This window comes from Callospermophilus lateralis, chromosome 19 (genome assembly GCF_048772815.1).
Source record: "Callospermophilus lateralis isolate mCalLat2 chromosome 19, mCalLat2.hap1, whole genome shotgun sequence".
In the NCBI taxonomy this organism is placed as follows: Eukaryota; Metazoa; Chordata; class Mammalia; order Rodentia; family Sciuridae; genus Callospermophilus; species Callospermophilus lateralis.
The window spans coordinates 22,251,999-22,369,767 of NC_135323.1; the positions used below are offsets into that span (position 1 = coordinate 22,251,999).

The 117,769-nt window shown below is 40.8% G+C and overlaps 2 protein-coding genes and 2 pseudogenes across 4 annotated transcripts; 2 read left to right on the plus strand and 2 right to left on the minus strand.

Annotated features, from left to right (window-relative positions):
- Positions 1-20,883: 20,883 nt before the first annotated feature.
- Positions 20,884-21,373, minus strand: LOC143638258 (large ribosomal subunit protein uL23 pseudogene; annotated as a pseudogene).
- A 14,869-nt stretch (positions 21,374-36,242) lies between these two features.
- Positions 36,243-36,681, plus strand: LOC143638331 (RING finger protein 11 pseudogene; annotated as a pseudogene).
- Positions 36,682-49,274: 12,593 nt separating this feature from the next.
- Septin14 (septin 14) lies at positions 49,275-83,678 on the minus strand. Of its 3 annotated transcripts, XM_076839918.2 has the most exons (10): positions 83,625-83,678; positions 79,411-79,528; positions 78,321-78,516; positions 70,662-70,848; positions 67,422-67,580; positions 66,554-66,556; positions 58,613-58,709; positions 54,744-54,912; positions 53,571-53,703; positions 49,275-49,454 (listed from the first exon to the last, which is right to left on the minus strand). In XM_076839918.2, exons 1-10 carry the CDS (start codon positions 83,676-83,678, stop codon positions 49,275-49,277), a joined length of 1,296 nt encoding a protein of 431 aa, XP_076696033.1. The 3 variants fall into 3 exon arrangements, with proteins under 3 accessions (XP_076696033.1, XP_076696032.1, XP_076696034.1); XM_076839917.2 differs by lacking the exon at positions 66,554-66,556; XM_076839919.1 differs by lacking the exons at positions 53,571-53,703; positions 78,321-78,516; positions 79,411-79,528; positions 83,625-83,678 and having other exon boundaries at positions 49,406-49,454; positions 70,662-70,682.
- Positions 83,679-96,635: 12,957 nt separating this feature from the next.
- On the plus strand, positions 96,636-106,031 carry Znf713 (zinc finger protein 713). The gene is made up of 4 exons (XM_076840619.2): positions 96,636-96,719; positions 98,681-98,807; positions 99,082-99,174; positions 104,701-106,031. The coding sequence occupies exons 1-4, from the start codon at positions 96,636-96,638 to the stop codon at positions 105,702-105,704; spliced, it is 1,308 nt and encodes a 435-aa protein (XP_076696734.1). The 3' UTR covers positions 105,705-106,031.
- The last annotated feature ends 11,738 nt before the right edge of the window (positions 106,032-117,769 follow it).

Sequence of the window (117,769 nt, forward strand, 5' to 3'; positions counted from 1 at the left end):
CACACAATATCCCTGATGAGATAGATGAAAAAATTCTGAGTAAGATATTGGCAAAATGCATATTAAAATGATAGTGCACCATGATCATGTGGGGTTCATTCCAGGGATGCAAGGATAGTTCAACATACAGAAACCAATAAATGTAATTCATTATATCAATAGATATAAGAATCACATGATTATCTCAATAGATGCAGAAAAAGCATTTGACAAAATTCGGCATCCATTCATGCTCAAAACACTAGAAAAACTAGAGAGAGTAGGAGAATACCTCAACATTGTAAAAATTGTACATGCTAAACCCAAGGCAAACATCATTCTAAATGGAGAAAAATTGAAAGCCTTCCCTCCAAAAACTGGAACAAGACAAGGATGCCTCTTTCACCACTTCTATTCAATATCATCCTTGAAACTCTATACAAAGCAATTAGAAGAAAGAAATTAAAGGGATATAAATAGAAAACAAGAACTCAAACTATCCCTATTTGCCAATGAATGATTCTATATTTAGAGGATACCAAAAACTCTACTAGAAAACTTCTAGAAATCTTATGCAAATTCAGCAAAGTAGCAGGGTGTAAGATCAATAAGAATAAATCAACTGCATTCCTATACACCAATGATGAATCAGTTGAAAGAGAAGTCAGGAAAACTATACCCTTCACAATAACCTTAAAAAAAATACTTGTGAATCCATCTAACAAAAGAGGTGAATGATCTCTACATCAAAAAATACAGAACTCGAAAGAAAGAAATTGAAGAAGACATCAGAAGTTGGAAAGATCTCCCATGTTCTTGGACAGGCAGAATTAACATTGTCAAAATGGCCATATTACCAAAAGCACTGTACAGATTTAATGCTATTCCTATTAAAATTCCAATGATGTTATTTATAGAAATATAAAAAGGAGTCATAAAAATCATTTGGAAAAATAATGCCATCACCAAGAGGCTCACCTCATAGGCAAAGAATAATCAAAGCAATCCTTAGCAAGAAAAAATGATGCAGAAGGCATTGCAATACCAGACCTTAAATTATACCATAGAGCTAAATTAACAAAAACCTCATGGCATTGGCACCAGAACAGATGTAAATACCAATGGTACAGAATAGAAGACACAGAGACAAACCCACATAAATACAGTTATCTCATACTAGACAAAGATGCCATAAACATACATGGGAGAAAAGGTATCCTCTTTAACAAATGGTGCTGGGAAAACTGGAAATCCATATGTAGCAAAATGAAATTGAACCCCTATTTATCACCCTGCATAAAACTCAACTCAAAGTGGATCAAGGATATAGGCCTTAGACTAGAGATCCTGCACCTACTAGAAAAAATAAAAGTAGGCCCAAATTTCTATCATATCAATTAGGAACTGACTTCCTCAACAAGACCAGATTCACAATTAATAAAATTGAAAGTACAAGAAGTAAAATCAAGAATCAATAAATGGGATGGTATCAAACTAAAAAGCTTCTTCATAACAAAAGAAACAATCAAGAATGTGAAGAAAAAGCCTACAGGATAGGAGAAAATCTTTGCCATCTGCACATAGAGTATTAATCTTTGGGATGTACAAAGAACTCAAAAAGCTTGATTAAAAAGAAAAACCAGGGAGCTGGGGCTGGGGCTGGGGCTCAGTGGTAGAGTGCTTGCCTAGCATGTGTGAGACACTGGGTTCGATTCCTAGCACCACATATAAATAAATGAACAAAATAAAGGTTTATCAACATCTAAAAAAATATATTAAAAATAAAAAACAGGGCTGGGGTTGTGGCTCAGGGGTAGAGCACTTGCCTAGCATGTGTGAGGCACTGGGTTCAATTCTCAGCACCGCATATAAATAAAATAAAGGTTCATAAACAACTAAAAAAATTTTTTTTAATTAACTAACAAATAACCCATTCAAAAATGAACAAAGAAACTAAACACTTTACAGAAGTCCTTCTGGAAGGACTGCAAATTGGTGCAAACACTCTGGAAGGCAGTATGGAGATACCTCAGAAAACTTGGAATGAAGCTACCATTTGACCCAGTTATACCATTCTTCAGCATATATTCAAAAGTTTTTAAATCAGCATATTATAGTAATATGGCCACATCAATGTTTATAGTAGTTCAATTCACAATAGCTGATCTATGGAGCCAACCTAAGTACCCTTCAACAGAGGAATGGATAAAGAAAATGTGGTATATAAACACAGTGGAAAACTCACATTAAGAAGAATGAAATTATGGCATTTGCCAGTAAATGGATGGAACTGGAGACTGTTATGCTAAGTGAAATAAGCCAATCCCCGCCAAAACCAAAGGCCTAATGTTCTCTCTTGTTAGAGTCTGTAAACAAGTCAGGATGGCATCTGGCATTTTGCCAGAGAAATGTTAGAGTCTGTAAACAAGTCTGGATGGTGCCTGGCAAAATGCCAGAGGGAGTGGTTTGTGAAGTAACACCAGCGATCCATTAAGTGTGGAGATTCCTTATTGGTTGACTGCTGTATCTAGTTTATGTTAATGCCATTAAGTGTGGAGATTCCTTATTGGTTGACTGCTGTATCTATTTATGCTAATTAAATAAGCTGTGTGGAATGTATAAATACCGCTCCTGTCCTACAAGTTGCTCGTCACCAGCCCCCCCACCCCGGGTTATTTTGCCCAGCCAGCCAGGCTGCGGCACTCTCTGATTTGCAGATGCTAACACACAGTAAGGGGGGAAAGGGAAGAACAGAAGTTCAGTGGATTAGACAAAGGGGAATTAAAGGAAGGGAGGAGAATGGGAATGGGAAAGTCAGTAGAATGAATCATACATAACTTTCCTATGTTCATATACAAATACAAAACCAAAGTAACCCCACATCATGTACAACCATAAGAATGGGAAGTCACACTCTGTGTATGTATGATATGTCAAAATATACTCTACTGCCATGTATATTTAAAAAGAACAATTTTTTTAATTTTTATTTTTTATTCTCGGCAGACACAACATCTTTGTTTGTATGTGGTGCTGAGGATCGAACCCGGGCCGCACGCATACCAGGCAAGCATGCTACCACTTGAGCCACATCCCCAGCCCCGAAAAAAAACAAATTTTAAAAAGACTCAAAAGTTAATCTTTCCCTACCCATCAATATTGAAAACTCATAGTTGGGTTCCAGTGATATCTGATGGATTTTGTTTTTTAATTTGGTTAGTATATTCTTTAAAAGCACATGCCTTTAAGGCCATGGTCACCTTTCTTCACAATCCTCTGAAGAATCCCCCACCCAGGTAACCATCACTATTCATCCCATTCACAAGCTTCAGACATTCCCCTTCTGTTTATGTCCATGTACCAATATAAATAGAATGTGTCATTCAGAAGGAAAGTTGAAGCTCAGGTAAATCTGTACTAGTAACCAAGCAACAAAAAATATCACATGCTGAACTTGAAATAATTCCATGACACATGACAAACTGAATGGTTTTTAGCCATAACCTTGTTACACAGCTCTATGAATAAATAACTCATATACCTAAAATCACTGATTAGCACATTCAGATTCATGCAACCATCACTCATCCATTCAGGAGCAACTTTATCACGTCAGCAAGAAACCCAGTGCCCTTTTTTATCTCTTCCCAATCCTCAACCACCACAATACTAAGCAGCCATCTCCATGGATTTTCCCATTCTGGCATTATATGCAGTGGTGACAGGGTCAGAGTGTCCCTGCAGCATCATGCCCAATGTGTGACAGTCCCCCGCACAGGAGGCTCTGGGTCCTGCTCCTCATAAGCACTTACACAGGACATAGTCCCAGCAATATGAACCTGGGGCCATGAGGAAAATGACAACATCTTGTCACCCAGGGAGATGAGTCCACCGCCTACAGCTGGCAGAGAGGGAGCCCAGTGCTCTTGGAGGCATCAGGGTGTTGTGAGGTTCCTCTCACTGAGTTGATAAATGAGGGATGAAGCAGGCCTGAATATGAACACCACTGAACTTCAGAGTTCTAACTGAATGATGGTGGATTTTCTTGATTGAACATTCATTTGCTGTGAATATTGTACCATTTCCATTGACTTCTTTATTTAGTTTGTCTGTTTATCTATTTCTGTTATGCTGAGGATGGAACCAATGGCCTCAGGCATGCTGCCAGTCTACTACTGAGCTGTGCTCTAAGGCCCACCAGGAACTTCAAATAGTTGTTTTTATTTTGTTTCAATTTTACTAGTGTATATGTTCATGAAGCTACTTAAAAATGTAAAGCCAGAAGTCCCTCTAGGAAATGTACAGTTTTAATGCTTGCAAATGCCACACTATTATTTATGTGCATTGGAGACTTTGAAGATGCTAGCATTATGTGCACCATTATAATTAATTTTTTATTTCAAATACTGTAATAGTCAATTGCATATTCATCAAATGGGTAAATTAGTGCAAGTATTGAAAAATAAATCTCAACATAAATTTCAAGAACTGCTAGATATTATACAAAAGGCTGATACAGGGTTGGGGAAAACTGCCATCATTCACTAAGGAGCTAATTAAGTAGATAATGCTGAGAAAAGGAATACAAGCATTAAATATAACTGGTGGTAGATTTATGCTTTCTTGGAATCTATTTTTCCTACATGTCACAGAGTCCTGAGTGCTTGTTTTGAGTAATATTCATATAAAATTTGCAAGAATTTCAACAAAATAAAACTTGTGTTAACTGGTCTGTATTGTTGAGTTTTGTTTTGTTTTCTCATCATTATTTACCTTTTAGAAAATGTAAATACCAAATATATCACAAAATTGTATACAACTGCATGTTTTGTTTTACAATTTTAAATTTTATAAACCATTCTTGTCATTTCTCATAATTTTTAATGTTGCCTAACTTTCATCCTATGATACTGATTCTCCTGACAGCTGATTTAACTGTACCCCTGCCCATTTCTGATGTTTCCATTCCAGACTTCGCATGTGTATGCATGCGTTGGCATGTGCACACGTGGCTGCACATAGTAGACAGAGAAATTCTGAGGACCTTACCCTCACTTCAAGAACCAAGTTCTTCTCTGCCTAAATAGCAGATATCACAACCTTTTCTCCTTTTATGAACTTAACTGCATCTCCCCAAAATTCATCTCTTGAAGCCCTTACCACCAGTGTGTAGAAATTTGGAGATATAGTTTTCAAGGAGGTAACTAAAGTCACATGAGACCATGAGGTTGGGGCCTGATCCAAGTGACAGGTGTCACAAGAAGGAAAGAGGCCAGGGTACATAAGGACAGAAGGAAGCCCATGGAGGACACCTCAATGACACTGCTAGATGCTGCTGTCTGGAGGTCAGGGAGGGGCTGCAGGAGAAACCAAACCTGCTAGAGAAACCAAACCAAACCAAACTTTGATCTTGGCTTCTAACTTCCAGAAACATAAGAAATAAATTTCTGTGGTATACATAGGGTGGTACTCTGCCTGTGGTGTTTCATTGTGGTAAGTATAGCAAACTTACATGCCCCACACCCACATTTCCTAAAGCACTTTAGGGCCATTCCCACAGGCCGAAAAGGGAGCTAGCAAACCTCATTTAGTAAATGAAAATCACATTTGGAGATGATAAAGTCAATATCACAGCCTCTGATGATGGTATCAATCTCTCCTTGATGACAACACATGCTAAAGGAGCACTGACATGAAACACAAAGCCATCAGTACAATCAAGCATCATCCTCGTGGTTTCATGGCTATTGGCTGGGGTGTGTATGCTGGGTTGTAATTTACAGGCTCCCACCTTGCAAGTGAGCCACTGGTCTGATCCAGCTGATTCAGGTTGCACTAAGTAGGATGTAGCTTTGAGGAGCAATTTTAGTTCTGGGTCCTGTCAAGGAGAAGTTTAGGGAGAATGAGAAAAAAGAGCCAGGCAGGACTTGTGAAGGCCTAGTGTGTGTAGAGGGTAGTCCTGGCTGAGAGGTGCAGCCTGTAGTTATGGTGCACTGGCCAGTCACAGGCCCTTGTACCTGGTCACTGATAGGGCACCAGGATTTTGGCTGCTAGGCAGGCACTGGGAGAGACCTGAGACATGGCTCTGGGTAGACTTATAGATACCACTCTGTCTTGCAACTACAACCAGTCCTACCCATTGGAGCCTCCATGCCAGCAGGTCAGCAACCCACTCAGGGCCATGAAGAACAGGCCACTTCAATGCCAGGTATAATCACTTTTCTGAGCCAGCAAAGGCAGAGAGCCTGGAGGATCAGTAAAGTTGGAGATAAACGTGGGCTCTGGAAGCAGACAGGCACTCGGTTTCCATCTCCACCTCTGCTCCCGCCAAGTGACAGGTGAACTGCCTCTCTCCTGTGCTTTTCAGTGCCCTATTCTTTAAAATGTATTGATCCCTTTTAATCCCTACATTAGTATTTTTATACATATTTATATACATAAATTTGAATACAATTTTTTCATCTTTCTTTGTGATTTTCTTTACTACAGCTAGCTCATACTTGAAGATAATTCTCTATTAGCATATTTAGATTACTTCACTGCAATTAAGTTTGAGACTGTGTTTTATGAATGCTTATACACCAGAGTGCTGAAATCCTTCTAGTTTGAGGTTCTCACATATTCCTCTGTGCTGAAGCCAGTTGCATGGAGCTTCATGTTCCTTTACAGATATACGCCCAGATGATATTCTCATGAGGGAGATCTAGTAGATCTTTTGGTTCTGGTTTAAAATAGTCTTATTCTCTGTTCTCCATCACTTTCTCATGTGGTACTTCCTATTTTCTACTTTAGCACTCTTGTGGTGCAGGTACAGTCTTCTCTTTGCAGATTCCATATCTTTTTTTTATTACCCTGCCTGTAGGATGCATTATATGTGTTTTCAAATTTCTCTTCTGATGAGAAAATAAAAATACATTGTTTCTTGATTCCCTAAACTCAGTCCTTAACCATTTCCCCAAATTTTTACAAGCCCTTCCTAGAAGCTTCAGAAGCATTCAATCAAGGATATTATTCCCACTGGAGAACAGCACTAGATGGACACAAATCATGCTTTTTTGAATACATGTTTCCATCCAAGACCTGAGAAAATAAGTACAGGATGAGTCACGTGATCTAGTGGAGGTGTTTTCGCTTTGCAGTCAGGCAGAGTTGATCCTGAATCCTACTCTAGCTGTGTAATAGCTGTGGGGCTTTGAATATGTTTCTTCATACTATATAAACCTCATCTATAAGAAAGGGCAGAAAGATACTGAGAGCCAAAATGTCAGAAATTCTTCAGCCTTAGCTGTATCCATAACCTTGACAAAGTGTTTTTACTCCTACCCCTATCAAAATGCAGAATTTCTTGAGTTGGGGTTGTGGTTCAGTGGTACAGCGCTTGCCTAGCATGTATGAGGCACTGGGTTCAATTCTCAGCACCACATACAAATAAATAAAATCAAGATCCATCAACAACTAAAAAATATATTTAAAAAAAAAATTTTAAATGAAGAATCTCTTAATCTCTTTCCCAAATCTTGGTTTGGGCTCTCCTTATTGGCTATGGCAATCTAGAGTTGTGACCATGAATGGTTACTAATTGGGTATCCAGGATCAAAACATCTTGGATGCTTTGCTCTCCAGCCCTGCCTCCCCATGAGCACAAACCCACATCAGCCTACTGGGGGATGAGAAATCACAGGAGGAAAATCAAAGTGCTCCAGATGACAGACAGCTTACCCTCTGAAGTTCAGTGACCTTGTCAACAATCAACTGGCTGCATACTACAGAAGGCCCCAGCTGAGCCAGCCTGAATTGATGGCCATCCCAGGCATGAGCCAGTAAGGTTTTTTCTTAATTTTTATTTTTGGTTTTGGGTTTTGTTTTTGTTTTTGTTGTGTGTGTGCGTGCTGGGGATTGAGCCCAGGGCCTTGTGCATGAAAGGAAAGCACTCTACCAAAAGAGCTATATCTCCAGCCCAAGCCAGTAAGTTTTAGAGTGGTTTTTTATCCAATAATAACTAATACACACATCACAGGCAGGATGCCAAGATTCAATCTCATGTTGTGTAGAAGTTATCTAGCCAATAGGAGGTACCCTACAGGTACTGATTTTCTCTTCTTCTAATTTAAATTTGGACCTCTTGTTAGATAGTATTGAATTATACACAAATATATGTAGACATATCTACATGACTGTTGCCAAATTCTCACAGTGCCCATGCCACAGGAGGAAACAAATAACAGCCTGGCCATTAGGTCCCTGGCCCAGGTGCAAAATAAGAAGTTTTCCTTCAATCTGCATAAACTCTAGAGTCCATGCTGTTGAGAGATCTAAATATATGGGATCCTCACCTCCTAGGACACTCACCTTTTTTCTTTGCTGTGTGACCTCTTAAGTTGGAATGTATCAGTGCCCAACATCAGATGGAAAACAGTAGTCTTCTTTTGGACTCCTTGTTGGAGCTCCCTGCTCTCTCTCTTCTCAGTGTCTGTCTTGTTCTTTGGCCCTGAGGACAGATATTGGTAAGGAAGTATATTTCCTCACTTCTGGCACAAAAAGGTGCGTTTCAGGCCCTTCATCTCCCTAAGGTCAGGGAGCCATCGCTCTCAAAGCTGAAATGTAGTTGCTATGAACTGAGATGTGTTGGAAGCTTAAAATAATAAGTTTTGAAGATGTAGTTTCAAAAAATATATCTACTTCCTTAGTAATTTTATATTGGTCACATAATGCTAATATTCTGAATATACTGGGTTAAATTATTTTACCTGCTGTTTTTAATATTTTTTAGTTGTAGATGGACACAATAACCTTATTTATTTTATGTGGTGCCAAGGGTGGAACCCAGTGCCTCACGCGTACTAGGCGAGTGCTCTGATGCTGAGTCACAACCCCAGCCCCTGTTTTTAATTTTTAATGTGAATACTAGAAAATGATAAATCTCACTTGGGCCTCTCATTCTATTTGTGTTGGACATCGCTGCCTCGGGAGATTGCCTTCCAATTCAAAGCTCAAATTGTCTCCTCACAAAACCAGAGAGCAGAAAAGTTAAAAGAAGTTTTAAAGCAACTGTCATTATATCATTTACAGTAATGCATAATACAGTGGAGTATACTGCATAAATTGGCATTCCCTCATACACAAGATTAAAGGTAAAAATCCTCTTGCCCGAGCTACATGGGCTAGATACCTCTACTCAGAAGAAACTGCACCTTAACGTAGCTGCAGCCTGAAGCTCGGAGTTCAGGACCTCAAATGAAAAATAACCCGGCAACTCCAGAACCTGAGGCGGGAGGACAGGACATCGGAGGCCACTGGGCGACTCAGACTCTGTCTCAAAAATTTAAAAAGAAAACAAACTAAAGAGGGCTGTGGCTCAGGGGTAGCGTGTCTCCAGTCTCAAGTCCAAAGAGCCTCCCGCACCTAGCTCCCTCCGGGGTGGAAGCCGTCTGCTTTAGCTCAGATCGCGGGCGCACACGCGCAGGGCGTGTCCTGAGGCGCAGGCCAATCAGGGATTGGGGAGAGCGCAGGCCAATCAGCAGACGCGAGCGAAGAAGACGGGCCAATCGTCAGGAGAAGGCGCTCTCTGGCGCGTCTAGGTCAGCGGAGCGCGCGGCTCTGCGCTGCTACTGCAGGTCTCGCTGCTGAGCGAGAGCCCAGGTTGCTTGCCACGCGATGCCACAGCATCAACATCAAGGAGGTTGGGAGATGGTGAGTGCGCGGCTCTGCGCCCCGAAGGGAGGATGTGGAACCAGAGCTGGATGTGGCGGGAGCAGGAAGTCGTGGCCGGGACTGCGCGGTCCCCTCTGGAGTCCGTAGTGCTGTTCTGGGGGCTCAGCTCCCAGTCCCCTCTGGCGTTTCGGCGGGTGGAGTCAGCAGCTGGACGCTGGACGTCCGGTCCCTTTCCTACCCCGTGTGTTGGCTTCAGCCCCTCGCGTTCTGTCCCCTCCCCGTGTGGTGGCGTCAGCCCCTGGGGTCCTGTTCCCTCCCCGCGCCATGTGGTGGCTTCAGCCCCTCGGTTCCTGTCCCCTCCCTTGGTACTTGGTTAAGCCTAGACCGTTTCTCTCCCAGCACTAGGTAAAGGAAGATGCAAACCACAGGACAATGTATTAAGGTGCCCTATGTGTGGTCCCAATCTTCCTCACCTCAGGTGACACTGATTCTTGGTGATTCTGTCCCAGTGATATGGCACACGTCCTAAGGCTGGACTCATGCCCTACTCCACCACAGCTTTTCTTACTCATTTGATGGCAGGTTTTTTGTTTTTGTTTTTGTTTTTTTCAGTTGTGCAGTGTATGTCTTTGAACTCATTTATAGCTTTGTCTAAGGGGGACTTGAAGCACAAGATGTTCAACAGGTGTCAATGGATGCAGGGAGAATCAGGACTCACCTATTCCGCCTTATGTTCAACTTCACCCCCTTGACATCTGACTTTTATGGTGATGGTGGGGTTCCACCCCAGACCTTGCACATTCTGCACACACACTGCCCAAGCACTTACCTTTATATTTGGGCATTATCATCCATTCACGTTTAATCTTATCCTCAATGAGGTTGGGTTTATATAGGCCTTTCTACTGCATCATACTAAAAATACAAAGCTTTTACATGCATGTAGATTCAGGTATGGATTTTGTTTGTATTATGATCCCTTGGTCTTTATTATTACAAAGTTATAGTTTCATAATATACATCAGGGTCAGGAAAAGACAACTTCTTTTGCTCTTGTAATTCAGAAATTTCTTGGCTGATTTCATATATATTTAACTTTCAGATGGATTTTAGAACTTTTTGCTTTGGTCCCTTCAATTAAAAATGAAGAGGCTATTGGTCAGTGGTAGAGCACTTGACTAGCACATGTGAGGCACTGGGTTCGATCCTCAGCATCACATAAAAATAAATAAAATAAAGGTATTGGGTCCGTCTAACAACCAAAAAGAATTTTTTTTTTTTTTTTTTTTAAGTAAAGCATGCTGCCTTGGGTTGTGGCTCAGTTATGGAGTGCTCTCCTAGCATGCACAGGGCACTGGATTCAATCCTTAGCACCACATAAATGTAAAATAAAGATATTGTGTCCATCTAAAACTTAAGAATAAATAAAGCCTGCTGAAGTTTAATATATATATAGTCAATGGACATTGATTTTATTATATATTTATATGCAGTGCTGAGAACTGAATCCAGTACCTCACACATGCTAGGCAAGTACTCTACCACTGAACCACAACCCCAGCCCCAAGCTGAAATTTTGATGGGATATACTTTAGATTAATTCAGGGGAAATTGTTCATCTTTGTAGTGATAAGTTTAGTGTAAATAATTGAGTCTTTTATCTGATTTAACATATTTTTATTTTTTTATAAATTTTTACAATTTTCTAAACATGTATTCATATAAAATAACCCATGCACGTGACATCTACATAAAACTTATGTGATGTTTACACTATTTGCTAAACTGAATGTTTATTCAGTCAGATATTATTGTTATTAGTGGGTGGCTGGCCCCTGAAAGCATTTCCCCACCCTTTTTTGCTTGTCTTCCTAGCTGTACTCCCCTTTCCCATACCCTGAGTATTGGCTGTTTGCATCAGTACTACTGTGCCTGTTTCTGTTATCATGGTCCTCCAGTTCTTGAGAATGCATTTCTTCCATATCTTCACCAATACTATTTAATCTTATCTCTCTGGTGTGATTTTATTTTGTATTTCTCTTATTCTAAAAAAATTGGATTTTTTTATTATCATTGAAGACAGATCTCCTGTGTAAAGGGGCTGTTCCATTCTCTTGCCTGCTTTTCTTTGGGGTCCCTATCTTTCCCTTTCTTATTAAAAGTGTTTGTTATATGTAAGGCAGTTACTTTCTCCCCATCTGACCCTTTGTTTTGTATCTTTTGATGGTATCATTTGAGGAATATTGGTTTTATTTTAATATTTCCCATTTTATGAAATTTTTAAAATATTGTTTGTATTACTTTGAAAATAAATAACTACCTTTTTTTCTTTTTTGTGGTTGTGGTAATTGAAACTAAGGATGTGAACCACATCCTTAGCCCCATTTAAATTTTGCCCAGGGTGACTTTGATCTTGGGATTCTACTGCCTCAGCTTCCTAAGCCACTAGTATTATATACAGGTATTCACCACCATGTCCATTATATAACTTCTGAATGCATTTTTTATATTTAATATTTATATTACCTCTATAAATGATTTCTTAAGTGGTATGAGGAAAGGGTACAGTAGGATTTGAGGGTTTTGTTTTGTTTTGTCATACAGATATCCTATTGTCAGGCAGCTTTCTTTGGAAAGGTTGTAATTTTCTTCCTTGCTGCAATGTGCTTTCTGTCATTCATTGCTGTCTAAATGGCAAAGGTCCTTTAAGGTTTCCGTCTTCGGCTCTGTGGGTCTGCTGTGGTTGCTAGACCCTCAGAGCTACATCATGTGTGACAGGGTGGTTTTCCTCGGTGACGGGCTTCATGCGTATACATGTCTGTCAGGTGGAGTGTTATAGTCCATGTCATCTAGGCTTCTGCCAGTGCTCTGTGGTTTGGAAAATGCCAGAGTCACCTTAGGTTGCACTTCCCAAAGTAGATCCCCATGGTTAAGGGGGGCACCAACTTATATGTACATGTGTCACAATTAGATGTATGTAATCAATGTGCAGTTTTCACTTGTCAAATTTACCAGAGCTCGTTCAAGTTCTTTTGACTTCTAATAGCAAGAAATTTTGGCTTTACTGATATTCTGTGGCATGTTCATTTTTTTTTGAGGTGCTGAGGCATGTTCATTTTTAATATCTTTAAATTTGACTCATTTATGTAGGGTTTTTTATCTACTCTCCTTTCTTAGAAATTTTGCCTTTCCAAACCATTACGACTGATATTTAACTAATGTGTTCTTGGTCTCTCTTTTACTTTACCTATTTAAGAGTATGTGATTTCATTTTAACCACAGCTGTAGATGCCTAGCACATGTTTCAGGTTTATAGAGGTATAATTGACGTGTACATATTTGAAATGTACACTTCAATCTTGACATAGTTACATATGTGTGAAGACAGCATAACCTTCAACGTAGCTAATATATCCAATGCCAATAGTGTTTCCTGTGCCCTTTTAAAGTCCCTCCCTTTTGTTCTTTTTCACCACTTTTTATTTAATGAATTTGGTCTTATTTCGCAAAATAAGTAAATGAACAAAAAGAACAAGCCTCAATGTTACATGAAATAATGAATGGCCACAAGGGGAGCTCACCATGCACCGACTATCAGCACCAAGAAACAACAACATGATGAAACCTGGGCAATCCCTCCCTGCCCTCCTCCTCTTACCGCCCCTCCACCCTCCTTAGTGGTAACCTCTGATTCTCTGATCTAGCTACTTCTTAGAGTATCTTCCTTTCAAAAGCAAAACAAAAAACAGAAGTAGATGTGTAACCACTTCTTTATTAAATTACAAAAAGGGAAGAAGGAGGCAGCTCTTTTTCCAGGCAGAGATGGTTAATCTGGATTGCCTACTTGATTGGACTGAGAGGTGCCTAAGATTAAGAGGCTACTAGTATCAGGGAACATGTTTCTACAAATGATTGGCTTGTGAGACAGCATACCGAAGGTGCACCCATTCTAAATGTGGGCAGCACAGTCTAGTAGGTTGAGGCCTGGATGGAACTGGAAGTTGGAAGAGGGAGGAAGCTACTCATGTGTGAGCTTAGTGCTCCTGGGGCAGGTGCTTTGATTGCTGTGTGATCTCCTGAGACCTTGGACTCCTGTTCCTTCACTCTTCCAAAGTGGACTCTGACCAGAGATTTCCAAGCCATCTGTCTCCAGCTAGGGCTGCATCATTAGTCCTTACAAATCTCGGCTTCCTGGGCTGAGCAGCTTCTGGTTCCTGTAGCTCTCCAACCTGCAGAGAGCTACTGTGGGACTGTCCAGCTTCTGGTCTGAGAGCAAGGACTGGTGGGATGGGCTGGGGAAAACAAGGAGATGGAGATGGGCAACTGGGAGCTCAGATGGACAGGTTAGAAAGTGGAACTACAGCAGATGTAGGCTGGAGGAGCAGTGTCTGGAGAGGAGGAAATGAGAAGGCTGGGAGAAAGGAGGGGAGGACCCTGAAACATTTCCCAGAGCCTGCAGCCAGGTGAATCGGGGTGCACTTGTCTATTTCCACCTTTGGCTTCTGGCCCTAGGGGCCTCATGGTAGAGGTATGATGCTGTCACCAAATTTCCTACCTTCTCCCACTGCAGACATTTCCCTGCACACGGCTGCCTTCATTGTGGGCCTCTCCACCCTCCTCTTCCTCATCCCTGCACCCTTTCATCCTCCTCTTCCTCAGCAGTCTCCTCTTCCTCCTCAGCTCTGTTCTTACTGCAGCTTTCCTTTGCTCTTTCCAGCTTGCCTTCTCCTGGGAACTTACTACACCACTGCCTCTGTGCTCTTCTTCCTCATGGGTTAGACTGGGATGGGCCAGCTGGAGCAGGGGTCCCTGGACTCAGGAGGGAAGTGGCATCTGGAACTTGGTATGGTCTGAATGACAGCTTCTCTCAATAGTATTGATTTATACTCCATTTCAGATATTTATATGTCACTTGAATATTCCTTCTTTGCAAAGTGCTTTTTGGAATATCTCGGCAGTGTCCATCAGTTTCCTCACAAGTGTATGATATCTCATACATTCTGCACAACAAGGCTTTTACTAAAAGTGTAGACACTGTAAGCATCTTCTCCAACTCCATGTTTTCCTTTGAACAGTGGAGATACATGAGCTTAAAATGAAAAAAGTGGGATTCAGAGATAGAAATCCATAGAGGTTTATAGGGAAGAATCTTAGAAATTGAGTAACACACAGAAAGTTGATTGTGTGTGTGAGTCTGTGAGTAAAAAATTAAATAGATGAGGGAAAAATAGAAGGCTCAAATAACTAAAATCAGATAGTAAAGGGAGAACATTACTGCCTAGTTTACACCAAGAAAAGAATATTAAGAGAAGAATAATGGGCTAGGGATGTGGCTCAAGTGGTTAGTGTGCTCACCTGGCACGCGCAGGGCGCTGGGTTCGATCCTCAAAACCACATAAAAATAAAAAATAAAAATATTGTGTCCAACTAAAACTAAAAAATATTTTAAAAAGAGAAGAATAATAGAAACAGTAGTGTGCCAGTATATTAGATAATTTAGATTAAATGGGCAAATTTCAAGTCATGCAAAACTATGAATGCTGATTCAAGGAAAGCAGTAATCTGCAAGCAGTGTTCTACTCAGATTGTTTTTATTGTTTTTAATGATAAAATCAACTGTGTTCCAAGAAAATATTCCCAGAGCTATACTGCTGAATTCTATTAAACCTCTGCAGGAGTCATCCAAGAAATGGGGTTGAGAGGCCAACAGTTACTTAACATATTGCACTGTATCAGAACAACCCCAAACCTAAGTCACCATCTCAGCAAATGAACAGACAGATTTGATTGGCTGAGGCGTCTTCTCTTCAGTAGTTATCCATAGGGTCTCTGGTGTTTTAAGTGTTCATTGCGCAGAGATCAGAACCTGGCTGGGTTTTGCTCTTCATTTTAGTCGACGCCTGTCAAACATGGTCATTCTTAGGGTGAGGCAGCTCTTCATCCTTTGCAGTTCCTACTTCATTTGTCGTGCTGCCTTTCAGGCTTAGGTACATACATGTTATCAAGTTAAGAAAGGTGTTCTGAGTTCTTTATTGCAAGTGGGATAAAACTTTAAAAATTTTTTCCAGCCAGGTGTAGTGACAAAGGCCAATAATCCCAGTGGCTTAGGAGATTGAGGCAAGAGGATTGCAGGTTTGAAGCCAGCTTCTTAGCAAGGAACTTAACAATGCGCTGTCTCAAAAAATAAAAATAAAAAGGTCTGGGGATGTAGCTCAGGGGTTAAGCACCCCTGGGTTCAATCCTTGGCATCAAAAAAACAAAAACTTTCCATGTCTCTGTGGATGATCACATTATTTTTTCAATAGAACTATGGATACAGTGAAATGTATTAGTTGATTTCATAATATTAAACATTTCTTTATTCCTAGAACGAATTTGAAAGAGCATCTTCCTCAGTTTTCTCTTGGTCACCCCCTGAGAGTTATTGCTTCCTCAGACTCCATCTGGTTTCTACTCTGTCCATCTTGTAGGTTCTCTCACTCTGGTGGCCTCAGCTATCCCTTGTGTTCCACTGCTTTCTGAATATCATCTTCTCCTTAAATCTTCCTCTGAGCTGCAGACCCTGTGTCCACATGGCTTCCCAGTGTTTGGCCACAGAGACTTCAACACAGTGTTGCCGTTCAGTTCACCTCCTGCCCCTCACGCTCACTTCCTTTTCCTCAGCTTTGGTCTTGAGCACCATCGTCTACCCAGGAAGTGAATTCCCATCTTCACCTCTGTACAGCCAATGGGTACCAAATTCTTGTCCTATTTTTTTTTTCTGTCATTTTTTTCTTTTTCTGTTGTGTACTTCACTTTGTATTATTGATGTTAGGGTTAGCTGTGTCACCCAATTTCTTCCCCTCTGACTCCTCCTTCAGTTCTCCCCAGCTCTCCTTACACAGGGTGACTTTCAGAATGCAGGCCTGTTAGGTAATTTGCCACCTCTTGTTGTCCCCTCCTTATTTACATCTGTGTTTTAGGAGGTGGGTGGTGTTCGCTTTTGTAGGGACACTAGAAAGTCTCTGGGTATAGGAGGGAAACATGAGTATGATGTGCTTCTATTTATGTGGAACTGATGTTGCTGGAACTAGGTAAAATTTTAAATGGAAAATCACAGTACTGTCTATTTCTTAAGCGTGTCCCCTCCTGGGCTGCTCTTCTCAGCACAGGGACATCCTGCATGCGGTGTGACTGTCAAGTTTGTGCTTTGACAGCATGACCCCCTTTGCTCTATTCTGGTGAGAAGGCTTTCCAGTGGACGAGCTGAACCCCTGAGTCATGTCAGGGATGTGCAGCCTAATTGAAGAGCAGGCTGTTTTCTACTTCTTTGTTATTGCATTTAACGCTGAACATGTGAATCTAATTGTTCATTGTATTGCTTCAAATGTGTTTTTTCTTATGTCTTTAGGCTGGGTTGTCAGCTTTTTTCAGAAGCAAAGCTTCATTTATCTTGTTCTTGCTAGGAATAAAAACAGTTCTTAATCTAAGGCGGGGATTATATAATGGTATTTCTTGGAGTTACTGAATTACTACAGAGAATAAAAATCCGCTTGCCCCTTAAGTGACAGGCACATTCTTACAGAAGTGTGAGCACTTATGATCCTGCTCTGACCCATGCTGAAGACTTGTGAGAGAAATTTTCCTTTGCAGTGTCCAGTATCCTTTGAGGACGTTTCTGTGGACTTCACCTGGGAGGAGTGGAAGGCCCTCGATGACTCTCAGAGAAACCTCTACAAGGATGTGATGCTGGAGACCTGCAGCAGCCTTGTGTCCTTGGGTGAGTGACTGACTCCCTGGTAACTCTCATGGCAGTTATTTTCTTTGGGGTTGGAAAATGTAGGAACCATTTCTAAGTTTTAATTCTAATTATGTCTTATATATTTTAGTGGAAACTATAATTGTACATTTCTTATGTAGTGTGATGTGGCCACCACTCTTCTAGTCTCTGTTTCTTTGAGTCAGCTTTGGCTTTGCACATGAATGAGAGCTTCTGGTACGTGTCTTCCTGTGTCACTTAGCATGGTGTTCTTCAATTCCCTCTGTGTTGCTACAAATGACATATTGGGGTTTTAATGGCCGAGTGTTATCCCTGGTATTCATGTTCCATGTTTTCTTCGTCCATTTGTCTGTGAGTGGGCACTGTGGTTGATTCCTTATCATGACTTTTGTGCTCAGCACTGCAGTGGATGTGCAAGTGCACACAGTTCTTCTGGACTCCAGGGGAGTTCCACTGCTGGTTTTCACAGGGGTCTCCTTGCCCCACCCCCCCTCAGCAATGCCGTTTTCCTTCCTCCTCCTCCATCAGCACTTAACTCTGCCATTTTACTGGGGCAGTGGTGCCTCACAGTGGTTTCCACTGGCTCTTCCCTGGCGATGGGAGCTGCTGAGCATCTGTTCGTACTCTCTCCTGGGCTATTTGTGTGTCTCTTTTGGGACACGTCTGTTCAAGTCATTCACCTGATTTTTAACTGGAATATTTGTTTCCTGCTCTTGACTTGAAGTCCTTCTGTGCTGTGGAAACTACTCCCTGTTGGATGGAGAGTCCATGAGCATTCTCTCCCACTGTGCATGCTGGCACTTCTTCCTCCTGGTCCTTTTCTGCATAGCAACCTGATCCACATAGCAAGGCCCCATCTCAAAAGCAGAGCTTTGCCCAATCAGCACATGGAAGTGTCCCCTTCTGTTTTCCTGGGCAGTTTTGTGGTTTCACCTCCTGTCCTGATCCACACTGAGTTGGTTTCTGTGTATATTGAGAGGAGGCTCTGCCATTTTTCTTCTACACACAGATACACAGTTCCCTCTTACTGAAGAAAGCATCCTTTCCAGATGCATGATCTTGCTGCCTGGGTGGAAATCTGTCAACTGTGATTAAATGGACTTACCACTGTTATTTCTGTCATGTTCCCTTGGTCTGTTTGTCTGTCCTCGTGCAGTACCATGCTATTCTGGTTACTGCCATCTTGTAGTGTGTTTTGGAGACAGGTTTTGTGATGACTACGGATTTGATCTTTTAGTTCAGTATTGCTTTTAGTATTTGGGGTCTTTTACACATTAATACAGTGTTTAGAACTTTTTTCTGCTTCCATGCAATTGTCATTAGTATTTAGATAAGGGTTTCATTGAATCTACAAATCATTTGGGTACTAGAGGCACTTTAGCAATGTTCTTCTGATTAATGACAATAGGATGTTTGTCCATTTTTTATGTCTTATTCACTTTCTTTCATCTGTGTTTTATAATCTCATTGTAAAGTCCTTCACTTACTTGGTTAAATTTTCTTTAAGGTGTTTTATTTTTCATTAGCTATTATAAACAGGATTACTTTCTGAATTTCTATCTCAGTAATTTTACTATTGATATAAAAAATTATCATTTTTATGTTGATTTGTTTCCTGCAATATTACTGAATTCCTGTATAGGTTTTTGCTCAAGTTTTTTGTTTTCCTATGTATAAAATTATGTAGTCGCTCTATCATGATAAATTGACCTCCTTTCTGATCTGGATGCCCTTTATTTGGTTCCCTCATCTTATTGCTATGGTAAGACTTCCAATACCATGTTGAATAATTGTGGTAAATGTGGATATGCTTGTCTTGTCGTGGATCTTAGAGGAAATGACATCAGGTTTTCCCCATTTGTTAAGACATAGGCTTGGATTTTGCCATATGTAGTTCCTATTGTGTTGAGGTACAGTTTCTTTTTATCTAATTTTTTAGAGATGTGCTAAGGAAAATTTTATCAAATTCCTTCTTATATCAATTGAGATGTTTATATTGTTATTAATCCTTCATTCTGTTTTGGAATCCTGAATTACATTTACAGATTGGCATATGTTGAGCCAGCATTGCATCCCTGGGACAAGTCACACATGATCAAGCTGTATAATCTTTTCTTGTGTTCTATTGGATTTGATCTGGTAAAATGTATTCATCAGAAATATTGTTCTTCAATTTTTTTCCTGTGTTTTTGTTTGATTTTTGGTATAAAGATAATAATGATATATAATGAATTTAGAAGGGTTTCTTTAATAATTTATAATAATTTAAAAAGCATTGATGTTAATTCTTTTTTGTTTTTAATTTGAAGCTGCTAATTCTGGGCTTTATTTGTGGGAGACTTTTTTTAAAGATTAGGCTTTTTTTTCCCACTTCATTTTATTTATTTATTTTTATGTGGTGCTGAGGATCAAACCCAGCACCTCTCACATACTAGGCAAGTGCTCCACCACTGAGCCACAACCCTAGCCCCTGTGGAAGCTTTTTAATACTGAATCAATCTCAGTACTTACTATTGGTCATTCAGATGTTGTGTATCATGATGGTTCTGTTTTCTTCAATTGTTGGGTGGAATGCTCTGTAAATGTCTGTAAGGTCCTTTTCGTCTATATTATGGTTTAACATCAGTGTTTCTCTCTGTTTTGCAGGACGATCTGTCCAGTGACTGTTAAAATATTGCTTTAGCCTTCTGCCTCTCCTTTCAGGTCTAGTAACATTCCCTTGTTAAGTTGGTGCTCATGCTCCAGCACAGGTGTGCATACGTTTGTGGATGGATCCTTTTCCATTATGTAGTGTCCATCTCTGTCTTCTGTATTCTGCAGCACATGTGCAGGTGCTTCTGCTTGCTTTGTATTTGTTTGCAGGCTGCATCCTTTTCCACTCTTCCACTTCAAGCCCTGCTGCCTCTACAGGTGAAGTGATTTTCTTTTCAGCAGCTTATCCTTGGGTCTAATTTTATTTTTATTCATTCAGCCAGTCTGTGTCTTTCTTCGGAAATTGTGTTTATATTCACAGTTATTTTGATAAGACATCTTTCCTCATTCTATAATTTTTTATGTTGCTGTGTTTTCTTTACTCTTTTCCTCCTGATTATCTTGTTTGGTGGCTTTCTGTATTGGGGGCCTTGTTCTGTTTTCCTCTGTGTGTCCACTCTGCAGCTGAGTTTTGGACCTTCTCATGTCTGTGAGGATGGTAGTTGCCATCCTTCTACTTCTAATGCAGAACATCCTCAGGCATTTGTGGGGGCTGGGGTGGTAATGATGAATCCCCTCAAATTTTACTTATCTTGAAAAATCTTTTATTCCTTTATTTCTGAAGGATAGCTTTTGGGGGTTTTGTTGTTTGTTTGTTTTTGTACCAGGAATTGAATCCAGGGGCACTTAAGCACTGAGCCACTGGGATTACAGGTGTTCACACCATGCCCAGGTGAAGGATAACTTTTCTAGGTGTAGTATTTTTTCTTTTTTATGTTGGAAAAAAGAAAGTATATTTAGAATTAGACAGCTGGACTCTGTTTAGATGATCCCAATTTGTTGGCATCGTCCAAAGCATCATAATCAGGAGCCAGTTGAACATATGCCTTTTTCTCTCCATCAGGCCTGATCAGGGTGTTAACCTTGTCCACATCAATATCATAGAGCTTCTTTATAGCTTGTTTGATCTGGTGTTTGTTGGCCTTGACATCCACAATAAAAAAAAAGTGTGTTGTTGTCTTCAATCTTCTTCATGGCTGACTCAGTGGTCAGAGGGAATTTGATGATGGCATAGTGGTCAAGCTTATTTCTTCTGGGGGCACTCTTCCAGGGATATTTGGGCTGCTTCCAGAGCCACAGTGTCTTGGGTTGCTGGAAGGTAGGTGACATGCGGATCTTCTTCTTTTTATGACTGTGGACACCCTTCAACACTGCTTTCTTGGCTTTCAAAGCTTTTGCTTTGGCTTCAGCTTTGGGAGGAGCAGGAGCTTCCTTTTTAGCTTTTGGCGCCATCTTTTAGCATTTTTTTTTTAAAGGAATTTCAGTGTATCCTCTATTTGTATTCTGGCCTGTAAGGTCTCAGCTGAGAGATCTGCTCTTCCTGTTTGTTTGTTTGTTTGTTTTTTAATCTGTGGCTTGATGTTTTTCTCTTGCAGTTTTCATAATTCTATTTGTCTTGTACTTCTGATAGTTTCATTATACTGTGACTCAGAAATTTTATTGATGAAATCTATTAGGCCCCTCTGAGCTTCCTGGATCTAGATGTCCCTGTTTTCCCTGGTCTGAATTTCACCAGTTAGTTTATTGCATAAGGTTTTCTTCTTCTGGAATAGCCATAATGTAAATGTCTCTTTGTTAATGATGTTCCATGTGTTTTAAAGGTTTTCTTCATTTTTTATAAAATGTACATTTTTAAAAAATGTAACTTGGTGATTTCAGAATACCCATCTTCAAGATCAGAAATTTGTTTTTCCTCTTCATAAATTCAAATGAAGCTTTCAGCTGGCTTTCTTTTCTTTCTTTAAAATTTGCCTTAATTTATTTTATAGCACCAAAATTTGATGGTTACTTTTGCAGCATCTAACTCTTCAGCCAGTTTCTCCTTCATATCAAAAGCTGTCTTTCTGATTGCCTGTCTTCTGCCTGTATTCTCTCAGATCTGCTTGCACTCTCTCACATCATTCTCTGGAATTCTTTCTGTTTGACTCTTCTTCATTGTTAGGTCCCAGCCTCCGAGGAATGAGTGCCACCTGTCTCACAGATGTCCTCACTGGCGTCATCTGGCTCAGCTTCTGAGGGCAGGCAGCTGCCTTCAGTGACCCAACATCACAGTTTAGCACAAGTCTCCCATTGTTCTTCATTAATAGGACATAGCATTATTAAACCTGAGAGAATCTTCAAGTTGGAGCGAGGATCTGGGCCATGGATGGCAAAGGAAGGCCCACACCAGCACCTCCCAGGTCAGTCCACACCTCCTGGCCAGGGAGGTCAGGGTGGTGGTATCTCAGCAGACGGCGGCTGTGTGGGATTGTTCTCACTAGTTTATCCCGGTCCCCATCCCAAAGGCAGCTGGTCTCATGCCTCAGACACAAAGATGATTTCTCATGTTTGAATACATTTCCTTTCTTTGTTACTGATATGTCATTTTTTTTGGTAGACTTACTTAAAATCCAGTTCCTATTTCGTTCTAGTTAGACATTTTTGTTGATTACTTACTTTCTCAAAATTGTGTTTCTAAGAACCGTAAGATAAATTAGATTAGGAAGTTGGAGGTCGATGTCACTTTCTAGTGTGGGAAGATCATTTTCATCAGCAGAGCCCTCTAGGTTTCTACTGAAGCTTCTCAGTGAACAGTGAAGTGAGCAGCTTTTTCCCGAAACTATATTCTAGCTCAGGTGGAGAACAAGTCATCTGTACCTGCATCCTATAAGTAGAATATTTCCATTGCAAATCTGAAAGAGAAGCAATGTAGGATGACATTTTACTCACATCTTCTGTAAAAACTAACTACAGGCAAAAACTAAGAACAGGCAAAAGAAATGGCAGATAAAAAATCATCGCTAACATCTACTACTAGGCACCAGGTGAATATTTCAGCTAAACATTTCCCAGTTTCAAAAAAGTAAAATAAACCAAGCAAAAAAGTAGCATGATTTGATGCCAACATATATTAATGTAATTTCTTAAATTTACTCCAGACAAAATCCACACACACATCATAACTCAATGTAATCATCAGGAGGTCTTACATCATTAACACCTTTATGTTTGAATTCCATAGAAATGCTTACATGTATTTCACAATATTCCTTTTATAATATTTTAGATGTCCATAAAGTGAATGACCAGGTTGGGGCCAGCCAAGATCACCAAGTGAAACATCCCTGGCAAATTGTCACAGCTGATGGCAGCAGATCAATAGAGGAGAGGTGTGAATCAAGAAGAACACATGAAGTGAGCCCACTCCATATTCCAGCTCTGACTGCACAGAGTGGAAGCTCTTCAAGGACCAAGTCTAAGGACCTTCACGGATGGAAAAATGAGCTTCTCCACAGTGAGCAAGGTGAGGTACAGGCAGGAGAGAGGCCTAATGACCCTAAGGCAACTAGGAAGCCCCTCAGACGTGCTGAGCATACTAGTCCAGAGACCAAAGTCCAGAGTGTACAGGGCCATTGCCAGCATTATGGACAGAGGAGAGCCTTGACCATGAGGACAGTGCTATCAACACAGAAGAGATTTCATATGGAAAACTCTGCCAGCTCTGGCCATGAATGTGTGAGACACCTTGGTAAGGCATTGCCTATTGCTCAAGGGTTGAGTCAAGTGAAGGAAAAAAGTTTTGACTCTGATGTGTGTGGGGAGACATTTTGTAAAGCGTCTGACCTCACTGAGCATAAGACCATACACAGTGGACAGCAGCATAATGAATGCAGTGGTCGTGACAGGCCTGTTATTAAGAGGCTGTGCCTTTTAGATTATCAGAGAGCAGATGCAAGACAGAAGCCATGTGGCCATGATGAGTCTGAGGACATCAGTCAGAAGACACAGGTGAGCGTGCGTCAGGGAATCCATGGGGGAGAACAGCCCTGTGGAGCATATGAAAGTGAACAAAGTTTTAACCAGAAGGAAAAACTCAAAAGGCATCAAAAAACCCACACAGGTGAGAAGCCACATGCATGCAAAGAATGTGGGAAGACGTTCAACTATAAATCACAGCTCACTGCACATCAGAGAACCCACACGGGTGACAAGCCGCACGCATGTGAAGAATGTGGGAAGACCTTCTCCTGTAAATCACAGCTCACTGCACATCAGAGAACCCACACGGGTGACAAGCCCTATGCATGTGAAGAGTGTGGGAAGACATTTAACCAAAAGTCAAACCTCAGGGTGCACCAGAGAACCCACACAGGTGAGAAGCCATACAGATGCAGTGTGTGTGGGAAAACCTTTTACTGTAAGTCACATCTCACCAGACATCAGGGAATCCACTCGGGTAAGAAGCCCTATGAATGTAAAGAGTGCAGGAAGTCCTTCTACTGTAAGCCACACCTCACTGTGCATCAGAGAGTTCACACAGGTGACAAGCCCTACACATGTGAAGAGTGTGGAAAGACATTCAACCAGAACTCAAACCTCAGGGTGCACCAGAGAACACACACGGGTGAGAAGCCCTTTGAATGTGATGTATGTCAGAAGGCCTTTTACCACAAGTCACACCTCCAAAGGCATCGGGGAACTCACAGGTGAGAAGCCCCATGCACGTAAAACCTACAGGGAATTCCTCCAGATGTCTTCCTTCACTGTTCATCAGAGGACTCACATGGGAGAGTGCTGTGGATCTGAGAATACAGCTCTTACAGAAGCCCGCTCACAAGGCAACATAATGAGGACACACCTTTAAGAGTGTGGGAGACGATGTCATGGAAGGGTGCAGAAGAGCAGGTATCAGGAAGCAGCCAGAGCCCCATGCAGTGGAGGTACACTGTGTTCTGCAACAGCCATGCTCGGCTCTGGGAATCACAGCAGTCATGTAACTGCTGCCAGCCTAGCCCCTGCGAAGCCTCCCATTCTGTTTTTTCCCTGGGTTTACATGAGCTATGTTTCTGAAGCAGCCATCACCACAGGTCATGGTCACTATGATTAGAGAGCAGAGGTCTCCCTGCTTTTCTCCCAGAATTTCCCGTTTTCAGTTTCCATGAGTGAACCAGGCTGAACCTCTCCACACGATATCTGCATCACAGTACTGATCATTTAGCCTACTTCATGTCACAAGCTCTGAGAACTCAAATCTTCTTTTATACTGCAGAGCTCACACAGGAGAGAGACCTGTGCTGTCACCCTTTATTCTCAAGTCATTTCATTAAAAGTAAAAGCAATCATGGCAAGATGACAAGAAACTGTGAATGCCTTATCAGGTGTAGACATTTAATTGGACAGTTTGAATAAAGTAAATTTTCTTAAGTTTCTTTAATGTGTGAAATTTTTTTAACAAAACTTCAAATTGTTAAAAAAATTTTGGTACATTATACATAATTGTAAAAAAATCATTACTGTATATTTGAGCTTGCACACAATGTGACAGTATAATTTGTTCAATTTTGTTCTTCAGTACCCATATTTTTATGTATAAGAAATTATAATGGCTGGACATGGTGGCACATACCTCTAATCCCAGTGGCTTGGCAGGCTGAGGCAAGAGGATCATGAGTTCAAAACCAGCCTCAGGAAATTAGCAGGGCCCTCAGCAACTCAGCAAGACATTGTCTCTAAATAAAATACAAAATAGAGCTGAGGATGTGGCTCAGTGGCTAAGTACCCCTGGTTTAATCCTTGGTACCAAAAAAAAAATTGTAATGAATGAAAATTTTTATGATTTGGACATTAGTTTTCAAAGAAAAGTGTTAAATATCGAATTGGAAACTATTTTAAAGTATCTAACTACATACCAGTAAACACCTGTGAATCAAACATGAATATAATGCTTTCTATCAGCACACTGGTCTGAGCCTTGGAACATTGTGGTTTTAAAGCTGGAGGTGGTAGCTGCCTTGTGTTGTGATGGGCAGAGGCTGGGCTTGCTGTTGAGGAACCTGCCATGCACACAGTCCTGTGTGAACAGTTTATGCGCTGCATATTTTGATTTGACAAACATTCCATGATGGAACCCAGCATAACTATGCTGGTTGCTTTTCATCCTAAGTACAGTGGATGGGGCTTGGAGTGTAGCCCAAGGCAGTGCTCATGCTCAGCATGCAGGAGGTCCTGTTTCAGCACCCAGCATAAATAAGCAGGCATGCATTTAGAGTTTCATTAAATTTTCCATATTAAATAATATTCTAACTCACTAATTCTGTGGTGGACACACACACACGCACACAGAGAGGCAGGTAATTGCAAATCCGTTCTTTCCTTTTGAGTTTTGAGGTACAGAAAGTGTGTTTGGTACACACAGGTACACCTAGTGTTCCATGGAGGATTTCCCAGGGTCATCAGCTGTCCAGGTCATTGGCATATTTGAGGAGAATGATTGTCATGGGCAACAAATGACATTTTATCATTTAAATGTCCTATCACTGAATTTGTTCAGCTGTGTATTAATTTCCTATTACACATAACAGCATAACAAGTGGCATAAAATAACACTCTTACTTTTTTACAGTTCATACATCAGAAGTCCAGCAGGCTCAGTCTTTTCCCACGAGACCAAAATCAAGGTGTCACAGGTGTGAGAACTGTTCTTGGGGCTCTAGGAGGAATCTGGTGCCAGGACCATTCAGGTGTTCAGAATTCATTCTCAGAGTTCTCACAACGACACAAAATCATGCTGCCATGTCCTAACTTCCTCTTCTATCATGGCTCTTTTTTCTGATTAAAATGCACATTGGGTCTGTCTAGATAATCCAGGGTGATCCTCCTGTTTTAAGGTCACATGATTCATAACCTTTGTTATATCAGCAGAGTGGTTTTTTTTGCATGTGATGTAAAAACCACAGGAGTAGAACCAGGGATGAACATCCAACTGCAACATTTATGAGACCAGTGAAATTTGCCATGAAAACATTTAAAAATTGTCAAGCTTGCAATTTACCACTTACAAAAGTTTTATGTGAGAAATTGATACACTGTATATCGATTATAGTACACTTTATGTTTACATACATTTCATATTTTAACATTCTACATGTGTGTGAACTCTATCTTTTCCCCAAAATTTTCACATGAACTTTCATTGAGTTGTGTGAATCCCAAGACTTCCAATGCTTTCTGTTGGCATCACATGTTTTCCTTGCATTTATTTTTTTTAACATTTATTTTTTAGAAGTAGTTGGACACAATACCTTTATTTTATTTATTTATTTTTATGTGGTGCTCAGGATCAAACCCAAGACCTCGCATGTGCTACATGAGTGCTACACCACTGAGCCACAGTCCCAGCCCTTCTTTGCCTTTCTTTTGAGACCCTTTTTAAGTTCTATGTGTAAAATCCCATGCTCTGCATCTAACATGCAATGTAAAGCTCAGAAGAACTATGCAAGTAGAGGGAAAGGAACAGAGGGATGGAGGAGGGAGAGTAAGGAGAAGTCCTGGGGACTGAATTTGAACAAGTTACATTCCAGCTTTTATAATTATGTAAAATGAATCCTATTGTTATGTATAACTAAAACAACCAATAAAAATCATTAAAAATGGGCTGGGGTTGTAACTCAGCAGCAGAATACTTGCCTAGCATGTGAGAGGCACTGGATTCAATCCTTAGCACCACATAAAAATAAACATAAAATAAAGGCATTCTGTCCATATACAACTACAAAAATAAAGTTTTTTAAAAATTTATTGGAAATTGTAAAAAAAAAAAGTAGTCTCAAGATTAGAAAGAAATTTAAGTAGGAAAGACTTTTTTGAGAAACAATCTTTTGACAAACATGTTTTGCTGCTGTCACCTCAGAGGTCAGGACTCAGTGTTCTCTCTTTCCTCTTGGACACCCTGTCTACCTCCAGAGATCCAGGATTAGTAAGATCATCCCAAATACTCCAGAGTCTCCTTGGACATGTGATCTAGGAGCTAATGAATATAGGTGATTACCACATTGGAAAAAGGTTTTCAGATATAATATCAACTTCCCACTCATTTCCATGGCAGGGACAACAGCAATTGTTTTGTTATTTGGGTTGCTTTTTTATTTTTTCATTTGTTCTTTTGAGATATGAATGATAGTAGAATATATTTTGATGTACTGTACATTCCTGGAGTGTAATTTCCCCCTCTGAGGAAGGATGAGGATCCCACAGTGCTGGTATATCTGGTGCTGTGGCTGCCTCCTTCCCACAGTGTGCCTGTGGGACCATTGCCCAGACCACAGGTTGGAATCAGGTGAACATTTCATATTTCATACATCAGGTGCGGACTCTGAAAGACATTTTGCATTTCAGGCAGGAGCCTGGGTGTGTGGTTTTGTAGGAAATGGGATTTTTCTGGATTTGATACTGGTCCAGAGCCAAAGCCATTGAGACAGGAGGAACTTCCCTCAGGCATTTTTAGGTGAGCCCATAAGAGAGATGAGGGTGTAATCCTGCCCACCTTTCCCTGACAGCACCTAATATAACTTGGTGCCATCCTCGGGGTAATGATTGTTGTGTCTAAAACGGATGATCATGCAGTCTGAGTGAGTTTCAAGGTGTCTGAAGAACTAAATTGTATTCCATTCAATGTTCAGCCCACTTTGCACAAATGACAGAGTTGTAAGGGCAACTAGATAATAAGTGGTGTGGATCTCTAATAACTGTCCAGTTCTATGAAGAATCATTGAATCCTGGTGACAACTGCTGGATGAGAATTTATTCTCACACACATACATGAGGTGCTAAATGGAGGGAGAAGTTCTGTCTGAAAGCATAAGAGCTTGATGATTATGGTGAGACTATTTTCAGTCTTGAACTGGGGAGGTAGCATTTATGGAAAGGTGAGCATACAGTAGTGGATTTCAGATAGCAGCTGTCAGCCTCAAGTGGTGTTGTATTGTTCTTTCCTCTTAGTTAAAAACTACTCTCAACCAAATCTGCCATTTCAGCTTGTAACATGCAAGATTCCAGGCCTCACGCATTTTATTGTTGATAGTTATACCACTAATGTCATTCAGTAATTTCACTTCATTGACAACTGTTTTACTTAACTAATGTCTTTTTTAATACATGAACTAAAATGGTGCTGATTAGTGTCCACCCTACACTATTTTATTATGTACTAGTGTTTTGTGACCCATAGTTCAGTATATGAAATTAAATCATTCAATAATTCCTGTGGCAGGTGGCATGCAAAAAAAAAAACACTCTGTTGATATAACAAAGGTTACTAATCATGTGACCTTAAAACAGGAGGATCATCCCGGATTATCTAGACAGACTCAATGTGTGCATCCAGACTTGTAGCCAGTTTTGTGTTCACTAAATCCAGCATGGTCCTAGGCAGTTTCTTCTAACTTCATACCACAGTCACTGCTTATGCATTTTGTCAACACTTGTGTTAGTCACATTTGATGTTGGTCTATGGAATACTTTCACACATGTCAATAGAAACTCTTTAAACTCAAAATTGCAACACTGAATTCATCAATGTACAGGATTGTAATAGTAAAGTCAAAGCTAAATATCAACTGGATTATTGGTTCATTGGATTTGATGGTAGAGCATGGTTTTAAGTGCCCACTATTACACCAGCCCACACAGGATCCAGTCTCCACTCAACCTCCCAGTATGTGAATTTAAAAAAACCAGTCTCTCTTAGCTTAACTTCCCCTTATCTCTGTGATGGCAACACTGTCTCATAGACTCATGAAGAATGAAGAAATAACCACATGCATGTTCTTTATAGGAGTGTTAAGTACATTGCAAGTCTACTTTAAATGGAGTTCCTTCTAATGTTTAAAACCTATTAAACAAATCTGTAAGTAAATATGTCTAGGAACTAGTAGTAAGGTAGCGCATATCTCATTTTCCCTCATAGGACCCTTTGGTTTGGTAGATAAATAACTAGTCCACTAGGAATTTGGCATTGGGAATGGTCTTACCAAGCACTATGATTGGAATCTTGAGGAATTGCTTCTCTTTGTTATCTCTTCCTTTGCTTCTCTGGGTGCAAGTTAAGTCCCACAAATTTGATCATTGAGCACCTGGTAGTAGTCAACTCCTCATTCTTTCTCTGTAAGGGACTCTGCCAGCAACTGTATAGCAAAAGCAATTCTGAGCCAAAAAAGCAGTGCTGGAGGAATCATAATTCCTGATTTCAAGATATACTACAGAGCTATAGTAACAAAACTGAATGATACTGGCATAAAAAACGGACATGTAGATCAATAGTACAGAATAAAAGAGACAAAACCACAATTAGGAATGTGGAGAGACAATACATGGAATGGTAGGGAAATCTCTGCTAGCTACTCTTCTGATTAAAAAACAGAATATATAAACAACTCCAAAAACTTAACATATAACCCAGTTAAGAAATGGACAAATGAACTAAACACACTTCTCAAAAGAAGAAATACAAATGGCCAAAAAAAAAAAAATACATGAAAAAACATTGAACATTCTTAGCAGTTAGGAAAATGCAAATCAAAACTGTACTGAGATTTCATCTCATGACAGACAGAATGACAGCGATCAAGAATACAAATAGTGAGGGCTGAGTTTGTGGCTCAGCAGTAGAGCGCTTGCCTAGCACATGCAAGGCCCTGGGTTCGATCCTCAGCACCACATAAAAATAAATAAAAATATTGAGTCCAACTACAACTTAAAAATAAATATTAAAAAAAAAGAATACAAATAATGGTACTGGGGTTGTGGCTCAGTGGTAGAGCACTTGCCTAGCATGTGTTAGATGCTGGATTCAATCCTCAGCATCACATAAAGATAAATAAAGAAAATAAAGCTATAAAAAAGAATTGATAGATTTGAAAAGAATACAAATAATAACAGATGCTGGAGAGAATATGGGGGAAAGGAGAACTTTTACACTGTTGGTGGGGCTGTAAATTAGAACAACAACTACGGAAATAAATATGGACGCTCCTCAAAAAACTAGGCATGGAACCCAGGTGTGATAGACCCAGCTCTACCACTCCTCAGTATTTACCCTGAAGAAATAAAGTCACCTTACTTCAGTGATGCGTGCATACCCATGGAGCTGAATCTAGCTGCACTGTATGTCCCTTGAACTATATCAGTTCACCTATTTTTTTTTAATATTTATTTTTCAGTTTTAGGTGAACACAATATCTTTATTTCATTTTTATGGGTACTGAGAATTGAACCCAGTGCCTCACTCACACCAGGCAAGCGTGTTACCACTTGAGCCACATCCCTGCCCCTCACCTATTGTTTTCAGGATTGTTTGCATTCTGAAATTTTTGTATCTTTAATCATCAAATATACTAAAACATGTTGTCTAATTTTATCTTTTTTTTCTCTTGTTCCGTACATCTTGATTAGATCTTTGTTGAATGAATTTATATTTCCCACAAAAGAGTAAATATCATTTTGACTGCTTCTAGAATAAGGATTTTTAAAAGGTGGAAAATATATGGTTCTCTTTCCCAAATTTAAAATTCTACCCCCAACATTCACAAGGAAAGCATGTCTTTCTGCATGTCTTTCTTTCCCCTAATTGCAACCTAGGTTAAGCTCAGTTTTTGCTGTATATTGTGCATCACAGACAAAGGGGGTTTGTGGGACTAAACTTAGTTCTGTATTTAGAGGCAGAATCTCACTAAGTTTTGGAGGTTGGCCTCAACCTTGAGGTCCTCCTGCCTTAGTTTTCCTGAGTCACTTGGATTACAGGCAGGCACCACCATTCCCAAATTTTTCTGGATCTTCTATATAAAACACCTAGGTAAAAAGTTGGGGTGACTATAGTAAACATGAAATCACTGAATGACAGACACTGAGTCATGGAGGAAAAGGGTAAGCAAGAAGCCAAAATCCGGGAAGTGGAAAACGAAACCAGGAGCTATGAAGAACATAAGGCCATCGCTCAGGGTCTGCCTGATCCCCTGTGAGGAAATTGGGAGACCTTTGTAGAGCAATGTTGGGCTGGGACAGTGGTTGCACCAGTTAAGCTGCCTATGGCAGCTGCCCATCTTGTTCCCCCGCAAGACCCTTAAGAATTCTGTGGGATTCTTTGCCTCTGTGATGTAAAAAAAGGAGCTAGAGGCTTTTACTCAGATTCTGAGGAATCTGAGTTCCCTGTGGTTGTACTTAAGCTGGACTCAGAGGCACTGATTCCATCTTCTGATGCTCTGTGTGGTAAACCCATACTTTACAATGCCTAGATTCATCAGGGACAGAGGTAATAAAGGAGCCCTTGCCCCAAAACCCCATCACAGCCTGACTCTCACCTGCTGGGATCCCCACATTATCACATCAGGATGTCATACAGAGAGATGCCCTGCAGTGGCTTTGTTTTTGTCTGTTTGCCAAGCCCATTGGAAATGCAGCATTCTCAGGAAATGTCACAGCTTCTGTATAAACCCTGCAGTCCCTGTGTGGTAGACAGGTCCAAGAATGATCCTGGAGCATGAGATTAGTTTTTATTAAGAGAGTGAAAAGTCTACGCAGGAGATCAGAGTACCAGGACACAGGTTCTCCAGCTGTTTTCTGAAGTCTCAGGCTCCATCTGAAGTTTGGCCTTCAGAGCCAACATCAACCCTCCAAAGACCATGATCAAAGTCTCCTAAAAGCATCAGCATTTTTTTTCTTTTTTTTTTTTTTTTTTTTTTTTAGTTGTCAATGGACCTTTATTTTAAGCATCAGCATTTCTGTGGGTGAGATTCTGTGATCTTCCTGAGCAAAGCATCACTGGCTAAAACATCAGAGGGACCTATGGGACTGTGTCCATTCCTAGAAGCCTCAGAAAGTCCTGGTAAAACCTTTCAAATTCAACCTTATGTAAATGTGCATGATTTTTTCATTTACATTTATTCATTTTGGAATGTTTATCTTGCTATAGAACATAAAGAATAAGTCAACTCCTTATGACAGCAGTATGAAATGCCCCACACTCGATTCAGTGCTGCCCCCACAGGGTGACTTTCCTTTTCTTAACATTTTCATGCACTTTCTACACACCAAAGGTGTCATACCCTTGAAAAACCCTACATTTGTAATGAATGTGGCACAACTTTTATTCAAATCTCACATCTTACTCAGCTCAAGAGAACTCATACTGGAGAGAAGCCCTACGAACATCAAGAATAGCAAGGCTTTGACTCTAAATGCATCCCTTCCTCAGTATAAGAGAGTTTGTACTGGAGAGAAGCCCTTCAAACGTGAAAAACATGGCAACAGCTTTAGGACTCGCTTATGCCTTTCTACACACCAGAGAGATACCATAGCCATGAGAAACTCTGAAAATGTGAAGAATGTGGCAACACCTTTCATCAAACTGCAGACCTTGCTCAACACCAGAGAACTCATACTGCAGAGAAGCCCTACAAGTGTAAATAATGTGACAAGGCTTTTAATTAAAGCTTCAATCTCATTGCACATCAGAGAACCCATACTGGAGAGAAGCCTTACAAACATTGTGAAAATACATTGTGAACATTGTGGAAAAAAACTTTAACAGAAGTTTAATGTTGACCCAGCAATAGAGGATTCATACTGGAGAGAGACTCTGTGAATGTAAAGAAGGTGGCAAAACCTTTAGAAATAGCTCAAAATTGACTAAACACTGGAAAATTCATACTGGAAGTAAACATTAGGATGCAAGTGATATATCAAAGCCTTTATTCAAATTTCAAACTTTCTTCAAAATCAGGAAATCCATAGAATATTGAAACCTTATATATGTCATGAGTGTGGAAAGACCTCTCCATGATATACACCTTAGGAAAGATAAAAATATTTACGTGGAGAAAAGGCTTAAGAAATATGAAATGGGGCTGGGGATGTGGCTCAAGCGGTAGCGTGCTCGCTTGGCATGCGTGCCGCCCGGGTTCGATCCTCAGCACCACATACAAACAAAGATGTGGTGTCCGCCGAGAACTAAAAAATAAATATTAAAAAAAAACTTTCTCTCCCTCCCTCTCTCACTCTCTCTTTAAAAAAAAAAAATGAAATGTAGACCAAGCCTTTTCCTGCACCCCCTGTCTGAATGTGTGTGTGAGGATTAGAGATGGAGAGGTGAGCCTTTCTGGGCACCTCCTGTTGGGATGTATGAGAGGACTGGAAATGGAGAGGTGAGCCTTTCTCTGCGCCTCCTGTCTGGATGTGTGAGTGAGGACTGGAGTTGGGGAGGTGATCCTTTCTCTGCACCTCCTGTCTGGGTGTATGAGAGGACTGGAGATGGAGAGGTGAACCTTTCTCTGCACCCCGTGTCTGAGTGTGTGTGTGAGGGCTGGAGATTGGGAGGTGATCATTTCTCTGCACCTCCTGTCTGTGTGTGTGTGTGTGTGTGTGTGTACTGGATATAGAGATGTTCTGTAATCACAGGAAGTGTAGCATTACCTTTGACATTTGCTTAACAATTTTTGGACATCATTAGTTGATATGGTGGAATTGATCTTCACAGACATCAGATTATGATGCAGATAGCTCATATGAAAGGCTATAATTTTATTTTAAATCCAAAACTACTAAATACCCTGGCTCTTGAAATCACAAGAAAACAGAATTCTCACAAAGATCATTATATCAGGGGAAAAAAAGACTTATTCCTGAGTAGTTTTATCTGTATTTTCCAGCAATTTTACAGTGGATTAGGAACTACTTCATTTACATTGTTCATGAATTTTGGTACCAAATCAAAGTGAGTGTTTCTTGCTGAATGAAATAAGCCAATCCCAAAACATCTAAAGCCAAATATCTTCTCTGATATGGGGTTGCTCACTCACAATAGGCTCGACGGGGGGAGGCTCACCAGATTGCACAGGCAGAGTAAGGAAAAAGGAGGGGAAATGGGAATGGGAAAGATAGCAGCATAAATGGGACATACTTTCCTTTGTTCATCTATGAGTACATGACCAGTGTAACTCCATGTCATGCACCACCACAAAAATAGGAAGTTATACTTCATGTGTGTATGATATGTCAAATATATTCTATTGTCATACATAACTAAAAAGTACAAATAAAAAATGAAAAAAGTGATTTTTTTCTTAATGTATTCACACTGTCATTTATTGATTCACATATTATTCTACCATAGATATTAAGCTATTTAAATTTTTAGGAAATAGTAAAAAAAATACTATTAGATAAGTAGTGTGTAGGGAGCCAGTCTGAATGATTTCTCATTCTCCTTCCTGGAGTGGAAAGGCTCTGACCAGCACTACATGTTGTGGTGACCTGGACATTGCCCTGGTCACGGAAGTTTGAGGACATGCCTTCAGATGTAAGCAAGTCGCCCCATAGATTGAGCTACTCTAGCCTGTTCCTTGTGATACTACCCCTTTGCCCTGTTTGGGATAGAATGTTCCATGGAAATGTCCTTTGTGTGTCCCCCTCTCTTACTCTGCTCTGCCCTTGGTTGTGGGCTTCCTAGATGTCAGTCAACCTGCTGACTGCAGACATCATGAAGCTAGACTCAACCCCTGAAACCTGACCCCTTGCCTCATTTGAATGGCTTCTCCTCAATAAAAGGATTCAGCAAGCGCTTGCTCTCTCTTTCTGCAGACTCTTAAGGTCAGAGAAGCCATCACAGGACCCCCAAAGAAAAAGGTACCTCTGTCTCTTGTGTAGTTATTTCATGCAGCCCAGTTCCCCTGAAGTGACCCTGAGTATTTTAGTGTGAGGAACCCCACAGTAATGCAATACCAACTCTATTGGTCCTTTTACACAATGTAATTAAACTTCAAAATATTTGGAGAATATTATTCCCAAAAGTATCTTTTTTTTTTTTTTTCATTTCTGCTTTGTGTAGTCAGTGGGAAATTGGGCAGCTTTAGGAAAGACATAGTAATATAAAAGTAACCCCAAGGCAGGTCCCCAGACGCATTGGTCTGGCTGCTGTGCTGAGGCAAGCAGGATGAGGCCAGGCTCAGGCACTGGTTGGGGCAGCAGCAGCTGAGGCAGCCTGAGGGCCACGCCCCTCCTGACCTGGACTAAGCTCAGCAGCTCCAGGCTGCCACCGCCTACCGGGGCAGTCTCCCCGCCCCAGCCCTGTCCAAGGAGGCCACCACGGTGACCTCAGCGGGCCTCGGCCCAGCCTGGAATCCCTGGGGGGGTTGGCAGGAGCTTTGCAGGGCAGCCAGGTCGGGGGAGCAGTGCCTGAGCCCCAGCCTGCCCGCGACCCCACCTCCAGGACAGAGGCTGACCTCGGAGCCTGCGAACGACCCCATCATAGCTTTCTTCCTCCCCCGCAGATCACACGCCCCAGCCCCATAAGATGGGGAACTGCCTCAAACCCCCGGCGTCGGATGACATTTCCCTGCTTCACAGTGGACCGCGCCAGCTTTGGCGAGGGGACAGAGCGGGATCAGGAGTCGCTGCATCGGGAACAAGTTCCAGTTCCAGTGTATCCTCCAACAACCAACTCCGCCAGCAACTCCAAAGAGGAACGAATTAGGACAGCTCAAAGAATAGGCCTTATACAGCACCTGCCTAAGGGAGCTTATGACCCTGGCAGAGATGGGTCAGGACAAAAGCTCGGGAATGTATGATCTGTATGACGGACTCTTGTTTATGGGGCCCCAATTCGATTTCTGCCTTGCATGCACATCTGTCACCTGGGCTGCTCAGGTGACTGGTTGATGAGCTCCTCCACGTGCCCCTCCTGCATGGAGACAGTTGATGCAGCACTGCTTTCATCCTATGAGACTAATTGAGCCAGGGTCTCTCCTCTGACTTCAAGTGAACCATCATTTTTGGTGGTTTTGATCTTTCATCACTGAGCCCAAAGAGCTAGGGATTAGGAATTAAGATCATGCACAAAAATTTTCCTAAAAATTGCTGGATGGCTGCAGATGTTGATGAAAATATGTGATATTTTAGAAACTGGGGGGCGGGCAGTAGGATGGTATTTTTATGTAAAGCCTTGACCCGGTGTTTAAAAATATAATTGTATTTAGACCTTGTTATTGCTCTAGTACATAGGAATTGTGTAAAGTGTTAAAGCAACTGTATATGTTTAAATTGTATGTGTTGAAGATTAGGAAAAATATAGAGGTTATTTTTCCTAAATGAAATCACTTTCTTTTCTCCACCAAATTCCTTTCTGAAATTAATGGCATTTGGGTCAAGGTTTTATTAAAAGCTACATTTTATAACACTGGCACAAAAAAGAGTAGTTTTAAGCTTGTTTGCACAGTTCTTTTTTTCTGTTGGAAATGGAATTCCTTGCCTTAGGTCTTTTTAAATAGTTCATTATCATTTGGGCTGGCTCTATGCTTGAAAAACAGTTTATTTATAACCTGTTGTAAGTGCTATATTCTGTTTGCAGTTAGGAAATGCAGAATTTTAAGTGATCTCCTAGTTTGTAAGCAAACTGAGATGCACTATCCCTTTTCTATATAAAAATGGGTTGGTGTGTCAATAAATCAACTCAGCAAAGTGGGTTTAATATTACCCTTTCCTATGTATTTTTATCTAATTCTTTTGGTTAATAAGGTGATAAATGAAAGTCAAGGTCAATTTTAAATATTAAGATTTCTGACTTATTGACTTGAATTATGCCACCATGCTTATGTAAAAATGAAGGTGGCACCATGGTAAAACTTAATAAGAAGTAGTTTCTCAGTTTGTAATAATTTTGATTTCTCTTTCTTGTGATCTCCTTCCCTGTTGTCTTGAAACATAGCAAAAGGATACGGCATCTCTCATTACTGTAGTGATGAGGTTATTGAAGTTATATAAACATATCAGTCTCTATTTCTTTGAAAGGTATCTGTTAAGTCCTGCTAGGTGATTGTCAAGAATAAGTAGGGAGACTAAAAGTAAATGTGATTCATGTTTTGCACACAAATGCAGAATTTTATAACCACACGACTTCATAGTTGTGATCTCAAAAAAAGAAATTTGTCCTTTAATTTTTCTTGCTTAAATCTCTAAGCTTCTGAAATGTTAGAGGTAGAGGTGGCCTAGTAAAGATGTAGTAGTAATGATTATCAATTTAGCATGTGTTTATTTTTTTCTTATGTACTCAAGGTGATTTATTTGTTCAGCTCAGTGATATTACAGCTAAAAAACATTCATTAGCAAAAGGAGAATCAGTCTATACCAACAAAGGAATCAAAAATGTTTCTTATTTTTGTTGAGTTGAATATTTGACTCTAACACTTTTCTACATATAAAACATAAGTTCCTTAAAAATTCTTCATAATTGTATTATAAAAGAATTTAGTATGTCTTAAGTACTTAATTTGACATTCAACTGTAGTAGCCATATGTTGTTTGATTTTCTTATGAGCACCATGATGGAAACACTCAAATTAATTTGAGAAAAACTGGAAGAAAAATCAGTTTTTGCCCTCCCACATGTAGGTTGCTGCCTCAGCATCCACCCATAAGAGAACATGCACTGTCCTGGTTATAAATTATTCCAGTTTAACATACTGTGCCCTAATTTCATCCAACTCGCTGCCAGTGACAGGATTTAATTATATATGCATTTTTATCTATCTGTATTTATCCTGTCACATGTCATTGGCACCCAAGTTGTTTCCATGTCTTAGCACTTGTGAGATCATAAGGTAGCTCTATTTTTACTATATCTGAGGTACTGAGGATTAAACCAGAGGCCTTGCACCTGCTAAGCAAGCACTCTACCCCTGAGCGATAGCCTCAGCCCCCTTCTTTAAAAACATTTGAGACAGAGTCTCACCAAGTATCCCAGGCTGGTCTCAAATTTGCCAACCTGCTGCCTCAGCCTCCCAGATCACTGGGTTTACAGGCATGCACCACCATGCCTGGTCTTCCAGTCCAGTTTTTGTTTTTATGTTGGTGTTTGGTGTTTGTTTGTTTGTTTATTTGAGACAGGGCCTGGCTAACTTGCCCACACTGGCCTTGAACTCACTCCTGCCTCAGCAGTGGCTGGGATTACAGCTATGGGCAGCCCTGCCCAGCTAGTTTTGGTTTTATGAGGACCTTCCTCACCGGTTCTATAGTAGATGCAAGAATTCAAATGCCCACCAACAGTATATGAATTACTTTTTCCTCACATTTACAACATCATTTGTTATTTTTTGTTTTTTAGAAAATTGGCACTCTAACTAGGCTAATATGATATCTCATTGTAGTTTTGATCTGCATTTCCTTGAAAATATATAGTATAGCTAATTTACTGAGCATTTTTATATACTCATTGGCCATTTGTGTTTATTCTGAGAAGTGTCTGCTCAGCATGCCCACCTTTTACCTAGGTTGCTTTTCTGAGTTATTCATGTGGTTACTCACCATATCAAATCAGTCGCTGGCGAGATTGTCTTCACTCTGGGTTGTTTTCTTGCTGTGTGATAGCCTCAGTGTTTGAGGTCAGCCTGTCAGTCTGCTTCTTGTTTCCTGTGCTTATGGAGACATGTTAAGGAGACCCCAAGCTCCACCAAATGTCAGGACATTTTCTCTTTTTTTTGTGGGTTTCCAGAGATTAGGTCTTGTGTCAGGGTGTTTTGTCTCTTATGAGTTGGTTTCACCTAGGGCTGGAGGGGTCCAGCTTCACTGATAAGTGAAACTTTGTGCTGTTTTGAAATTGGAAAATATGAGTCTCCTATTTCTGCTCATTTTAAAGATTGTATTGGCTGCTCAGGGTCCTTAACTTCCATATGAATTTTAGAATCACTGAATATTTGCAAAGACTAATGGTGGGGATTTTGGTAAGGTTTGCATTGATGCATGGGTAAGCATGGGGTTTTTCACTTAACCACATAAAATCATTTTGTCCATGAATATGGACAAGATTTTTTTTGGTGGGGGGGTTATGAGGGATTGAACTCAGGGGCACTCAATCACTGAGCCACATCCCCATCCCTATTTTGTATTTTATTTAGAGATAGGATCTCACTGAGTTGCTTAGCACCTCACTTTTTGCTGAGGCTGGCATTGAATTCTCCTACCTCAGCCTCTCAAACTGCTGGGATTACAGGCATGTTTTCTTCTGGTGAGGATTTTCAGTGTGGTAGGCTCATACTTGCTTATTACTAAGTATTTAATTTTTGATATTGCCATGCATAGAGTAGTCTCCCTAATTCACTTCCAAATATTCATGGCTAATGTCCAGGAAATGGACTGATTTTGTATGTTGGTTTTGTATCCTTCAATCATGCTGTATTGTTTTATCTAATGGTTCTTTTGTAGCTTGCTTAAAATTGTGTGCACTCTGCACAAAAAGCCATATTATGAGCTAACAGAATTTCACTTCTTCTTATCTAAATGTCTTATTGTGTCTTTGATTACCAACTTAGTCTTTTTACCTATTATAAGTGTCTTCAGAATTTTATTTGTTTGTTTATTTACTTTGGTACTTGTAGTTTTTACATCATCTTAGCAGATTGGCCATGGTCTTGACATATGGTACCCTTTTCATCATGAAATGGTTTTTATCTGATATTTTCTTGGCCATTCCATGTGTCTTTTGGTTGCTATTTTTATGTAGTATTTTCCTTTCTCAACTTATTAGTGTTTATGGATCTAAAGAAAATCTCTTATACACAGCTGGGACACATGTGTGGGGCTAGAGTGTACAAATTTCTCCTTTACTTTTGAAGGACAGTTTTGTCAGGTATAAAATTTTGAGTTGATATCAAGTTTTTTTTTTCCTCTAAGCAATTTAAATGTCATCTCACTGCCTGAAAAGATGGAGCTTTCATGAATTCTGAACAGAAATCACAAATATTGGAGGCTGTCTGGTGTGTGATGAATTCTTTTCTATTCCTGCTTTTGAGATTCCCTTTTTGTCTTTCAACCACTTGACTTTGGTAATCCCCCTTACCCATGGTTTCAATATCTGAGGTTTCAGTTAACTATAGCCAATTCCAGAAATGATTTGCAAGTTTTAATTTGCACACTGTTTTGAATAGGTCAATGAAGTAAGTCTTCCACCATCTCCCACTGTCCCACCTGGGACATGATCTCCCCTTGGTCCAGGATTCCAGTGTGTGCACTACCTGCCTGCTGGCTTGTTTCTAAGGTACTTGTTTCCTTAAACATTGACACTACTGAGTTGTCTGAAGTAAACCATTAAGCCCACTTTATTCTATTGATGTAATGGAGCTTCTAGATAGAAGAGCACATCTATTTAAACACACACACACACACACACACACACACACACACACACACACATTATGTCTTTCCTACTTTGACCACCGGCAGTAAAGACATGGATGTTCTGAATGAACTGCCTCCTTCTACTCAGTGTGGGCTGTGGTTAATTAAGCCCACTTCTTACTATGCAGAGTCTTTCTGTATATTCCAGTTACCTACATGTTCCCTAAAATTTTTGATGCAGTTTGAAGGAGGCAAAAATCTGCATGTGAAGTCAAAAGCAATAGGGCTGTTCTTCACATTGAAGTAGCATGTGGTTACTTTTACACTGACTTTGATCCCACATGATTTCTTTTCTCAGTCTTATTTTGACATCATAAACTCCGGGGGGGGGGGGGCATTTCCAAAATGTAGTTTTTAGAACCTGCATTGTAAGATCAATTTTGAATTTTTAAAGTTAGTAGTTATTGAAATTGAACACTAAGTGGCACCCAACTATCTCAACATTGGAAATATTAATAGATTTTTTCAATAGAAAAAAATAGAAATTTCCCAAATAGAAAAAGATTGCTTTGATAATATGTATGCAGAATAAAAGTGCATTTTATTTTTAGAAGTCATATACAATCTACAATTTGAATGCTTTATTAACACTTAAAATTAAGTAAGATAAATTAAGTAAGTTAAGTAAGATAAATTAAGATTTAAATTCATAACAACTTATACAAATTAAGACGTTTTCAACCTACTCCTAAGCTGGGGAAAGCAGAGGGGAAAACAAACATTTTTATTTGTTCTTTTTAGTTATACATAACACAGAATCCATTCTGATATAATTATATAAGCATGGAATATATCTTATTCTAATTCAACCTCATTCTTGCAGATGTACATGATGGTGAGATTCATATATTCTTATAGGTACATAGAAAAATTATTTCAGATTCATTCCACTGTCTTTCCTTTACCCATCCCCCATCCTTTCCCTTCATTCCCCTTTGTCTAAGCTACTGAATATCTATTCTCCATCCCTCTTTACTCTAGGTTAGCTTCCATATATCAGCAAAACCATTGGACCTTTGGTTTTTTTGAACTGGCTTATTTCACTTAGCATGATAGTTTTTGTCCATTTACTGGAAAATGTCTTAAGTCATTCTTCTTTATGGATGAGTAATATTCCATTCCATTGTGTGTGTGTGTGTGTGTGTGTGTATGTGTGTGTGTATGTGTGTATGCGTGTGTGTGTGTATGCGCGCGCGCGCGTGTGTGTGTGTATATATATATATATATATATATATATACACATACACATATATACTGATTTTCTTTATCCATTCATCTGTTGAAGGGCACCTAGGTTGGCTCCATAACTTGGCTATTGTAAACTAAACTACTATAAACATTGATGTGGCCACATCACTAGAATATGCTGATTTTAAAACTTTTGGATATATGCTGAGGAGTGAGATAGCTGCGTCAAATGGTGGTTCCAATCCTAGTTTTCTGAGGAATCTCCATACTACTTTCCAGAGTGGTTGCACCAATTTGCAGTCCCACCATCAATGTACGAATGAACCTTTTACCAAAATCCTTGCCAACACTTATTGTTCCTTGGTAATTGCCATTCTGACTGGAGTGAGATGGAATCTCAGTGTAGTTTTAATTTGCATTTCTCTAATTGCTAGAGATGGTGAACATTTTTTCATAGATTTGTTGATCATTCATATTTCTTCCTTTGAGAAGGGTCTGCTCAGTTCCTTTGCCCATTTATCGATTGGGTTATTTGGAAAAACAGACTTAATGAAAACATGGTCTCCCGTTTCTGAATGGAAGAGCTACAGCTGAAAAACATAATAAAGAAAAATCATGCTGCAGAGTAAAGAATAATAGTAATAAATAAAGAAGATCTAATGCTAAAACTCCTCAGCTTGTTCCATAGGAAATAGGAAAGGATGGAGCACTTCCAAATTCACCCTAGAAAGCCAGTATCATCTTCATACCAAAATCATATGTGCACACATCAAAGAAAGAAAACTACAGACCAATATCTCTGATGAACTTAATAAAACATTATAAATCATATTCAACAACATATTAGAAGATTGTACATCAGGACAAACTTGGATAGTTTAACATAATCAAATCAATAAATATAAACAACCCCATAAATAGAATCAAGGACAAAAATTGAACAGACATTTCAATAGAGACAGAGAAAGTCTGGAAAAATTTAACACCCTTATGTAATAAAAAATGGAAGAACAAGGAACAGAAGTAACTTACTACAACATCATAATGGCTATATATGAAAAACCGAAAGCTAACCTCATAGTAAGTGGGAGGGGGGACCAAAAGCATTTCCTTTAAAATCTGGAACAAGACAAGGATGTCCTCTCTCACCACTTCTATTTAATGTGGTACTGAAAATTCTAGCCAGAGCAATTAGGTAGGAGAAAGAAACAAAAGTGATAAAAATAGGAAAATAAGAAGTCAAATTATCACTCTTCAGATGATACTATCCTATGCTTAGAAGATCCAAAAATTCTACCAGAAGACTACTGGAGATAATAAATTCAGCAAAGTAGCAGGTTACAAAAATCAACATACAAAAACCCAAAGCTGGGCTGGGGTTGCGGCTCAGTGGTAGAGCGTTCACCTAGCACATGTGAGGCACTGGGTTCAATCCTCAGCACCACATAAAAATAAATAAAGTTATTTTTTTTAAAAAAAGCGTTTCTATATACCAGTAATAAATATACAGAGAAAGAAATCAGGAAAACAATCACATTCACCGTAGCCTCAAAAATAAAATAAAATACCTAGGAATAAATCTATCCCAGGAGATGAATGACCTCTCCATGAAATCTTTAGATAGAACATTGAAAAAAGAAATTGAAGAAGACACAAGATGTAAAGACCTCCCATCTTCATGGATAAGCAGAATTCATATCGTTAAGATGGCCATCCTACCTAAAGGAATATACAGATTGAACACAATCCCCATCAAAATACCAATGATATTCTTCACAGGGCTTTGAGGCAGAGAAAGTCCCAAAATTCATTTGGAAGAATAAAAGACCCAGAATAGCCAAAGCAATTCTAAGCTAAAAAAGCAATGGTGGAAGTATCACAATACCTGACTTCCAATTACACTACAGAGCTATAGTAACAAAAACTGCATGGTACTGGCATAAAAACAGACAGATAAGCAAATGGTGCTGAACAGAAGGCACAGACCAATATAGTCATCTGATTCCTGACAAAGATGCCAAAAACAAACACTGGAGAAAAGGCATCCTTTTAAACAAATGGCACTGAGAAAATTCGTTATCCATATGTAAAAGAATGAAACTAGATCCCTACCTCTTACCCTGCACAGAAGTCAACTCAAAGTGGATCAAAGAGCTAGGAATTAGACTAGAAACCCTGAAACAGCTAGAAGAAAATGTAGACTCAACACGTCAACTTGTCAGCACAAGCACCAACTTCCTTAAGCCCCTAAAGCTCAAGACATAAAATCAAGAATCAATAAGTGGAAGAGCATCAAATTTAATAGATTCTGCACAGCAAAGAATACAAGACATGAAGAGACACCTGCAGAATGGGAGATCTTACCACCTGCTCCACTGCCAGAGAATCAATATACAGAACATATAAAGAACTCAAAAAGTTCAACACCAAAAGTAAAACAGCCCAATAATAAATGGATAAAAACAACACTCCAATATACAGGCACAAGCAATAACTTTCTCAATGACACCTAAAACTCAGGAAATAATGCCATAGTTAATAATGGGATGGCATCAAAGTAAGAAGATTTTATACAAGAAAGGAATCCAGAAGGTGAAGAGAGAACTTATAAAATGGGACAAAAAAATCTTTGCTAACTACTCTTATAATAGAGGATTAATACTTATAATATACAAAGCACCCAAAAAACTTAACGATAAAAAAAATAACCCAATTAATAAATGGGCAAATGAACTAAGCAGACACTTCTCAAAAGAAGAAATACAAAGGACTGGGATTGTAGCTCAATGGTAGAGCATTTGCCTAGCATATGTGAGGCACTGGGTTTGATTCTCAGCACCACATAAATAAATAAATAATAATAAATATAATTTTTTTAAAAAAAGAAGAAATACAAATTGCCAACATATACATGAAAACATGTTCAGCATCTCTAGCAATCAGGGAAATGCAAATCAAAACTGCATTGAGATTTCATCTCACTTCCGTCAAAATGGCAATTATCAAGAATACAAATAATAGTAAATTCTGGTGAGGATGCAGGGGAAAAGACTGCAAATTAGTACCACCATTCTGGAAAGCAGTATGGAAATTCCTCAAAAGATTAAGGATGGAACCATCCTATGACCCAACTATCCTACTCCTTGGCATTTATTCCAAAGAACTAAAATCAGCATGCTTTATGGTGATACAGCTACCACAATGTTTATAACAGCACAATTCATGGTATCCAAGTTATGGAACCAGTCTAGAGGCCCAGCAACAGATGAATGGATAAAAAAAAAATGTGGCATATATACACAATGGAGTTCTACTCAGCCATTAAGAAGAATTTGCTACTAAAAGGATGGAACTGGAGAACATCATGCTGAGGTTAAGTGAGCCAGACTCAGAAAGCCAAGGATCAAATATTTTCTCTCATATGCAGAAGCTAGAATGAAGTCAGGGGGGAGGTGGTGGGCATTCTATGGCAATAAAAGAGAGATCAGTTGAGCAGAGGAAAGGGACAAAGCGGGAGGAACGAGGGAGGAGGAAGGGGAGGAACAGTGGAGAGGAATCAACGGAACTTGCTGTGTACATTGGGTGTATATACCACAGTAAATTTCACCTCTGTGTTTATGTATAAGACACCAATTTTTTAAAAAAATATATGTAAATAGAAAGAAGCTCAATACAGTACAGGATGAGGAACAGGGGGAAGGAAGAGAGGAGAGAGAGAGGGTAAGTACTCAGGACTGAATTGGAGATTATATTTCATGCTTGTATGATTATGCCAAAATGAACCCCAATGTTATGTTTGACCACAATGCACTAATAAATACAAAAGAAAAAACAAAAATTTAGAAATTGGCAATGATCTGATTGACATTTCTCAAAATAGGAAATGCAAATAGCCATAGGTACATGACAAACAAAATGTTCAAAATCACTAATCAATGGGGAAATTCAAAACCACAGTGAATTATCACAGTTTAAAAAAAAAGGCTCTTACCCAAAAAGACTAAAAATTAGAAATGCTACTGGAGACGAGGAGATAATGGAACTTTTGTACACTGTTGGTGGGAATGTAAATTAGTATAGCCACTATGGTTTTCTTAAATAAGTAAAAATGGAGCTGACACATTATCCAGCCATCTCACTACTGGCCACATCCTCAAAGACACCTGCTCTCCTGCTTACTGCAGCCCCAGCCCAGCAGCTAGGAAGTGCCCACCAGCCAGGGAGTAAACACAGAAAACGAGACTGGTCGACATAATGGAGTGCTCTGGAGCCATGAAAATCGTGACATGGCTGGACCTGGAGATGACTGCATTACGTGGGATAAGCAGGCACAGAAGGGCAGGAGCCACATGCCACTGACACATGGGACTTGAAACAGCTGGTCTCACAAAAGTTGAGAGAAACGTGGTTTCCAGAAGTGGGGACTGGGGAAAGGCTGCTCAGCGAGCACAAGAGTGCAGTTAGACAAAGTAGGGAGTCTGATGCACTTTGCACAGCAAGGACCTAGCCAACAACGATGGCCTGTATTTCTCAGAGAGTTGGAGGAAAGGGCTAGGAAGGTCTTCAGCACAAGGAAGTGCTAAGTATATGAGGAGATCTACATTTTTACCCTGTAAACACCACACAAGGTCAATGTGTTGAACCATCACTTTACTGAAGCAGTGTGTACAACTTGTGTTTTCATGTACCAGCTAAAATTCGTTTATTAAAAAGTTAAATAGATCCAGGTGCAGTGGTACATGCCTGTAATCCCAGTGGTTCAGGAGGCTGAGGCAGGAGGATCACAAGTTCAAGGCCATCCTCAGCAATTTAGTGAGGCCCTCTCTCAAAATAAAGAATAAAAGGGGTTGGAGATGTGATTCAGATGTTAAGCACCTCTGGGTTCAATCCTCAGTACAAAAAAAAGAAAAAGTTAAATAGATGGACTCACTCTCAAGGACACCTAAATACACAAAGCTCTCTGGGCAAGTGAGACACATTTTATTATAATTTTGGTCTGCACATCACTTTGCATTTTCTACCCAATTCATAAAACCAATACATGAGGAGCATTGGTGTGTGTCTTACCAGGTACCAATGAACAGAGAGATAATGTGTTGTATCAATGACTTTAAAGAGGTAGTTTGGGTACGTTGACATCAATTCACATTTGACTGTTATAATTTCATGATGTCACCTGAAATACCAACAGCAGCCAAAAAGAAAATAAAGAGTAGACATACAAGGAAATACTAATGGAAACAAAACATCACTACAAAAAAAAACTCAGCCCACAATAAGGCAATATGTGAGGACGTTAATGAAAAAATAAAGAATTCTCACATTAAATCTTTCTGGGCTACATAATTTTGGAAACTGTTTTAAATAAAGCCAAGCAAAGTCGTGGTTTGGTCATATAGTAAAAAGTTATATAGGAAACTAACTGTATTTTTTTAATTGTGGAAAGAGCAAAAATAAACTATGATTTGGTGATTTATACTTTGAGAAAACCAATGAAAAAAATTACGGTTTATTTTAGGGTGAATACTTTTTGCTATAATAAAACTGGATTCTTCCATTATTACCTTAAAAGTCCATTCTTAACTATAGAGGAGCAATAATTTTTACAAGGTTAATTTTATTGTTTTTGGCTATGACATAACATTGGTGAGTCTGATTTTAATAACATTTGATTAAGATGAAAGAAAGAGAATACAAGTCTTTCAGCAATACAACACACAAGCATGTTGAAAAGCATTAACAAGTTACATTGTGTCTTCTGAAATTCACGTACCAAATTAGTTTGTGCGTATAATGTAGCTGATGTATTCTTGCAGCATTCATTTATTCAACTACTAATATCCACTGTGGGTCAGGAATCGTCTAAGCCCAGGAATGAAAACCTAAGTGAGCAAAACAAAGATCCTGTCCTTGCAGAGATTGCGCTAGAAAACCATATAGCAGACCCTTCCTCCCCCATTGTAAAACAATTAACAACATGCATATGTGAAGCTGACAGGGACCTGCCTTCCCATCCTCTGTTCTTCACAGAACAACACTATGCAGTGACGGTTTAATCAAAGATCATGTTTTTGGAAGTATTTTGAGACTATACTACAATATTCTGATATCCTAAAAATGCTATAATTAAAATGAATGCAGCAATAAAAGTTCAACAAAAGCAAACATTCCTCTGGAAAGGCTCTGTGTGCTAAACCAGATGTAGGTGGAGGGAACAGAGGGAAAGACCCTCGAAAGTTGTATTTTAATAGACTGAGCCATGGTGGAAGTCGGCCACACTCACATAAACTGATGGAAACATTTTAAATTCAGAAAATAAAGCACATAAGGCCAGAAGAAAGCTTTCACCAAAGGAAAAAAAAAATCTTACTTTCCATAATTTTGAACACTTTAGACTCAACTTACTGAAAATCTTCCAGGCATATATAACATCATCACCTAAATGGCACTCACGGCTGCCCATTGTACTGTCTCTAGATTTTGAACCTTTTATCCTAATATCAGTTTTACAGAGCTCTGACATGAAAGCACAAGGATTCCAACCAAAAGTCAATATCGTATCGTAATGAAAATTATCAGTAGAATTGATAAGGAAATGGGTTTCATTGTGACCTCTTTATAACATTTTATGCCTACCATTTCAAACGAAGCCCACAATTTCTACTGAGATGTGAATCTTAAGTCACTACTAGAGCCACAGCTATGGTTCTATGGTAAAAGAACCTCCTCCCCAAACCCACTCTATTTGTACTGTGCTGCCTACTTCTTTTTTCACTTGTGAACTGGTTCTGAGCGACACTGCTCATCTATGACACAGCACCTAACAAGGACTCCACGTTCGAGTGGAAGAAGCACACAGAGAGACAACCAGTGAGTTCTCAAGGCCAGAGCCGAAACCAGAGCTCACTGCCATGATTCAGCAGAGGGGACAGAGAGTGACAGAAGCCTGCACAGCTGGAAGGTAAAAAGACTACTTCTTACGCTCTTTGTCCTTCCTCATGTTGGCGCACAGCTGAGCCTGCACATTTTCAGAGGCAGCCTTTGTTTTACAGAAGTCGATGATTTCTTCTTCCAGTTTTCTTCTCTCTCCTTCAAGCTTTATTATCTCCTCTTGTTGAAATCTTTTAAGGTGCTCAAACTTGTCCTGCAGCTGTAAGACAAATATGCAGTCATGACCCAAATCCAAGTGTTACAGAACAGCTGAAAAACAGATTGTCTTTTCCTGAATATCAAACAATATTTAAAGATTCATTATATTTTCATGAGTTTTCATATGTGTAATTCTTTTTGTTGATTTTAAAACTGAATATGTTTTCACTAAACCAAGTGATACTATGGGGCTGGGGGTGTAGCTCAGTCAATATAGTACTTGCCCCTTCCAGCCCATGCACAGGCCCTGGGTTCCATCCCCAGCACCATTAAAAAAAAAAAAAAATTCTGTGAACAAAAATTTTTAAACATTTTCCTTTTTCCTAAGAAAGTACATGTTCTAACTCTTTTATTCCACAGGGTCTCTTTGAATGAAATTGCTAAATCTAGGCTCACAGTTTGCACAAAATCCTTGTAGTCTGCCAGGTGCAGTGGCACACACCTGAAATCCCAAAGGCTTGGGAGGTTAAGGCAAGAGGATCACAAGTTCAAAACCAGCCTCAGCAATAGTGAGGCGCTAAGCAACTCAGTAGACCCTGCTCTAAATAAAATACAAAATAGGGCTGAGGATGTGACTCAGTGGTTGAGGGCCCTGAATTCAATCCCCAGTACACAACAACAAAAAAAAAATCCTGCAATCCTAAAGCTAGCAAAACTCATTGCTGACAGAGGAAGGAGAGTGGGGCTCCATCCACTGCCCAGGTTCACCTGTGTGCGCACCAAAACCTCCACATTGCACATGAAGTGCCCCCCACAAGCAGGAGAGGGTGTGGGCTGCTGTGCAGAGCCAGAGCCAGTCCCCCAGGAAAGCAGGGCCACATGGACCCAGGCCAACCAAAAATGTCCAGAACCACCTCCCGAGGCAACAGAGGAAGATGGTCAGAGCATTGCAGCCAACCCTGTCCAGCCATGTTTCCACACATACCAGAAAGCTCCAAGGCACAGAGACTTCTGCCTGAACCAGAAGGGGAGGCAGCAACAGGACTGAGGACAGCACAGCCCCCCAGTGGCCACCATCCCTGAGGCCCACTGAGCAAGGCCCAGAACCCCCTGTGCATAAGCTGGGTAAGGAGGAGGACAGGGTAGCACCACAGTGACTAAGCTGATCCCAATGTGGGAGAACAAACAGACCCCCTCAGTGTGGTGCTGAGTGGCTGAGATGCTGCCTCTGGCCCAAGGCAGTAGGGGCCTGGACCGACCATGGCCTTGCAGCTGAAGTGCCTGAGGAAGCGCCCTATGGGCCTCAGCAGAAAGTATGTGCAGCTTCCCCACAGGTTTCTGTCCCACCTGTGTTCTTCTGAGTCCCCCTGCTTGGCTTCCTATGTCCCCTTTGATTTCCTAATTCTGTGTAATTTTAAGCATTTTTAAATTCAGTCATTAGATTTTTCTTTTTCCTTCTCTCATTTGCATACCTTCCCCTTCTCTTCTTTCATTCTTTTCTTGATTTTTTATATCCCACTTCCTCCTCTATTTTTTATAGAGTTTAACCCTAATTTTACTTTCTCTATTATCTAATTTTTAGCACATTCTATATAATCATTCCACTTTTCTTCTCTTTAATTAACAGAGTGGTAGAGATAATTTTAAATGCACTTTTAAAAATTTTTAAATAAGCTTTTACTGTACATTGACATATACTCTGCTTTGAAGCTATAGCTATTGCTGATGGTTATTCTCCCAAAGCAGAGCTGAGAATTGCACACAGCACTTTGAACAAGCTGAGTGGATGTGCTGAGGTTAAGATAAACCTCCAGTGGCAGGGCACATTTATGAGGAGAAAGGAGTTCATGAAAAAGACCATCATCTAACAATACTAAAGATATCCATCCCAACATAGAAGCAAATGTCAACATCAAAACACAGACAACATGAGAAAATAAGGTGATAAGATGACTCCAAAGTTCAAACTCCAAAACAATTAAATCCAGATATATCCAAGTTGAGGAAATTTTAGACAAAAAAAAATTTTTGATTGTTTAGCTTCCACATATCAGAGAAAACATTCAACCTTTGGTTTAGAGGGACCGGTTTATTTTACTTAGCTTGATAGTATCCAGTTCCATCCATTTACCAGCAAATGCCATTCTTCTTTAAGACTGAGTAACATTCCATTGCGTATATATAGCACATTTTGTTTATCCATTCACCTGTTGAAGGGCCTCTAAGTTGGCTCAATGGCCTAGCTATTGTGAATTGTGCTGCTATAAACATTGATGTGGCTAATGGCAGAAAGATCAATAGAGGAAAGGAGCAAGGGGTTGGGGAGGGGAAGGAGAGGTACTGGGGACTGATTTAGATCAAGATATATTTCTTTTTTATTGATTTTATTTTTTTAAATATATGACAACAGTGGAATGCATTACAATCCTTATTATACATATAGAGCACAATTTTTCATATCTCTGTATATAAAGTATGTTGCAAGATATATTTCATGCTTTTGTAATTATGTCCAAATGGATTCTATTGTCATGTACAACTAAAAGGACAGATAAAATGTAAATAAAGAAAAAATTTTAAAAGTTGATTGTTTAAATCATCTATGAATTGTTTTTTAAAGTCTAAGGATCAAACTAAAGGAAAAAAATACAGTATATAAAAAATCTGAATAATGAGGTAGATATTCTGGGCTGGGGCTGGGGCTCAGTGGTACAGCGCTTGTTTAGCATGTGTGAGGCACTGGGTTCAATTCGCAGCACCACAATTAAAAAAAAACTAAATAAACATAATAAAGGTATTGTGTCCATCTACAACTAAAAATATTTTTAAAAAGAGATAGCTATTCTAAAAAAGTTTTTAAAAAGCTAAATAGATGGACTCACTGTCAAGGGCATCTAAATACACAAGGCTCTCTGGGCAAGTGTGAAGCATTTCATCATGACTTTAGTCTGTACATCACTTGGCATTTTCTTGTTTGGTTTGTTTTTCTTTGTAGTGTTGGGGATCAAACCCAAGGCCTTGTGCATGCAAAGCAAGCCCTCTACCAACTGAGCCATATCCCCAACGCTCATTTTCTACCAAATTTATAAAACTGGGAGATGGGATAGGAGGAAAAGGACAGGGAGAGGGAGAGAAGGACCACCACAATTAGCAGCAGGAGGATAACAGCAGAAGAGCCCTGTGAGTTTCTGAAATCCACAGACACATCCCACAACTGCCTTTTCCTGGAATTGGCATTAGTTATCTTCAAAACTGCAACCCACGGGCACAGTGGTGCATGCCTGTAATCCCAGAATCTAAGGAGGGAGAGGCAGCAACTTGGTGAGGCCCTGAGCAACTTAGCAAGACCCTGTCTCAAAATAAAATATAAAAAAGGGCTGGGGGTTGGGGTTCCATGGTTAAATGCCCCTGGGTTCAATCTCTGGTACAAAAAAAAAAAACTGCAGCCCTTGACAGTAACTCACTGGTCACCAAAAACCTCAAAGTACCATTTGCTGTCTCACAACACATAGGCTCAAAGTGGCATGGTGTCATTGGTACAAATATGTCAAAATAGACTCTGCTGTCAGATATAACTAAAAAGAATAAAAACTATAAAAAAGAAAAAAAGACATGGGCTCAATGCAAAAACTACAGTATGACCCAAGAAAAAAAAATGTATTTTAAATCCTTGTAGCTCAATTAGGAAGACAGGGACCTCAAAAGGCGAGCATGGCAACTGCAGAGAGCCCCACAAGGACAATGCCTAGCAGTCTCACAGGGGAAGCCACCAAGACAGCTCCCAGGAGCAGTGCTCAGGGGATCCATGCAGTAGAGTGACCCCCAGCACACAGAATGCAGGCTATAACACTCAGCTCCACCACGGGAAAGCCTGAGGCATGAGGACCCAACTCATGAGAGTCCTGGGTAAACTTAGCCCAGCACTGCTAGGAGGGTGGTGCCGCCTGGGACCTGGAACACAGGAAATATAAATGGGAAATTCTCAAGCTACTTCAGAAAACATAGAGTTACAGGCTGTAATTCTGCAAAGGCTATATTCAGACTCTACATAGTGGATAGCCAATTGTTGAAGAATAGCAAGTTTCCCCCGAACATCAGCTAATCTCCTGAGATTATCCTCAATTTAATAGTATACCTGAAAAGGGATACAATTGCTATGGAACCGGGCAGTACTTGCCTCTTTTTCAGCATCTTTAAGGGTTGTTTCTTTCTCCTTTACTCGTTGCATGAACCTGTGTTTCAACTGCTTTTCCTCCCTCTGGCATTGATCATAAAACTCTTGTCTCTTGGCTTCATATATCTCTTGAAAACTAAAAAGGAATGCTTATGACTCATGTTAAAATTCTCTTATAAATGAGCATGTTAACAATATATCTGCATTTCAGGTCCCATGAAATATCATCCTCTCATATGTAGTAACATAAAATGAACTTTCCATACACTGGGATGACAGGAGTGAGACATAGTTGTTGACACAGTGTGCATGTGCTGGGCAGAGCAAGCCAGCGACCACAGCTGTCTGGAGTCAGAAGGACTGCAGGCTGGAGGCCACGCTGGGTACTTAGCAAGACCCTGTCTCAAAACAAAATTTACAAGAAGAGGTTGGGGATGTGGTTCAGCTGCAGGGGGTGCAAAACTGTCTCAGGGGTGTACACAAAGAACAGCAGGGTGTTGAAACACACAGAACTGATTTCTTATTCCCTCCACTTTCCATTATATCAGGTTCTTTACATTTCTTGACAAGAAAATTTAAGAAAACCTCTAAGATACGAGGCTGTGTTGAAAATAGTTCAATTAAAGCAAGAAATCATTTAAAATATCATCTGCTGAAGATGGTTCAGTTTGAGTTCTCTTCAAGGAACCATGACTGACTTGATGACAAAACGACTCAGGGACTCTGATAATCCAGCAGTGAGAGGGTCACTCCTCTCCAACACAGCTAAACACTGCCCTCGGGCTCTTCTCTCTGGACTGACAGGTCAGCATATTGCTGCCTTCAACTCTTTTCTCCCTCAATTCATCTCAATATCCCTTGCCAATTTTCATCAATATTGTCAAATCGCTGAATCTGTTTTACATAAATACAAACATTCAAATACAAATTCCAAGTGCAAAATAAAGGTTTTCCTTGAATACACACCTCAATATTGGCACACTGGACATGTTTCAACATGCAAATGATCCCTTTCAGGAGGCTGCCCCTTACTCTCCTCCTGCATCCCCCATTCTCACCTCAGGACAGCCCAGAATGAGAGGAGCTCAGCACTGCTCATTCCTAATAAGCATGCTCTGTGTGTTCAGGGGTTTCCTAAGTCACGCATCCAACTGTCAGTGCTGGGTCTGTGCTCACCTAACCGGCTGGTTGTCAGGTCCCACGTCTGTGAAGCCCATTTTCTGCAGCTTGCGGCATCTGTAGCATTCATAGTGATAGAAGTGGGTCTGCTCCTTCAGGTCCTCCATGTTGGTGCAGAGGAGCATGTCCCGGAGCTTCACGAAGTCACAGTGGTTCTCGTTTTCCACTAGCCAGGAGAACAACAAATCCACACTCACCCACTCATTCCACACTCACTCATTGGCATTGGTAAAGCATTGTTAGATTAATTCATGCATGAAAACCACTGTAGCAACAGAGAAGTGACTAATATTATTAACAGTTATAATTATTTGAACCATGGGCTGGGGATGTGGCTCAAGCGGTAGTGCGCTCGCCTGGCATGCGTGCAGCCCGGGTTCGATCCTCAACACCACATACAAACAAAGATGTTGTGTCCGCCGAAAACTAAAAAATAAATATTAAAATAAAATAATTATTTGAACCATATAACTGGTTAAATTAAATGACTAATTTGGGCATGGTGGATAGAAAGATCAATGAATTTGCTTTAAGTATATTATATGAATAAATAGGGGCTGGGATTATAGCTCATGGGTACAGCACTTGCCTACCACATGTGAGGCACTGGGTTCAAACCTCAGCACCACATAAAAATAAATAAATAAATAAATAAATAAAGGTATCGTGTCCATCTACAACTAAAAAAATAAATAGGAGATAGTAAAATAACAAGTGATGTTGGTATATTATACAATTTTTTATTAATTATGGTATTATTATTCTACAAACTACCCTCAAGGTTTTTCACAGCTAATTGTCCAGTAATAAAAATTCACTAACGTATATAGTTTTTAAGATGAATTCTTTAATTTTAAAAAAATCCTTAAAATTGTACAGGCTTTTGGAATTAAACTCCATTTATACAACACATTTATAAGACTGCATGAATCAATGTCTAAAATCAATGAATAACTTCAAATGACTCCTTTATAGTTTTTTTAACTAACACATAAAACTATAAAAGTTGTACATATTAATGGCATGCCATGAACCAGCCAGCACATGTACACATTGTGTGATGATGTTTAAAGCAGGTTGAACATATTTATATCCTCAAATATTTATCATTGCTTGAAATAAAAACTTTCAAAATAGTTTCTTCTAGAACTTGAACTGTGTAGTACACTGCAGATGTCTGAAAGCACCACATTTTGCAACTTCACACATCAGTTTCTTGACACCAAAGGACAGTCAGTGCCCACTGATAAGCTTCCCCACCCGACAGTGCACTCAGCTGCTATGGATCAGCAATCTGAATTCCACATGAGTGAGGTCATGTGGCAACTTTCCTGCACCAGACCTTTGTTCTTGGCCTGAAGATCTCCACTTCCATCCACGTTGTTGCAAGAGGCCAGATTCCTCTTGTGTGGCCAAACTGTTCCATTGTGTATCTGTTACATTCTCTTTATCCATTCATCTGTTCACGGGCAAATAGAGGATTTCCATTTCTAGGCTATCATCGCCAGTGGGACAACAGGCAGGGGAGTGCAGATGCTTCTACCAGATGCTGACTTCTCTTCTCTTGGGTGTATACCCAGCAATGGAATTGCTGGGTCCTCTGGTCATAGTAGAGTTAATTTTTTCAAGAAAGCTCCATACTGCTTTATGCAATGGCTTGTAATATCACCTTGTGATTCTGAATTGCATTTACCTGATAGTTAGAGATACTGGGCATTTTTAATTAACCAACTGGTCATCTGTATATCTTCTTTGTAGAATATCTGTTCAGATCTATTGCCCATTTTTACTCGGGGTGCTTATTTTTCTGCCAGTGAGTTTTGTAGAGCCATAAATATTGTGACTATCACCCCCTTGTGAACACATCATGGACACTTTCTCCTACTCAGCATGTCTGTGAACTCTGATGGACGTCTTCTTTCTCTGTGAAGATTTTAGTTTTCTGCTTGTGTTTTCTGTGCTTTTACCCAGGACATTGCCCATTCCAATATCCTGAAGCATTATTCCTAATTTTCATCTAACAGTTTCACATTTTCAGGGCTTAATCCATTTTTAGTTGACCTCTGTAACTGTTGAGAGATAGTGGTCCAACTTCATTCTTCTGCATATGGATATTCAACTTTCCCAGCACCATCTAGTGAAGACTGTCCTTTCTCCAACAGATAAAAATCAACTGGAGGCAGATACACAGATTTAGCTCTAGACTCTCCATTCTGCCTCTGTGGCCATGTGTCCATTTTCATGCCAGCAATGCACTGCTTTGATTGCTACAGCCATGCAGGGCATCTTGAAGTCACATAGCATAACACTTCATACTTCGTTCTTTCATTCAAGATTGCTTTGGCTATTGAGGCTTTTTCTTTTTGTGATTTCATGTAAGTTTTAGAGGGTTTTTTTTCCTAGTTTCATGAAGAAGGCCATTAGTATTTTGATAGGGATTGAAATAAATCTGCAAATCACTTTGGGTATTGCATACATTACAATAGCACTGATTCTTCCAATCCATGAACATGGTATATCTTTCCACTTTCTGTGGCTTCTTTGATTTCTTTTATTAACCTTTTATAATTTTTGCTGTAAACACCATTCACCTCTTTGGTTAAATTTATTCCTAGGTATTTTTATCTGTTTTAAATGGGATTGCTTCCTTGATTTATTTTTCAGACAATTCACTCTTTTTTAAATGTTTTTAATATATATTTTTAGTTGTAGGTGCACACAATACCTTTATTTTATTTTTATGTGGTGCTGAGGATCGAGCCCAGTGCCTCATGCATGCTAGGTGAGTGCTCCACCCCTTGAGCCACAATCCCAGCCCAATTCACTCTTGATGTACAGCAATGATACTGTTTTTTATGTTGATTCTGTATCCTGAAACTGTGCTAAATTTACTTATTTTCTGTTTTAATGGAGTTTTTTAGCTTTTCTATACATAGGAAAACGTCCTCTGCAAACAGCAACAACTAACTTCTTTTCCAATTTTCATGCCCTCTCTTTCTTTCTCTAGAATAAGTGCTCTGCCTAGGATTTCTATCACTGTGTTGAATAAAAGTGATGAAAGGGACACTTGTGTCTTGCTCCAGATATTATGAAGAAAGCCTTCTACTTCCTTCCATTCAATAAGTGTTAGCTGTTGACTTATAAATGCCTCTATTATGCTGAGGTGTGTTTCTTGTATGGCTACTTGGCTCAGTGTTTTTACCATTAGGAAGTGCTGGATTTTATCCACAGGCTTTTCTGCACCTATTGACATAACCCTGTAGGTCTTGTCCTCCATCCTGTTGCCATGGTGTATCATGTTTAGTGATTTGTATGCATAGAAACATCCTTGCATCCCTAGCATGAATGCAAGCTAATAATATTTTTAATGTGCTATTGGATTTTATTTGCTAGTATTTTGTTGAGGATTTTTACATATATGTTCGTCAAAGATAGTGACTGCTAGGATTCTTTGTTTAAGGGCAATGTTCTCTTTAAAATGCTTTATAAATTAGGTGGTAGTTTAGGTAACATATTTAAATAGTAGTACTTTGGCTTCTGAATGATTCCCAGCATTCTGAATGGTGTGATTTATGCAGAGCAAGGGAAAGCTAATGTGTGTGGGGTAAACATTAGGGTAAACAAGGAGATGGTGCCCATTTTCTATAGTTTGGCCTAAAGCACAACCTTGCAAATTTCTATAAGAATGGATCATAATCACAGTAAGAATTGGCTTAAATGAAGGAGAACCTGTTTTTCTCACTAGTAAGCATTCATTTACATCCAGCGAGAGTTGCCAAGGCTAGTTCAAATACAAGCAGTTGAGACCACGTTGCACACAGGGTATGTGACCTCACTCCAGATCTCCCCTCCTTCATGGCGCTTACCTTGCAAAACTCCCCAGGGGTAATGACGGCCTCTCACCATCCTTTTTCCAACTTTCACCTCATCTATACTCCCCACCACAGCAAATGGGAGCACTCCCTAGAAAAGAAGAATGATACAAATTGAATTCTCTCTTAACAGCACTGCTTACTATTTTGTTCTTTTTGTTATGGAAATAGCAAAGATGAAAATATCGCAAGAAATCAATCAAACAAGGGATATACCTTGCATTCTATTTTAACATTTAGCAGAAAATATTTGCTAATTGATTTCTGAAAGACATCATTTCAGGATGTTCAAACAATTGAAAACCATCTTTTGTTACCTAAAGCAAGACAACCTGCTGTGAGCAACACAATACTATGTACAACTCAGTGAATTCTAAACATGATTTGGAGCACAAAGGGCTACTGGAGAATCAGAGAGGGCCTGAAAAATAAAGTGCAATTCATGGAATATCTGAGAGGATGATAGCAGAGTAAGAAGGACAAATACAGGCAAAACGATTCTGGACAGTATGCAAGATAGACTTGTGGTCACTTAGATGTTATATAGACAGATATGTCTACCTAAGAATTTTGATTTGGGGCTGGGGTTGTGGCACAGCAGTAGAGCGCTCACCTAGCACGTCTGAGGCCCTGGGTTCCATCCTCAGCACCACACAAAAATAAATAAATAAAATAAAGGTATAAAAAAATTTTAAAAAAGAATTTTGATATAAGGGAAATTTCTATGCTTAAAATTATTAAACATTGTGCTAAAGATGTAATACTTAGCATTAGTCTTTTAATGGGTCATGATAAAAATCATTTCCAATAATTGAGTTCTCAGAGGTATATATAACACAGGAGAGACTGAAATTTTCAAGATAAGTCATAAAGAAAAATTAACATAAAATAAGGGAAATTTTTAAATTATTCAGCAGTTCAATCAAGAAATATGTTTACCTTAAGTATTTTAAAATTAATAGGGTATGAAACATATGAAAAAAAATGGAAGAAAAAGAACTAACATCTATCAGTTGTCACCTCATAGTCTAGACCCTGTCAGCAAGGTTCTTCACAATGATTCTGACTCGGTAAAGGACAAGTTAATAGTCTCTGGAAAGACAGACGAATTGTGTAGAAAAGCTAAGACTGTCTCCAAAGTTTACCTTTCAAATATTAAATAATATTTTAGATATTTACTCACATTAATAAATTGACACAAAGAATTAAATCTTCTACAGTATTGTCCTGATACTAGAGACAACTAGGCATTCTCTCCCAGACCTGCTGCATTCCCAGTCCTCTCCTGAGGCAAAGTCCCTGGCATTTGAAGAGAGGAAGCTCCTTAGAACTGCTCAATCCCCATTCAAGGAATAGGTGGTATTCTCTGTATGCAGCAAACAGAAAAGCCTGGGGCTGACCACCCTGGCCCAGCTCAGGGGCAGTGGCTCATTGCCTGGTGAGGCAGAACAAAAGCACTCTGACTGCTGTCCCTTCCCTCTGAGCTTCTGGTTAACACAGTGTGGCAACACTTGATAAAAGCCTAATATCCACACCCAAAACTCCAGAGCCTGCCTCAGCTACATTGCCAGAGTGGAGAATCAGGCCATAAAGCAGACAGCATCTAACATTTTCCCAAAAACTGACTTCATTTGCAGGAGAAGGTATAGAAAAAGAATCCAAAGTCACTCTTAAGAACAGATAAGAGGGGCTGGAGTTGTGGCTCAGAGGGAGACCACTCGCCTAGTGTGAGTGAGGGAATGGGTTCAGTTCCTCAGCACTACATAAAAATAAGACAAAGATATTGTGTCTACCTATAACTAAAAAATAAATATTAAAAAAAAAGAACAGAGAAGATAAACTTTAATTTTCTCTTCCAGAATTTCAAAAACATGAAAGTAATTAGACCTATCCACACACCCAGGTAAGAGCTGAACAGACTAGAATCAACCAGAAGTCAGTAACAGGAAGAAAGTGGAAAATACACAAATATGTGGTAATTGAACATGCTCATGAACAATTAATGGGTCAAAGAAGAAATCTCAAAAGAAACTATAAAGCAACTTGAGACAAGTGGACATTTAAAAACAGCCACCAACACTTATGGGATGAAGTAACAGCAGTGCTAAGTGGTAAGGTTGTGGGCGGTGAGACTGTTGGTGAAAGTAAGTGTGTGTCCCGGCTGCTCCATGACCTGAGATTCAACAGCAGGAGCCCTGCTTCTCAGCAAGATGGTAATGGAGGGCATCAGCTAGAGTTCAGCAATGGAAGAAGAATCATGGAGACACAGAAGCTCTGGAGCTCTGAATGGTTCACTGCAGAGGGGAAGGAGAGGGACACAGAGAGGGGAAAGCACTCTACCTACATTTGGCACAGAAGATCCTGTGGCCAAGAGGCAGTCTAACCTAACCCTGCAGAGGCTGCCATCAGCTATGACTAAAGTGCCTGTCTCATGGCCGCAGGGGGGAAGCTGAGGGGGGGGGTGTGGCATTCTGAAGTGGTGAGCTGCAGCCCCCTGAGCTAGATCCTGGGCATCCACAAAAAGCATTGAAGACTCCCGGTGAGCACCTGCCATGGGGTCTAGAATGTGCCCAACCAAGCCCTGTTCAAACAGGCGCAGCAAGCCCAGAACCCAAGGCAGCCCAAGCCGGGTTCCCCTTGGGGACAGAGCCTTTCTTTCCCTGTGTTTGTGGCATCGCATGCCAACAGCTTAGGCAAGGCCAGAAACTCCAGGTCTGCTCCTGGAAAGTCCAAGCCCAATGTGGTGGAACATAGGAGATGGCAGAGTTAACTCCCCCATTCCATGAGTGGAATGTTCTGGAGGTCACTGAGACCCAGACATCCAGACCAGCATCTGCCCTGCAGCAGGGATGGGGATCTGATCTCTGGATTTGATACCATCTGGCAAAGTTCCCAGGATGCTTAGAGCCCACACCAGCGACTGGCCCCTCCTGGTTAGTGCTCCACACCAGCGTTGCCCTGGGGGCATTGACTGGTGTGTCCAGACAGGGCTCCAGCTGTGGTGCTCCCATTTGTCCTGTCCTGTTCTGGGGAGAAGGGAAGCCAAGAGCTGCTGCCTTCAGCTTCCATTCCAGGTCACTCTGCTGGCATCTTGGTGACCAACACAAACATCAGTTTTGAGGAGCCCAGCCCTTGTTCTGTTCAAAGGTGTGCAGCCAAGGAGAAATGAAAGAGGGGCAATGTGTGGGCAGAGAACCTCCCCGTGTCACGGGTTCTGATCATGTCAGTGGAAACAGCCTTTCCTTTTCCTCAAGACTGTCTCCGTTTTTTCTCTTTCTATTTTCTCTGTGTGTGTGTGTGTTCTCACAGAGCTGATTTCTTTGAGGGTGTGTGTGTGTGTGTGTGTGTGTGTGTGTGTGTGTTCTCACAGAGCTGACTGCTTTGAGGCTGTGTGTTTGTGTGTGTGTGTTTGTGTGTTCTCACAGAGCTGATTGCTTTGAGGATGTGTGTGTGTGTGTGTGTGTGTATACATATTCATATTTTTTTCTTTCACCCGTTTGTTATTTGCCTTATTTTGACTTTGGAGAGTCAGGACTTTTCATGTGGTTTTTGTTTGGTTTTTTCCTTTGTTATTTTACCTTTGTTTTTTTTTCCTCTCATTACTTTCTCTCCTTTCTTCCCTCTCTTGTCATCTCTTTCTCTCTCTGTTTGCTATATTATATTCAGGGGCTTTTTGCTACTCATTCCTTATGGCCATCATTTGCAAACTCCTTCTTTTCCTCATACCACTTTTTGAATATTTAAAACTTTGTATTTCCCAAAAGAAGAACAAACTAATACCAAAATCAGAAAACAGGACATAATTAAAATGAGAGCCAAAATTAATGAAACAGAATTTTTAAAAAAAACATAAAGGATCAATGAAATAAAGAGTTAGTTCTTTGAAAGAATAAACAAGATTGATAAGCCCTCAGCCAAATATGCAAAAGAAAGAGAGATAAGACTCAAAGGAACAAAATTAGAGATGAGAAAGGAGAAATCACCACAGATAATACTGAAATCTGGAGGATCATCAGAAACTACTCTGAAAAATGTTACTCCAATAAGCTAGAAATAAGATTATACCTCATGATCTTGATTGCTCATCCCAGGGATTTTAGGTTATTTCAACATATGAAAATCAATAAATATAATTCACTACATAAATACAATTAAGAACAAAGATTACATGATCATCTCAATAGATGTAGAAAAAGCTTTCAACAAAATTCAGCATTGATTAATGCCAAAAAAAATGAAAAAACTAGGAATAAGGCTATATGTGACAAGACCAACATCATACTAAATGGAGAAAAATGAAAGCATTTCCTCTAAAATCAGGAATAAGAAAAGGATGTCCACTCTCGACTCTCCCAATCAATATAGTTCTTAAAACTCTAGCCAAATTTAGGAACAAAATTCCTCAAAAAGACTCCTAAAGCACAAGAAGTAAAATCAAGAATCAATAAGTGGGATGGTATCAAAGAACTAACTCTTCACAGCAAAGGAAACAATAACATGAAAAGAAAGCCTTCAGAATGGGAGAAAATCTTTTCCACTGCACCTCAGATAGAGCACTAATCTCCAGGATATATAAAGAACTCAAAAAGCTTAATAACAAAAAAAAAATTACCCAATTAATAAATTTGCAAAAGAACCGAACAGACACTCACATAAGTAGAAATATGATCAGTCAACAAATATGTGAAAAAGTATTCAACATCACTAGCAATTAGAAAAAATGCAAATTAAAAATACACTGAGATTCCATCTCACCCCAGATAATTGTCAGAATGGCAATTATCAAGAATAAAAGTAATGATAAATGTTGGCAAGGATGTGGGGGGAAAGTTTCACTTATACATTGCTGCTGGGACTGCACATTGGCGTAACAACTATGGAAATCAGCATGGAGATTACTCAGAAAACCTGGACTGGAAACACCATTTGACCCAGTTATCCCACTTCTAGGCTTACACCCGAAGGACTTAAAATCAGCAGACTATTGTGACATGGCCACATCAATGTTTATAGTAGCCTAATTCATAATAGCTAAGCTATGGAACAAACTTAGGTGCCTTTCAACAGATGAAAGTATAAAGAAAATGTGGAACATACACGATGGAAATTACTCAGCATTAAAAGAGAAAAAAATCATGGCATTTGCAGGTAAATGGATGGAGTTGGAGAATATCATGCTAAGTGAAATAAGCCAATCCCCCCCAAAAAAAACCAAAGGCTGAATGTTCTGACATGTGGATGCTGACTCTCTCAATAGGTGGTGGGAAGGAGTGGAGGTTCAGCAGATTGTATAGGGTGGAGAGAGGAAGGATGGGAATGAGAAATAAATACAATGAATCTGACATAATTTTCCTATGTTCATGTATGTATACATATATGAATACAACTCCACAATATGTACAATCACAAAAATGGAAAGTTATACTCCATGTATATATGATATGTCAAAATATATTCTACTGTCATGTATAACTAAAAAGAACAAATTAAAAATTTTTTAAAAATTCTAGCCAGAGCAATCAAATAAGAGAAGAAAAATGAAGCTGAGGCTGGGACTCAGTAGCAGAGCACTTGCCTAGCATACATGAGGCACTGGGCTCCATCCTCAGCACCCCACATAAAAAATAAATAAATAAAATAAAGGCATTCTGTCCATCTACAATTACAAAAAAAAAAAGTTTTTAAAAAAGAGAAGGAAATTTAACAGAAAAAGAAGAAGTCAAACTATCTCTGTTTGTTGATGACATGATCATGTACTTAGAAGACTCAAAACACTCCACCAGAAATGCAATAAAATGGCAGGACACAAGATCAACTTACAAAAATCAATCACTTTGTTTTGCTCCAATAATGAATCTGCTGAAAAGGAAATTGGAAGAACAATTTCATCTTCAATGGCCTCAGAAATATAAAATATTTAGCTGAGCGCAGTGGCTCACACATAATCCCAGCAGCTGGGAGCAGGGAGGGTGAGACAGGAGGATCATTAGTTCAAAGCCAGCCTCAGCAAAAGCAAGGCAATAAGCAACTCTGTGAGACTCTGTCTCTAAATAAATTATAAAATAAGGTTGAGGATGTGGCTTAGTGGCTGAGTGCCTCTGAGTGCAATCCCTGGTATCCATATCTTTATAATATTTGTATGCAATATTATATATAATTGTCATCACTTAATAAATATATATTATATATTACACATGTATAATATTTAGGAATAAATCTAATCAAGGAAGTAAGATTTCTACAATAAAAATTATACAATACTGAAGAAAAAATCAAAGAAGGCCTTAAAGAGGGAAAGTCATCCTCTGTTCTTGGATAGGCAGAATCAGTATTGCTTAAATGGCCATATTACCAAAAGCAACATACAGATTCAATGTGATCCTCATCAAAATATCAATAGTGTTCTTTACAGGGGTGGAGAAAGCAGTCCTAAAATTCATGTGGAAGAATAAAAGACCCAGAATGGTTAAAGCAATATTGAGAAATAAGAGCAATTCTAAACACATCACAATACCTAATCTCTAATTATGGTACAGAGCTCTAGTAACAAACACAGCCTGGTGTTGGCATAAACACAGACATAAAGACCAACAGAACAGAATAGAAAACACGGTGACATAGATACAGTCATGTCATCCTTGGTAAAGTTGCCAAAAACATATGTTGGAGACAAGACTGCCTTTGTAACAAGTGGTGCTGGTGCAACAGGATATTCAAATGTAGAAGAAGGAAATTAGACCCTTATTTCTCACCGTGCACAAGTCACATCAAAGTGGAGCAAAGACCTGGGAGTTAAACCAGAAACCTGCAACTGCTGGAAGAGAACAGGCTCAACACTCCAACATGCTGGCACAAGCACCAACTTCCTTAACAAGACCCATAAAACTCAAGAAATAAAACCAAGAATCAATAAGTGGAATGCCATCAAATTAAAAAGCTTCTGCCCAGCAAAGAAAACAATAATGTGAAGAGAGAGCATCCAGAATGGGAGAAAATCCTTGCCAGAGATTCCTCTGATGGGATTAACAACCAAAAAAGAAAGAACTCAAATACTTAAAACCTAAAAGAAAAAGAAAACCCACTCGAAAAACTAAATTCTTCAAAAGAATTGAAAAATAAAATTCTGCCATTTGCAACAAAATGGATGGGACTAGAAGATACTATATAAAGTTATTATTAAGATATAGAAAGACAAGTACTACATGTTTTCTCTCAAACTGAAGGTAAAGTGGCAATTACTAGAACTTCAGGGGGAATTAGTGATTTCAAGATGTTTAATAAGGCTACCAAAATTCAGTTAGATGGGAGGAATAACTTATGATATTACACATCACAATGGAAAAAAAGAATGAAATTAAAAGATAAAGTATTATTATAATTTATCATAAAAAGAAATATTTAATCTAAAAATGAGCAAAGGCTATGAATAGACTTTTCTCCCAGGAATATACACAAACATGCATAAGCCTATGAAAAGAGGTCTACATCTTTAGTTTTTAGGAAATGAAAAATTGAAGCCACAGATGGTATCCACTTCATTCCTACTGGCGTAGCTATACTAAAATCCGACAGTGGCAATCAGGGCAAGGGAATGAAGGAATTGTAACTCCTGGTGGGATTATAAGTGGGTGGAGGTATATTTTAAATCAACCTAGCAATTCTTCAAGTGACTGAATAGTTTCCAACAACTCTATTACTAGGCAAAATACATACCCAAGAGAAATAAAAACATTCCCACGTTACCCTAGGTACATGTATGACTGCACACATGGTGTGACACTACATCGTGTAACATCAGAGAAATGAAAAGTTGTGCAGCAATTGTGTACAATGAATCAAAATGCAATTTGCTGTCATATATACCTCATTAAAATAAATTAATTAATTTTTAAAAAATTCCCACACAAATACCTCTGCACCAATGTCCATAGCAACATTCTTTTTAATAGCCAAATTGTGGAATAAACTCAAATATCCATTCAACTGATGAATGGGTAAAAATGTGATGTATTCATACAATGATGTTTGGCCACAGGAAGAAATGAATACATGCTGCAACATTGATAGACCTTTAAAACACTGTCCTACATGAAAGAAGACTAATACAAAAGTGACATATGTGATTCCATTCATATAAAATGTTCAAAACAGAGGAATCTGCCTATGGAAATACAATGTAAGTTAGTGGTTGCTCAGAACTAGGCAGGAAAGGTCAGAGCTGGGGGGAGGGGTAGGTAGAAGAAGAGCTAACAGATATGGGATTTCTTTTTAAAGCAATGAAAATGTTCTAAATCTGTCAAAATGGCTGCATAGATCTGCAAGTAAACTAAATATCTCTGAATTATAGAAATTAAGTGGGTGAACTGTGTGATATTGAACTAAATCTAAATAAAGATGCTAAAAATTAATTGATTCTTGGCAAAATTTTTCAAAATCAAGAAAATAAAACATTCCCTCACTCTGGATTTTAGAAATATATATATATATATATATATATATATATATATATATATATATATATATGATTTTTCATATATATATAGTATATATGATTTATTTTCTCTGTAATTTACAGGTAATGGTCTTTTTCTAATAGTGTAACAGAAATAGTACTTCATTTCCACCTTTAAAACAGGGCTGGGGCTGGAGCTCAGCAGTAGAGTACTCGCCTGGCATGTGTGAGGCACTGGGTTCAATCCTCTGTGCCACATAAAATAAATAAATAAATAAAGGTATGTGGTAACCTACAGCATACACATACACACACACACATAGAATTATTATTCAACAACTAGGAGCTTACAGTTGAGGAGTTTGCTTGAACGGTAGTTTCATCGTCTGATGGGAACTGATATATCTGGATGTTATTGCTGATCAATTCATTCATTATCTTACTCTTAAACTTCTGTAAGTCGTTTTTAGAAATTGTGTCTGCTTTAGCAATCAATGGTATAATGTTCACCTACAAAGAAGGAAGACAAAATTTGGCCTTGAATATTTGTTGCTCATTCTGTAGTTCTCGCAGGCTCTGGAAATAAATCTGTGTAACTAGATAATCACTGGCTGTCAATTCTTCCTTACAAAATTGTTTCCCAAAGTCTCAATCTTATTTCACTTTTAAACTCTTTTACACTTCCAACACTTTTGAAGTTAGTAAAGTTTAAGCGATAGAATCAGATGGACAGTTTACTTTGTTATCAGTTTTATTTCTTATTAAACAGAGTTTAAAAAGAGCAAGACACTTTTCATTAAAATTGAGGAAAGGATGGAATTTTCCTTTCATCTGTCAATCATGCAATCACCTACACCATGGATACAAATTAATCAGTCTCCCATTTTTACACACTCTTGTCCTACCTATATGCCCCTGAAGATAGATTTGCTTATATTTTTCAAACGCCACCTGAAAATAATGTGGATATTTTTTGGTTACCAAACTTTAATGGCCATCTTGCATGTGTGTGTGGGGGGGAGGTGGGGGGTGTATGTGTGTGTGACAGAGAGTGAGAAGACCTCACTAACAAACATGTACATTTGTAATTTGCATAAAGAAATTATTTCCATGTTTAAGTTAAATTTCTGCATATTTGAGTTTGAATTTTTACTTAAAAGCATTTTCCTAGTTATATAAAATGATCACAATTTCTTCAAGTATTTACATTCAAATAAATTTTGTAGGAAATAACAATATGAAAAATTCAAAAGTATATGATATTACTGTTAAAATATCTTGTTAAATCATATCTGCACATGTTAAAACCTATATAGTATAAATAAATGAATATCAGTTTTAGGTAGATTGCCTGGATTTCTCAAAGCATACCATTTTTAATTCCTGGAGAAAATCCAAGGTTTTAATATTATAACATAGATGTTCAAATTTTGGCATGGTTTCAATATCTACAGATAATATTTTCCAGAGTAAAGAGCAGATAATTGGAGGTAGATTCAAGTCTAAAATGAAGTTTTGGATTTGTGTTGGTAAAGAAACTTGGAAAAGACATTTTGTTGTGACAGTAAATGATCCATTTATGAAAATGGAAACTTTCTATGTCAGCAATTCCCAGTGTTCATGTTCGGTGAAGAAAACACACTATGACACAGAGAACTTAAAACCTGGAAGGGAACACCAGGAATGAACAGACATCTTTACCCATCTGTTCAGCAACTGTACCTGTCAAAGCTAGAGATTTCCCGTACCTATAAAACAGCCTGAAATAACAGATCACCACAGAGTTAAATATAAAATGGTGTCCTAGACTATGAATGTACTATTAATCAATAAATTGAGGAAGATCTTAATTTCAGCAGAAATTTAATTTCTTTAACTTGATATTATTTGAGATTACATACAAAGTTTTATCCAGACTGAACAATACTTAACAAAAGTTAAGACTTTTTTAGATAAAAAGAACCCAAATTTAGGGAATTTTCTCTGATCAGTTGGATAAAATTAAACACACTATGTCTCACCAGAGCTGAGTCAAAAAAAAAAAAACTGATGAGATAGCTTCATTCATACACACACACACACACACACACACACACACACACACACATATATATGCTCTCTATTTTAAAAAATACCTTTAAATTTAATACTCTCACATAAGAATTGTACAAATAGTGCAGAGGAAGAAATCAGAGTGTGGTAATTTTCCCAAAGCCACACTCATTAGCAGGGTGGGGTCAGATGTTGAAATGAAAAAGCTTTAAACCCCCACCCGTGATTTAAACCCCAGCCACTGGAGACAAGGTCACAGAAAGCTAACGAAGTAAAGCAAGTGTTTAAATTTAAACCTGCACTGACCGCAAACCTGGGAGATTTATCCTTTATTAATCTACTTGTCATACTGGGGGTTGAGTCTAGGGGTGCTCTTCCACTAAGCTTTGTCAACAGCCCATTTTTATTTTTTCTAACTTTGAGACAGGGTCGTGCTAGGTTGTCCAGGCTGACCTCAAACATGTCCTCCCACCTCCACCTCCAGAGTCACTCCAATTCCAGGTGCACACCACCAAACCCTGCTGTGAACTTGGCATACACATTACATGTCTCCCATAAGACTACAGAGTTGTATGCTGTGGTTTTTATATTCATCTAATAAAACATTTTCCACAATTTTAAACTAAACTTGTTAGAGAATTTAATCAAATAAAAAGGGCTTATAAATGTCCTCAGTACTTTTCTAAAGCCTTGTGGATAAGCAGACTATTAGCATGAAGCCACATGTGTCCCAAGCTCTTGCTAGAAAAAGCATGTCTTTTTGGCTCTTTACTTCCTTTCTGATGCACACATGGACTTGCATTCTGAATCCCCTCTGGAAATGCTTGTGTGCAGAATCATGCATGACCAGCAGCACCACTCAAAGATTACAGGATTGTTTTATACCACCACACAGTAAACTCAATTTCAAAAATGTAGGCAAGCAGACAGGATCCAAACTAGAATTTAATCACAGAAAAATGTTAACTAAAGCTTCATTTTGTGTTTTTACATGCATCTCCCCTTCTATTTATGATTATTAATTAAATGTATATGGAACATAAACTAAAGTGGCAATTAATTAAACATTGAATTTTCTCTCCCCACTAAATGCATGTTCTGAAGCCCCAACACTCTGTACCTCAGAATGGGACTGTAATTATAGATAGAGCTTTAAGAGGTGATTAAATAAAGAGGTTGTTGTGGTAGCATACAACCTGATTTGACAGATGTCCTCATAAGAAACTTGGACATACAGCCAAAATATCGTGATGATCAAGAGGCAGGCTTGCCAGCCAAGAAGACAGGTTTCAGAGGAAGCAGGGCTGCTGACGTCCTGACCGCAGGGAGTGGGTGGCCTCCAGGAAGGTGGAGATATGACCTTCCACTTCTTAAACCAGCCTGTAGTGTTGGGGCCTGAATCCCCGCCAACCAGTACAAACACCTTAGAACAAAAGGTTATTAACCTGCTCTCGCATGCATTCAATATGCTTCCAAATGTCATCATCTCACAATAAACCTTAAACCTGGAAGCCCGAGGGAGCTGCCCACGCACCACACCTTGCTGTCGATGCTCTTCATGGTCAGCAGGTCCAGCGACTTGAGCGAGTGCCCCGTTGGAGAGATGAAGTAGAGGCACACGTGCACGCGGGTGTCATGGTACTCGAAGAAGGAGCGCTTGATCCGCAGCTCCTCCTGAAGGAAGGCCTCAAACTGAGCATCTATGTAGTCGACCACGGGTTGGTAGCTAAAAGACAGTCATTTAGATGCAGGATCACAGAGGGAACCAACCCGATCTGCTTTCACCAGTTCATAAACAGTTAGCATGTACTCTAAATCCTATGCTACCTTATGCATCCGTGAAGAGGAGTCGGCTGGGGCAGCCCCAGGGGTGTGGCTAGGTGGTACAGGGCAGGGCTGGGGAGTCCCTAAGCTCCATCCCCAGCTTCAAAAGATGAAAGAAAAAAGAAGAAAACAATTCCATGCCAGAAACAGGACCCATGCCTTCCATTGCTTAAACTGAAAAACGATCTATTTAATGCCATCCCAATCAGAAACGAAATTTTTATATGTTTATGTACACAGAAATGCAAAACAGCCAGAATGCCAAGATACATTGAAGAAAACCGAGACAGTCTCAAGACATCCAGTGGATTTCCGAAACCAAAATGTTACCCAGTGTGGTTGGTACCAAAGAGGATGAGATAGAGGCCCAAGGAAAGAAAGCTTGGATGTGACATAACCGGATATGTCCTGACTGAAATAGCTTTTTACACCTGCAGAAATACACTGAAAGAGCCACACTTGCTGTATGGGGAATTTAAGAGGGCAAACTAAGTAAATAAACCAAGGTGGCCCAAGTAAGGAGGGAGTGAGGGAAGGATTTGGGGGCCCCATAGATCAGGTGTGTTTGGATAGGTTTAGGAAATGACACAGATATCAGAAATATTTGGGGTTTTGTTTGGAAATAACTAGGCCCACGTCCACAGTACTTCCCTATGGGAAGATGAGAAAACCTGACTGAGAAGAAGGCAGAGGAATCACCTTCCATCCTCCAGCCAAAATGAACATAAATGCCAGGCTACTTTTTACAGCTTTGAATTTGGGCGTCCAGGTTTGATGAAATATCTATTATAAAATAAATAAAATACCAGGAATTTCCATAGTCGGGGGAGGGACTGTGTGAGGATGGCCTTGGGTCTGAGCCTAACAACTCCATTTTAAAAACTCCAGTTTGAAACCTGCAGTCTCACCAGGCACACCCACAGAGCCCTCCAGTATGGCCCTCAGACACAAACAAGTCATTTCCCCCCACCCAGATAAACTCAGAGTAAAGCCTCCAGCAGGCTGTCCTCACCTGATAAGAGGGAAAGGAGAAAAGAACAGGGTGGGGACCACCAGACCAGATGTTTTAACCCAGGGAAAATGATGTCACAGAGAAATCCGGTGGTAACTGATAAGGATTGAAAGAGGGGTCAAAAGCCCCAAAATTTAGTATAAATAATAGAGCAAATGAACAGATATTCAGCCAGCCAATACTGATGCACACAAGCTGGAGAGCCTGATGAGGACCTGGACTGACATCCCATCACTTGTCATCGTTTGCTGATCCTCTGCATGGTCCTCACCGCTCTCAAACTCTACAGCCACATCTTGACCCTGGTGAGAGCCACAACTTCTCCCTAGGACCACCACCTCAGGCGGCCTCCAGCTCCACCCCAAGAGAAGCCTGCCTTGGTTCCAGACCTGATCACCACAGTCTGAGTGTGCATCTGCTGGACTTAAAGCCTAAGGCTTGAGACTTTTGATCTGACACATGAACTTAGCATGCAGAGGGAAAGTCCTTCACAAGTCTGTCATGATTAAATGTGTTTGCAATGCTTAGAATTCATTAATCTAGAATTGTTTGCTGTGAATTAATTAATCTAGAAATGTTTGCTGTGAATTAATTAACCTAGAATTGTCTGCTGTGAAATGATTATGTCTATTGCAGTGCCTAGCATTAAGATTGTCGTTTTCTTGATTAAGAACCTACAGATGAAATTGTATTGAGTGATTTGATGAATAAAGCATTGAAAAGGGCAAAAGATGTGGACATTCTTTATTTCTCCCCCTCCACTGCTTAAGTTGCACCTTTTGCCCATTGCGACAGGCTGTGGGGATGGGAAGGATGGTGGAATGAGACATACATTACTACCGTGTATACATGTATGATTACACTACTGGAGTGACTCTGAACAATGTTCAGCCAGAGGAAGAAGTTGTGCCCCATTTGTGTACAATGTGTCTAAATGCATTCTACTGTCATGTACAAATAATGAAAATAAATTTTTTTAAAAAAAATTTTAAAGAAAAAAATAAAGGGCTGGGGATGTGGCTCAAGCGGTAGCGTGCTCACCTAGCATGCATGCGCCCCGGGTTCAATCCTCAGCACCACATACAAACAAAGATGTTGTGTCCGCCAAAAACTAAAAAATAAATATTAAAATTCTCTCTCTCTCTCTCTCTCTCTCTCTCTCTGTCTCTCTATCTCTCTCTCTCTTAAAAAAAAGAAAAGAAAAAAATAAAATACTAGGAATTTTATAACTGGCATGAAAACAAAAATAAAATAAAAGTTATATCCTCTTTTAAAATATCAACCAAATTGTAGGAGAAATAGCAAATAGAGTACAAAATACAAAAATAAAGCTATTTTATCAAATAAATAATAAAGTGTAGAGAAAGGTATTGGGAAGGAAAACACAGTAATTATGTAAGACAGCTTTATCTGAACACAGGGTAAAAACAAAAAGAACTATAAATGAATAACATATTTAGTATCTTTACATTTCATATGAAATGGACTAATAATTTTAATACTAATTTATATGCAGGATAGTGAAGTCAGATTTAAAGATGTGTAGTTAGTGTAGCTAGATAAATCAGGTCTGATACCGAGTCTAATAAAGAAAATGAAGTCGGATCTGAGCCCGGAGAAATCAGAACTACACCTGGGAGATTGAAATGTTAATGTCCCCATGCTAAAGAACTATTAATGAAGTAGCTCCCAGCAAATAGGGAGGTGCTAATCAAATCCCCCTAGGCCCTTTCTGCCCAGGTCTCTCCCCATTGGCCCACCTATTTTCCACCTTTTGGCCTTGCCACCTGATCTCCCAACCCAGGCAGGATAGAGGGAAATAAGCAAGATAAAGGACAGAAATGTAGGAAGACAAAAGAAGACCTTAGATATAAAGGGATAAGCAAGGACTCTCCTGGTAACCGGCAGTATCAATAGAGTGAAATGGATAAGTAAATACATCAGTCTTAACTTTGCCATACACCCAAGACTGGATATCTAGCACATAGCATGATGACCATGGGTAACATGTTCTGGGATGTACCTGCAGTTGGCTGGGACAGCAGACCCTAAGTTCTCCTCACGCACACATTAACTATGTGAGATGACGACTATGGTGGTTATCTTGACTGCACTGATCATTTCAAATGTGCACACATATCAATCACCAATGTGTGTGATAGAGCTATAAATTAGCTAAATCCCATTGAAGGATTGGCTGGAGCCTACAAAGCCCAGCAGTGTTCGCCCTACAACAGAAGCCAAGACTGTACCCTAGCCCAACAGTGGGAACTACTGTACACCACATCCCTGCATAAAGAGAGTCAATGCTGGGGCCCACTGTCATACCTATCCCTTTCCCTTGCTTCCACTTGAAGACCCCTCTCAACAAGTGACACCTCATACCAAGGCAAGTCACCACCATACTGTCCACCCTGGGTCCAAGCTGTGAAGAGCTTCTCTATGCCCCAGGATGGCAATCAATGCTAATCCCTGTCCCTCACCCCAACTCCCCAGAATACAGGTCTTGAGATGTGTACTATCATTTTGGAGACCAAGCAGATGTGGGGCTCCCCAAGCTCAAAAATTAGAATTTGGACTAGGCTGTGCAAAACCAGCCTAAGGACCACAAAAACCATTGCTTTGTAGGAGCAGAGCTGAACCTTGGATTCTCAGCTACTGGTGAGAAACTGATGTGACTCCATTATAAATTAGAAAAAAAAAAAAAAATTAAACCAGCCTCTACCTCAAGTCCTGTCCAAAGTGACCCTTGTCCTTGGAAAAACTCACAGAGCATTCCTAGGCACTAGCCACCCTGCTGAGTTGTTTGTCTGTTAACAGGAGAGATCTGCAGTGCCAAGTGTCTCTGACTCAGTTACGCTAGTGCCTGGAAAGACCAAAGAATGTTTGAGGCCTAATGCCTGACCATGAAGATCCATAACAACCCCCTAGAAACTACCATCAGCGGGAGAAAGGGAAAATACTTGGAATGCCAGGTGACCCCCCAAGTAGCCTCGGTGATTGATAACATGTTAGGAAACCATGTAGTTTAGCTTGTACACCCCTCACGGATTAAACCAACCAGTTCAAACAAATCCACCTCTTGTACTAATCAATCACCCCTACCCAACTTGTTCCCGCCAATGAATGTAGTAATCAATGCTAAGAGTTGTTTGATTTTCCCACGGTATGGAATGATTTGCTGTGTGATGCTTAGAGTATCCAAAAAAACTATAAAATCTCACTGAACAAAGGACCGGGACTCACTCCTCGGAACCGCTGCATCGGAAACAGTTGTGAGTCCAGGCTTAAGCTTGCAATAAAGACTCTGTGTGCTTGCATCAGATTCAGCTTCTGATGATTGTTAAGTGCAGGACAGGCTGAATAAGCTGTCTGCAGGGCATGCCAAACAAAGTTAGCTGCAGGATGACCTGGCCGCTCAAGCCCTCTGTCTGGTTCTTTATCACCTGTTTGCTTCAAGCCCAAACGCCCAAGCCCCCGCTCAAGGCTGAGCGCTTCGCCCCCCTGCTCAAGGCTGAACACTAGCCTGCCGCTCAAGGCCAAGCACTTAACCCCCTTGTGTGCCAACAAGGCAGCTTGCAAACCCAGAGACCCTGTTAGATTTAGGCAGCACAGCAGAAGGGCTATAAAAGCCTTCCCCAGCTGCCCCCTCCCACTTCTTTCCTTCTTTCTCTTTGTTGCACTGCTGCAATAAAGATCTCTTGGTTGCTCCGAGTGTTGTGGTCACTTTTCTTTCAATGATCTTTTAGGGTCCCCCAAATCTGGCATTACACTGACACATTTTTCGACCTCCAAAAAGAGATCCCTTGGGTCCCACCAAGCATTCCAAGACCGAAATGAGGTGCCATATGTTCCACAGAAGCAATGTCACCACCACCACAATGTTCCTTATCATTAGGATGTGAAGTCCAGTTATGTCCACAAGAGCAGGATCCCAGCTATCCCTGCACTCTGCCTGGAGACCAGGAAACTGAGCCCACTGAAGCTAGATTTCATCAATGCCATGTGCAGGTAGAACAGGAATGGGAGGAATAGAGGAAAAGATGGCAGGCATACACCATAGCCAGAAAAGGCAGAGAAAGAATGGTCTTGAGCCCAGGTGGAGTTGGGCTGATTCTGGCTTCTGGACTGTAGAAATGTGGGAAATGGGGTGTGTGTCTTGAGCCTCTTGTGGATAGAATTTGGATGCAGCACTGAAGCGACTTCCTCAGGATGGCGTGGGTCTTCCTCCATAATGCAGCAAACCCTGTCCTCTACCTTCAGCATACCAACACTAGTGTTTTTAAATGCTTTCAGATCAATTATTTTGGTGATACTAGTTTGCCGCAGTTTGGCTGGGCACAAATCACGAGCTACTGAAGCAGGAACAAACTTTATTTTTGAACTCCACCAGCAACTCCTCCCTAACGCCACGTGGCTCGCCCAGGAACCAGCCACAGGAAACATCTCCTCCGGAAATCCCTCCTCCTGCACTTCCCCAACCAATGGGAACTCTCGGGGAATCCCCGGGAATCCCCATGAGAACTCAAAAGTAGCAGCCGAGGTGGATAGTAATGCCTCGCCTGTCAACCAATACTGTTGGCAAAATGCTGGGGGCCATACCAACTCGGCTGTGGCTCTCAGCATCAGTTTTCCAAATATAAACTGCTACTTAAGGCAACATGCGATCTGCTTCTGCCCCTCCTCTAAATTTTGCCCAAGTCTTTTTCCCATTTATGTTATAACTTGAGTGTCAGTTCATAGCCTTCAACAGTGGAGTGCTGGTGAACATGCATCTCTGGAGGGAAAGACGCAGACTAGCAGAACTAGTGCTGCCTCATGATTTCAAGCCATTCACTGTGCCACTGAGAGGGTGGGGTCTAATGTGCACTCACCATCAGCAGGCCTTAGCCTCCACACATCCCCGCTATGACACACTAAACTAGCCACCAGGAAGCCCACCTTTCTCTAAAACTAACTTTATACAAGTAGGAGCGTCACATATAATCATTAATGATCAGACATTTCAGAAAGGAGTAGGAATTAAAATTCTATGCTATGCCATAATTTATTTCCTCCTATAATGGATATTAAAATCTAGTAGAACACTCATACATTGCTGGTGGAACTGTAAATTAATGCAACCACTCTGGAAAGCAGTATAAAGATTCCTCAAAAAACTAGGCATGGAACCACCATTTGAACAAGTTATCCTACTCCTCAGAATATACCCAAAGGGCTCAAAATCATCATACTACAGTGACACAGCCATATCAATGTTTATAGCAGGTCAATTCACAATAGCCAAGCTATGGAGTCAATCTAGGTGGCCTTCAACAGATGAATGGATAAAGAAAATGTGGTATATGTACACAATGAAATATTACTCGGATAAAGAAAATGAAATATTATTCAACCTTAAAAAAGAATAATTTTATGACTTTTGCAGTAAACGGATGGAGACTATCGTGCTAAGTGAAATAAGCCAGTTCCAAAAAGCCAAAAGTCCAATGTTTTCTCTGATATGTGGATGCTAACCTACAGTAAGGTTGGAGATAGGGGAAATAGAAGTCCAGTAGATTAGACAGAAGGGAATGAAGAAAGGGGAGGGAGGATAGGAAAAGGAAACTCAGTGGAATGAATCTGACATAACTTTCCAATGTACAGAAATGAATATACCACAGTGAATCCCACCATCATGTACATCCTCAAGAATGGGGTCCTAATTAGAGTAAATATATTCCATGCTTGTATAATTATATCAAAATGGGTTCTACTGTCATGTATTACTAAAAAATCAATAAAAAGAAAAGAAAAAAGAAAGAAAAATTTGGTACAAGGACTATAAAAAGTCTTTATAATATCAGAGGAGACAATATGAAAGGAGGTAAAACTTATAGAAACTACATAAACAAATGTTTGCTATAATTCATTCAAAAATTTTATAAAAATTAGACAAATGGATATATAAAAGTATCAGTTCCATAAAAAACATTAATTAGAAAAGAATTAAGAAAGGTGTCAGTTACCTTAGAAGAATGTTACAATTTAGTCAAGAACAAAGAAAGCAGGTTCCTTCAGTACAAAAGCCATTATAATTTTTTGAATTTTTTAATTTGTTTTAATTAGTTATACATGACAGTAGACTGCATTTATGCACTGTGATATATCATAATAGATGGGATATAATTTCCCACTTCTCTGAGTGTACCTGTTGTAGAATCACTTTGGTCATGCTGTCAGATATATACATAAAGTAATAATGTTTGTTTCATTCTACTATCCTTCCTGTCCACACCCCTCCCCTCCCTTCCCTCTACCTAATCTAAGGTAACTCTGTGGGAGTACCAAAGCCATTATAATTAACACAAGAAGACACCCACCTGGCCTCCTTGTTTATCTGATCTCCGTACCCCACCGTCTTCACAACTGTCAGTTTCAGTTGAACCTTGCTTTCCTGAAGTTCATATGTCTGAATTTTGAGTCCAACATTCGAATAAAAATGTGAGGATTTTTTATCTTTCAAATTAGTATTAAACAACGTATTAATCAGTGTTGATTTTCCAATTCCAGTTTCTCCTGTAACCGACATAGAGAGGTCATCGCAGTGGCATAAGACGGCTTAGCAGGGACACTGAACACCACAGTGGCTGGAAGGGCCCTCAATCCTATAAAAGTCAAACTCAGAGCAAAGGGTGGATGATGGCCAGGGGCTGGGAAAGGGCCGGGAGAGGGGCTGGGAGAGGGCTGGGAGGGGGGGACTGGGAGAGGGGCTGGGAGAAGGGCTGGGAGAGGGGTTGAGAGGGGACTGGGAAAGAGGACTGGGAAGGGGGACTGGGAGAGGAGCTGGGAGAGGGGGCTGGGGGAGGAGAGGGGGTGTTGGGGTCCCAGGGAGAGAGCCCTGGAAGAAGGCTGGGAGAGGCTGAAGCACCACTGACCACTGAAGCACACACTTCAGAGAAGAGAAGCATCTGTGGGAGTAACCTTCCAGCAGGAAGGCCATAGTTAACAGGAATGTATTGTGTCTCAAAATAACTCAAAGAAAAACTTCAATGTCTCACCATGGAAACTGATAAGTAAGTGAGATGATGACTTTGTTACTTCGCTTAATTTAATCATTCTGATATTCACATATCAAAACACCACATTATACTCTATAAATGTATATAATTTGTTAATTGAAAATTATATTAATCTTAATAAATGGTCCCAAATACTTGAAAGACAAATGTCTCTGGAAGTGGATGTGCTAGTCATGACTCCTTTCTTCATGGACACAGCAGAGAAAGAAAATACACACTAACTTATTACACTTTTAAAAATTCTGAAACCTTTAAAATTTGACATAGGCTAAGGAGAGGGAAACTGATACAAAATAACAAAATATTCCTAACAGAATCAGTATGATGAAGTCTAAGTCGAAATGAAGATGAGAAAAGAGGAAACAGGTCCGCTATGGTGTCTGGCACTTACCCACACAGAGAATATTGAAAGAGAACCCTTGATGGATGGATCTGTTCACCAGCTGGTAGGGCAGACACTCGAAACCAAAATGCCCAATGGTGGTCAAGCAACGAATATTTTCTTTTTGCTTTAAGAAAAGAAAAATTTTAAAGGTTTCAATTAGAAGAGGAAACAAAACCATTTGAAAGAACAATAATGATAACATGAAGGAAAATAGAATTATCACTTGATTAGCATGCCTCAGACTCTCAAGATGCAAGTGTATTCAGTAAGCTTGTGCAAAAGGAAGTCTGTGCAGAAACACAGATATTGCCACAATTGTCACAAATTAACTAAATCTAGCTCCAATCACAAAAAAGACACGTTTCTAAATTTAAAAAGAAATAGGGAAAGAAGCAAATGCCTCACAAAACCCCAACCCAATATTCTAAAATAAAAATTTTTTCTACTAACAAGGAAAACTTTAAAATTCTTTTTCTTTCAGTGTGTTGATATATTAGGATTTAACATATATATGTATTATTTAATATATATATAAACACTTAACACATGTTTACATATGTAAAGTAACCAAAATCAATTTGAAACTTAAATAAAACAAATCAAATGACTTTTGCCTCAAATGGCCAGCTAGGCCGCTCCATGCCTTAGCCATGCAGAGGGTGCTGCCCAGGACAGGGAGTGCTCACTGTCCTTGACGGTTAGGAAGGGACAGCTGGGTCCTGTGGCAGTTCTATCTCCAGCTTTGGGAGCATCATTTCCACCCGCAGTGCAGGAAGCTACCTTTTCTCCACCTTGTGTCTAGCCATGGCTGTTCTGTGGGCTTTTGAAAGTGGCCATTCTAACCGGGTCAGATGGTGTCTCCTGGAGGTATTGCTTTGCATTTCCCTGACACCCAATGATATTGAGCAGTTTTCAGATATTTATTGGCCATTTGTATTTCTCCTTTGATAAAGTGTCTATTAAGATCATTTGCCTTTTTAAAATTAAATTACTTTTAAATTACTTGGGTTTTGTGAAGTTTTTGAGCTATTTTTGTATTATTGACATTAACTATCTTTTGGATGATTATCTGGAACTTTTTTTTTTTTTTGTACTGGGAATGGAACCCAGGGGCACTTAACCACTGAGCCACATTCCCCACCTGAATGAACATCTTGAAATTTTCCCCCCATGTTTTTCTCCAGTAGTTTCAGAGTTTCAGTTCTTAATTTAAGGCTTTTGATCCTTTTTAAGTCATTTTTCTACAGGGTGACAGATAGGGACCAAGCTTAAAATGCACCTTTCCCAGCAACATGTGTCTTTCCCAGTGTCTAGCATCTCTAAGAGTCAGTTGTCCTGGGTGCACAGGTTAATTTTTAGGTTACCTTATCTGTTTCATCAGGTGCTGGGCCTGTTTTTATGCCAGTGTCACACTGTTCTCATCCTTTGCTGCATGGACTAGATACCACCTCTGTGATGGAAAGTGGCCGCCACCGAGGGGGCATCAGGTTTGGACAACCACAACCAGTCGTGTGAAGACTCACGCCACCTCCACGACTGAGGGCAGGTGCACCAAGCTGCACCACATCTTCAGTTCCACAACCACTTGGAAGCACAAAAGACCCTGAATAACTAAAGTAATCTTCCACAAAAAGAACAAAGCTTAAAGCATCCCAATAAATACAACAGAGGCCCAATAACCAAAAGAACAGGATAATGGCATAAAGACAGACCACAGACCAATGGAACAGAGCAAAGAACACAGAAATAAACCAACGCATCTATGCTGACTCTTCACAAAAGTGCCAAAGGCATGCATTGAAGAAAACAGACTATTCAACAAATGGTGCTGAGAAAGCTGGATATCCACATAAGGATGATTGAAACGTGACCCCCACACTTCTCACCCTGTGTAGAACTCACAATGAATCAGACATACAATGAGATGCAAAATGCTGAAAGACCTGTAGGAAGACAGAACGAAAATTTTCAAAACATTGGTACAGGCACTGCTTTTCTGAACAGGACTCCCAAAGCACAGGAAATAAAAGCAAAAATTGACAGAGTTGTGTTAAACAAAAAGCTTCTTCATAGCAAAGAAAACGAGGAGGGAAGAGACAATCTACAAAATGGGAGAAAATATTTGCCAACCATTTACCTAACAGAGAGTTAATATCTAAAGTATACAAAGAGTAAAAAAATAACAAAAAAAAGCAAACAATATAATCTAAAAATGGGCAAATTATATTGGACAAATTATATTGATATACTGTATATTATAAGCACAATATACAGTATAACAATATAATTTGTTCTACAAATATGCAATAACAAATCCCATCAGTATGTACAACAATAATGCACCAATAAAAATGTAAGGAAAAAAGAAATGGTGAAAGTGATTAGAAAAAAAATAAAAATAAAAATGGGCATATGTTCTGAGCAGACACTTCTCAAAAGAAGAAATACAAATGGCCAGTAAATATATGAACACTTACTCAATAGCATTAGCCATTAGGACAATGCAAATCAACCCTAAATGAGATATCATCTTGCCTCAGCAAAAATGGCTATTATCAAAAATATAACAAATGCTGGTGAGGATGCTGAGAAAAAAGGAAATTTCATACACTGTTGGTGGAAATGTAAATTGGTCTAAACACCATGGAGAACAGCATAAATGCTCCCCCTCAAAAAGCTAAAAATAGAACTACCATATAAAGGAATTGAAGTCAGCATACCAAAGAGATGTTGTGGCATCACTGTTCACAAGAGCTAAAATCTGGAATCAGTCAAGTGCTCATCCACAAATATGTGTGGATACAGAAATACAGCATACATACACAATGGAAGATTGTGTGGTCCTAGAGCATGAAATCCTATCATATGTGGCAAAATGGATGGAACAGGTAGCCCTCATGTTAAACTAAATAAGCCAGACACAGAAAGATAAGTAGCACATATTCTCTTACATGTGATAGCTACAGAAAGAAAAAAGTCAACCTGAACATGGAATAGTGATTCCTAAAGGTCGAAAATGGCAAGGGAGGGGCTAGGGTTGTGGCTCAGTGGTAGAGTGCTTGCCTATCATGTGTGAGGCACTGGGTTCTGTTCTCAGCAGTGCATATAAAAAAAAATAAAATGAAGTCCATTGACAACTAAAAATAAAAAATTAAAAAAAAATGGCAAGGGAAAGAGGGTCAACAAAGAAAGGTTCAATCTGATGAAATATCATGATGAGCAGAGTCCTCACCACAAGCCATAAATAGTGGAGCCACCAAGGACTGAACTTCTGAAACTGTGAGCCAAAGTATCCCTTTCCTCTTGTAAGCTGCTCACCTCGGGTGTTTTGTCACAGTGATGCAAAGCTGACTAGCACACCTGTTGGTAAGTTCTAGAATTTTAATTTTTCTTTGATTTTAATTAGGAATGGTTTTTTTCACTAACAAGATCAACATATATGAATGTACCACAGTGAATCTCACCATTGTGTACCTCTACAAGAAATTAATTTTAAAAAGATAACTATGGATAAATGGCAGAAAGATCAGTAGAGAGAAGGGAGCAGGGGAGAGAAGGAGAAAGAGAAGTACTGGGAACTGAATCAGAATAAGACATAGTCCATGCTTTTACAATTATATCAAAATGGGTTCTACTGTTGTGTATAACTAAAAAGAACCAGTAAAAAATGGAAAAAAAAGAAATATGTAATAAACATTAAAGCCATCACTGATATTTATGTCTAGTCAATATAAAAGACAATTCAGATTGTGACTCAGTGGTAGAGCACTTGCCTAGCATGCATGAGGCACTGGGTTCAATCCTCAACACCACATAAATGTAAAATAAAGATATTGTGTCCATCTAAAACTAAAAAATAAATATTTTTTAAAAATTAATATTTAAAAAAAGTAATAAATATTTAAAATAAATATTTAAATAAAATAAATATTTTTTTAAAAATTCAGAAGTGAATAGCCTCTTCCACGCAGTGCTTCCGCCATGATGAACTGCCTCATCACAGACCCAAGAGTAATGGGGTCAAGCGGTTAAATTGAAACCTCCCAAACTCTGAGCCAAAATAAAACTTTTCTTTTCATAAAAAAAAAAAGCCAATTCATCACCAAACGTAACAAGCCTTTCTCATCTAGAAGCAAATCAGATTACTCGGTCAATACTTAGAAACTGTACAATTTTATTGAAGTACAAGGGCAGAATTGCATTGGAAAGATATACTTAACTATATCTTCATCATTTGGTATATGTGAGGGTATGCACTTTGTTTTTTCTGCCATGCCAGGTTGAAAGAACTGAAATGAAAAGACAAGACATTTTCAGATTTACTCAACAAGGATAAGTTCCTAGCGTGACCGAGCACAGGGAGTCCAAGACAGACACTACCACAAGTGTCAGCTTTCCGTGTACACTGATGACTTGGTTCATGTTGCAGCTGTCTTGTTAGACAGGCTTGCACATAATAAATAACACAGCATTCAATGTAGGACTTAGAAGAAAACATTCAATCACAAACAGAAATATGCCAGGAAGGCTCAGCTCCTTTTGAAATCAAGAGGACAAGACCGTTCTTTCTCAGAGGACTCTCTGGTCATGAGAAAGGAAAGTGGAGAACCTTGCTGAACACTGTGCTGGAGCAATGGGAAGCACACTCAGCACTGCTTAGCTTTCTGGCTCCGTGTGTTAGACTGGCCCCTGACTGAGACTCAGGAGTGCGGAGCTTGCAAAGCTTGTGGAAGCAAGGGCCCAGGGAGCTGAAGCGAAATTCCTATGTTACCAGTGCTGTGCTGGGGGCTGTGGCCTCACCTCCCCTAGTGCTGACACATTCTCCTTAGTCCTGGTCCTGGGGCAGGTGAAAACTCCACATTCAGAAACACTTCATGACTTACCTGCCCAGAGCTTCAGATGTGAGCAGACACAGGCTCCACTGACTCCCCAACTGCTCTTCTTTCTTCTGCCCTCAAAAGTGGCCAGATTGATATGCCTCTGTTTGCAACAGTTGGGAACAAGGAGGGGAGGGACAAAGGACAGGCTGTGCCAGGCTTCCTGAGAACACTGTGCTACCCTATTTTTGAGTACATCACAAAGATACTCAATATGAGATACATTTTAAGGCTAATGTGGGTAAAACAAGAAGAAAAGCAAACTTAAGAACAGGGCTCCAACCCACGCCTCTTCCTTTGCTCTGCCCAAAGTTCAGAAATTGGTCCTACCTTTTTCCTTGCTGTTAAGTAGGGTTCTCCAGTTAGACTATTATGTTCTGCTGTACAGTTTATTCTCATCTAGTGTCTAGAAACTTACTGCTGGTCAGTGCAATGATCTCCAGTCCTTAACTGGAATTGATAATAAACTAAACCACTGAGAGAGAGGTCAGAGGTTGCTTCTTAGTTTCTTTTGTTTATCCTCTTGCAGAGTTTGAAGTAACTACAAATTGGTAAGTCTCTATCTCTGTCTAACTGCTGATCTGGCAGTATGTCTGCTAAAGGTGGCTTGAAAATTAGATATGCAAATTATCTTGTGCTTAAAAGTGTAATTACCAATGCAATTAGCAAATAAATATTCTAAGTTAGAATATTCTAATAAAATTTTATTCTCACCTAAGTCTAGGGAAGAAGTTCTCTGAGTTATGGTCCCTGGGCAGCTAGGAATCCCTACAGTTCTTTCAGGGTGCCCATGAAAGCAGTGTCACCTGCTGTCCCCACCCCTTGTCATTCACACAAGAAAAGTAGAAGAAGCCGATCACCCATGAAGTACATACTTTGTACTAAGTGTCTTGAGGAAAACAGGTGATGTGACTGACCTTAAGAAATAGTGACACCCTTCTCACGGGCCATTCTAACCACACAAACAACAGACAAACTTCAGTTATTCAGGCCTCGGTATTCCTAAAGCAGTTTCTTGAAGATTCACTGTGATTTGTAACATCAAGGAAAATAGCTGGACCCAGGATGGTGGAATTCCTGACCTAGGGTCCGCCTCCCCCCTGCACAGAAAATAACCACAGTAACAAATGCACAGACACATTTTGGTTAGTGGCTGTGGGAGGACATGGAAATCAGCAAGGAGGATATTGGAACCTTGAAAGATTTGGAGACCTAGAACAACAGCATGAAAAGAGAAACAAAATATCCTCGCCTTTGCCCGCCAGCTCACATCAGAAAGAGGAGTTCCCCCTTGGCAGGGTTGAGGGTGAAGGAGAGGGTCCTGGGAACTTCCCAGCACAGATGCTGATGATCTCACTTCATTTCTGGGAATGACATGATTTCCACAGTGGCAGCTCACTGAAGCAAGTCACCTGAATCTGTTGTACGGTAGCCTTGCTTTGGAAAAATATCCAACATCCTATCCTACGAAAAGCCCGGGTGCCATAGCCAAAAGTCGTGTTGAGCAGAAAGTGCCTGACCTGGGCTGCATGTGTGGTCAGAAGCCACCACAAAACCCCGTCTGGAAACACACAGTCCATTGTGCTGCCTGGGCAGGTGACTGCCGCACACACCCAGCTGGACTGAGGGGACTGTGACCAAAGCACTGGGTGTCCTGTGCTAGTTCATGACACAGACAACACAATAGAGGGCACTGCCCTAACAGACCAGAGCTGGAGGAACAGCCTTCTGAGGCCCAGGGGTGTTGTAGGTGGTGTCTGCTCTGGAGAGATTAGATCAAAACACCCCACAACATGGCCATTGCTGATCTTTGCTGAGAGTCTGGAGCCTCCCAGGAGTTCTCCTCCAGGAGCAGGTGAGCCAATCCCTCACCCCTCTGCTGCCCACCAACACAGCCTTCCCAGGCTGAGTCGCTGAGAGTATTCCCACCCACCTCAGATGGTCACGTGAGCTGCCAGACTCAAAGGGAAAGCCAGTTGGGCTCCCCTTGGCTTTTCTGACTGAATCCCCCTAATACAACTTTCTCTGGACATCTTTTGCTCCCGTTTTTTTTAGCTACACAGTAGGCACTTGCCAAGACAGTGTGACCATGTTTTCTATGGCCTCCCAGCTCCACAACAGCAGCTGCAGCATGGCCTCCTCCAGCATGGCTCCTGCCTCAGCTCTCTGCAGCCAGTGGAGAAACAGACAGCATTTGCAAACACCTCTTCTCTGTGCAGCCTCTGGATCAGCTAAGTCCAGGCTGCCTTCCTGATTCCAGGTGTTTCTGTCCACATCTGTCCATTGTGTCTCCCTCTGTGGTGAACTAGTGCTGCAGCCGCAGACGCTGCCACACCTGGGTCAGCTCCAAAGTAGTCTTTCTTCTTTGTTCAATGTGCCCAAATTTCTGAGTCCCTAAGACACTCTAACTGTTCAGTACTGAGTTTTAGTACAATTCCTCTTTCACCCACCTGGCTGAGAAATATACCCTGTTGCATCCCATGACTAAATCAGTCAGGGTCACTCCAAGTGAACTGTGCTGGCACACTGGGCTGGCATGAAATAATCAAACAGACAGAAATATCTTTTTTGGGGGGTGGGGGGGGTTCTGTGACGGCTCCTCTGACCTAGCTCCCATAAAGGAGGCAAGGCAGGCAAGGCAGACAAGAAAAAGAGGGAGAGCGTGCCTCAAACCTGGGTTTTATTGGGGAAGGCTGTTGCATGGAATATTCTATCCCAAAAAGTGCAAAGGGGTAGGATTATAAAGGAATAGGTGAGTGTAACTCAACCCCAGCCTCAGCGGGGTGACACCTACACCTTGTTATCTGAGCTGGGGTAACAGCCAAATTACTGACACTGAAGGCAATAATTGGTCAGAACCCAGTGCATCAGTACTTAAAGGTGTCTGCATCCAGGGCAGCACCCACTGCACCTGAATCCCAAGCAACTGGAAATGTCAGCTTCCTCCAGCCCACCATCTTGAATCCTGTGTGTGGAGTTAGAATGCAACATTAAAACAACAAGAAAATAGAAGGGAACCTGTAGAGAAGAGGAGGGTTATTATGGAGCTGGAATAATAGGAAAGAGGGGCAGGAAAGAGAAAATAGTTGGTACTTAAATGGAACAAAGAAGGAACATACAGGGTTGGGACTGTAGCTCAGTGGTAGAGAGCTTGCCTAGCATGTGTGAGGCACTGGGTTCGATTCTCAGCACCACATATAAATAAATAAATAAAATAAAGGTCCATTGACAACTAAAAAATACATATTTTTTAAAAAGAAGGTACATACACAATATGCCACAACGAACCCTACTGTTATGTTTAACAAAATGCACTAATAAAAACATTACAAATAAAATATCTCTCTGAAGATCTGACCTTTCATCAGAAACTCCTGTGACACACAAGAATAAAACTGGCAGGTTCTGTAGGGTAGCTGGCTGAAGCTCCACATCCATCCCTCCTCCCCAGTGCTACTTTCAGTGGGAATAGTCATACTTGCAGTTCTCCAGGGGAAAAAAAGGAAATAGAAATATTTTGGAATTTCTAGGAAATTTTCTCCCTGTAATATTGGACATAATTTTTTAAATAAAAATAATTAAGAACGTATTTTGTGAATAATAAAATTTAAGTGTCAAATCTAAAATTAGTTTTGTGATAATCTGTATCCACCATAATCACCTCAACAATTTCCCAACAGTTAAAAATATTCCAAAAATGGTGATTATATTTACAAATACAAATTTTTATAATGTGTAATAAAATGTGTCAACATTAAATAGATTAGGATTTCCCAACTACTGACACTTTGATCTGTGCTGCTGTTTTGTGGCTGAGGCTTGCAGGAGGTTTAGCTGCACCTCTGGACTTTATCCACAAGGTGTCAGGAGCAACCATCAAGAGGACAAGCAAATCCACCTCCAGACGTTTTCTAGAGTACAAATTAGCCCCAGCTAAGAACAGCTGAAATAGATAATTCAGTAAACAAATGTTTTCCCAATGACTCATGCATGACATCACAAGTCAGTTTGAGTTAAGCAAGCGGATTTTAATGTACAGGGATATAATTTTAGATTTCACTTTGCAACTAATCTTGTCAAGTTTTGGTGGAGTATCAAGAATATTCACCATTATGTGGGAAGACTACTTAAAAATTTCTTTTCCCAATTACAGATTGTTCCTCAATTTATATGGTTCAATCTATGATTTTTTTCGATTTTGTCAGGAAAGCCCCCAGGGAGCTATCATGTTATTGTTACACATCATGTTGACTGGGTCAGGTGCTTTAAAGGTTGCTTTGTTTTTTTTTGTTTTTTTTTTCTTTTTTCTTTTCTTTTTTCAGGGCAGGATTGATCCCGGGGGCTTGTGCATGCTGGGTCTTTTTAAAAGGCTTTATGTTGTTTTCTGACTGTGTTATTTCAAATTATCTGTCCTAAAGTTTATGCATTCTTTCTTCTGCTGTTGAAACTCTCCATGGGTAATGTGGACTTAATTTTAACAATGTTAATTCTTATAATGCATTAATATGTGAGAACTTTTCATTTATTTGCTCTCTACAATACCTTTCTTCAATGGTTTATTGTTTTCATTGCAGAATCATTTCCCTCATTGAACAAGTTTTTAAGCATTTCATGTTGTGTAAATGCAATTGTTTCCTTGATTGATTTTTCAGAGTTCACTGTCAATGTTTTAAATGATACTGGTTTTTGAATATTGATTCTGTTTTGCAACTTTGTTGAATTCATTTATTGTTCTATGTGGGGAGCTAGTCCGAATGATTCACATTCTCCTTCCCAGAGCGGAGAGACTTTGACTGTAACTACATCTCATAGTGACCTGGACATTGCTCTGGTCACGGAAGTTTGAGGGCACGTCTTCAGATATAGGCGTGTTGCCCCATGGATTGAGCTACGCTCATCTGTTCCTTTGTGATACTACCCCCTTTGCCCTGTTTGGGATAGAATGTTCCATGGAAACACTTTGTGTGTCCCTTCTCTTGCTATGCCTTTGGGTGTGGCCTTCCTAGATGTCAGTCAATCTGCTGACTGCAGACATCACAAAGCTAGACTCAACCCCCTAAACCTGACCCCTTGCCTCATTTAAATGGCTTCTCCCCAATAATAGGGTTCAGCATACACTCGCTCTCTTTCTGTGGACCCTTAAGATCAGAGGAGCTGTCACAGGACCCCAAAGAAAAAGGTACCTCTGTATCTTGTGTAGTTATTTGGCGCAGCCCAGTTCCCCTGGGGTGACCCTGAGTGTTTTAAGTAGTGAAGAACATGACAGTTCTAATCACTTTTTGGTGCAGCTGTTAAGGGCTTCTTTCCTTTTTCATTAACATGTTGAATTGTATAGGTTCGTGTGGTTCAGTGTAATATTCCAAAACATGCACAAAGCAGTCACTGGTCAAACCCAATCACCCCCTCCCCTCCCTCCCCCTTGTACCCTTCCCAGTCCCTGGTATTCACAATTCTATTTTCAACTGGACTTCTATAGCTGGACCATGGATCAGAGAGAATGGTGCACTTGTCTTCCTGTACCTGGCTAATCTGACCTGATGTGATGTCATCCAGGTTCATCAAATCACTGCCAATGGCAGATTCTGGGGTTTCTGAGTCTTGCAGCCATGTCAAGGCCTTCTCTCCTTTCTGAGCACCTGATGGACACATTGAAGAGTTTTCAGTTATCCAGTAGTTTGGGGGTTGTGACAAATGGTGTTCTCCAAAAATATGCCAGATACCTTTCTGGTCCCAGGGGCTCTTCTAGAACATTGCAAATTTATCATCAAAGCAATGAAAGCTACTCTTTCCCTTAAACTCAGACTTTTGTGGCTATATCAAAGAATTCCCATTTCTGAGGAGGCTGCAAAAATGATACTGCTTGATGTCTGCAGCTGTATCCCAAAAGGTCATGTGGCATCTCCCTGGCTCTCCATTTAGGGAACCTAACAGCCATTCCATGAAGAAGCTCAGCCACAGGCAGAGGCCAACAGTCCCAGCTAAGACTGACAGCCCATGGAAGACAGTTCTCAATGAGTTTCTCATGCTCCTGCACATCTTGAGAGCAAAGGCACTCAAGAAAAAGGACATCGGGAAAGTAGAAAAGAGATCACTATGTTAGAGGAAGAAGACCAGATGGGGGAGGGGAGGGCCAGAGAGCCACTGAGGAGTGAATCTGATCCTATAATGCTACATGCATGTATGAATATGCCACAATTGAACCTACTATTCTGTGTAATTAATATGCTCCAGTTTAAAAAAAAAAATCCCAAGATAAATAAATAAATAAATAAAAATAGAACTGCCATATGACTCAGCAATCTCACTGCTGGGTGCACAGCCAAAGGAAACAAAATCAGTGTATCCAAGAGACAGCTGCTCTCAGGTATTCATTGAAGCAATATTTTCACAATAGCCAAGAAAGGGGTACACTCTAAGTGTCCATCAGTTAATGAATGGATAAAGAAAATGTGGTACATATATGCAGTGGAATGCTATTCAGCCACACACACAAAAAGAAAGAAAGAAAGAAGTTCTGTCATTCATGATGACAACATGGAGGGAACTGGAGGACATTACATTAAGTGAAATAAATCTGAAAATTTCATTCATATATGGAATCTAAAAAAATGTGATCTCAAAAACTGTGCTCTATCTGTGTAATATGAAATGAGCTGCATTCTGCCATCATGTATAACAAATTAGAATAAATAAATAATATAACTTTTTTAAAAATGTGATGACTCAGTTGTAAGTTGCTGGCCTGGCATATCTGGGACCCGGAGTTCATCCCCAAAACCAGAAAAAGAATGGTGGTCCCCAGAGGCCAGAGAAAGCAGAGCCTGGGGAGGGGTGGGGAAGTTGATCCATACCATGGAGCTGCACTTGGGAGCAGGAAGTTCTGGTGAACTCTTGCACCCTGAGTAACTAGATAATAATGTGCTGTGTGTTTCAGAAATTGAGGAGAAAGGATTTTCAAAGTTTTCCCCACAAAGAAATGACAAACGTCTGATTGGCTTGATCTGATTGGCTTCAGAAATCACTTGTCCATGACATGATACTATTTCTTTCCTTCTGCTTTCTTACACCACCACCCCACCTACCATTTCCCAACCTGTGCTGGGGTTGATACTGTTTCTTAATGAATTCAATTTAAAATTACAAGACAAAACAGCATTTGTTGTGGGAGACCAACCTCACACTGACTGAGTTAACTCCCAGGCTGGGCAATGTGGCGGTCAGGCACCCATGCTACTAGACTGTCCTGCTCTTCCAGAGTTGAGTCTTTGTGCCTGGATATGGCTTCCTACAGCCCCATGGGTAAAGCTATGCTCATCTGTTCCTTTGTAATATAACCCCTTGCCCTGTTTAGGGTAGAATCTTCCATGGAAGTGCCTTGTGTGTGTGTCCCCTTCTCTTACTGTGCCCTTGGGTGTGGCCTACCTAGATGTCAATCAACCTGTTGACAGTGGACATCATGAAGATAGACTCAGCCCCCTGAAACCTGACCCCTTGCCTCATTTGAATAGCTTCTCCTCCTTAAAAGGGGTCAGCCAGTGCTCGGGCTCTCTCTCTCTCTCTCTCTCTCTCTCTCTCTCTCTCTTTTTCTCTCTCTCTCTCTCTCCTATGGACCCTTAAGGTCAGAGGAGCCTTCACAGCGACCCGAAAGAAAAGGGTATTTGTGTCTCTTGTGTGGTTATTTTGCACAGCCCAGTCAGCCCAGAGTGACCCCTGAGCCTTTTAGTCCCAAACTTGAAACAGGCAATTAGCGTCCACTTTGGGTGCGAAAGGCCTGAGCCTTTAAGCTGCAGGGTCAAAAGCAACAATTTGTATCATACAGCTTATGCTACAATAAAGTTACCTCAAGGATCACTGACTGAATCACAGTATCAGACTGCTTTATGCATTCCCAGTGCTGTCATGAGCAAAAACAGAAAGTGAGACCCTCATCTCCAGGCAGAACTAGCAGTGGCTGTATTTTCCAAGCTCAAACTATAGTTGTGGTGGCATTTTCGGACCTCCGTGCCACTGCAAAGGAAATTTCCATATTTCAAAATCCATTTAACTATTGCCGTCAAGGAGCTTTCACCTATCCTTCCACTCCACGTGATTAATCTGCCACATAGTGAAACGCTAAAAGGCAGTATCAAGAGAATCATGGAGGGGCTGAAGTTGTGGTTCAGCGGTAGAGTGCTTGCCTAGCACGTGTAAGGCCCTGGGTTCAATCCTCAGCACCACATGAAAATAAGTAAATAAAATAAAGGTATTGTGTACAACTAAAAAATAAATATTTTAAAAAAGAGAGAGAATCATGGAATTCTATAAACGCAATGGAGCTATACATATGCTCAAGTTAAATTATACGCTCTGGGATGATACCCATGTTTGACAGCACTTGGCTACCTGATGAAGTTCTAAAAAATGAAATATGTAAAATGTCATTATAACTAGCATAAATAGGTAATCGTTTTTTGGTGATAAAGAACACTAACTTGAGCCTGGGTTAAGCAAAATGTCATCCCCTTGTAAAGAGCCCCACTCTTCTCAACAGCAGACCTGTAACGGTTCAATTACTATATTTTGAGGTTCGCCAAAGTAAAATAGGGAGCAGAAAGCGATTTGTGCACATTGGAACCTCGGTGTGATTGGCAGGGTGCAGTGGGGCGGGGGGCTTCTATCTGCCCCTTGACCGGCCTCCGCGTGATTGGCGGGATGCGGGGTGTGGGGACTTAGTCTGCACCTCAGAAGGCCCCCAAGTGATTGACAGGCTGCCGGGCCCTCCAGCGGGCCCTCAGGCGGCCTCCGTGTGATTGGCCGGGTGCGGTGTGTCTCCACCTGCACCTGGGGCGGCCTCCGTGTGGTTGGCAGCCCGCGGGGCCTCCACCTGCACTTGGGCTAGCGCCCGCGGCGGACTGTATCGGAGGTCCAGAGGCTGGAGGGCTGCGAAAAGAGGGCCGGCTTGGTGGGCTGCAGTCCCAGTCGCCACTCCCTAAGGGGGGCGCCGCGCATGCGCCCCCCGAGCCCGCGTCGCCATTGCGCAGATCGCGGTGGGCTGATCGCCAGCGCTTGCTCCGCCTGGGCCGGCGGCTCCCTTCGGCTCCCGGTGCAGGCTGCGGCGTCGGGGCAGCGCGAGGGCCTCAGTCCGCGGAGCCGGTGAGTGCGCCCGGGAGAGGCGGCCTGGGCCGTCCCAGGGCAGGGCCGCCCACCGCTGTGTGCGCCGCGCCCGGGGCGAGGAGCCCGCGAGCAGCTCCCCGAGCCCCAGCGTCTCTTCGCCGGCCGCTCCCAGGTTCTCGACGCGGTGGGTTGGCCTTTATCACACAGCGGGTCTGCGATGCTCCCCGCGCAGCCCCGCGGTCTGAAGGGCAGTCCAGTTACGCCACGCGCCGCTTTTCTGCTTGGACTGAGATGACAGCTGATGTCAGTACCTGAGAAAGAAGGGGAAACTGATGCCGCCGAACGTTGTTTTGCTGGAATCTATTATATTGCATGCTTGAGAATAGTCTGATATAAAGCATAATGAAACTGGATGTCCAAAAACACTCCTTAAATCGTCGGTAAATGTACTAGTGGAACTGAAGCATTTACTAGACTACATGATGTCACTCTAAAGACTACTCTCTCGTGCTCTGCCACTCTTGTTACCATGGCCTTAAGTGCCTTGCTGCACAGTTCCCTGTCACTGTAACTACTGTATGACAGGTCTTCACCTTCTCCCACCATCAGAATGGCATTGATAGGGATGACTCCAAAGGCTGTTCCCGAACGGGGATGACTGCTCAGGCCCCAAGTTCCGATAGAAGATTTGTACCTTTCCACCTTTGCTCTATACACTAAATATGTTATGTGTACTTTTAAATCTTAGAAAAGAAAAAAAGCATGCCAGGCCCATGGAAGATAGGAAGCCTGGAAAACTTACAGATTGGAAGAGACTAAGGAAAAAGAGCTAAATGCAATTTAGGATCCTATATCAGAGAAAGAATGTTACTGAAAAATCACAAGATGTGACTAATTTGGGTTAATCGCACCCATGTTCATGTCCTGGTTTTGATAATTGTACCATGGTTATATGAAATATTAACATTCGGTAAGCAGGGTGAATGGCATACAGGAATTAAGCATGTACTTCTTTTGCAACTTTTCTATAATTTTAAAATTAGTGTAAATTTAAATATTTTAATAGAAAAGTAAACACTAGAAACCTTTTATTTACTCATTTATTAAATATTTATTTAGTCCCTAACTGCTGGGCCCTGGGCATTGAAAATAGAAGGGTAAAAAATCAGACAGGATTCCTGACTTGATGAAGATGTTTGAAGATGGCTTGCTGAATGGATAATTACAGTAATAAAAACTGCCACTTGAAAAATTGGTCATTGAGGGATCTCACCTGATCTGTGATATCAGAATCTTTCCTGATTTAATCTGAGACTTGAAAAATGAGTAGATGGCATAAAAATATTTTCAAACTAAACATATGAGGTTTTATATGGGGTTCACAATGGACATTAAATCTTCCTATCAAGATTTGTAGGAAAAAAAAAAAAAAAAACTTATTTAACTTTGTTGAAGCCAGCATTTCCTCAGTAATCTCAGGAGTCCTTTTCTTATATATAAAGGAGAAATCCTGTTCTGCCTAACAGTTATTGGGGTTTTTTGGTATGAGATGCGTGGCTTTGAGGTGACTGGGTCTGAAACTTAAGGGTATTTTTATTAAGTTCTCTCTGGCTTTTCTGACAGTGGGATTTTTTTAGAGCTGTGAAATTTGAATCTAGCCCCTAAAGTGTTTTGTGAAATGTTAATCTTAACACCCCCCTGTCCCAGACAGTGAATGGCTACCTTATCTAATAGAGCCATTCTACTAGAATTGCATTTTTCTCCCTTTAAAAAAAAAAAACTGTTTTCTTCATAATTAGTAGCAAATGAGTGCATTTCACTCTGTGGCTGTAATGCCTGTTTTTCCCTCTTAAGGGGAAGAAACTGCTCTTTGTGAAAGAGCAGGACAAGGAAGAGGCAAAGGTAGGACTCAAGCTGAATATCTTAAGAGTCGGATCATCTGTTCTTCCCTGCTTTTTGTAATGTGCAAATCAGAAATTCTGAGTGTGCTTCTGATTCTTAAAGATTGCCACACCTAGCTGTGCTCTGTCTTTATGAATGAATAGTTTGCACTTCTCTTTTCAGACTCCTTACGTCCTTAGCTAAGACTTCTGAGTTTCTTCTGTGACTCTGATGGGTGTTATAGGTGCTTGACCTGCAACTGTATCTCACAAGATCCTACCAAGGGACAGATATGAGTATCATAGCAAAATCCCCACATATGGTTGAGTAATAACTACCTTCAGGAGCCCCTGCATCTCAGCTCTGCATGAACAAGGCAAGATCCCAAGGGTGGGTGTTGCTAAGAATCAAAAATCATTGGCTCCTGATTCTCAACCACCTCAGAGTGGCGTTACTCATACATAATGTCCCTAAAGTCACTTTTAAGGACAGGCTAGGATACTGAAACTGCTGGCACTGGTGCATCTCCTGACTGGAGAGGCTGTTCCAGAAGAGTCATCACCCAGGAGCTGCAAATAGGTGCAGTAGTAGCTCTGGTGAGAATGGAACACAGATACCTGAAGGAAGGAGAGTACAACCTCCCTTGTGTACTCAGAGGCCTCCTGAGAGCAGAGGAGCAGGTCTCTGTAGTTTGGGCTGAATTTAACCCTTGGGGAGATCAAGATAAGACAGGTCCTTAATGTGTGTTTTCTGTATCACCTCATCTATTTTACATCCACAGTTAGAATCACTTGGCACTGTCAGAATTTTGAGTGCTGTTGCCTATCGTCAAGGATGCAAATAACACTAATTGCTGGCAAGGATGTGGGGAAAAGGGTACATACAGAGGAGAGGAAAAGGAAAGGTACTAGGGAATGAGACTGATCAAGTTATGTTATACACATGCACAAATATGACATAATAAACCCCACTAATTTGTATAATTATACTGCATCAATAAACAAATAAGATTTTTAAAAAACTGCTGCCCAGGCCTCCTGCATACCAGTGGGTTTCTGGATCTGTGAGAGCAGGAGCTGGGCACTGGCATCCTGTTAAATGTCTCCAAGTGTGTAGTTGGGGTCCAGAACCACTGAGCTCCCCACCTGCCACACAAGAGTGCCAGCCTCCATCCTTTCCCTCCTTCCCAGTGGCTGTATGCCAGAGGAAGGAAGTCCTGTGTCGAGTTCCCCAGGGTCATGGAGGAGCAGGGATACCAGGGTCCAGCTGTTGTTGAGGTCCTCTCTATGAGCTGTCTGCCATCCCAACACAAAGGCCCCAAGGTTTAAATTTATCCCCAGTATTATATATTAACAGGGTGATTCTACTATTTTCCCAGTGATGCCCTCTCTGAAGGCTGTGCTTTCCCAAGAGGGGTGTGGGGAGGAGGAAGTGAACTGTGGATCACAGACAGTCAGGTCCCAGGTAAGTCCCATTTCCTCTCCTCTCAAATGATGTTATGGTTCTCGTTGATCATTCCTTTCTCTGTGGCTGGAACATTCTCTTCTGGGCTGCAGTGGTAGAGCACTGGCCTAGCATGCACATGTCCGGAGTCAGTGCCCAGCACCATAAAGTCTTTACCTCTGTTTTGAAATGTACAGTGTTAACCGTATCCATCCCATGGTCCAGTGGAACACCAGAATTCCTTCCTCCCATTTACTGTGACAGCACTCATGACCCAGTCCTCCCATCTGCCCCTCCCCTCTCCGCCTCTAGTAACCACTGTTCCCTGTGCAGTCAGCTTTTATGTGTTGTTCAAAAATGAAACAACACTTTAAAAAAAATAATGAGGAAGCTGTGTCCTGTTAGGTCTGAGAGGGAAAGATTTCCGAGTCCATTATTAAATTTAAAATAGTGTATAAAATATGTTACTTTAGAAGTAAAAAAAAAAAAAAAAAACTGGTAATAATCTATATTCACATTTGCTTAAAGAAAAATTCTGGAAAGATACATTGAAAATTAAGAACAGTTTTGATCTATTGGGAAGTAGAAGCTAGCCAAAGAGGGAGAAATCTGAAAAAGATCCTGCTTTATTATGTATTTTTTTATATTTTTATTGCTATGCCATAATAATATATTATCTACCCAAAGATAAAATTCATTAAGGATTTGGAAGAAAGAAGAACTGGCTCACCAGATGTAGGGTTGCCAGTAGAAGGTGTGAAAAAGAGGAAAAGCTAGAGGCAGGGTACTGACGCCAACAGCCACAGTGGAGCTCAGCACACCAGAGGCTCTGGGCCCAAACTCCAAGACCAAAAAATAAAAATACAGAGTGTAGGCCTGGGTCCCTTGTAGACACAGCTTCTGGTGCTGCCTCAGAGAAAGGCTGGCAAGGGAAGCACCCAGAAGGAAAGAAGGCATCTGTGTGGTGTGTCGGGAGCACAAGCTCTGGAGCAGGAGCTAAGGAGGACCCCTGTTGCAATCTGCCTATGTATGTCCTTGGATGAATTGTTTGATTACTTCTAGCCTCAGTAAGTCATTGAATTGAAATATATTTTAGAAAGATGAATCATCAAGACATGAAAATTAAATAAAATCCCAGTCATATAACTAACTTGTGGGAGATGCATTTGTTTGTACCCTAAAGTGGGGAGCATTGCGGGTGGAAGGAGGGATAGATCTCTGTATTAGGAGGGGGTTACCAGTGTCTGGCAAAAGATGGCTTACAAAACATTGGTGCTGGAGGTATTTGGAGGTCGCCCTTTGTATTTTAAATCCCTGCCTGAAATGAGTCCATTTCTTTTGCTAACCCCAACTTGGATCCGTGACTTCTACTACCCTTTTATCTGCCTTTGTTGCTTTTTTTTTTTTTTTTGTTTAAACATACCAAGTATCTTCTCTCCTGTCCAGTTCATAACAATCTATTAAGGATTTACACAATCTATTAAGGATTTCAATCTACATGATACCTAATTTCAGTTTCAAAACATCTTCAATTCTTTCATTTCTGAAATCAATTTCTCGTATAGTCTTTTGACTGTGTGGACGAGATGAGAATCTTTAGCCTGCAACAAATTACAAATGCTTAAAAGCAAAGAATATGTCATGCATTTTTGTGTTGTTTTTTTTTTTTTTTTTTTTGAAATGAGGTCTTACTGTGTGGCCTGGGCTGTCCTCCAACTCAAAACCTTCCTGCCTCAGCCTCCCAGGTAGCTGCGATCACAGACCTGTAACACCAGCACCCAACTCATGTACATTTTCAGGTCTTGAAAGGTGACAGAAAGACAGGCATTTGTGGTCTGGAAAGGTTCAACCTGCATTGCTCAGTCCAAAGACTCTCAGAAGAATGCTCAGGCATGCTTGTCTTCCCTGTGCTGTTTTCATCCTTCCTCTGAAGGCCTCTGAAGGGCGCTTCTGCCTGAGTGGGGGTGTGCTTGGTGTTTCAGGAATTGCTAACGTTCCAGGACGTGGCCGTGAACTTCACCAGAGAGGAGTGGGAGCGGCTGTACCCTGCTCAGAAGAACCTCTACAGGGACGTGATGCTGGAGAACTACAGGAACCTGGTGGCTCTGGGTAAAGGTGGCATCTCCCTAACGCTGGAAACTGAGTTTCCTTTCTCAGTGGCAACAGTCAGCAGAGCCTCTGTAAAGGCAGGCTAGGCCACAGCGAGGGTGCCGATCTGACCTGGCTGAGGGGCTTTCATTTTCTGTCCCTCTCTGTGAGTGTGAGAGGAGGAGTTCATCTTGATGCCCCTGAAGCCTCCCTTCTCCAAGCCCAGAACCCCTAGAGATGGACCTGTTTTTGCTCCCAGCATGAACTCCTAAGATACCCTTTTTTCCATGTATAGGGCATCAGCTTTATAAGCCAGAGGTGATCACTCAGTTAGAGCAAGAGGAGCTGCGGTTAACAGAAAGAGATGGCCCCCTGGAAACCCCTCCAGGTGAGAAGTGAGCAGTGGGCATCTTATACCCTACGGGGAAATCATCACTTCTGAAATGAATGTTCATTGGGGTATGCTCCGCTCTCCCCCAGGATTTAAAGACTACTGAGGCCTTTGAAAAAAATTCAGTTCATATTTTATTTCCAAAGTGGAAATGGCTGTTTTTTTTAATTCAACAAAATATATACTTACTATTTAAAAATATGGAATACAAAAGTTATTTTGCAAGTCTTAGTTTGAACTCCCATAAGTACCTTAATGCTACAGATCTCCACATTTTCACTGCATTTCTTATTCAGATGTCCTCTCAGTATTCTTTAAATCCTTCTTCTCCATATCAAAAATGCTATATTTTTGCCTACTTTTTCTTTTTCCTTTTTCCTTTTATTATCAAACTCTTTAAATTTAGTTAAGCCTTCAGCCTGCACGCCTGTGTGATACAACCCTATTCTACCTGTGCTGCTGAAATGGTTTTCGTGGAGACTATTATTACTGACTTCTTTCCCATCAAATCCAGTGGCTGAAAAGCCGCCCATGTCCTGCTGGTCTGATTGTGTTGGCCTGCCTTCTTGACACTCCCTGGCTCCTCTAGTCGCTGTTGTGCCTCTGCCCTCCTTCCTCTCCCGCCTTCTCCTCCTCCTCCTGCTGGTGAAGGCACCAGGTGTTCTGCTTTTCAGTCACCCTGCCATGTTATTTTCCCACTCCTGCATTTCCAGCCCACATTTCACACACATGCTCCTTCCAGATTTTAGATTGCATTTTTGCTTATTAATGTCATGCTATCACTTAATTGAAGATTTTAAAACCCAGGTCTGTTCACTTTCTCCCCTCCTCTTTGAGCCTCTTAAATATGGGCTTTCTTGACCAGGGAATATTAAGAGCTCCTATTTCGGGAACACACCAGCAGTGTTCTGCCTGCTTGCTTCAACAAATGCCTGCTGAGGTGGGCATGTTCTTTCTGGTTGCTGGAGCTGGCTCACCCACCACTTCCTGTCTAGTTCACTGATTCTGTGCCCTGACACCTGGTTTCACTGTGTGCACATGGTTTTCTGCCATTCACACTTCTACTTTTCTTGAGTTGACTTTGGCGTGTCTCTAGGTTATGTTAGTAATAAGCTCACCCCCGACTTCGGCCCCTCAGTGAGCAGAGTCTGCTGATTAGGATGTGCGGTGAAGAACCTGACAATCGCAGTGGCATATTTTTACAGCCCTTCACACCTCTGAACCTGGGGAGCAGGACACTGAAGGAAGAGATTGTAAAAACTCCCTTTGCAGGTGAATTGCCAAGGCAGGGCCTACTGAAGAGAGCAGAGCTGATCCTTCCCCAAATTGCATATGCTACACCTGTAGGACCCATGCTGTCCCCTCTTGTGTCCCTACCCACAAGCCTCCAACTAGAAAAATCAATTGCTAACCATAGAACAACTTCCCAACTTCATTATGCAACTACACATGGATGCCCAGGGCTCTCAGGTCCTCTCAAACAGCTGGTTCCTTTTCATGTCCCTCCAGGGGCATGCAGCCTTGCAGTCTCTTCCAGGGAAACCACTTGCTAGTTCTTCCTTGTCCTGTGGGACATAGCCATCTGTCCTCATGAAGGTGTGGTGAAGCCCTTCTGTTGCTCGGGACTGAGAGGATGACCTAGCTGTGTGACCAAATGCTGGCCTGTCCCCTGGATGCTGCTTGCCATGCCTCCTTATTATGGACATTGGCCAGCACCAGTTTATCCAAAATCTATTCTTAGCCGAGAGGAGACCTGGAAAACAGCCAGGGATTCAGCAACAAGGATGTTGTGATTGAATTAGTGAGAAAAGTGACAGGTGATTGGGAGGAGTCTGTCCATGGTTAGAAAAGACAGCTGTGCTGGTGTTCGTACAGTGGGTAATGAGAAGTGAAGGCAGGACAGGAGAAAATGCAGAGATTCCCCCAGAATAAGGAGAAGCAGGAATGATTTCAGCTTATCCATATCACCAACAGGAGAAGTCTGCAGAAGGGTAGGTAAGCATAGACGTGAGCTGGGGCAGGGTTCCAGAAGAGAGTGTATTGGAGGGAAGGTGTGGTGTGGGCAGTGTGTGTGTGTGTGTGTGTGTGTGTGTGTGTAGTAAGTTTGCTGGTAGGAGGCTTGGGGAGCTCCTGTATGGACACTTCTGTTTTCTTGGCAAATCAGATAGCAAGGTCTTCTGCTGAGCATCAAGGAACTAGAAAAGCAGGTACAAAATGGGAACTTGGGAGAGCTTACTAAGGCTAGTTGAAGCTGGCCAAAGATGGAAAGAGGAATCTCCACAGCTCTGAAGGCCCATTGAGATTCTGCCCCATGCGTCTGTGGCTTTTGGTATGACAGATGTGCTATTTCTCATCGTTAACACCAGGCAGGGTTTGCAGTGCGGAGATGGAGGGCCTAAGGATTCAGTGAGACTAAAGTAGGAAAACTGATCAAGAATCAGTGATTTGTCAAAGTCCAGGAAGTGAAGGAGGTCTAAAGAGGACTGAAAACTAGACACACAGAAGAGTCAAAGAAACGGAGGTCTAGATGAGGTTGGAAGCAGGGAGAGGTAGATGAGGCCAAGACCACCGATAGGAAAAGGGGGCACTGAACAGGAGATTCCTTACGGGGGAGGCTGAGGCAGGATCACTAACTCAGTCAGCCAAGGCAATTTAGCTGGATCCTGTCTCAAAATAAGGCTTCTCTCCAGAAGGCTAGCATACAATCCAGGAAGAAAGCTCCAGCTCCATGTGGGTGCTCTTTCCCAGTATGCATAGGCCTGGGCTCCATGCCCCATACCTCCCAAAAGGTTGCAGGTGATCTGTATGTTTTCTCTTCCTGTCTTTGCTCTTGGCCTCCCTTTCCTCCCCTGGCCTCCCCTCCCCTGTCCTCTTTTCCCTTCCTTAACTTTCTGGGTGGTTCCATAAAGATAAATATGTAGTCTAGCCCAGGAATCAGAAGCCTGGGCTCTCTCCTCTCTTTTTCTCCTTCCCCCAGCCCTCCTGTCTTCTCAGACCCTTTCCTCTCCTCTCTCTACTCCTCTTTCTTCTTCTTAGTTCCCACTAATCACTCCCAATATACCTGCTCCGCTGGGAATATGAATGCCAGCTGGGAGGTGATGGGAAGGGACACACGCAGTGCAGGGAGATCCACAGAATGGCAGAGGACACTCCTCCTGGCCGATTAGGAGGAGACTTGGTCAGCAAAGAGTTTTGTAGTGGAGTAAGACTGGAGGGAGCAGGGCCTGAAAAGTTGAGGGATACAGAAGGCAAGTCATGCAAAGAATTGTCAGCTGGAGCAGAGGAAGGATGTGGCCAGGTGGTTGCTTGAGACTGAGAGGCAGCCAGGGCTGGAGTACTCAGATGCGCTGTCTGCTAATACAGAGCCCATGAGCTGGATGGTTGTTGCAGAATCCTCTTTGTGAACCTTGGCCTGAGACTAGGAAGGAGAAGAGAGCAGCATTCCCCTCTGCCCATCTCAAGCTGAGCTGGCTTGGTGAAAATAACCACACAGAGGTACATACCTGTAGTCCCAGCTACCAGGAGGCTGAGGCAGGAGGTTCACAAGATTAAGGCCAGCCTGGGCAAGTTAGCAAGATCCTATCTCAAAATAAAAAATTTTAAAAAGCTGGGATATAGCCCAGTGCATGCCTAGCATCTATGAGGCCCTGGGTTCAATCCCAGCAACAACAACAAAATGAAACCTAAAACTTAGGGAGAATAGCTTTTAAAAAATAGGGTATAACCTTTAAAAAGAATGAGGTTGATCTATACTCAGAATATTATTCAGTGAAAAACAAAGTTACATAGGCAATATGTAATACTATCATTCTGTTTGGGTTTCAAAATTAGTAAAAATTATGTATAATTACATCCATATACTTTAACACACAAATGTGCATTAGAAGAACTGTCCTCCTTGAGAGCTGATAGAAGATATCTGCACACCAGGGTACGTGTGGGAACTCCCCTGCATCCTGCAGATAGAAAAAAGCCCACTAGATCAAGGGTAGGAAGAGATCTGAGAGACCCTTGAGATTGGTAGAGAAGCTTCTTAGGAGAGAACCCTGCTTGGAGGCCCTAGCGCTCTTTTGAAGGAAGGGATAGAGGGAGGAGAGTGAGGGGGAGAGTCAAGTTATAGTTATAGAACCCCCCCCCCCCCCAGTATTCTCATTGTTGGTGGTATTGCTTTTACTGACAAGAGTCCCAGTTGGGACAATAATGATACAACCACCCATGTGGAGGGCGCATTCAGGCAGCTGTGATGTGTGTTCCCTGTGGTCATAAGACCAATAGTAAAGTACAAGTTTGAGAAAGCCAAAGCATGCTTACCCAGGACATCCAGGGCCCTGGGCAGCTGACTATAATGTGTGGTCAGCCAGCAGTGGGGGGAGTTTGTGCTACCACACTTCTTTGGACAGGGTGTTTCTTATGGGAGCCAGTGTAGCCTTGGCTGTGGTCAAGTAGGATTCTTGCCCAAAATAGGTAATGGAAATGACAGGAGAGAAGGAGAGAGTACTCTAAGAACTGCTCGAGAGTGGTGAAAGTTCCCCAAACTTTAACCATCTGCCAAGTTTAAAAGTGGAGCTATTTAGCCCTTCAAAACCTCACCCCCTAAACTCGTCCCCAAAACACCTCTCTTGCCTCCTGTGACAAGAATTAGCTGGGTTAGTCGATGAGGGAGGAGGAAAGCAGTTACTGGGAGACTTGAGCAGAGGCATGAGGAGGCAGGGGAAGGGAGCAGAGCAGGGATCAGTAGGAGGCCAGCAAGAGGGACAGGAAGAGACTTCACCCCACAGGACATGGAATGACTGAATGACTCTGACCTGGTGTAGCAGTAGGAGTAGCTATGACCTAAGTATCAGGAGAGCCTCAGGCCTCTGGAGAGATGGGAGGACACCTGCTGGATAGAATTCAAAGCAGTGGTGGGAAAACAGAATGGAATCTTATTTTTATCATAATCCACCAGTCGTACTTGATCAAACTGTGGTTTTCGTGAATATCTATGTGAACAACAAGAAAAAAAATCAGGCAAGACAGGCTCCAAAGTGTCAGCTATGGTTATTTTACAGGTGGGACTCTTTCCTAATGCATTTCCATATTATTCAAACAGAGGCAAATGTACTTTTTGTACGCTTGGTACACTATAGACAGCCATTACTTTTACCAGCTTAAACAAAAGATGAAAAATGGGAAGATACTTCCCCAGCAGGCTTCTGGCCTTACAGTAGGAAAACCCACAGACCAGGTTGCCAGGGCCTGGCCTGGGCCTGCCTTCTCCAGGAAGCCATTGTCCTCTCCCCTCTGAGCAGAGCTTCCCGAGTGTCTCTAGCAAGAGACTCCTTTCACCCTGGGTGCTCCTGGGAGACCTGCTGTCATGGCCACACCAGGTTTCAAATCCCCTCTCGCTGCTCCCTGCCCACCCTCCATCGCCTTTCCTGTGTGACATGGCCTTGTTTCATTTGGCAGTTCTTCACACAACAAGTTGTTTTTCAAAGCATAAAGAATATTGGGAAGAATTTATATGTTCTGAATTTCTTTTAGATGTAGAGAACATACCTGAAGTAAAAAAGTCAGCTCTAAACCAGAGTATTTCTGATGAAAACCAAACCCAGGACATGATCATGCAAAGACTAACAAGAGACAGTTTCTGGTACTCCATCTTAGGAGGACTCTGGGATTTTGATTATCACTTAGAATTGAACCAAGAAAACCAGCAGAGATATTTGGGACCAATATCTCTCATCCACCAAAAGCTCACACAGGAGGGAAACAGCGAATGTAGGAGATCAGAGGACAATTATGGTCAGAGAAATCCTTCTCTTCAAATACCCCTTTATTATGGCGCACAAGGAAATAGCCTCAGACATGGCTCAGACTTGATCTGCTATCAGGGAAACCCTGTGAGAGAGAACCCCTGTGAATTTAACGAGTGTGGAAGAACCTTTGGTCAACATATTCTTCTTCCTAGTAATGCACGTGCCATAGAGAACCCCTGGGAACATGGAAAGGCCTTCAGCCACAGCTTGCCTCTCGGCCAGCCTCAGCCAGTGTTGACAGGAGAGAAGCCCTACAAGTGTGATGACTGTGGGAAGAGATTCAGCCAGAGAATACACCTCATTCAACATCAGAGAATTCACACGGGGGAAAAGCCTTTTACTTGCCATGAGTGTGGGAAAGCCTTCCGCCAGCATTCCTCCTTCACCCAGCATCTGAGGATCCACACCGGAGAGAAACCCTATAAGTGCAATCAGTGCGGCAAGGCCTTCAGCCGCATCACATCTCTCACGGAGCACCATAGACTTCACACGGGAGAGAAACCTTATCAGTGCAGCTTCTGCGGGAAAACCTTCAGCCAGAGGACCCATCTCAACCAGCACGAGAGGACCCATACTGGAGAGCGGCCTTACAAATGTCCTGAGTGTGGGAAAGCCTTCAGCCAGAGCGCACACCTGAACCAGCACAGGAAAACCCACACCCGTGGGAAGGTGCCGGAGTGCAAGTGTGGGCGGGCCTTCCGCCACCATGTGTCACTCTGCAGCATGTGATTGTGCTGGGGAATGATCCAGTGACTCAAATTATTCACAGTGGATAAAAAGCTTATAAATAAACCTTTAATGCATAAAAACCAAATAAAACGTGCACCTTAAACTGGTAGCCTATTACATTCCGAAGAAGGATAATGGATTATTTTATAGAAAACTTGAGTCATGTTCCAAGTCTAATTTAACATGTTTTTAAAAAATAAGCAGAAGTATTATAAGCAATAAGCTATCATCATTCACCTCTAAGTTCTATGCTACAAAACCTGTTAACCAAGGCATGCTATAGTATACATCATCAAACCAAATAAACATGAAAGTAATGTCCCTCAAGATGGCCTTGGTCATTTTGTATCTCCTTTAACGCTTTTGCTATATCTGATCATAATATTTTTAAAAGGGTATAGGATGTTTAGTTTGGCCTAGGAAATATTATTTATGAAAATCATGAGTTTGCTATGCTAATGACATTCTAATTTCTATAATAATAAATATCTAATATTTGGAATTAAAAACATCAACAAAAAGTCTGATGGTTTAATGAATATTGAAATAGGATGTGACAATGTTCTGTTATTTTTCTATTATTTTATAGTAACAGAATCTTTGCATTGTCTTCAAACAAATTCTGGGGTCACTTTGAGAAGAGTCTTAAAGGACACTGAGAAACCTGCTTTTCTATCCTGTTATACTAGTTTTAAATTCACCATGGAAAACACAGATTTCCTTTTGCTTTATTTCTGGCTAACATGTATTGATTGCATCATTGGTGGGATTCATGCAAGATATTTTCTTGCATACACACAGTGTGCCCCAATAAACGCAGCTGCACAGTATCCACCCTCCCCACCCAGCACACGCCTCCCTGCCCTCTAACGATTACTGTTCCACATAAGGCCAACTGTTTTGCTTCCACATGACAGGGAACATGTGGTACTTGTCTTTCTGTGCCTGATCTATTTCACTCAGCAGAATGTCCTCCAGTTCCTCCCATTTTGCTGCAGGTGACAGGATTTCATTCTCAATGGCTGAAGAATATTCCAAGGTGTATAAACACCACAATTTCTCTATCCACTCATCTCTTGATGGGCTAATAAACTGTTTCCATACCTTGGCTGTTGTGAACAGTGCTGCCGTAAGCATAGCGTGCAGGTGTCTCTGAGTGTGTTGGTTCATTTCCTTTGGGTATCTTCCCAGAAGTGGGATGGCTAGATCACATGGCAGGCCTAGGTTTGGCTTTGAGGGATCTCCATACTCTTCTCAGCAAGGACTGGACCAATTTACATTTCCATGAACACTACAGAAGAGTTAGTTCTCCTCACCCTCACCTGCATTTACTATTTGTTTGGTTTTTGAATAATGGCAAGTCTAACTGGAGTGAGAGGATACTTAGTTTTAGTTCTCATTTGGATTGAACAGTTTTCATACACTTGTTGGTCATTTGCATTTTTTTCAAGAAGCTTCTATTCAGATCACCCACCCATATTTTAATTAAGTTATCTAGAGATTTCCTTATTGATTCCTCATACATCTGGATGTTGATCCTTTGCCAGATCAATAGTTGGCAGCTATGTCCTCCTGTTCCATAGGTGCTCTCTCCACTCTGCTGCTTCCTTTGCTGTGTAGAAGCTTCAGAGTGTGATATAGTCCCATTTGTCATTCTGTTTTGGGGGGGTCTTGTCCAAATAAATTCTTACCTGTAACAACATCTTGAAGTATCTGCATTTTCTTCTAGTAATTTCAGAGTTAAGGGTCTTACATTAAGATCTTGAATCCATCTCAAGTTGATCTTTGTACAGGTGAGAGATCGGGGTCAAGTCACAATCTTCTGCCTGTGGATAACCAGTTTTCCCAGCACCATTTTAAAGAGGCTGCCCCTCCTCCACATGTTTCTCTGGCACCTTTGGCAGGAGTCTGTGGGTGGTAGTTGTGTGAGTTCATTTCTAGACACCAGTCCCATGCTGCTTGGTTACTGTGGCTCTGCAGCATGTCCTGAGCTCAGGTATTGTGATGCCTCCAGCTCTGTCCTTTTTAACTTAGTGTTGCTTTTTATATTGGGATCTTTTTTGCTTCCATATGAATTTTAGGACTGTTTTGTCTAGTTCTGTGAAGAATGTCATTGGTATTTTGATGGGAATTCCATTGAGTCTGTATATTGTTTGGGGGACTATGGACATTTTAACAATACTGATTATGCCTATCCATGAACATGGAATCTTCTTCAGTTTCTTTCTTCAAAGTTATCTATAGTTTTCACTATAGAGGTCTTTCACCGCCTAAGTAAGATTTATTCCTAGATAGTTTATTCTTTTTTGAGGTTACTGTGGGATTGTTTTCCTGATTTCTTTCTGAACAGATTCACTGTTGGTATATAGGAAAGCTGTTGATTTTTGTATGTTGGTTTTGTAACCTGCTACTTTGCTGAATTTGTTTATTAACTCCAACAGTCTTCTGGTGGAGTATTTTGGATCTTCTAAGTAAAGGATCATATCATCTGCAAACAGTAGTAATTTGACTTCTTCCTTTCCTATTTTTATCCCTTTTATTTCTCTTACCTTAGTGCTCTGGCTAGACTTTCTAGCACTATATTAAATAGGAGTGGTGAGTGAACATCCTTGTTTTGTCTCAGATTTTAAAGGAAATGCTTTCCGTTTTTCCCCATTTAACTATGAGGTTAGCTTAGGGTTTTTCATACATAGTTTTTTTTCTTTATTTTTAGGTAGGTTCCTTCTATCCCTAGTCTCTTCAGTATTTTTATGATGAATGGGTGTTGAATTTTGTCAAAGGTTTTCTCTGAATCCATCTAGATGACTAAGTGACTTTTGTCTTAATTCTATTTATGTTATGAATCACATTTATTGATTTGCATATATTAAACCATCCTTGCATTCTGGAATAAAACCAACTTGGTCATGGGTTACAATATTCTTATTATGTTGTTGAACCCAATTTGCTAATATTTTATTAATATTTTTACATGTAAGTTCATCAGGAATATTGGTCTGTAGTTTTCTTTCCTCAATGTGTTCTTATCTGGTTTTGGTAGGAGTGTGTTACTGGTTTCATAGAATGAATTTGGAAGTACTCCATTCCTTTCTATTTCATGGAAAAATTTGAGAAGCATTAGCATTAGTTCTTTTTTAATGGTCTGGTAGAATTTGGCTGAGAATCCATTGGATCCTGGGTTTTGCTTTATTGGAAGATGTTTTATTATTGCTTCTATCTAATTGCTAGTTTTTTGGTTGTTTGGGTTTTCTATGTCCTTCTGTTTCAGTTTTGGCAGACCATATTTTTCTAGAAATATGTCCATTTCTTCTAAATTTTATAATTTATTGGTGTTTAAGTTTTCAAAATAGCCCATAAGGATCCACTGGTCTGCTATAATGTCTGTGGTGATTTCTCCTTTTTCATCTCTAATTTTACTAATTTGAGTCTCCTCTCTTTTTTTTTTTTTGGTGAGTTTGGCTAAAGGCTTATCAATCTTGTTTATCTTTTCAAAGAACCAACTCTGTTTCATTGATCCTTTGTGTGTATGTATGTTATAGTTGGACACAATACCTATATTTCTTTATTTTATTTATTTATTTATATATGATGCTGAGGATCGAACCCATTGCCTCACATGTGCTAGGCAAGTGCTCTACCACTGAGCCACTACCCCAGCCCCAGATCCTTTGTATTTTTTTTTATTCTTAGTTTCATTAATTTTGGCTCTGATTTTAATTAGTTCCTGTCTTCCACTGGTTTTGAAACTGATTTGTTCTTTTTTTAGGGCTTTGAAAGACATCCTTAGGTTTATTTTGGATCTTTCTGATTTTCTTTTTTTTTTTTTTTTTTTCTTTTCTTTTAATTGTAGATGGACACAATACCTTTATTTATTTATTTATTTTTATGCAGTGTTGAGGATCGAACTCAGTGACTCACATGTGCTAAGCAAGCACATTACCACTGAGCTACACCCCCAGCCCTCTGATTTTCTTATATAGGCATTCATAGCTATAAGCTTTCCTCTTAAAACTAATTTCAGAGAGTCCCAGAGGTTCTAGTTTGTTGTATCACTATTCTTGTTTGAGTCTAAGAATTTTTAAATTTCTCCTTTGATTTCTTTTGTCACCCATTCATCATTCAAAAGAGTATTGTTCAATATCCATGTGTTTTTATAGTTTTTGTATAGGGTTCTGTCACATTGATATATAATCAGATGCAAGGAATTATATCAGTTTCTGTATTTGCTAAGAGTTGCTTTGTGCCCTATGTAGATGAGAAACTCTTGAGCATTTATCCATGACTATCTGAGTAGAAGTGTAGAATGAAGGATTTTGTTTCTTAGGCTAAGATGCTGGGATCACCACTCTATGATCTTCACTTGGGAGTTTATAAGAAAAGCACATTCTTAGCTGGGCACAGTGGTGTCCACCAGTAATCCCAGTTACTCAGGAGGCTAAGGCAGGAGAATCACAAGTTCAAGGCCAGCTTCAACAACCCAGCAAGGCCTTAAGTAACTTAATGAGATCCTGTCTGTTAGCACAAAAGGCCCAGGCTGGAAGCAAACTTCACAGATCAGCTCAGCACAGCTTTTATTCAGGAACAAAGTTATATTCAGGAATGGACTGACAACTCTGATGGAATCACTTTCATGGTGGAAAATGAGCCACTGACCAAAGGGGGAGTCTGTGCTTATATTGGTTACAGTGATTTGATTAATGAGTGTGTCAGTTTGGGCACTCAGGAATTTGGGGTCTGTTTTACTGGGTGAGATGGGAGGGGGGTCATCTGGGGTCAGTGGTCAGTCAGTATCTGAGATTTATTTTTTACTGGGCCATATGGAGGGTTCTGGGGTCAGTGGTCGGTATCTGGGAAAGGATTTGTCTAGGGAAGGATCAATGTTTTGGCCTCTTCCCAGAGACTGTCATTTCAGACTCAATGGATATCTCCTCCCCAGGGCCTGTTTTGTCACTGGGGAAGAATATATTGGGAAAAGATTAATGTATTGCCTTCTGCCTCATTCCCTCTCTCTGGGCCACGCTATTTTGGGGTTTGTCACTTTCCATATCCAACCCTGTCTTAACAGAAAACATTTAAAAAAGGGCTGGGGAATGTGACTCAGTAGTTAAACACTCCTAGGTTCAACCCCCAACATTGGAAAGAAAGGAAGAAAAGAAAATCATATTCTCCAGTCCTACCCTAGAACTGCTGAATAAGAATTAAAGGGAGCAGAACTTGAGACCAAGGCTCTTTTCTTTTTACTGGTGCATTATAACAACACAGAGTAGTGGGATTCACTGTTGCATCTTCTTACTTGCACACAATATATGACATAACAGTGTGATCTGTCAGTGTCCTCCCCCAGCACTGCCCTCCCTTCTCTCCTGCTCCCAGTGTGTTTCAGGAAGCCCTCCTCAGGATTCCAAGGCTGCTACGGTGTGAGCCCCAAACCACTGGACTTCTTAGAACACAGAAGGCACTTCCAAAAAAATTTATGGGTAAGCCTGTCTCTTGATAAATAAGGACTGAGAAACTGGCAACCCCCATGTTAAAACAGAGAGATTGCTAGATTTTTAAAGCAATCTCAACTGTTCCTCTTTTCAATTATATTAATATGTTCTCAGATCTTACTTTAACTCATTTTCCTCTAATTTACCTTTTCATCTTCCCATATCATTTCTAATTCTTTATTTCACCATGTTGACTTCTGCAATGGTTTTGCCTTTAAAATGAGCCATATTTACCACTAGGCTCCATGGTGCACACCTGTAATCCCAGCTACTCTGGAGGATGAGGCAGGAGGATTACAAGTTCAAGGCCTACCTAGGCAACTTAGTAAGATACTGTCTCTAATTTTAAAAAAAAAAAAAAAAAAAAAAAAACAACAGTGCAGGGATGTAGATCCATGGTAGAGAGAACCCCTGGAAGAATACCCAGTACTGAAACACACACACATACAGAATTACAGATAGAAATTTGGGGAGATAGAGGGAAAAATATATGATGAGACTCACAAGAGAAGAGCCATGAACCATTAGAAGTGATGAATGTCCAGGGAACATCAGAAGGTAGGGATCATAAACCACTGGAGGTGATGAATGTCCAGGGGACATCAGAAGGTAGGGACCATGAGCCACTGGAGGTGGTGAATGTCCAGGGGACATCAGAAGGTAGGAATCATGAACCAATGATATGGAAACTAGTGGATGTGAGTAGCCCAGTCTTCACCATGGCCCACCCTCTCCTGTCCTTGACGTGGGGCCCAAGTGCAGGAAAATCAGCCCAGGAAAACCAGCCCAGGATCCTGAAATCAGCTGGTACTCTGCCTGGGACTGTGCCTCCTGCTGTTGGAATGGCCCACATTCCTACTTCCCTGCTTACCCCACAGCTGCTCATGTGAGGTGCACACTCTCCCTTGAATATGTCTACTTTCCCAAACAAATCTGTGCCTCTGGCTGAAGAGTCCTTAAGTTCATTTCTATTGTATTTGTCAAGAACCTACCTGTCCTGAGTTGCAGTCCCCTGTGGAAATTCCCAGACCTCCCTCAGTGGTACCCTTCCATTACACCCAGTGTGCAGACCCCTGAGCCACCAACCTGAGCAGGTTCACCCAAGTGCTTTTCTTTCTACCTTGCTATGACTTACTCAGACTAAACTCCTATACTTCTAATCAATCAATCTCTCCCTCTCTCTCTTTCTTTCCCCCATCCATCCCCTCTTTTCTCCCCACTCTTTTACTTTTTTTGTTGGGGGGGAGGCAGGTACTGGGACTGAACCCAGAGCTACTTTACCACTGAGCCACATCCCAAGCCCTTTTTATCTTTTATTTTGAGACAGGGCCTTGCTAAGTTACCCAGGCTGGCCTTGAACTTACAATCCTGCCTCAGCCTCTCAAGTTTCTGGGACTACAGGTACGTGCCATCTTGCCATGCTCAGCTTTTTTCGAAGACCAAAGAACATAAACTCAGTCTGCCTGTTGACCATAGGCCCCCTTCTTGGGTGGCTGGGAAATCCCCATGCTGTGAAGATTCAGGAGGCTATAAGGTGAAGGTTGAAGTCATCTTTGAGATCCAGAAGGAGCTGTGAAGAAGCTCTCTGGTCTTTTTCTTTCCAATTATTCCCTTCTCTTTTCTCTGACACTTCAGCTTCAGGGTTAGCTATATGAGGTGTGCACTCTCTGCCTCTGTGATGTCTGTCTTTGCTAAGGTCTGTTACCTTAATCCACAGCTGGCATGTCAACTCTGTGAGCCATCTCCCTTGTTCACTTGACACCTGACTCAGAGGGCCCAGCTGCTCTGAATCTTGGAGCAAGACATCAGCCATAAATTTTCTTTTTGAGGGGACAAGGTGGAGGGATACTGGGATTGAACTCAGAGGTACTTGACCACTGAGCCTCATCCGCAGCCCTATTTTGTATTTTATTTAAAGATAGGGTCTCACTGAATTGTTTAGTGCCTTGCTTTTGCTGAGGCTGGCTTTGAACTCTTGATCCTCCTGCCTCAGCCTCCCAAGCCAATGGGATAACAGGCTTGCGCTACTGCACTGGCTGTAAATTAATTTTCTATTGAAGTTTACCTTATCCCAAAATGGGTTCAGATCCCCTTAAAAACCTCACAAGTTCTTTGTGTCCTCATTATTTGTACAATCGTAAGTTCTCAAGAACACCTATGCTATTTGAGATCTCAGGAATATTATTTTCATCAGGACCCTGAAAACATAGTTCAGTAGATCCTGGGATTTCCAGGAAGCAGAAAATGCAGGGGTTTGCAGAAGGCCTGAGCCTGGGCTGCTCTTGCTGAGTCTAAGCGGCCTCCAGATGCAGAGACACCGATGACTAATAGGTGGCAGTGTGGGACCGACTATCCATGCCACCACAAGCCCCAGGACTCGTGGAGCACCGTGAGGATACAGTGTGGGACAGATCAAAGTCTCTGGAAACTTCCAAGGACTCCAGTAAAACTGAACTATAGGAGAGGCATGCGTCCCTCTCCTCTGAGAGGACCCATTCTCTCCCTTGAGAGTGTCCCCTTTCCCATTTACTATATCTTCAATAAACGCATGTCTGTTACTCTGAGTGACCTGTCTGAAATCTTTCAGACCTGATTGCAACAATCGGGGTTTAAAGGAGGGTCTTTGCACAGCCTTAGTTTCCCAGAAAGCCCAGCTCTGTACCAATCTTGCTTCATGGATTTTACTACTGCAATGATGTGCTAAAGGTTCAAGGCAACGCTTGTCTCTCGCCCACCAGTTCTAGTTGAAACTGGTTTCTACAGATTTTATGATGGCGAGCTTTGCTTCTGCCTATCCTGGCTCCCTGAGTCCTGGCATCTGCTCTGTGTAAAGGTCACGGAAGATTCCCTGAGGGCTGACTTGTGTTCTTCTTATCAGTCTGCATTTCTCCCGCACTTAGCCATATTTGCTGAGGAATGTAACATTTCCTATTGGCTTTACTGAGTGGTTTTTGTAAATGCTTTCTAAAAGAAATCCAGTGGGGTTCAGATCCCCTTAAAAGCCTCACAAGGTCTTTGTGTCCTCACTACACAGTCAGGGCAGTCTGTAGACTGGCCCTCTCAACCTCGTTCCTTTGCTTAGGTCTACCTAGCACTACCAGTTTTTACTCTCCACCAGCCTCCTCCCAGCCTTCCTTCCACCCTTTCTCCACCCTTTGCTAACCCTGTGCAGCCACTGTTACAATCAACCTTTTGTTGGGATTATAGCTTATGCTACCACACCTGGCTTCCACTTCTTAACATTATCGAATTGGGTTATAGGTTCCAACATAGGAATTTTGAAGACATATACATTCTAGTCAAAGCTGAGTCTAACCTCATAGGGAAAAACAAAAACAAAAACAAAAAAAACTGTGTCCTTTAATTATATCTACAGTTCTGGCAACAGAATAGGCACTTAAACAGTTGACTCATGTGGCTAGGAGGCAGACAAGTATGGCAGGAGCTGCCAAAGTTCAAGTTCCCGTTCTTCCATTTGGTGGAGGTGAGACCTAGAACAAGTCATTTAGCTCTCTGGCCATCAGTTTCCTCATCTATAACAGAGAACCAATAGTTTTTTCTGCCTAACAAATTTGTGGTAGGTATTAAAGGAGAGCATATAAATAAAATTTATCATAATGCCTAAGTAACTAGAAAAATTCTATAAATGTTGGGTGAAGCTATATATTTATTTACAGGGATTTCTTAAATTTCTACAGAGAAACATTCAGGTTATAAATGAGACACAAGCAAATTAACATTTATTGAATATGTAATCTGTGCCTTATAGATTCATATGACCATCCTGAAGGCAGATAAATTAAGTCATTTACCCGAGGTGATAGAACCTCATCAGCTCAGAAACTCTGCTTGCATAAGATGATGTGATAGTAATGAAACTATAAAGGAGACTCTGGCCTGAGACAGAGGTGGCCAGACCTGTAGATCTCTTGTGGGTGTGTCTCACTGCTCTGTGCAGGCTCCTTCCCAAGCCCCTGACTCCTCCCTGCTTCCCCGCACTCTGCATGCAGACTGTTCAAGAAACACTATCCGTGAAACTTTCAAAACTGGTAAGTGAGACTTATGGGGACTACCAAAGCACAGGGACCACTGCAGTGTGTCTTGAAGTGAGTGAGGCCAGCTGGACACTGAACCCCAGTGGAGATGTAGAGATGTGGAGCAAGGAGAAGGATGGGGTCTGTGAATGCAAATGGCTGGGAGAAATGACAGAGCAAGGCAGATTCTTGCTGAAGGCAGGCTGGTGCCCCATGATACTGCAGACTAGGGAAGAGAACCACCACTGAGTGGGGGGAGAGGTGTCATGCTGACTTGGCAGGTCCTTGCTCAAACTGGATTCTACAAGGACAGAGAAGGAGCTACAAGGTCAGGTCCTGTAAATTAGAAGACTCAGAGGAATCAGAGGAGGGACAGTAACAAAGCAAAGTAAGAAAGTGGGTAAGAAACTGAATTGACAAAACTGTCATCCTGAACTTTCAGCCTCCAGAACTGGGGGCAAATAGATTTGTATTTTTATGCTGTCCAGCCTGTGGCGCTGGTTACTGCAGTGTGAACATGCTAATACATACTTAATTGTCCTCTTGCTGTCTCATGCAGCTATCAATTTTCCCCACAGCTGCTCCAATCCTTAGTCTTTCATTCCCATTGCTCTAGTTTAGGTCTTCATCATCCCCTAATGATACATCCAGCCTCCAGCTCCTCCCAACTCTATTCTATCTTCAACAGCTACCAGAAAGATCTTGAAAACCAGATAAACAGCTCACACTTTTCAAAGGCTCCAGCTATGTTAGAGGAGAGAGTCAGTCCCTTAACAAGAAAAGCCTCATGGGTGGCAGCCTAGCCCCACCCAGCTTCAAATCCTGCCACTCTTCTTCCTACTCTGTGTTCAGGCAATATCAAACCCTTGCTGGGTATACATGTCCCCTCACTCCCAGTGAAGCCAGAATTAGACAGGCAGTCAGTATAGATAGGTAAATCAAGTCAGGCCAATTTTGAGTGAGTCTGGACAAATTAGAGACTGTCCCCTGAGGGATTGAAATGTTAATTCCTTCAGAGACCTTCCTCCATGCTTATCAAGAACCTGCCACTGCTCCATCACGCTGCCCAGGTAACCTGTCCCAGGAATTGCCCCTCCCTACAGGGAGCTATAAGGTTGTTAATGTGTTTTGGCTACTCCATCCTACCCTTCCCGCTTCAGCCCACCTGTTTCCCACCTTTGAGTCATCCCACCAAGCATTCCTGGACCTAGTCACATATGCAGGAAGGAGAAAGTTAAGGGGGAAAAGGCAGGAGAACAAAGGAAGCCTAAGACATATAAAAAGGGCAGGAAAACAAACTTATGTCCACACTCCAGACTTCTTCTAGCTAACAGACATTGAGACCTAAAATCACACATAAAAACCTTCAAAAGTTTAGCTTAAAAAGCAGTAAAGTGGGTAGAAATGATTATGTCAATGCCAGGACTTAGAAACTTCAGATGCTTCAATGTTTTATTTATTTAGAGACATGGTATTGCTAAATTGCCCAGGCTGACGTCCAACTTGCAATCCTCTTGCCTCAGCTTTCCAAGTAGGTGAGATGACAGGCATTCACCACAATGCCATGATGAATCCAGCCTAATTCCATCTTAAGATTGTCAGCCATCTCGTCGTCACAAAGTCATGAAAAGTTAATTTCCGTGTTTTACTATAAATTACTGCGATTTCTAAACTTGCTTGGAATGCCTGCCTGTGCCTTGAATTCACCCATGCCTGGCTTTCCCTGACCAGAAAACAATCCTCTCTGAAACCCTACTGGCGCCTTATAAATTCTGACGTTGGGATCTAAATTTTCTCCCTAAGTGCTGAACCACTTAGACTATTAACCTACTACCTGCCTTTGCATTATGCTTGTCAAAATCCTGTTATCTGTAAGTTCTCAAGACACCCCCTCTTTTGCAACTTTTTGTGCTATACAACTGCACTCCTAGAGAACAAGAGGACTGTTTTCTAACACAAGGATTTGGGGAGAGACGTCCCAGCCAGTCGGAATTACAAGCTTGCTTTAATTTAATTTAAAATTGGAGTTGGTGGTCTTTTCTTTGTATGAAAAGACATTTCTTTGTATGTTCTTTCAAATAAAAAATAAATATTTTTATTTCTAGCGGACAGTAATTGCACACATTATGAAGTACACTGTGATAATCCAATTCATGTATACAATGCATAATGATCAGAGCAGGATAACATCATCTTGAACATTTACCATTTCTTTGTCTTGATAACATTTTTATGCAATTAAATGCGTCAACCTACCCTACTGTGCAAACAGAACATTAGAAAGACCTCCTATGCAATGGGACCCCTAAATTTCAATATTTGATGAATGACAGTCCCTCTGGGGGCAAGCTGTGCACACACCTGTAATCCCAGTTACTTGGGAAGCTGAGGCAGGAAGATCACAGGTTCCAGGCCAGCTTGAATAACTAAGGGAAAACTCGTCTTAAGAAGGAAAAAAAAAAAAAAATTAAAGGGGTTGCTAGCTCGCACGAGGGCCTGGGTTCATTCCTGGTACTGGAAAGAGAAGGGGAAAGGAAGAATC

Excerpts from the sequence above, each read along its gene's own strand:
- Septin14 (XM_076839918.2), bottom strand. The coding sequence starts at position 83,678 with ATGGCAGAAAAAACAAAGTGCATACCCTCACATATACCAAATGATGAA. Across the intron at positions 79,529-83,624 it reads TACCAAATGATGAAGATATA|CAAAAAGAAAATATTCGTTG; the intron begins GTTAAGTATATC and ends CTTTTCTTAAAG. Across the intron at positions 78,517-79,410 it reads TTTCAATATTCTCTGTGTGG|GAGAAACTGGAATTGGAAAA; the intron begins GTAAGTGCCAGA and ends TGTCGGTTACAG.
- Znf713 (XM_076840619.2), top strand. The coding sequence starts at position 96,636 with ATGCCCTCTCTGAAGGCTGTGCTTTCCCAAGAGGGGTGTGGGGAGGAG. Across the intron at positions 96,720-98,680 it reads CACAGACAGTCAGGTCCCAG|GAATTGCTAACGTTCCAGGA; the intron begins GTAAGTCCCATT and ends TTGGTGTTTCAG. Across the intron at positions 98,808-99,081 it reads CAGGAACCTGGTGGCTCTGG|GGCATCAGCTTTATAAGCCA; the intron begins GTAAAGGTGGCA and ends TTCCATGTATAG.